At 43.2% G+C, this 107499-nt stretch overlaps 1 protein-coding gene across 3 annotated transcripts; it reads left to right on the plus strand.

The window, feature by feature from the left end:
• Window positions 1-201: 201 nt before the first annotated feature.
• TAFA4 (TAFA chemokine like family member 4) lies at window positions 202-69721 on the plus strand. Of its 3 annotated transcripts, none has more exons than XM_038149302.1 (6): window positions 202-1430; window positions 25623-25758; window positions 28729-28844; window positions 61413-61568; window positions 64705-64788; window positions 67713-69721. In XM_038149302.1, the coding sequence occupies exons 2-6, from the start codon at window positions 25679-25681 to the stop codon at window positions 67964-67966; spliced, it is 690 nt and encodes a 229-aa protein (XP_038005230.1). In that variant the 5' UTR covers window positions 202-1430; window positions 25623-25678; the 3' UTR covers window positions 67967-69721. The 3 variants fall into 3 exon arrangements, with proteins under 3 accessions (XP_038005230.1, XP_038005229.1, XP_038005232.1); XM_038149301.1 differs by lacking the exon at window positions 202-1430 and adding an exon at window positions 1451-1880; XM_038149304.1 differs by lacking the exon at window positions 202-1430 and adding an exon at window positions 1453-1880 and having other exon boundaries at window positions 64705-64829; window positions 67713-67863.
• Window positions 69722-107499: the final 37778 nt, after the last annotated feature.

The following is a 107499-nucleotide window of genomic DNA, read 5'->3' on the forward strand; positions in this document are numbered from 1 at the left end:
AAACTGAGGCTAAGAGATGGGAAGGAATTATGAGCACAGGACAGCACCAGGCCAGGGAGAGCTGTGAACTGCTGTCTCCTGTGGCTCAGCAGCCCAGTGAAAGCACCCACAGCTGGTAAACTGCTCCATCCACATATCAGGGGGTTGTTGATCCTACATAATCCCTGTCTGATGTGCTGACCAGCCTACTTTCAACAAACTGTACCCCAGACAGCAAGACGAGACCTTTCTTCCTGCTAATTTGTGAGTCCTGTCCTCTAAATCTTTCCATTTCCCATCAGTACATCCCCTTCCCTCCCTTTTAGCCACATCTGCATCTCGCATTCCTTTATGCAACCTCGGAGCGCCTTCCTGCTTCTGCCTTTTCTCTCTCCCCTTTCTAGGCTCACTAGAGGTCTGGAGGGGTGTTAAGTGTCAGGAACAGTAGGCAAGAAGGTGACAGGTAAAGAAGCTCCTCAGGTAAGGATTGAGATGGAGAGATGTGGTCTCATGCTGTGAGCTTGCTCCCTCCTACATTGCAAGTCCTGCTGATTAAAAGAGCATAGCTGAATTGTGCCAACGTGGGATGAGGGAGAGCTAAGGCTGGGGATTTGCACCCTTTCTTTCAGGTTAAGTGAATTTTTCCAGGATGTGAGAGTCTGCTTCTGGATTATTAATTTTCTGTGAACAGTGGTGTGGAAGCTGCTGGGATATTTACTGCTTTTCACATATGGACTAGAGAACTTGCACAAAGACAACTCGAAAGGCAATTTGCCATTCCACAACAGTAGCCAACAAGGGTTTTCCCGTGATAAAAGTCGTTTGCTCTGTTCCACAAGGCATTTTTTTCAGTGATTCTTCCAATTAAAGGAATGTTTGTCCAGGAGGATGACGAATTGTATCACAACAGGATTTAGGTAATATAGCCGAGATCAACCTACTGTTGCACTGAGCCCTGTGGTTACCTACGGTGAGACACTGCCCTCTCTCACAGAAATGAGACTCGATTCTACGCATATTTAAGTGCTGACAGCCCCCGAAGCATTTATTTGGACGTCACTGTTTAGGTGAGCAGCAGAGCCACGGGAGAATCTCAGGCTGTAAAGTGGAGGGATAAAGGTGGCGCAGAGTCAGTGGCAGAGCAAGGAGGAGACTCCGATTCCCGGGGGCTGCTGGAAAGGCAAAGTGACCCCGACTTTGTAGCCAGGGAAACACCGGCTTTCATTTGGAACATTTAAACCAAATTTGTGAAGATGATGAGTTATTGATAACCCGCAGGACTGCGGACATGCAATAAGAGGAGTGGGGAGGTTACGGTCTCAGCCCCCGCTCCCTTCTCAAGTTGCAGCTGTCTCCGAAAGATGCTGCGAACTCCGGCCCGGCTGCGAGCCAGGAAACATCTCCCGCGTCTTCCCTCGGCTGAGCAGCGAGCAGTCGGATGCTGAAATAAGGTCAGGGCTCCGTCAGGCTATTAAAAGCCCGGGCTGAGCGAGGGCTCTGTCTCCGGAAGGCAGCGCGATCTACCCCGGCGGCAGCAGCCCGGTGCCCGGGAGGGAGGGAGGGAGGGAGGAGAGGGCAGCTCTCCCGAGCAGCTCCGGCTCTGCGCTCCCGCTGGGGTCAGGGACCGCGGGGAGCCACGGGAGGATGCTCCGCTGAGATGGAAGAGACGCCGAAGCCGTAACACCGTGCTTCCTCGCCAGGCCTTGAGGAGGAGGAGGAGGAGTGGGAGGGGAGTTCCAAAGCCACTTTGGGCGCTGCGCCGCTACGTGCGGGAGTCTGTGCGGAGCATCCTCCTGGCAGCCTGAGCTCCGGGCGCTCTCCCCGCTCCCCCGTGGGTGATTTCCCCTTCCCCGCACGCTGCTCCTGTCTCCGCAGCCGCTGCCGGGCGAGGCGGCCGCCAGGTGAGCGGGAGCGGGGCCGGGGCGCTGCGGGCCGGGCTGGGCTGCGGCCGGGGTTCCCTCCGGCTGCCCGGGAACACGGAGCTGAGCCTGAGGCTGCCCTCCGGGAGGTGCCGGGCCGGGCTGCAGGCGGGCTGCCCGCGGCTGTCGGGGCCGGGCGCGGCTGTCCCGGGCGGGGGGTGCGAGATGCGCGCAGGGGGGAGGCAGCTGGGAGAGAAGCATCGCTCCAGCTGCCAGGTAACTTGTGTTTCGGAGCGCAGTCACCGCCGGTGTGGGGCTAACAGGGGTTTGTCTGTTCCCCAAGAGGCCGCAGGGGCTGCCCGGCCGGAGCAGAGGGATCCCCACGCCGGGGACCCCCGTGCTGGCGGTGTTCCCGCTTCCCAGAACGCCTGCAGCGAGCCCGGGGGCTGGGCAGGCTCCGGGAGAGCGGCTGCGAGGCTGTCAGTCCGGAACACTCCAAGGATCGATGCTGGAGTTCAAGCGGTCTCTGCACTGGGCTGTGTGCGCGAAATTCATTTACTGCCCCCGTTACTCCAGGGGTGAGGGTGCCGCAAGCAAAGGGTCAAACTTACTCTTTAAATGTCACTCTTTTTTTTTTCTTTATTTTTCTTTTAAAAAGTGTTTATAATTTCGGCTACCGATTTTATAGCTCCTGAGATACTTCCATTTCCCAGAGCAGTCGGTTGCCCACCACTGGCACTTCCACCTTCTTGAGTGGGAGGATTTACTTTCTTTAAAAAGGAGCTCTAACAATACTCGCTCCTTTCAGCGAGGCACGTGTCATCTCCTGACCCCAGCAACTTCACTCTGACAAAAGAAAAGCTGGAAATAATCACTTAAGAGATGCGACTTTGCCTGTTTCAACAAGTTGCTTTGTTCTCTGCTCGAGTAATTTCCTCCAAGGCGCGTGGTCATTGTCGTTAGCAGAGATGGGGTGATACGAGTGATGTTAAACCTGCAGTCACCGGGGATTAATGCACGGGCATGACATCACCGACAGCCAATGAGGGCATGGGTTTGGACACGTACTGACCCAAACTGGCTTCCAAAGTGGTGATCCTGCCGTGCTCCTGGGGAATAGCGCCAGTCTGTGCAAACGGTGAGGTTTCCTGGCACGGTGTCACTGTGTTTGTTCCTCAGCCTTGTGTCTTCCTCTGAGATAGTCAACAATCCATGAAGCGGACACACGTGTGTGCTCAGTCTGCTTGGTTAAAGGCTTCACTTCTTGGGAAGAGATTATTGAAAAGGGGCAGATCAGTGCCCTGGCACAGGGGGAGCTGATGTGGCTGAGCTGGTCGCTGGCAGAGTGGAAACAGCCAGAGAGTTCGCAGCCCTTGTGGCAGCAGAGCTGCTGGGCAGCGTGTTGGAGCACGCAGTGCTTTCACCTGGAGTGAATTGCTTTCCTTTGCCTGATTGCTCGGAGAAGAGCTGCTCCCGGGGAGGTGGGCACAGACTCGCTGAGGGTGAGGAGGGACACCGCGCAGCCAGGGGGATGCTGCCGTGGCTGGTGGGGCAAGAAAGAGCCTTGCCCAGCTGTGCCAATGATTCCCGCTGTGCTCTCACCCTCACCTTGGTGCCTCCGTGCTGCCAAGGCGCAGCAGGTCTGAAGCTCTCGGCCTCAGTTCCTGTCCCTTTGCCTTAGGGTTGCTCAAAAACTCGGGGTAGCTTTTGGAGAATCACAACAGATGTTGCCTGGCATGGTCTGGCTCCTGAAGTGTTCGTTTTGGAGTTCAGGCTGCCTCTTCTGTCTAATGTTTCCTTAACCTTCATCATTTGCTGCAGACTCATCCAATTCCCCTGCAGGTCAGGCAGGAGCTTCCCCACAGGCTGTGCAAGACCCTTTTTGTCACTACCCCAAATATTTGCACTCAAATCACTTCTATTCCTGTTTGCTAGAATTCTCAATGCTAAACCATAAATTTTTGGGTCCAGACTTCACCCCTGAAGTCTTTCAATATTTTTGGTTGTGTTTTGTATGTAGGTACACACACACACAGAGTCTCTTATCAGTGCCATTGCATCGATAGCCCTTTGCATGGAGGGAGCCACACAGAATATTAGCAATATGACTGACATGCCTCAGAGCTCTGTGTGAGATCCTTATGCCTTCATTGCCAATAAGACGTGACAGGATACATCTAATGAATTACCTTTAAATTAGAAAGCAGTAAACAAGCCATTATTGGATTAGAGGAATATTAAAATTAGAAGAACGTAACCGTCTTTTGATATCCTGTGGCATATTTTTACCAGCTAGGAAATGACATGGGGAGCTGCAGAGAGAGAGAGGGTCTCTAGAGAACTGTAATGATTTTCATCTGTGTGAAATAGATTTTTTTAAAATGTTATTACTTAGTGTCTTATGTTCAGATGATGCTGTAGCAGATTTTTTTTTTTCCATTCTAGTTTCATATTGATGCTTGATATATTTGTCTGAGTTACCTCAGTGCTTGTGGAAGGTACAGGTTTGACGTACTCTGATAGCTAAAATCTCACAATTAATGAAGAAAAACACGGGCAAAAGGAAATAAGAGTCTTGGTGACAGATTTTAGTCCAATACTGAAGAGCCTTTCCAGGGTGCAGAGATTGTCTGGGTTCATGCCACTTTTTCCATGGCCCGTTTCTTCAGCTGTTTAGAAGGCTGCTCCAGCTCTGGTGATTGGGGAATATTATTTAAATTGCATAAAAAATTCACCTTGACTTCCCTGAATTTTATATAAATTGCTGAGAATCCACCAGTTCTCCTGGTCTCACAGCTCAGGTGCAGGTGTTGGCTGTGCTGCTTTCAGATGTGATTGCTCTGGATTGGATCTGAATTGGCAACTGGTTGGTGGTACTTGGGAGCAGCCCCTGATCTCCCCATGCCAATCTTTTATTAATTGAAGGCCAGCACCTGCTGTCCTCTCTCAGGCAAAGCTTCCCAATTAAGGACTGGGCTGAGAGTGAAAAGGGCAGAATTTGGCCAGTACCCCTCCAGTGTTAGGAAAAAATTGTACATGGAGAAGTAAATAGTAAAATACTTGATGGAAAGCAATTAATTCTCAGCCTTGTGTAAAATAAAGTTTCTTATAACATCTTGAAATTATTGTTGTTTTGTAATTCCACCTACCTAAGTTGGCCATTGAAAAAATGAGCTCTAAATCTAGAACTAAACTTGAATTTATGAGTGCAAAAAATTGTTTTCTTTGGACTACCAATATTTTATAACTCTTTAAGAGCAATCTTTTATTCCTTTAAACTCACTGTCAATATGAATATGGAGCAGCAAGATACCTTTGTGTCCTAAGCCTCATTCCAGTCTCTGGAGGAAAATCTTGAGCACAATATTTTGTCCTGGATTTTGGAAGCACACTCAGAATAAAGATCTTTCCTATACAAATACTTTTCATCCAAGGTATTGGATTCTCCTTGTCTCTCTCTCAGAGTTTATGGCCCTGGGACTCCTTTTCTCAAGGTCTAGTAGAACTCCTTCAGCATCTCTTTTCCCCTTTGAAAATGCGATAACCATCACGCCGGCGGCTGCTTTGAAGCCGGTGCCAGCCCTGCAGATCAGGAGATCACAGCACACTCTCACCTGGGGTCAGGCAGCTCGGGCTGAGCTGCTTTGCAGTGCCAGAGCATCCTGAGTGCTTGCAAGGACGGGATTGTGTCAGACTCAGGCACTGAAGCCTCTTTGCTATTCTGAAGAGGCTTGTAAGGAGGAACAAAGCACTGCGGATTTCACCCGTTTTGCTCTATTTTATATTTTCCAGCAGTTATTTTGGAAAGGCTGTGAGCTGAAAGGCTGATTTTCTCAGACTTGGTACAACTGTGCCAGAGTAAAGCTCAAATGAGAGAAAGTAGCACCGGGTATCTCTGTGACTCCAAAGGTGACCCGTTGTTTTTATTCCCCTTTCTGTGGTGTTTCAATTTCAGTTATGCTTTACGGGAACATCTGTGAATAAAAACTCTGCTGGGGTCAGGTCTTTCTACTAGAAGGATATTTCCCTCTGCACAACACCAGTACAAGTTTTCTCCCTCCTTCCACAGCAGTTTTGCTACATGTGCTGTGAGGTATAACAAGGATAAATACATTAAGGGGCAGCAATCCCACCCTTGGTGTTACAGGATGGTAAAAGGTGGTTAAAGAATTTACTCCCCAGCCCTCAGTGCAGAGCTCTTGCCCCTTTTTTATTCTCCAGCCTCTTGCCAAGTATGACTCAGTCATGTGCTACATCCCTTTGAGCTGAAGAACATGGAATCAGCTTAGACTTTCTGGTTCTGGAAGCAACAAACCTCTGCCTTCAAGAGGAAAGAGGAGAACTCAGTGCTTTAGCTCTTAAAGTATTTGTAGGCTTTTTTTTTTTTTTTTGAGCCTGCAAGAGGCTGCTAACTGCTAAACCAGAATCATTTGAGTAATGCCTAGACATGGGTAAACCAATTAAGAGGAGTTCTTTCAGCTTTTTAAAACAAATTGCAAATTTCAGGTTCATATTTGCATAATTCAGGTTATTAATTCATGTGTTTGCATTTCCTAAACTGCGTGCCAAATTCCCATTTGGCGCAAGCTTCAGAGCGTTGATCTCAGTGTAAAGGGGAAAAGGTGGAAATTGAGTTGTTGTAGGAAGCACTAAGTGATTTTTCTTTCCAACAAAATTAAGTGAGCTTCTATTTTTTTTTTTTTGCTGCGTCAATTCATTGTCACCTTAAGCATTCAGTGAGAAATCCAGAAATTCTTAATTGATAGGGTACCAACCTCTCCTTTGTGCATCTCTGGGATTTCTACATATTGCAAGTTAATAAAGCTTCCAGCATCCATTCTGTGCATGTGTAATTAAGGAGTGACAGTGCCTCGATGTCCTTTGCTGTGCTGTGTGGATTCCAGTGGTGAGGATGATGGTATTTTGTGCTGTTGAGCACAAGCAGGAACATCCCTGCATGAGTGAATCCGTTTGTAGGACCAGGCTGTGGCTGCTTCAGTCTGGAGAGCAGTTACCCTCGGATTTTCCTGCTGCTTCCATTACTCACTGAGAGTTATGTGTGTTTGTGATAGTCTGATCAGCAAGCACAAGTGTGTTGCAGATGCAGATATATTGGGAAGTACAGTGGTTTACATTAATGGCAAGGATTTATCTTGTTGCAGTGTTGAATTTATGATGCCGAGCTGTGATATTTCCCTGTTTCAAAAATGTTATATTGCAGCGGGCTGATATCAGGGTGATAAAATAAATGTTTCTTTTTTAATTCAAGCCGCTGTAAGATGCTAATAATGCTGGAGACAGGAAGAGAAATGCCACGTTTCAGAATTTAATGTAATGCATCCGTATTACAATTTCCTGGCAAAATTAACTTAGCTTGGACTCCTAAATGAAACTTCTTGTTATGTTTAAGGTATTAAACAGGTGTGGTTGGGTTCTTTAATGGAAGTATGGTTCTATGACACAAGTAGGGGGGTGAATGTGCCCTGCCTAAATTAGTCTTTGGGACTCCGTTCCCTATAATTCACAAGGGCTTGTAGTGACAGGAAAAGGGGGAAAGAGAACAGGTTTAGTTTGAATATTGAGAAGAAATTCTCCACAGTAAGGGTGGTGAAGCCCTGGCACAGGTTGCCCAGAGAAGCTGTGGCTGCCCCATCCCTGGAAATGTAGAAGACCAAGCTGGATGGGGCTTGGAGCACCCTGGCATAGTGGAAGGTGTCCCTGCCCATGGTGTGGTGAGGTTTGGAACTCTAAGGTCCCTTTCAGCCCATATAATTTCGTGATTGTAGGATAATTCTGAAAAGAAAGTAGAGAAGCTCTGGCTGCTGGTGATGGTCTCTTCACAGGGCATTCGGGAGCCAGTGCTCCTTGCTGGTTTCCTTCCCAATTCCTGGCAAAGGCTCAGCAGGCAGGGTTACTAGGGAGGAAGGAGGGCTCATCTCTTCCTCTTTGCTGTTATCTCCTCCTCTGGCCAGTGCCAGGGTCTGTGGCAATGCCAGGGCTGTACTCAGGACTCCCATTTGCCTTATTCCTAGAAAAAGTAAGAGAAAAAGCGTGAAGGTGTTAACACTTCATAGTGTTAATGACAGAAATGTTGTGGCTGCCTTGCTTTGGGGCATTGCTTCCTCCCCAAGGAAAACTGGGATGCAACTGGAATTGGCTCAGCTTGGATCCAGGCAGGTGTAAAAGCCTGATCCTGGCTGTCTGGTGCTGGCTTTGTCACTGCTTGTGCTGAGCACTGCCAGTTTAGTGGCTCTGAAGCACCATGGTTGGAAGTCAAGTGCTATGAAAATTTCCCCAAACACAGATCTACAGCAGTGAGAGGACCTGCACATAAACCAGGCCACTGAGTCTCAAAAAGGAATAGTTATTTTGTGGAATACAGAGAGATTGCCTTGTGTGTGTGTTCCTGTTACGCTGCCCAGTTAAACAGTGCCTCTGAACCTCTGAGTTAATCTCATTGTTTGGAAGCACATCACAGAGTAATTGAAATTGGGTTATTTAACTGCAGAGTACTGCTGGAGTAAGAGTTTAACTGTGGAAATACCTGCCAGTTATGTGGTGTATGGGCTTAACTGGGGCTGAAGGAGGAAAAAGCAAAACAATTATTTTAGTACTAAACCATCCCTGCATTTTTGGTGGGCTGCTGAAATGATTAATTCTGCTTCTGTTTACCAACAGATCTGTTTCTGTTCAGGGACCACTGAAAGAATAAAACTTTGTTAGATCAAATACCTTTTAAAAAACTGTACTGATTGTTTAATTTAAGAGAGTATCAGGTAAAAAAAGGACTATCCTTCCTTTTCTACACCAAATTGTCATGGAGAGATTGATCTGGGGTGAAGTGGGCAACTTCTGGCAGAATGAGTGTAACCTTCCACCTGAGAAATGACACTTGGTTAGGTGTTTGAAATTAATTGGTATATTGAGCTTATCCACCCACTTAAGAGCATTTCCCTTCAGCACAGTTCCTCCTTGCAATGTTTCTAATGTATTTTTTGTGACATATATTTCAGTTTAACGACAGAAGAACAGTCACAGAATCTGTAAACATTAAGAATATTTACTGTTTATAACTCTGAAAAAGGGGCAGCCACTTCAAATACAATCAGTACAGCCACTTCAAATACAATCAGTACAGCCACTTTAAATACAATTGCTCCCCCTCCAGTGTGTATCACTCACCTGTGAAGTGCTCCAGGTGAGATTCCCTCACTGGTTGCACCCCAGACTGAGGTGCAGGGTGCTTTTGGGTGGATGAACAGGGAGCTGCTTCCTCCCAGTGTCTTTGCAGACAGCTCTAGGAATGAGAAGGAAAACAGATAATTCAAGCAAAACTCCTGGGTTTTGCATGCGTTAAACACCTTTTTTCTTGAATATCTTCTTCAGCAATGGATAAACTATTACTGCTAAATCTTGCTTGGAAATGTAGTAGAGACAGTCAGCTCTTTGCAATTAGCATATTTGGAATATACATAATTGTATTATGGCTAAAGATCTGATCTACCTTCTGTGCTTTCCTCATGTAAGAGGAAAAAATAAAGCATGAATAAAGCCAAATTAGTCTTATTTTAAATGCTTTTTTTTTCCCCAACAGAAGAAACATCTTCTGTTACAATTAATGAGCACTGTTGTCTTTTGTTTAAAGTCTTTGTTACAGAGGCTTAGAGCAAAAGGGCTTTAATAATAAAAAGGCCTTCTTCTCTGGAATATCTGTCTGATAATAGCCTGTATGATTTAGGAATAATGCTGGAAAATAATTGGCTTTCAAACGAATAATTTTCTATAACTAATTGGAGGGCAAGTGGAAAATCTGCATCCTCCAAATAAATGTATTGTGTCTCTTTAAATACCCAAACAATTTTTCCTCCTATTTTTCCACCCTCAAGACAAAAATAACATCAAATCTCATTCAGGTTGTACTTAAATATGACCAAACTGATAATTACATTATTACAGAGAAGGGCAGGATAGCTGGAGGATATGTACAAGGTGCATTAGTACTGCAAATAGAAGCTGATTTACTTATTGATAGTGGAGACACGTTTTAGTCACTTTATAGAATTAACAATTGATCAGCTTGTTAGGTTCTAGTTCTTCATAAGCACAGCATGTTTATTCATTATTGTCATTACATGGTGCAGGCAGCCGAGGTCATGATTAGCAAGGCAAAAATCTAAAAAAATTTAAACTTCATTAAACCTAACTTCTGCAATGGGCAGTTTCTGAGCAATGCACCAATTCTCACTTCTCTTACATAAATATAACTTATACCTGCCCGGCTAATTTGCATTTCATTAACATTTTTCAGAACCATCTATTTGTTTTGCCAAATGCCAGCGATCCAGGCTTGTAAAACTGTAATAAGATGGGCAACATAAAAGCATTACTTTCAAATTGCCTTGGTCACTGTAAATATCCCCCAATCTGCAGCACTGGAACTGATAAACGTAGCACACTGCAGGAGGAGAATGGCAAGATGTTATTCCAATAAATATATCCATGATTGTTTGTTACTAAGGGTAAGTTATGTTTTGTAAATCAGCATTGACTTGGGCTTGAGAGCAAACCCGATAGCAAAAATCCCCACAGAGGCTTCTCCTGCTGTATATGACTAATATATTAAAGAAGATAAATAGTCATTTTTAAAACTTATTACACTGTAGGATTGAACACAAGGGGAAACCATTTCACAAATCTGAAGCTTAAGGTCACCTTGAGAAGAAAAGGACACTCTAGATGACTAGGAAAAGTCTGTTTCCTCCAGAAATTGAGATTCAAAGTTTACTCCTTTCACAGTGTCTTTTATAAAGCTTTAGAATCCCAAGTATAAAAACCAGAGTCTGTTTTGATGTGCAAATATTTCAAAACTGTGTAGTGGATAGGCATTTAGACACTGCATCTAACGAGTGCTACAGATGAGCTCCCAGTCTCAGTAATAAAGAAAACGCAGAATAATAATTAATAAATAATAAAACAGAGAATATAAAGCTTTTTAGCCAGTGGTTTTTATAATATAATCCAGAATTAAGGCTGAACTTTCTAAAACATTTCATTAGACTGTTTCAATAATTTTGTACCTTTTCCTTTTTTCTTTATAAGCATTTAAAAAAACCCATGATGCCTCTTTTAGTCATACTGAACACTATTAAGCTTTTAGTTCATAATTCAGACTTTTAGGAGTATGGAAATGTGTTCAATAGCATTTTCTTAGGGCTTGCTAATAAAGTTAATGAATTTTTTTTCTATTAGTCAGTCCTAGCATAGATAATACTGCTCCCTTGCTTGAGCTGTAGCAAATCAGGACAACATTGATTTTCTTTAAGAGATGAATAATGAAAGACCTACATTCTTAAATATGTAGATAAAGATAAGTAACTTAATTAAAAAATTATCAGTGGAAGGTAGTAAGATGAATTAGCTGTTTTAATTTGTTGTATATGTCAATAAGCTGTACCATAACCCGGAGTTTTGCATAAAATCCATTTATGATATCTTTTTCTCCAATTTTCAGTGTAATTTCATAGTGTCTTTGGCTGCTAATTCTTTTGGAAATCGCTCATGTCTCAGAACATTAAATTCTTGGAGCTATCTGCCCTAACTTCAGCAGTGCAGGTGTTGACTCTGCAGATGTTTGATGTCCAGAGCAGTGCAGCCTGATGAAAATAGCTCTGCCCTGATCAATAGTGATGTTTACAGCTCTGTCCTCGGCGGTGAAGTCAGGTTACAGAGCCTGATTGTTTTTCCAGTGACTGGCAAATTCTGCTGTTTGATCACATGTGCTATGAATATCCCAGCTGGCGAAATTCCAGGCTAAATTGCTTGCTATTTTTTGACTAGCTTTACAAATGACACATGATGAGAAAAGGGACGGCTCGGGGCCTCCGTCTCTCATCCAACGCTGCTTTTAATATCGAGGAGGCACCATCAGGGTGCACAGGGCAGAGGAGGAGCTGGGAGGAGGAGCTGCTCTATTAAGATGTGGTGTTATTAAAAGAGGAGACAAACAGCCTGCTGCTGGAAGGGCTCCTCTGTGTCTCACACTCAGGGTTTTTTTTCAGTCTCGTATTGATGGAGCAGGCACCCACAGCAGTCCCACGTGATTCTCTGGTGGAAGCGATGCTGTGCATGGCTCTGCACCTGGAACAAGGCTTTCACAGTCCTCACGCTTTGATTCCAAGGGACTCACCAGTCCTGCTGGTTTTCAGGCTTGAATCTCAAATCTCAGTGCAGCTACAAATGCATCATTTGCCAAGCATGGCTGAGCTTCTGCCTCAGGCTCTTGGGTCACTGCCTTTCTGTGGCAAATGCATTGTCCAATAGCTGGGGTGGAGTTCAGTTTTTCCTGTCTTTTTTAGACATCTCTGTTTGGTTTCTAGGCTCGGAGAGAGATGCTTTACAGAGATCTGCAGATTTTGCCTTCTCCTAACTCAGGGCTGCTCTGTGCACTGAGAAAAAAGGGACAGCCCGTAGGTGGGCCATACCTGGGATGGGAAGGGGCTGGGCAGGCTTTGTAAGATCTCTGGTGAAGCATTGCTTGGCAGACAGGAGAGATTTGAACAGGATGTCTCTGTAGAGCTCCCACAGGATAATTTGACTGTAAAGTGTGATTTGGACAGCAAATTTTACTCTTTCTGCTCCACCCAGCAATGCCCTGCCAAACTGCAAAGTGCTGGGCATACTCTGGTGCTTCAGGCTTGACTTTGTTTTACCTTCTTTTATTAATTTAACTTACTTCAGCTCTTGGTTAAATGTAATATTTGTGTCTCTGAGATGAGTAACAAACACTGTGCCACACCGTGGGTCTTGCTCTGTTAGGAGTCATGGATGGGAGTCAGTGTTTCTTGTCCAAAACAGGACTTTCAGAATCAAAGAGCCAAGGAAAGTTAATTGTCTGTATTTTTATTACACAGCAGATCTTTCTTAGAGATAATTAAAAAAAAAATCCTGTTCCTACTGCAAGATCACTGAAATTTACAGCAGAGATTGTTCCTGATCCTATGTACCAGGGGAGCAACCTCTGGATTTTCCCTTTCACTCATGGTTTTTGCTCACCACTGTGCAACACACAGCCAGGACCTGGCTGTGGCTCCGTGTTTTGGGACACGCACCTCAGGACATGAGTGGCCAGGGGTCTCTGGTAGGTGAGATCTCCAGGGGATCCCAGATAATCTCCAGCTGCTTCCAGGCTGTTGGAAAGAAGCTTGAGCTTCAGAGAGCTCTGCTGACTTCTCCTGAGAGGAGAACAGGAAACTTCAGGAAGCAACTCTTTCCACTTAGGGTGACAGTCACAGGAACATTCCATTGTTAAATTAGACATTTTTCATATTCTTGAAGACTAAATGCTGAGACCTCCAGGTTAAAAAGGCAATAGATTATTTATGCTGTGCTGCTGTTCTCAGGTGATAAATTGGATGGTGCTGTTTCAAGCAGTGAAATAATTAAGAATTCTGATACAATTGAGAAGTCAAATTAGAAAGGATAAAATCATGGCTTAAGAAACCAACTGTCTTTGGCTGGAGAGTAAAAATAATTTAAAATGATAAACCATACTCTCCACTGGCCATTTATTCTGGTTTATGCAGCAATATCAGTGTTCCAAGTGGGTTCTTCTGTCTTTCTGACACACAGCTGCTACAAGACACTTTATACTCACAAGTACTCCTAAAATCATACCATCTGAATGAAGCTGAACAAATAAATACCCAAGTAGCTATTCTATTTGCTCAAAGCCATCAACCTAGAAAAAGGACCAGGAAGGTAAAATAAGGGTGATTGCACTCTCTGGAAAATGTCCTTTGGGTTTGGCTCACCAAACAATTTCTGTGAGCAGAGAAGTGAATTTTTGACGTTGTCTGTCAATTTTAAGGGAGGATAGAGGTGGACAGGACGTCATCCACGGTTTAAAACTGGTGTATTAGACTAAAGTGGCAGTACATAATTATGTGAAAACATGTGGGGTTTGTTTAGTGCAAGGCACAGTTCTAAATTAAGTATATACATCTTCCTTTTTGGATGGTACCCTCTGGTGAGTGAAGGTTTGGCTGCCTGCAGCCTCTCTTGCTAATCTTAGCCAAAACATTTGTCATTTGCCAGGAGTGGTTTCAGTTGGTGAGGGGAAAATATAAATCCAGTAAGTAATTTTTTCTGTATTTTTCTTTAAATTAGTGTTGCTGTTTCTCATCTAATTAATGACCAGTACTGAAGCAGAAGACTTAAATTCCTGCTCTGGTCCTGAGATGTAGCACATTTTTAACTAAGCAGTTTTTAATGTAAACCAGTCCTGTGACTGTCTTTGCTGTCTTCCTGTTGCCAGGCCGTGGAAATTCTGTGTGCAATAACCCTGGAATTGGAACCAATGGTTCAAGCACTCCATGGGCCTCTTTAAAAACCTCTCTCACAGGGCAGGAAACTCAGGTGGGAACAGTTAAACTGAGAGAGTTCCACTTTTGTGTTCCAGTTCATCAATCTTTAAAGAGACACTATTAGGTCAAGTGGGTACAACAGTGATCAATGGACAAGAGGAATCCCTTTTTAAAGTAATCACAATTCATCTCCAACGGGCAATAGAGAAAGCAAAATAAAAAGATACAGCCACTGGGGTCCTGGTGGGGGAGAACTTCATTAGCTGAGCACTCAGACAAACTTTAGAGAGCTCTCCCTTAGAGTCCATAAAGGATTTGCAGTCCATTACTTTTTTGGAGGGCAGGTTCCCTGCAATGTGCAGTGACAAAACCTGTCTGTTCCCCAGTCTCTTGCCAAAGGCTCCTTGTTGTGCAACTGCACCCCAGGAACACCCAGGAATTGCCTGGCCATCACCTGAAAGGCAAATACCTGCAGGGCAGGACAGCAGCAGCTGTCTCAGGACCCTGCAAAGTGCTCATGGTTGATTTTATTTGAGTTACATTTGAATTACAAGCAGTGCACTATTAAAACTCTGTGGTAGTAGTAAATGAGGCACATTGAGGGGATATTTTAATGGCATTTCTGGTAAGAAAACTTCTGGAAGGTTGTACCTGAGCTGAAATGACTATTCAGTTGCCCATCTGAAATCACAAAAAGTGATATTTGAGATGTTTCATACCTGTTGCTAATTCCAATATAGTTGAAATTTGGAGGTTGCTCTCTCTATTGTAGTTAAGTTTGAGTACTGTTTCCCACAGGAGAGAAATTCACAGACTATTTACTCAAAAATGGAAAAAACGTGTGCTGAGGGGATCTGAAAGCCAGGGTTCTGTGAACAGTCAGAAATCAGAGAAATGGAAGACTCATGCAATCCATTTCCTTACAAAAATATTCAGCAGAAATATCCAAGTGCCTGCCCAGGGTGACTGAAAATACTTCTTCTTATTCAGGTGCCAATATCCATAACCTCATACAAATTCAGGAAGCACAATCCAACTTCTGGCAAACAATAACTCATTGCTAAAAGAGAGAACTTAATGTGCCACTATGTTAACTTTTTTTTTCTGTGAATCTTGAGGTGCATTTTTTTTTCCCCCCCATAAAATCTCAGTTTCCCGGATGAAAATAATTGGAGAAGATTTTCCTTTTCTGTTTTCTAATTATTTTTAAGAGAGTTAATAGCTCTCTAGCAGTGATGAGAAGCTGATTAAAAGCTGATTGTTGTCTACCCTGAAAATAAACAATCAACGATTTGTTACTTTCAACAGATCTCACATCTTTGAGGCAATCATAATTGCCTGCAAGAGAGGCAGGGGAAGTGGGGGGAATCTCATACTTCATTTCCAACCCTGAGCATTTCAAAGCATAATCAAAATTACACCACTTACCCTCCCCCTTGCTCTTCCCATCATGCACATGGGTACATGATCATGAAGAGACTTTTGCATGAATGAAGAACAGGAAAAGAAAAATCCATCATAGGCAGATTGGGAACCGAAAGTCTGAAGTTCAGGCTTCTCTGAGTTCTGTGAAAAGGGTTATTATTAAAAAAAATAATAAAAAAATAAGGAGAGAAAAAAAACCCATATAAAGAAGAAAGTTTCCAGCCTTAGCCATGAAGAGGATGTGGTGTTGCTCATTCAAAGCCTGGCTGGGGTCATACTTCAGCCAGAGGTACTGGCTGAGCCTCCTGCATGGAAACACGTTCCCTCAGCTGGGACAGGTGCTGGAAGGAGGACCCTCTGACAATCCAGGTACTTGAGAAGGAAACACTGTGTTAACTAACACCTCTCTTACTGTTTCTGAAGAGCAGTTTTCAGCTTTTTGTGGCTTCTCTCCTCTCCTGGTAGTGCAGCCATGGAAAGGTGTCTGGGACCTTTAGAGGTTTGCTCCTTTTCCACTGCAACAGTACCCAGAGCTCTGTGTAGCTTCCTTGAGCCTGTGAAGGGGTAAGAACAGCATCAAGCAGATCAATAACCGGCTATGGCAGACCTTGTTCATGAGTGATCAATGGGTACCTCGGGGGGGCTCTTCCCCTGCCTCCCAGCCCTTTTTTAGGAGGCAAGCAGGAGGGTTGCTGCCAAGTTCTGCCGAGCAGGAGAACTTCCCAGAGGAGGCAGGGAGAGGGGCTGTGAAAACAAGAAACACAGAGGGCTGAGAATCACAGGGAAGGAGGCATGAAGGACTGGGCAGGAAGAGGAAAGGAAGGAAAGGGTGGAGGAAATTCCTTCTGGAAGTGAGGAGCAAAGTTTATGGGACTTCTGAAATGTCCTTGCATAAAGGAATGCAGTTCCTGGTATGTCTGGAAAATAGCTGGGAAAATAGCTGGGAGTGTTGCTTTGTGTACTCATATTGGGATTTAGAATTTTTCTGGTTACCAGCAGAAAGGCAGGACCTGCTGGAGGGATTTGTCCATCTGTGATGTGACACCTTTTACTTCTGAGTAACAATTGCCAAACCGGTGTGTCAGAAATCCTATTTTGGAATTCTCCTGCTTAGTAGAGCAATGTTTTTCCAGAGTGACTTGAGGAAGTTACTGATAAGCAAACAGTGTTTTCTAACATTGACTAAGAAGCTGATAGAGATCAAGAATCTGGGTTATAGCTGCCTGGTCTGTGCTTCCCTCATCCTATGCAAGTTTTATCCTTCATTATTGAGATTCTGTATGTTAGGGGCAGAATTTTAAACCACCCCAAGATGACTGTGTTGTTTTTGTTACCAAAATGGGAATACCAAAAATGCTCCCTTTTAATTTCCTAGCAGTTATCCTGTCCTGCCCCACGCCTGCCAGAGAGCAGGGACAGCTCAGCACAAGGTACTTTGCTATTGGGTTATGTAGTGGATAACACAGGTGCTAAAAAAAATGTGTGTTCAGCCTGTAATTACACTTCTGGAAATTTAGTGCTGTATTTATGAAATGCTTTTCCTTAGAATCTTTAAATAATTAGCTAATGAGTCCCAAGTGGAACAATTATCCCATATACCCAGACAGTGGGGATTCTTCATCAGCCAACGTGCATCCAGAGCTCATAAAACATGCTTGTGTTCTAAAAGCAAAGCTGGCTGGTCTGTGCTCTCCTCTTGGAGCTTTTTGGGAATTGAAACCAAAGCAGGGACCAGGTTACATTGGCCACAGAGAAATGGACAGGTCCTGTTGCTATCAGGGCCTGACACAGCTTAGGGAAGCATGAGTGGACATGCTGTGAGTGGGGTGTTTTTGGGATTCACAAGAGAAGAAAATATTCTAATGCAGTAGAACCAGAAATTACCTAATTTGTTTGCATGAGGAGCCTAAGAACCACAAGAATATACCTAAATACAACACACCCTGACTCTGCCTGCATGAAAAACCCAACATGTGCAGGAGGCATTTTCAGTTTGTTTCTGCCAGGATTTTCCTCCAGTAACCTCTGACTTGATTTGGGGTATTGAGGATGACACTGAACAGTGACTGACCACCTCACATTTATATCCCACTGTTTTTTTGCTCCAGGGCATAAAGGATATGTTGTCCTGTTACATACCCTGAGCAAACATATAATCCTCTCTTGTGGATGGAGAGGGGAGCCTTGATCATCCCACAAGTGTTCATCCAATTTAAAGAAATCTCCAGGAACCAGGCTCCATGAGATCTGGAGCAGTTTGTACCACTAATTTCCCCCACTCAGATACAGAAAGTTTCTCTTCATGCACACAATTAATCTTTGCAGGACACTGAATTTATTTTTATGCTATTTGCAATAGCTACAGAGAGCCACTTTAAATCCTGCCCTTCTTTAAAGAAAGCATGTTCAAGGAGACAGTTGACATGTCTCCAACAAACTCTCTTCTTGACTAAACAAACAGTTATTTTCACCTTTTCTTACCACTTGCTGACTCTCTTAATTTTCATGTTATTTCTCTTGGATTTCCTCTTATTCCTAATTTGAACAGCCACCCTTAGGAATTACCTGCTTCTTGCACATGAGCCCTGGGCTGGCCACCACACACCCAGAGTAGGGTGTGGGGCCTCCCAGTGCATTATCCAGAGGCACAAATGGATAGGAATTTTCCTCCTCCATCCTTTCCATCCCTTCCTCCCTCCTCTGAGTGACCAAAACAACCACCAGCTCACCTGGATCCCTGTTGAGGGGAAAGGAAGGTGAGTGACCTGCTCTATAGCAGGTCAGTTATCTTTGCCTTCCATGGGAGAAATTAAATTCCTCCATCAGCTCAGGGTGTAGAAAACAGTGTTTTATGGCTCAAGATACCCTGTGCAACAACTTTAATGCTTTGCTACCTAGCAGGCAAAGTTTACAGTAGGGGAAAATGTGTTTTTGCTGTGACTGAAGCATTCTGCTGGAGAGATTTCCTTCAAAGACATTTCTCTCCACATTTTTTTTTTTTTGCTTTAGATGGGAACTGCTCTGCTTTTGGGAGGGCAGCTGGGAGTGGAGCAGGGCACTGTCTCTGCTCTGTGCCCTCTTTGAACAGGCTTGGAGTAATTCCTGCTCTCCCTTGAACAAAGTGCCTGAAGCCTGCACACCTCTTTAGCAGGACTTGTGCAGGGGGGTTGGAGAAGATTTTGAGCTGCAGGGAGGGACTGAAAGAACCTGGATAATCACAAGGAAAAATTCTTTCTGATAAAGGTAATTGAAAGAGTTGAAATTCTGTGCTGTAATGAGATCTCCTGTGTTGGCTGTCCACATTGGCAAGTCTGTGCAACCTTGAAAATGAAGCCTTGACGGTGATACCTCCCTTTCCTGGAGTTTGGCAGAGTGTTCCTTAGTGGGGTGGTGATGAGTAATAAATAATGTATGGAGAAAAGGGTCTATTCTGCCTCCACTTGACAGAACAGCTGCACTTGGCCCTCTGAGCAGTCCTCTTGGTCTGGGTGGACCTCATCCTGGAGGAAAGATGAGAACTCTGTGTTGAGAGAGCAGAGGAAGCAACAGCTTTGATTTTAAACTCTCCCTTACTCTGCCTGGACTTTGGTTTTTCTGGCAGTCAGCCCTCTGCTCCTTGCTTGAATTTCTTTCCTGATCCTGTGCACTGCTCTTTCTGCTTCTGTGTGACCTGAGCTCTGCTGGCTCAAATTTGGAGGCCACAGACTCTCACTCAAAACGAGTCCAACTGAAAAACCTTTCCTTCCAACAGATGATCCACCCAAGTGGCTGCTGTGACTGTGGCACTTTTAACTGCTGAAGTCTGTGGTGTCTGGGCTGGAAAATTCAGGTGATTTAGGCACGTTTTGCAGGATATCCTCCCAGGGCATCATCTTTACATGCCCGCAACAGACAAAAGGTTTGTTCTCATGTTTAAAGGAGGTGGTGGAAGACTGATTTACCCTAGAGAATGCTGCTGAAGGCAGACTTGGTCCCTCCAAACCCATGGCACAGAGGGTGAATGTTTGTGTGTGGATGGTCTGGCTGCTGCTGTGGTCGATACCTCCTGTTATGTGGATATAACAGCAGCTCAGTTCTCCCTCCTCAGGAGGATGTGGGGTTTATTTCCTCTAGCTCTCACTGGCATTGTTTGCTTTTCCTCCCCAGCACCCCCAGCTCCTGTTCAGTGAGATTTTGCAGTATTCCTGTGGAAAGGCCTGACTAGGGGTGACAGACTGAGCTGCTGCCAGCCGAGACTGATGTCGTAAATGGGACGTGATGTCATAAAAAAACAGTTCAAAAATTGCCCATGAAGTGTGTAGGGAGTCTGCTGGGGTCTGAGAGCATTGAGCACTGCTGCAGGGACCCTGTGGTTTTTTGGATACCTGCCTGAATGGTTTTTGTGTGGTCCAAAGAGCCTTCTCACTTCCCTTTGCTGTGGGGAGCTCGATGTGACCAGTCCTCCATCCCTCAGAGATTCCTGTAGGGAAGCAGAGGAGCTGATGTCAGCTCTGGGAGTAAAGGGAAGAGGGAATGGGCCCAACAAAAGTTTTATTTTCTTGCACTGTGAGCTTGGTCTTGTGCTACCTTCCAGTACCTGAAGGGAGCCTGCAGGAAAGGTGGAGAGGGGCTTTTTACAAGAGCATGAAGTGACAGGGCAGGGGGGAATGGATTTAAACTAATAGAGAGTAGGTTTAGATTGGATATTAGGAAAAAATCCTTTACTCTGAGGGTGATGAGGCCCTGGCACAGGCTGCCCAGAGAAGCTGTGGCTGTCCCATCCCTGGAAGTGTTCAAGCCCAGGTTGGATGGGGCTTGGAGCAACCTGGGACAGTGGAAGGTGTCCCCTGGAAGCTGGAGGGGGGTGCAATAGGATGGGCTTTGAGGTCCCATCCAACCCAAAAAGTTTCCTGTGATTCTGTGACTCTGTGACTGTACTCCATGGGTAACTTTATTAAGCCTCTCTCAGTTTGCCCAGTGCCTTCCTACCTGGTGTAACCCTTACTTGCTGTGAGTAAGGATTGGCAGAATGGCTGCCTTTGAAGGCCTGACACATCCCGGTGGGATGTGCCAGCTGGGCAAACAAGGGGAGTGTACGGGAGGTACAAGCTGGAAGGTGCAGCGCTTCAGGCGAGGTTAATTAACTGTTGGAATAACTCGGCCGAGGTGGATTTAGTGCCCCTCAAAGCCTGCACATCGAGCTGCAGTTACGTGAGCTGATGTAGAGATTTCTGGGTGAGGGTTAAGGGACCAAATCCTGAACGTCAGCCACGTTATTCCCTGCATCCACAGGGATCTGCCGGGGGCCCATGGGCACCTGCAGGACAGGGCGGTCCCTGTGGGAGGGAGGCCAGCGCGTCCCTGCGGTGCCCACGCTCCGAGGGCAGCTCAAAGCCCGGACCCTGCGACAGCGACGCGCTCGTGTGGTTAATGAGAGGCGCTAATTGACCCGGACAGCTGCGGAGCAGCGCGGCTGCACCGAGGGCACGGCTGGCCCGGGCCGGGGCTCCGGCGGGGCAGGGAGCGGGGCTGGCCGGGATGCAGGGAGCGGGGCTGGCCGGGATGAAGGGAGCGGGGCTGGCCGGGATGCAGGGAGCGGGGCTGGCCGGGATGCAGGGAGCGGGGCTGGCCGGGATGCAGGGAGCGGGGCTGGCCGGGATGCAGGGAGCGGGGCTGGCTGGGATGCAGGGAGAGAGGCTGGCTCGGGATGCAGGGAGCGGGGCTGGCCGGGATGAAGGGAGCGGGGCTGGCCGGGATGAAGGGAGCGGGGCTGGCCGGGATGCAGGGAGCGGGGCTGGCCGGGATGCAGGGAGCGGGGCTGGCCGGGATGCAGGGAGCGGGGCTGGCCGGGATGCAGGGAGCGGGGCTGGCCGGGATGAAGGGAGCGGGGCTGGCCGGGATGCAGGGAGCGGGGCTGGCCGGGATGCAGGGAGCGGGGCTGGCTCGGGCAGGGAGCGGGTCTGACGGGATGCAGGGAGCGGGGCTGGCCGGGATGCAGGGAGCGGGGCTGGGGGAGATTCCCGAGCGCTGCCCGGAGCTGGAACGGGGCAGGAGCCGCACGGAGAGAGGCACGCGGCCGCCAGGGGGCAGCACCCACCCGATGGATCCCCGGGAAGCGCCGGGAGCGGCCCCGGCACCACGAGAGGGACAGCAGGGACAGGGACAGCAAGGACAGGGACAGCAGGGACGGGACAGTGACCCGTGCTCCGACAGGGACAGCAGTGACCCGTGTCGTGACAAGGACAGTGACATGTATCCTGACAGTGATCTGTATCCCGACAGGACATCAGTGACCTGTGTTGTGACAGGGAGATCACTACCTGTATCGTGACAGAGACATCACTCACCTGCACCCCTACCGGGCCATCAGTCACCTGTACCCTGGCAGGGACAGTCACCTGTGACCCCTGCACCCCAGCACCACTCACCTGCAGCCCTGGAGCTGCTCCAGGCCATGGGGCAGCATCAGCACAAAACCAGGGACAGTTTGGGTTGGAAGGGGCCTTAAAGGCCATCCCATTCCACCCCCTGTCGTGGTCAGGGACACCTTCCACTGTCCCAGGTTACTCCAAGTCCTGTCCAACCTGGCCTTGGACACTTCCAGGGATGGGGCAGCCACAGCTGCCCCAGGCACCCTGTGCCAGGGCCTCCCCACCCTCACAGGAAAAACTTTTATATAACATCTAATGTAAATGTCTCTTCATTTAAAACCATTCCCCTTGTCCTGTCAATACCTGCCTGTGTAAAAAGTTGCTCTTCCTCTTTTTTATATGTCACCGAATAACTGTGTGTAGTGATTTAGGCCCAAAATGGGTGCTGGGTTGGTCAGCCAGTGTGTAGGTGTTTGCTTTAGCTCTCTCTTTTGTCTCTAGCTCCCCTCAAGCAGCAGCAGTTTTCAAATACACACAGTGTACCTGCTATGCATATTTTCCCCCCCTCCTCTAAGAAATGTCAGATACAGCTCTATTTTCCCTTTGTCCTTTATTCAGTATGAGATAAGAGTTTGGCCAGGCTGACATTGGGGTTAAAGTCAGGCTGGCAAATCCCCTGGACAGTTCATGGCCCCCAAATTTCTTTCCTTCTCACCCCTTGCTTTACAGAAGAGGAGACTTTAAGAGATGCACAGTTGTATTTTAAGTGAGGAATTATTCAGAATGGAGAAATTAAGGCCTTTTAAATATTTAATGAAAGCAGGTTTTCTAAATTATTTAATAGCTTATTATAAAAGATGGCACAAAATGGTTTAGTAATTTATTCTTTGCAGCAAGTAGCCATAAAAAGCATTTTATAACATGTAAATATTGGTAGGAAATGTACCTAATTTAAAGTGTTATCTTATTCCATCTGTCAAAGGAATTATACAGTGCCTATACAGTTTTCAAATAACTTTAGACCTTTATTGTTTCTGTTCTTGAAACTCTTCCTTGGCACAGAGAAATGCTGTTTATACCCATTTTACTCACTGCAGAGGCACAGGGAGCAGATTGTGCTGGGACCAAGGCACAGCAGACCTGACCATTGCAACTCCCTCCAGATCCCAGAACCCACAATCTTCATTTGCCCTAAATATTGACCCAGGGGAGTGGTCTAGCCTCTGGGGAACTCCTGTGCAAAGCAGGAGCTGCTCATGGCCAGTCCATGCATAAATACTGGAAATTGAGCTTTCCCCTCTCCAATTCCCTCTTCCTTCTTTTGTACATCTTTGCTGGAGATGCAGGTGGGCTTCAGCTGCTCACTGGGCAGAGCTCAGCGAATAAAAACAAACAAGCAGCTCTGTTCTCCAAAGTAATGTGTCACCCTGAGACAAGACAGGGGCGAGCAGTTAAACCCACTGCTCACACAACACACACAAAGCATGCTTTTGCCGTGAAAAACCTGGAATTCCTTTTACAGTTCTTAACCAGGTGAGCCTCTTGTTTCTGTTCTGATCCGTCTCCTTTATTGACATAAACCAGCTGAAGCTGGTTCCAGGAGTTTGCCTTAATCTCCCCTAATACAACTCTATTTTTAAAAGAAATATCACTGCCTGGAAGGCATCAGAAAGCCTGCAGATATGCAGGTGGATGTATCATCTGTCACTTTCACTGCATCCACTTAATTAGGATCAGTTGGACTAATCAATACTCCCTTGCCTTTTACCAGTGTTTAACATGTGTTTACAGAGCAGGTTACACTGATGTTTGTATTTACCTGCAGATGCATCTGCACGGGGTCTTATTTTCCTCTCTAATAAAAATTATGGAACAGATAAGCACTAAAACCCAAGTTAGTGCGTTGCAATATTGATTTCCACAAGAGCACTGTAAGAATGTATTTATCTACCTGTCCTATTATGAAATGGGTAAAAATGTACCACATAACCATTTCAGTCAGTCAATGCTATATTGAAAATCCTGTTTGTTTGCTTCTTCTCAATAGGTCTTTTGAGGCACACTGTTATTTTATTTTTATTTTTTATTTTATGTGTATTTGTGGAAGAAAGGATGAATGCAGAATGGTAGTGCTTTTTCGTAAGACAACTCTTTGCCTACATTTTGTTTTGATATCCACTGCTGATTTGATAGAACTGCTGATTTTGGCTCACCCTGGAACTCCACCTTGGAAAGCAAAGAGAGTAAAATGTGATTAATTATAGATTGCTAGCCTGGCACCTCTTTAATTCCAGCAATTACTCTATTTTCTGATGGCATTCTGAACAAAAAGGAGCTGCTAGGGCCAGGTTGGATGGGGCTTTGAGCAGCCTGGGCCAGTGAAAGTTGTCCTTGCCCATGGTTTGGACCAAGATGAGCTTTAAGGTCCCTTCCAACCTGTGATTGGAAGGTTCTGTGATTCCATGAGCTTGTTGAGCCAGGAGCTTTCCTGTCCTGAGCTCTGAAAGTGTGTGTGTGCTTTTGTTACCCAGACATGCTCTGCCCTCCAGTGTGGTGCTGTAATTTTGTGTTTCTTAAAAGCAGATTTCTAATTGATCACAGGAGGAGTGGAATGAAAGGAATGGTGGATGAGAGAAGGTTGTTTGATCACTGCCCAGGTGAAGACCACATTATTATTACTCTCACAAATTGCTCTGTGTCATGTCTTCAGAGGCAGAAGGTCAAGTTGTGCCCAGGGATGGAAGTGAGAGAACAAATATAAACAGCAAAAGCAAAGAGGCCTGGGCGTCTATAAAATGGAGTGTTTGAGCTCCTTATTCTGCAGAACCTGTGTCAGAGCTGCTGGAAAAGTGTTTCCATGTGGAGATTTCAAAGTGTAACTCCTGGGTTACAGCATGAGGTGTTACCTGGGTGTTTCTCATGGAAAGGCCAAGAAAACTAAGGTTAAATTCAGCTCTCTCCTAAAAAAAAAAAAAAAAAGAAAAAAGGAAGAAAAAAAGCAGTTCAGTCACCTGGAAAAGATTTGGATGACCAAAATCTGAGATGGTGCACTGATTTTAGAACTTAGAACTTACCATGTGGGCTGTAGGTGTAGGTGGGCTGCGTGATGTGAGAGAGGATGGTGGAAGCCAGGAGAGGCAGAGGGTCAGAGATGCAATAATGCATCATTCCAGACACTCCTGGGGATGTGACCCTCTCTGCTGAGGCAGGCTCCAGGGCCTGGGCCAAATCTTTATGAAGACAGTGCCAGATTGTGCCCACTATCTTTAATAATCTCTGCTTCAAACTCTTGGAGGCTTCATGGAACCATGTGGAAATGTGTTTGCACTGTGGTGCAGCCTCAGACCTTACAGCTTTCCCAGCAGCTGGGTGGGGAGAGGGCACATGGGGAGAGCCCAGAGAGCTGCTCACATTCTCTTTGCAACCCCACGTACAGCAAACTCTGCCTTTTGTTAATGCAGTGATACCTCAGAGCTGCCTCACCACAGCTCTCAGGGCTCTCAGAAAGAAAAGAGAAATAAACCTGCTGCCTTTAGCCCCGGATTGCACTGTAGATGGCACTGTGAAACTAAGATTTTGGTAACAAAGATGTAGTTTACAGCACCTTTGCAGACGTTAATTGCAGTGTAATGTGGCTTTCTTTCTAGGTCCCCGAAGTGAAGGAAACATTCTGAGATGCAGAAAGGCTTATTTGCTGCTGCAAATGGGAATCTGGAATAACTATGAAAAACACACTGAAATAATTGTGTTTGACTGGAACAAAATTCTTGCAAAGTCCCCAAGGTAAGAGCACTTTTTATCTTTCAAATGACACTGAAGATTCTCTGTTCTGGTTAGCAACAATATCCACTTGAATCCAATAGAGAATGAAGGCTTGACATTTCTGAGAGCAGCAGCCCACTGACGCTGAAGGGCTCAGCACCCCTTGCTGCATCTGTCTGCCAAATTTCATTTCTTCTCTGCCTTTTCAAAGATCCTCTTGTATTTCTTTACATTAGCAGGCTGAAAACTTGTGTCCTGTCTACCTGCAAGGCAGGCTAAAGCCTGCAGATGTGTCCTTTGGATGGTACTGGATGCTTTTAGCAGCCTTTCAGTTTGGAAGTGACCAAGTGGATGCTTTGTGGTGATACACTTATTCCTGGAATGGAACGTTCTGACACAAGGCTGAGGTTACCCTGTTAACCCGATGAGCCCTGGTTTCACATTCCTTGTTTAATGTCTCAAAAGAGTCAAACCCAGCTGGAAAACTTTTGAAAATAGGTCAGTACAAGGCTATTCCCACTGAAATCAGTTTTGCTGCTGCACCGGGAATGGTGGGAACACGTGGCTCCACTAAAGGGCTGAAACAGCAGCTGTTGAGCATATGGTGCATGATTTGGGACCTGTCCATCATCACACCTGCCCCTTCCACGTGCTCCCACACGAAAAATGGCATGTTCAGAATGGCATGTTCATGAAATGGCATGTTCAGAATGCCTGAGCTGGGGTATTTAATTCCACAGGGAACCTGGAGGAAGGTTTGTGTCTTCATGGTGATATATCAGTGACACCAGAGCTGGGGTATCCCCTGATACTTGGATCAGATCTGAGTGTTTGCATTTAAAGCAGCAGAAGGATGGGGCTGGAAGCTGAGCAGATGATGACATCCTATTCTTGAGCTGTGACCTGTGTGTTTCTCATGGAGATGCCAAGAAAGCTAAGGTTATATTCTGCTCTCTCCTAAAGAGAAAAAAAAAAAAAAGGTTCAGTCACCTGGGAAAGATTTGGATGACCAAAATCTGAAATGGTACACTGATTTTAGAACTTACCTGGCAGTTTTCTTAGGCTAATACTGGACCAAAGCAAAAGTGACATTTATGCTGGTTTCACAGTGACTCAATCCCATTAGCTGCAGTGACATCATGGGCTCAGCTGCTCTGAATTAACCTGGGAGAGCTCCAGAAGAGGGCACTTACAGGATGGGTGGGGAGCAGTGATGTCTTTATCTTCTGGGCTTGATTCATGCTCACAGAAGTCTCCTACATGCAGCTGTAAAAGCCAGCAGGGTGGTTGTTCCTGTATTCAATGTGGAAACATATTGGGCTCAAAGCAGAACATCATCTTAAAGCCAGAAAAGGTACCCTCTTGCCAAGTCAGTGCTTAAAGTGTGGCTTCCTAATTTTCATTCTCTGAAATCTGTAGACATGGTGAGCTGGTTTTTTTTGCAATATTTATATAATTTTGAAAAAAATTGTAGGCTGAAGGTGTTGGGGTTTGCACCAATGTATTTTTTCCTACAGTGTGAACCAGAATTTGTTGCTAAAATATATTTGTGTGCAGCAGGCTTCTGGTCTCTTAACTTTTGATATTAATAAGAACATTTTTAATTTGTTTGGGCTTTATCAACATTTGCAATTAAAGAAAAAATATTGTTCTGCAAAGTGTGGAAAGGGAAATTGTGTGAGCAATTTTGAGAGAGAAAACATCGCCTCTGTTTTGGTTTCATCGGTAGATGTTTATCAAATTTAAACAACATCCAGGTGTGCTACCTGGTTGTAACAGTGGAGCTGTCTAAGGCACGTGTTCCTTGGGATTTCTTTTTTATAAATTTGTCTCTTTAGCACTTGAATATTGGATTAGCTGAATAGTCTTAGGTATTTTCAAGGCATACAGATAATTTTGTTTTAGAAAATACTTGGAAGACTCAGAACTGGAATCTGCAGAGGGAAAGCAGTTCCCAAAGGACCTTTTGGTACAAATAAACTCGTGATAGGCTTGCCCAAATCCCAGCATGCTGATTAACTGCAGACGAACGTCACTGCCATGAAAACAGTATTTGGTTCAATTTATGCAAATCTATAAATTGCCTTTAATTAATTTGATGTATTCCTGCTTGCAGAATTTGCTGAAATTGTGGAACCGAGTATCTAAGAGTTCAAGTACATAACACCCATTTATGTATCATGCAAGCAATAAATCATCATAACTCAGTTTAAAAAGATGATTAGATTCCCTTTCTATATGATGAATGGCGTAACATAAGCTATTGAGGGATTTAATTCTAGATATTTGCAGAAAAATTATGGATGATTTGGGATTTTAGTTCTAAGAATAACATGAATAGGAGTAACAACACCTCCTTTAGAGCAAATGTTTTCTGAAATGCAGTTTCCAACACCCTGGCAGAGAAGTGAGTCCTTGCCTGTTTGACTGAGGTGCTGCTTCATGAGTGTTTTACCCTCAGCAAACCAGGTGACCTCCAGGAAATCTCCCAAATATTGCGTGTTGGGGAGACCCAGCCAAGAACTCTGCATGGCTACAGGGGAGTTGGTAGCTTTAGTAAATATGTCCTGAGAAGTGTTAAGTAAAAATGACATTTTTTTCTGTCTTTCCGGGAGGTGCAGTTTAAAAATAGTAGCACAACTCATAAATGTGTGCGTTTAAATTTGAATGTGGCTGGATCTTGATAAAAAACAAAAGAACCCACCCCTTATCTCAGATTCATAGAACTGTATGGCACTCATAATGTGTTACTATAAACACGTGTTTGTGGGTAATGTGACGTGTGATAGACATTGCTTCTAATTATGGAATGTCCTTAACAAAGAATTGATTCCAACCAAGTGATGAATATGATTTTGTGAGTGCTGCCTTGCAATAACCCACATCAGTTATTCTTCAGTATCCCTTCAGCTTTTCCTTCCCCACATCGTTTTTATGTTATTCCCTACTTGCATTGTTCTTTCACTCAACTGCTTCCTTTTCTGCCTCCAGGATGAGATTCTGTGCCAAATCAATGCTTCTGTCTGACTGGCTCTTTCTGCTCTATGTGTTAATGGTCTGCTGTAAATTGTTGTCCGCCTCTAGTCACCATCCCCGGGGGCACACAGGTAGGAGCTTTTAAACTCATTATGTGCTACTGAGACCAATTAATACCACTTGCCGCATGTTAGAGCCCACTTTCTAGCAATGGATAATTGATGAGGCTGTTGACAGCATGTTATAATCAGTGCAATAGGTTAAAAATACACCACCGACAAGGAAAAAAAAAAAAAAAAAGAGTTATTGTAAATCTTCATGGCTTTTCTCCAGTTATTTATGTACTGAAGCTCGCCAGGAGGTTTTTGGAGTGACTTCATGACTGCTAGGTCTTTGGCATTTGTTTGTGTCATTTTGCTTTATCCTTATCCAAAAACATTCTGAGATGTATCTTTATCTTCACCCTCTTAATCCTGTTGTTATCAACTGACTTTACAGCAGTGGTGGGCAATAAATCGAAGCCCTCAGACTCACGTTAGCCAGTTTTTTCACTGACTGACACAAATTCTGACCTGAGCTTAGATCAGCCTCTGATATTCTCCTCCTTTTCCTAACTGGTATAACGAGGAAAACAAAGATCTTGCACTTAGGGGGATGTACTATTGTAGTAGGGAAATACCTACCAGGCACAGTGTGTTATCATATTATTAATGCCAGGAAAAGCTCAGAACAAGCTGGATTGACTCCAGTCTGGAGTTTTGTAGCAACATCTCTGGTAGGATCATGCAGACATCAGCTTGAAAGCAGAAAGAGATGACGATGTACCAGTGCTAATGTGAAGGTATCTGTGCAAGTCCTAAATAAAATGGGACGGCTAGGATTGTGCCATTTTGATCCCACTAGAGAGAGAGGTAAGGTAACAAAACACCCCCAGGCAGTGCTGCTTTTCAGGAGAGGCCAGAAGTCTGGCTGCAAAACCCACAATGTCTCAGCACCATAACTTCATGCTGGCTTGAGGATTTCTGCAAGGGTTACTCTCTGTGATGTGCCCCTAAATCAGGTGTTACTCCTCAAATTGTTCTTAGCTCTGAGCCAGACTCTTGTGGGTCCAGATCTAATGTTAGCATCCCCTCCCCTCAGGGCTGGGAAGTGAGGATGCATTTGCTAGAGGCTCCATCCTCCAGAAGAGACAAACTATTGATCTCTTTCCTGGCTGCTTCCAGTGGTTGTCTAGGCAGGAGCTGAAGGCTCCTCCTGTGCTCACCAAAATATCTCCAGAACTGGCAAGCAGGACTGACTGACCTGCACGTAGCTGGGAGGGAGCTGGGAGCTACAAAACCTCCTCCTTGCCTTCCCCCATCACCAGCTCTGCTTTCCCTGGCTGTGCAGCACTTGTGTTTGCTATAGAATACAGCCACAGTTTCTGGAGTTTCTGACAGCAGTTTCTGACTGCATTGAGAGGCAAAAGCCTGAGAAGTGACCCCTGGGGAGTGGATGCAGTGGTGGAGGATGGCCCACGCTGCTGCTTTGCTCTGGAGTTAGGTGTATCCTTCCATGAGGAAGGAGGTCTGTGCACCGTCACAAATTAATAGCAGAGCATTTCAGAGCTGACTCTGCCGACAAACCTGGAGAAGAGCAGCTTTTGTCATTTGGAGAGTGGTCTTGTCAGACAAAGAAATGCTATTTTTGTCCTTTCAAGATGCGCTTTCCCTGTGTACCTAAGGGAAACACCTGTAATGAGGCAGCAGTGATCTTGTGTTGTGGGCTTGTATGATGAGCACAGTGTATTATGTGAATCATGACAATATTTTTTACATAAAATTTCAGACTGCTTGAGAGCATACCTTAAATTGACACATGGAATTCCTTCCACCCTGTCAAAGAGGTACCACAAACAGTCAAGATGCTTGACTTTAAGCATGTTTGTGTGCTGTGATTTCTGTGGTGAGCTGAAAGAAAGTTTTGCTCCTCATTAATAGCTTGGTCCAGATGTGGAGCTGTTTTTCAAATGAACACCCTTGATGCTGGAGCCTCCATGCACCTTTTTAGACTGTGGTGTCCTGTTCTTCCCCAAATGTGAGTTTCCATCCTTTGCACACTGAAGTGACCCCCATCCCACTTTGATTCCATATGGTAGATGGAGCAGTGATCCCATTTGTGATTCTCCAGCTCCCTAAATCTGACTCTTAGCACCACAGAGGGTTTAGGGGTCTGTTCTCAAGGGGCCTGCATTTCCCAGCCTCATCTTATCTTTGCTGCCTGACATGACACATAGATTGACCTTCTAATGGGTAATCAAATCTCTGATGGAATTTATTATGTGAGCAAGGTGCTGCCTTGTTCATCAGGAAAACAAATAATTCAGAGCTTTTAGCAGAGCCTGTTTTGTGGAAGGCAAATAATTAGCCTCATTTATTTCATACAAATTAGCATGTTCTTGGATAGCAATTGAGATAAAATTTTTGCAGTCAATAGGCAGCATTCCCATTTTTCAAAGCAAAATGTCCTGAAGCACATTAGAGGGATGAATACAAGCTTTGAGTTCAGCAAAGGCTTTGTCCTTTAGGTCCAGCAGCTGTCCCCTGACAGGTACCTGCTGAGCTGGGAGGGGAAGCATGAAGGACCCAGCCTGGGATGCTTTGAGAGGAGCTGGTTTTAAGAACAGGTTGTGTCTGCTCCTGACAATCAGTTTTCAAGTGATGTACTTTACATCATCAGCACCTTTAAATAAGTGTGTACTCGCTACAGCTAAGAAACTTTATTAACTAAGAGCAGACAAGAGAATTTAAGATGAAAAGTGGGAATCGACTTCTTCTTTTCAAAATACTGCCATTTTAAAGGAGCCTGATCTGGGAAAGACAATTATTGACCTAGGTCATGCTAGATGGTGCCTGAAAAAAATCACATTTGGCAGCTGTCTGCCCTATTCAGGCAGGGACAGAGACTGGATCTTATGGACCCAACAGCCATCCTGCTCCTGAAAGGTGGGAGAGAATGGCATTGAGAAATCCCTTTGACAATGGAGGCCTCTTCCCTGTAATGAAGTGTAAGACAGACCCGGTTCTTTCTTTTGCTCTGTGAAATATTCACCACAAATATCCCCTGAAATACCTGTCAGAGGAGAGATGTTCAATCCTGCAAGCCAATCCTTCTTTGGAGTAGCCTGGATCTTGAACTCAGCTTGGAGAATGCAGCCTGTTTTTCATTGGAGCATTAATTGCCCTGACTGACAGGGAAAAAGACAGAGGAGGAATTTTCCTTCTCATCACCATTAGATCATTGAAGATGCTACTTGTGCAGATTATTTTAGCAGCCTCCTTGTGTATCTGTGTGGAGAAGAAACATGGGAATGTTTCATCTGACTTTGTTGCTGTGAATGCCCTTCTGAAGAGTTTCTCTTTTGCCCTGACAATAACTAAGGGAAACATCACCAATTTTACTTTTTTTATTTTCTTTCTTTTTTTTTTTCTTTTTCTTTTTTTTTTTTTTAATGGGCAGTATTTCAGGCTCCAAATATACCAAATATATATATATATATATTATATACCAAATATAATGATCATGATCAATTCCACACTGTGCTGGATGGAGCAACATACATTTAGCACCAGAAAATGTTTGTTTCCACCTCACTGCTCAAAGTCACAAATGAAGAAGCATTGAAAAGACATTTTGTCAGGTCAGCTCGTGTGAGGGCTGGCCCTGCAGACCCTGAGCTGGCACAGCCAGCTGAGCAGTTTGTGCCATGCATTACTGGTGCAGCCTGGCTTTTTTGAGACTGGTTTATGTGGTGATGCTCACCTGCAATGCTTCCAGCTTTGCTGAAGGGTTTTAATTTTTGGGCAGCATGTTCCCCATCAACTGCAGTTTTTCACAACCTTAAGGACTTCTTTTCTCTACTTCCAGGGCTTTATAGACAGACTCTGCTCCTGCTGGAATCACAGGAAAAATTCCTTACTTACACAGGCTCCAGGATTTATTCTTCTTAAAGGAGAGCTGAAAAATGCAGATTTATATTAGAAATAGTGCTGCTTTTAAGAAAACAGGGAAAACCCATGCTGCTTGTTCTCCCTTTATTTTGGGGTTGGAGCATCATTTTTCCTGGCAGTGCTGTTGGGCAGCCATGAGATGGATTCCTGTTTCCACCAGAGGGCCCTGCAAGGCTGTGGAAGGGGCTCCAGCACTCAGCCACCGCCGGCTTCCTCCTGATTTAAATCCCAACTCTGCATTTTGCTAACTAGAATTATGAGTCCTTTGTATTTCCACGGGTCAGACGTGGTTACTGCACAATAAGCTTTAGCCCTTTGTTCTATTTAACTCCTTTTATGTCTTAATGTTTTATTCAGTGTGCTATTTATGTGGTTTATTACCCAGCTTCTAAATACAGGGTAGCTGCAATATACAACCCTGACTGTAATCTCTTCAAGTAATAAGGTAGGGAAGGCAATTCACTTGAGAAATAGGTTCCCTTTAAGACAAAAAGGAGAAGAATTCTCTGTGTGAAGTTTGCTGGTGTACTTATTTTGTGCAGAAACAAGTATAAGAAATATTTATTTTCCTTTTAATTTTTTTTTCCTTAAATGACAATGAGAGCTTTTGATATATATGACAGACTTTGCCAGTGACTTCAAATTAGATGTATAGCTATGTTACCAGTAAGTAACAATTCAATGTTGATTTACTCTTGTATAAGGTAAAATGTAGCTTCTGGTGTCATTTTCCAAGAATGCACACTTTAACTGTGTGGAATGTGATTGCATATGAAAAGATTTGTGTATTCCTGGGAGCTGAGGGGTGGGAGGGGGAGAATGACACACAAACTTTTAAATGTGCAGGTTAATGTATCAAATGCCATTGTTTCAAAAGTAGGGGGGAATTCTGTAATAAAAAGGAGAGAGTCTCATTTAATACAAATGGTCAAGCCCAGTTTGTCAAACTGTAGAGCAGGAGGCTGAGACCAAGCTCTTTCCTGCTGTATCAAAGTGACCTCATTTTAAAGCCATTGGAGAAAGCTTGTGAAAATATTGTCTTTATTTTATTCATTTTACGTTGACACCATCATTTTTTTTTACACAGCTGCCACCTGCTGTAAATGATAATCTTTATAGTCCATTGACCAAAATTCTAACCAGGAAAGCTTTCTTTACTCTGTGTCTTTTCTTTTAAATCTACTTCTCCCAAACTTAGATCTGATAACAGAAAAAAAAAATGACATTGCAAATGGATTGTCTTGTGCTAGTGTGAGGCAGAAATGGTTGGATAAGTGTAAATCCACAAATAGAATGGAAAAGATCTTGTCCTTGATGTTCACTTGAGTGAAGTGATGCAACAAAAAGCTCTGTTCTGGGTTCCCATGGAGGTCAGCCTGCTGAGTGCTTGGGAGGATGGATGCCAGAGTGATGAAGGCAAGAGATTTAGATGTAAAGGACTTGCATCAGTTCCTTGCTCTGAAATGATTAAAAGACCTGCCTAAGATGAAGTCCTGACCCCACTGAAGTGGGAGTTTGATTCTTCTGTGATTTAGTTTCCAGCCCACTCCGGATGTGTCTCAGCAGAAAAGTTAAACTTCATAGTTATGATTTTATTAAAGCTAAAACCAGTCGCTCACAGCATTCACCATTGGCAAATCACTGCCATTTTGAAGGATGGAAACTGTTTTAGGGTCTGTTCTTCTATTGATCCCCAGGTCTGTGCTCACTGGCTGGGCTGCATTGCCACAGCCTTCCAGTTGCACTGATTGTGACAGCAGGGCAGGGCCTGCCCCAGAGTTACAGTCCCATTTCAATGTAACTGTAAGGCCTTTCATCCCAAATGGGTGGCTGCACAGGCTTGAATTAATGCCCGTGGAAATGGGTAGCAGTTTCTGGTGGCTTAGGCTGTCTGTTCTTGTCTGTGCTACCTGATGAAGGGTGGTTCAGAGGCTGCCTAGGGTGGGCTGACTCTCCATGGTGGCTTTCATTTGCCCACCTGGCTGTGGCTGGTACAAAACATTCACCTTGTATTTAAGAGCAGGAGATCTGTTGTCATCCTTGGCTGTAGCATCGAGCATGCCCCACCTGTGCCTGCTCCACTCACACTCCAAGGAGTGCCCAGCTCTGCCCTGGTGCCAAGCACAGTGCTCTCCCCTCCAGAGAGCTGCCCCTCAACTTTAACTTTGAAAGCTTGTGGTGTTGATGTGCCTGGTTTCAAGGACATCTTTGAGCAAGCACTTCTTCTTGGAAACCAGAAAACGTTTAATTAATAATGGAAGAACCTGGAGATGGAATTTTTTTTTTTTTACTAACATTTAAGTGTTTTGTTGGCAGAGCAGCTCGGGATTGTTGCTGGTAGCCCTTTGCTGCAGCTGTTTTTCAGTGTTTGGCAGCATTCTTGCATTCCTTCAGGAGAGTGACAACTGATAGCAGACAATGGATTCTAAATCAGGAGATTAAAGATGTCTTGTAGGCTTCAGCAGGGTAATCTCTCCTCATCACACTGGAGATGGAAGCTACACCTGACATTCATTATCTTCCAGGGTGGCAATCTTTAACAATACCTCCAGAAATGCCAGAAGTTATGAATGGAAAATTCTAGGATCAACAGTCCTGTTGCTTAGTGTTTGGCCTTCATTTATTTATTTATTTATTTCCTTTCTTTATTTCCACCTTATGGATATCATCCTTATGCCTTGCAGTCCATGAATGGTCACTAGTCTTCCGATTTACATTGCTAATTTGAGAAATAATGACCAGGTAAGTGTGAGGCAAGATTTCTCTTAGCTTTATTTCCTGCTTGCATTCTCCTGATACCAGTTCTGTTTTGTGTCTGAGTTTTTTTCAAGTGGCATCTTAAGACGCAGTGAATATTTTGGAATAAGCAGATTTCTTTTGATGTCTTTTTTTGCACAAACAGTCACAAATTATCTGGGGTGGAATGGCAGGCTCTGTGTTTAGCAGACCTGGGGTATGTTAACAGCTGTTTGTAGGGTGTTGTATCACGTTGGCTGGTTTTGCCTGATAGCAAAAATGAAATTATGATTGTGAAGCAAAAATCAAAATGTACCGAGGTGTACATTTCATAAATGAACCCAACATTTTCAGATTGGGTGTCAAACCTTAAAGTATCTTTTGTGCTGTGTATATATTCCATCTTCTACAGATTCCATTCTTTTCCCAGGAGATTTCCTTCTGCATAACAGGAAATCAGGCTGATAGGGAGCAGACACTGACCTTCCTTGTTCATGGTGTCCCTGGATTGGCTCTGAAAGGCACATGAAATCTCTCCTGACTTGCCATGCTGAGGAGATGCCGTTTTCAGAGGAGATCAAACAGGGAAATATTTAAGACTCTGTGTCAGCACTGACACTTGTTACTAAGTTTTCTCAGATTTGTCTTTAGAAAACATAATTTATTGAAAATATTAAAATCAAGTCAGACTAGAACTTGAGAAAAGAGCATATGATGTCAGTTGGCTTAACTCACCCCAGCAACACGAGTGTCTGGCATGGATTGTGGCTGTGCTCATGATTTCTGTCCAGTGACTCCTTTCAGCAGGTGCTGGTATTCTTCCAGCTGGAAAAAATAAAAAAAAGCCAACCAAAACTAAGTCAACTGAAATTTCTCATCTAAAGAGTTTGAATGCAGAAAGAGGTCCTTGCTGCTCTCTGCAGGCACTCTAGTAGAGTTAGTTCTGTTGTGTCACTGAGGAAAAAAATGTAGCTGATAATTTTATTTTCAGTGTTTCTAAATTCATATTCTTAAAAGTCTGATTGCTCTGCAAGGATTGTCACTTGCTTGGCTGGGTGTCCAACTCTGTCTGTTTTTAGGAATGGCTGCTTGCAATTGAGTTTAATAATTTACTTGCATGGAGTTAATTTTTCAGCCTTTGTTCCTCTTCCAAGGTTTCAGAAATATGGAGACAATATAATGGGTTTTATAATCAGATCTATGTTCAATGTTGTTTGAATTACATGGGAAAAAGCAATAGTTTGATATTTCATTCAGAAATACTGTGACAGATGGGCTATTTTTCTCACCCTACCACACACTATTTTTAATATTTTATTTGGAAATACAAAAGACCCCACAACTTTGTGTTGACACTCTTCAGAAATTGAGTAAAATTGCTGCCCTCAGCAAAATGCAGTTTACTGCGAGGGACGCCACCGTCCCCAAACAAGGAGCCAGGATAATTAGTCTGCAACTGACAAATAAGTCTGCTATGTTAATTTAATGAAACATCCTTTTATCAGACTGCATCACATGATAGTTTGTGCCAAGCTAGAGAGAAAAGAGAGTTTACTCTGAAAACATGTCCTCTTCTGGGGCAGCAAATCTAATCCAGCAGTGACTTGAAAGAATTTTCCTGACCCTTCCCTGGTATCAAGGGATTTGGATTGACTGAATTCTGGATCAAACCCAAAACCTGAGTAGGGTTTTTTGCAAAATCATTTCCATTTTTCTTTTGGCTGTAGCCAGAACAACATCAAAGCAGCATTAAAAAGAGCTTTGGCTGCAGAAGGAGCAGTTTATCAGGGAATAAAGGTGATTCAGCATTTTCTCAGTATCATCTCTCCAAAAAAGAGAAGGGTCTTTGCCCCAAATTCTGCAGCCGAGATAAACAGTGATCTCTCCTCTGGCAGCCAAACCAAAGCAATATAAGGTGTTTGTCAGCTACAAGAACTGCTTTACAAGGCAAGTGTGATTATTGTCATCTAAGAGATGGGGGGTGACACCCTTGTGTGCATGGTGAACACTTCCATGTCCTGGGAGCCAACAGGTCCCAGCTGCAGAACAAAGCCAGGGGTCAGGTTTAGATTGTCCTGCCTGGGACTTGGTGGCTGGGCTGTGATTTATGCAAACAACACACTTAAATACCACCACTGCACTGTGCTGGCCAGCACAGGTACCACCTGTCAGAGCTGGCAAGTGACTGGGGAGCTCCTTCCCAAACTTATTTCCAGCATTTCTCAGTCCAGAGTCTGTTAGCTGAGTTGGTCAAAAGGCACTGCAAAGAAAGGGCATTTATTCTTATTTATTAGGTTTTGCTCACTATATTTTTTGATGAAATACGACATGACCTTTCAGTCTGAGATCTGTTAGATGATAAATATTATTAGCAGGGTCACTCCCTGACCAGGGGCAAACTGCCTGTTGTGCAGTGATGAATTCAGTCAGGGGACAAGCAGAGGAAAGATGTCTGGTTTGTGGCAGCCTCAGCAGATGGCTGAACTGAGAGGATATTGCTAATTGCCACTGCTCTTATATCAGCATGGTGATTAGGAACTGGTTTGCTACTTGGCTGTGGGGATGGGGAGAGAAGAAATGGGGTCCTGGAGTCTCAGGTGAGTGAGGGGAGGGCACAGGGGTTGTGTACCCACTGGCTGACCCTTGTTTCATGCAGTGTGAAGCACAGGTGACACCAAGGTTCCTGGAGCTGAGGGGCAGCATGTACTAGCCTCCAGCAGAGAAGGGATCAGTGATGTTATAACACACTGTAAATAAAGCATTAAACAAAGTAATTCTAAATATAAAAAGAAATTGGTATGAAAATCACAAGGATAAACACCATGCTTCAGTAAGAGTGTGTGTAAAAATCCAATTGCAAAGTGCTCTCTGGGGCAATAAATACTCTCTCTTTTTTGCATAAATCTGATGATTTAAGCTATCTGCTTTGTGAAAGGACTGCATGAGAGAGTGAACAGGATGTGAGTTTTAGGGAAGAAGAAAGGCAGAAATCCCTTTCAGTGGAGACAGGATCTCATGATGTCATTGAGCCAACTGAAATTGATAAGCCAATTGAGATTCAAAAATCACATTTAAATTTCTGAATGATGAAATGAGAGGGAGATAAATAGGTCTGCACTAATGATTACATAACCTCTTGGCTAGAATCAAATAATATATTGTACATTTTTGGTTAAGCCTGTGGTCCTGTATCCAAACAAATGCTAAAGTTCAAAATGCATTTGAGAAGTAACATGGTAGAAATGTGCAAAGCTGAGTTTATTCTTCACATCCTACAAGTCTTGTTTGTAGGGGTGTGTGAATTATCAGGGCTTTAATGCTCCACTTAACTTTCTTAACAGGTAAATGGATTTATTGTGTTTTGGCACGGAGGCAAATCAAGGATATCTCTTTACTGACAGAAAGAAACTATCCTAAATGAGTCCTCCTGAAATGGGCTGGGTGTCTTGCTCAGACAGAGCTGAACTGCACATATGGCAGCAAATCAAAGCAGATACCCTTGCAGAGTCTCTGTGAAAGCTGACTTGGTGCCTGGTGCAATGTACAGCCTGTAATCACAGGGCAGCCCTGGCTTTTGCCTGTGACTCCAGTAGAGTGTTTTTTATAGCACTCAGGACTTTCTGGAGAGTGCAGGAGTTCTGGTTGTGCCCCTGCTTTTCTGGCAGGTTGACTGAACAGGGAAGATGACCTGTCAGGCTTTCAAACTGTTACAAAAACCCCAAGATAATCAAGCCAGATGAAATGTGGATTATGATTCTCCCATTCTGCCAGTGGTGTAGCTGAATATCAGGTACTGGTTTATCTATCACAGTTCACCTGTTTCCCCCACACACCAAAATTAAAGCATCAACCCCTTTGTTGGCTGCTACACCACTGCTGCTCTTTGGGAGAATTTTGTAGTGGCATTTAAAGATGAGTTGTATTAGAAGTGGATAAATGATAATTTTATGTTTCTTGTAGCAATTTTACAGGAAATAGGAAGGTTTGAAAAATACAGAGACTGACACTTGTTTCTCTGTCTCAGCAGCATCTCAGTCTCACAGAGCAGAGTACTGATTGTGCAGCTAAACTGCTGAGGAAAGATTTGTATTTTCCTCTTTCCTGGTCCCAAGTCAGCCAACTTTCCCCCTGCTTCCTTCCCATTCTCCTTGGTTTGGAGGAGTTTGTGCCATTGATGTTTTGCTGTAGAGTCCCATTAGCATCAGAAATTTATCTGCTTCATAAATTGCCCTGTAGACGGTACCCTGACAATTTGTGTTGGCTTTAAATTGTTGTCACTGTCTCTGCTTCATCATCCACAAGTAATGATCTTGATAATGAAAATGTTATGCTAGCATTTACAAATTCTTAGCCTGTCTGTTATCTTTGAGGAGATAAGTAGATAGCAGAATATCAAAGTCTCATTTTGCTCTACACGTATTCTGAGCTCCCAAGTATACTGAAACAAGGCAGACAAAGGCTTTTAAAGCTAGATTTAACAAGATATTTAGATACCTATCACAGCAGATTAACAGCCAGTAGGATTTTCCAAGTGAGTTTATACAAGGTATGTGCCGAACCTCCATTTCAAATGCAGTGACATTCTAGATCTAGAAGACTTGGAATTTGTGCTGGTATAAGGTAGATAAGATCCTGCACGTTACAAAGCTCTGTGTCACCATTCCTTTCTCAGCTCCAGCATCTTAAACACCTAAAAAGCTGCAGAGTGGAAGTGGATTGAATCCATGGAGTGATTGCCCAGGCAGCACCAGGAGTGAGTCTGGGCAGGAGGAGCCTCTTTGTTCCTCTTTGTGCAGAAGGAGCAGACTCTTACAAAGGCTTCCTATTCACGCTTTATTTTACTTTCCCTGCAAACCTTAGCCTTGCTGGGCATTGCCAGGAGGTGCAGCAGGAGCATCCCTGCGCCCGTGGCTCGCTCTCCATCCTGTGCTGAGCCCCGCTGGATGGCAGCAGCGCGACAGCCACAGCCTCTGAGCACTGCCACCCTCCCACTTGGAACACCCTCTCCCAGATTTCCAAGGGATTTTCTCTCTTCTTCATCTTTTATTTGCCTCTGTGTGTCCAGGAGAGGCACAGCTCGGTCTTTAGCTTGCTCAGTGTCCAAGCACGTGTGTTGCTGGTCCAGATTTTCCAGGAGCAGGGGCCAGGTCAGGCAGTGAGAAGGGGACACATCCCTGGTGTGGTCACACTGCAGCCAGGACCAGCCCAGCCCGCTGCTTCTCAGGCAGATCTGGACCTGGGAAGAGACATGAAATTAAGCCTGAACGTTTCCTTTCCAAGTTTTATTAGGCTGTATCAACAGCAATTAAAACAGGCAGGTATTTACTGCCTGATAGTGCTGACAAATAATTTAATTTTGCACTGCTTAAAAAACGATCCTCATCTTAGCAGGCTTTGTAATTAGGTTTGACCTTAAGCAGCCCCGCATTTCTCATGTTGGTATCCTTGTGTTAGAAGCAGTTCTCTGAATTTTGGAGTCTATTTAAAATGTAAATTATGTTTCTTAAAATTTGTAATACCATCTCGCATAGCATCAAGATGTTTGGCATTTATGTTATAAAGGTACATAATAACTGAATGTTTCATAGCCAGATGCCATGATTTAGTGCTGAGTGCTTGGACCTGCAATACTTTATATGTGTGCTAGTATTTAAATGAGATCCAGCTCAGCTCCAAGGCTAACAATCTATTAGGATGAAAGTGTGGGCAGTTCACCTCAGTGTCACTGTTGTATTTTTTAGCTATTCATGTGTGGACTCTGTGCTGTGAGAGAAAATATCTTGCTGTCAGCTACAGAATTTACTAATTAGCCAAGACCAATTTAAAGAAATGCATTGGCTCTCAACATTTAGTTGCAGGAGACCAGATGTTAAAACTAAAAAGCTCTGTTCTGTTCATTGAAGTTTGGGCTCTACCTAGATAGCCAAAATGTTGCTATCATTAGAATTTTAATTTTTGTGAGACTTTCTCATGTTGAAGAGAGACCCTTGACTGTACAAATCTTTATTTTAGATCACACCTGCTTTCTTTGGAGGTGGTTCTAGGTTTAAGAGAAAATACTTGTCTTTACTAGGGTGTGAATATGGCATTAAGTGGTTGCAATAAGGATAGTGCCGTTTGTTGCAAGCAGGAAATATGAGATCAGAACAGACTATTTCCCTAGAACAGCAGGGCTATAAATGCTGAATTATTCACAGTAAATCCACAGTATTTCCTTTTGGATATGTAGAAGAGACTTAATCCCAGCCACGGGACTTTATGATGATTTTAGGCAAGAATATGGAGACAATGAAGCGAGGAAAATTGCTATACGGAAAAAAAAAATGCAAGCTTGGAGCTGGTACAGACATGACCTCTGTTATAGCCTTTAATCTTGGAATGAAACAAGATTTTGGCAACTTGTTCACCTCCTTCTGAACTTGCTTGCAGATACAGTGACACAAAACTGTTTCAAACTTATCAACACCAGCACTGGCTGAATGCATTATCTGATGCTGCACTGTGGAAATTGGGGCTGCTGGATTTACATGACTCTCCCAGCTGTTGGATTTATCTGGTTGGCTTAAAAGCCAAAAGAAAAAATTGCTTTGAAGGAGAATTTTTTAAAAGTAAAGAGATCCCTTAGTTTTGGGTTAATTGTGCCATCCAGGGAAGGTATTTCATTAGCATTATTAATCCAGGTCTGTGCCTGGCCCTGTGGGATGGTGCTGTGCATGCTCCAGGCGACAGAAGATGGAATATCCATGGAGAGCACAGAGCAGCTCTAGCTGGCAGACACATAAAATAATCCATATGAAACTGGGGAGTTTTAGGGAACTTGGGAAATTTTAAGGGCACAGTTTAGAAGTGATACAGTTGAATCAGGAGGTCATTTATGCACCTGTAACAGTGGTATAGACAGGCTGCTGTTAAGTTCATCCTGATGTTGGTGTCTTTTTCCAAGTGTTGGGATGGGCTACAGGTGATAAGAACAATACTTTGTTTCTATCCTAAGCCAGTGATTTCTTCTCTTTAGCTTGTTACATTTCAATTTGCTCTTATTATGATATTTGTCAATCCAACAGTCCAGTGTGTTCTGAATTAATGATGAAATGCTTCAGAGTAAATGGAACTGGGACTGCTGCAGAGAAGAGGAGATTGCTGTGGTTTGCTGAGTTTAGTGAGACTCTGTTTTTCACTGTGCTTTCCTAAAGGGCAACCATGTGTGCACCTTGAATTTCAAACACTTAACCCTGAAGGCCTGAGAGTTCTAAAGGAGCAGGAGAGATGCTATTTTACAGTGGCTCCACCTGTCACTGACTCCCCAATAATTTTTGAGAGTGCTGTGCCAGCAGAGGTTGTGCCAGTGCAGACTGTGACCCAAACACCGGGGTCCATCCCTCCCAGCACAGCCTGGGCTGCTCTCAGGTGCCAGTGTCCAGCTCTCACTTGGTTTCTGTTCCATTAGGTTTTGATTATTAGATATCATCCCTTTGAGATATCATGCATTAGATATCACCAGCAAATGCTGAACAGGAAAGGTCATTGTTTTCAGGGTTCCCTTAAGACTCTTCTGAAAACCCCACCTGAAAAGTCTCTTATTAGTCACATTTGTTATGACAGGGAAACACCAAGAGTAGCTCACCTTTAATTTCTTTAATGTTCTTTTGTGTTCAGTGGCAAAGTTATAAAAGATGTTTAGCAGGATCCCATAAATAACTGCAAGCCAAGAACAGAATAATGGTAGAAAGCAGCTAGTTAGCCAGATCATATAGCTGCAATGCTTTGTACTGCCAGGAAGGACTCACACCAGGTTGCTTGCAGAGTTGCTGTTTGAGCTGTCTTGAAACCTGGAAGGTGTGTAATTTGAGAACTTTTATGGATTTCTTTATATAATAGTTCCAAGAAGCCTTGCCCCCAGTGACCTAATTATGTCACCTGCATGCTGCACCACTTTGTACTCAAGCAAGACTGCCACAGGCATGTGAGCTTTGTGCTGATTTTTTTTTAAAATTCATCTTTTCTTCCCCTCTCTCCCAGTACAAGCTTCTTGACTTTAACATTTTACCTTAAGTTGGATGCTCCACTGGTTTTTTTTATGTTTTTGTTACGTGGGGTTTTGGGTTTTTTTTCTTTTTTTTTTTTTTTCAAAAGGCCAAGGATGCAATGATAGAACTAATTTGTATTTTTAATCTGTACCTTGTAATTAGAGCTAGGAGGGGCTGGAGGGAGATGCCAAACGAGTAAGAGCTTTTCCTTTAAAAGCTCTCCAGGCACATAACCGAGTTTTGGGAGAGCTTTAAAGGAAAGCACTAATGAAATTCCTGCAGAAAAGGAAAAATAAGCCAACAAAATTAAGACTTAAATGTGCTATTTTTATTCAGGATTGGGGTTAAAAAAGACTCTGGTACCCCCTGGGTTCACTCTGAGATAAAACATTTGAATCACTAATTATTATATTCTTTTTGTGTGGATGAGTTTCTGCCCCATTGATTTCCCCAGTACTGAGATTTTTAGGTGATTGAAGATGATGTTGATGTTACTTGGAGGTTTTGCATTGTTGCACCTCAGCTTTGTTTGAAAACCAGGCTGTTTTTACTGTGAGATCAGTAATTTTCCTGAAGTTTTGTTTTTCTAGATGGCAAAGCTCCAAAGCACAAACCCCAACTTATTTAAATCTTGGAAATTGAACAGCTGTGGAACTGTGAAGATTTAAAAATACACCTTTCACTCAAGCAGAGCAATGAGTTAGAAACCAAACACAGTTATGGTTATAAGCTCCAGGAAGGTGCTGGGGGTGAGAAAGGGTGGAGGTGGCAGAGCAGGTCTCTTGTGAAGCTGAAATAGGTGGTTGCCATCCTTTTGGGCAGAATTCTGCAGTTTAAAGCCAGTAGATCTCCAATGGCAGAGCAGCACAGAGCTTTGTGCGTGGATCTGCTGATGGGACTGCTCTAGCACAGAGGATTCTTTCTTTCTGGGAAACACATATGCAAAATTTTCATTCTGTGCTCCCTTCTGAGTGCAAGTGACTCCATTGCCACAGTGAACCCCAATGCCTTCCTTCTGCCAGCTGATCCTCTAAGGGTCCCCTGACTTCTGCTCCCTGTGGCTTTTCTCCTTAGTCTGTAACAACCTTTATTTAAAAATACCAGTTTATAGAATGAAAATGATGGCTCTGGCCATTTCTCTGAAGCAGAGACATTGCAGAGCTGAGCCATGTTGCTCAGCAGGTAATGCTGTGAATGAGATGGATGATTTTGCATTCCATGTGCAAGGAGGAACGTAAGCCTCAGCTTGTGCTGGCATTTCCAAGGACAAATGAAAACAAATGTTGAACAAGATTAAATGTAAACCCAGTAAAAATGAAACTCAAGACTTTTTCTTATGCAAGACTAGCTTTTAGTCTTTCTATAGAAGAAGTATCCAGGTGAATATGCTGGGTCTTAGCTGGCACTGCTTAAAACTAGATTATTCCCTCCCTTCCCTGGTGGGGGCCATGGATAGGTGCCTTTCCCTCATCTCCTTTTTGTATGCAAAGCTGGTTTTCTCTCCATAATATTTAGTACCTATCCTCTATCACTTGAGTTTTCCAGGGTGGTTTGAATTATTTCTTTGTTTTCTGTGGCTTAGTGAAGGCAGCTTTCTCTCCTGTAACAGCTGGAGGACTGGGCTGAAGATCCTAGTGAAGTATCATCCATAGTCTGAAGAAAGGACCACTGGCTATCAGGATTTGTGAACTGAAGGGTAAATGATGGGGATTTTTATATGTCTAAAATTGAATTTTGGAACCAAGCAATGTGCCCCATCATCCGGGCAGTTCTCAGCTATACCTCTAACTTAGGTATATTAGTTTTCCAAGTGATGTAAATAAAATTAATGGGCCTGACTTTGTTTATGGGCTGTGTCTCTGTGCAGGCACAGCCCTGGTGCAAACACTCCCATCCTGGTGTTAGCAGGCAGCTGTAAACCTCTATTCCTTATGGCTCCCTGGTAGCTCTGTGCTCTGATGCAGCTCAGCATGCAGATTTTTGAGTAAGAAGAGGCAATAGTTTTCAACATAAACAAGTCCACTGGGTCACATTAACCTCCTTCAGTCTCTGCGTTAAATAATTAAAATAAACTAGGTAATGTTTAACTATACGTATTTAGAGGCTTTCTGGAGGAGCTTATTAGTTCAATATTCTAACACAGTGTCTTAAACCTTCCTGAGCTCCAGGATCCCTTATTAAATATTTAGTGCATATTGCTGAAAAAGTCAAGATTTGCTTTATTTCTTAGAGGAAATGTCTATTTTAAAAACTCACTCAGCCTTTAAAACACTGGCCATCTATAAACACTACTTTTCTCAAGTTGTCATTTCTTGCCACCAAGGAATATTTTTCTTTTGTATCTTAATAGCACCCCAAGAATTAATACTTGCAGGAGGCTCTGCAGTGCATCCTTGCTGTATTCTGTAGAACCACCTCAAATACCTTTTTAAGCAATTCATTTGACAGCAGCTCCTTTGGATAGAAAGAAGATGTGTGTCAGCTGCTGACTGTGCTTGGGAGACATCAATATTTCTCCTCTTCTGCTTCTAAAACTGTCAAAATGAAATTAGTTAATTGGTGGGTACTTTAGTGTAGTTGCTGTGGGATAGTAATTATTGGTGACAAGAGCTGCTGGATGTGCACTAATACAGTACAGCAAAACCTAAAATTTGGAAATGTAAGGCATTATCCTGCCCTGCTATTATGACTAGTCATTTTGCCTCAGTCTGACTTGCTAGATTTTCAAACCTTCAAGTTCAAGGACTTCTTGCCAGGAGAGAGAAGGTTTTGCTGTGTGCAGAGCAGAGTTTTATAAGAATTGCCACATAACTAAGCAACAGCAGCTTAGTGGATTAAAATAGCATCAGTGATATCTCCAGTCTCTGGGGTAATGAGTTCTAAGCAAGGCAAAGACCTCTAGGAAGGGATTTTGTTTCTGTGGAGTCTCTATCAGATGCTAGTGAATAATAAACAAATAACAAATTGTTTCACTGAGTCCATTCTCATTTTGGCTAATTGCCTGTCTTGGACAGTACTTCTGAAGACAAGACACAAACCACGTTGCATTTACCTTTACACCCAGGCCTGATTCCTTACTGCAAGCAACACAGATCCTGTATTTTCTCTCTGCCTCTAGCCAGAAACTGGTCACCCCCTGCTCCAGGGTTGTCTCTCAGTACTTTAGTCCATCACTTTCCATGTTGTTGTGTGGTCTGAGGTGTCAGCTGAGAGAAAAGGGTCCCTGCTCAGCCCCCATGAAAGCAGCACCTTGCAGTGTGAAGGTATGTGAGGAAAACATTTACAGAATCCTGCAAACAAAGCTGCTTTCCACTTCTAACAGACTCCCCATAAATGGTCTGTGTGCCATATAACATAAACTACCTAATAATCCAAACCTATACAGACACTTAAAATTACTGAGAAGCTGACAAAGGCTAATGTGCTGGACGGGCAGCATGCTGGATCTCTAACACAGGATCTATTCATCCTGGTAATTGCCATCCACCTCTCCTATGAAACTCACCTGAGCTTTAAGCTGTGAATCATGATCAGTCATAGCTCTGTTCTCATAATGCTGGGAAGGAGAAATACGAGGTGAGAAACTCTTTAAAAGAGGATAGTCCCAATTTTAAAAAGGTGTTTCAGGCACTAATAAAGTGTTTTTTCACTTCCAGTATTTTCAGGTTTTACAGGTTCTAGATTAACAGATTTTTCTTCTCTAGTGACTGGATTTTTTTTTCTGAAATTTGATGGACATGTAAAAAGTTAACTACAAAAAATATCCTTCTGGTTTGAACTGACAGGAATGTTAGAAGAAATAGAAACCCTATTCTCTCTCACCCAAGTTCAGTGCTTTTTGAACAACAATCTATTACTGAAGTTCCTGATAAAATGTCAGTGATTTAAAATAAATAAAAGGGAAAATGAGTTATGATTTTCAAAATGCTGTGCCTTTTAATCTTAGAGAGCAAAGTGCATTCCTGAAGCAGAAATAATGCTGGTTTTTGTTGTTTTTTTTTTCTAGACAATTGCAAATAGATGTCAGGTTTGTTGCTAAATAACATGTCTGATTTCATGTCTAATAGTTAGTGGAATTTAATGAGTACAAACTGAAAAGTGGAATGGTTCTCAGTAGGAAGGGAGCTGAGTTCTTCTTTTGACACACCCTGCTGTTCAGTGGCTTGTAAAAGATACCCACAGGTGGCAATTCAGTGCTCTCAGTGCCTTGCCTGTGTGAAAGAATAAATGTGAAGCCAGGGCACACTGGGAACAGATCCACCCTGGCTCACAGGCTCAATAGGTTTCAAGAGGAGTGAAAAAGGGCAGCCTTTCAACTAAAGGAGGGTGTTGGTGGCCTGAGATTTTACTATTGATATTTCAGGTACTTGATATTTAAGGTAATTATACCTAAAACTTATGTAAGGAGTGAAATTTATACTAAATTCAGTGGTTCGGGCCTTCAAGTGCCCCACTGCTGCAGTCAGCTTGGAAGACATACTTGAAACCTCCTCCAAAAAAAAAGATTTTTCTGGAAATCATTTGCCAGCTGGTTCCATCAGAACACTGTACTGTGGGCTCTGTGGAGAGACAGCAGAGAAATCCTTGTGAGGGCTGAAGGGGGCTAAGAGAGAGATGGAGAGAGACTAATTTGCAAGGGCCTGTGGTGACAAGAGAAGGGGGAATGGCTTCAAACTGAAAGAGATTTAGATGGGAAGAAATTCTTGGCTGTGGGGGTGGCTGCCCAAAGAAGCTGTGGCTGCCCCATCCCTGGAAGTGTCCAAGGCCAGATTGGATGGGGCTTGGAGCAACCTGGTCTGGAGAAAGGAGTCCCTGCCCATGGCAGACAGGCTGGAACTGATTTTCCAGGTCCCTTCTAATCCAAGCCTATGATTCCATGATTTTAAGATTATCACACTTTTCTTCCACTGTCCCACCCGCCACCAGTGCAGAATGTTTGGCTCAGGGACACTCCCGTGGATGTTCCCTCCCTTGGAGTTGTCCTGATACCTGGACTCTCATGTGGATGTTCCTTTCCTTGGAGTTGTCCTGGTGCCTGGGGGAATCACATCTTTGTGATGGCTCAGTTGTCCAGCTCTTGTCTCTAGGATGTGTGAGAGTTAAGAGCCTCTGAGGAACAGGTGATGCTGAAATGTGCAATTTCCTCACCCCATGTCAAACTGGGGGTGCTGGCCCTGGATGTGGTTTCTGGTGCTCTCCTGCTTTTTCAGGAAACTTGCATGGGAAATTTCCTTCAGGTAAAAGTAGGACATTCTAAGTGAAGAGTCATATGTTTCTAATATCTGGGGGTCTCATTCTCTCTGGTGCTGAGCCTTGTGAAGCAGTGCTTTGTATAACTTGGAGTTAGGAACACTCTATACATGGCCAGGTCAAATTATGAACACATTTATTGTCAGCTCGTTGGTCTGGTTTGCTGTGTAGCTTTGAATTGTGATTAAAGAGAAATCATCATTTTGCAGCCACACAGAACACAGAGTGCTTGGAACAGGATAGTGAGAAACCTGTTTTCTTGTTTGTAAGTGAGCTCTTGTGGGGTTTTGTTGCTGAAGCCGGATCCCTTCTCAGCTAAGGCTACTTCCAAAGTGTACATATTTATGATAACCTCAGGCCATCTGCCACTGATTTCAGAATGATTTAAAAGATTCATTCTAGATGTATCCTGCCTTATCATAGCCACTGATTCACAGTGGAATGTATCTTTTGCTGTATTTTCCTGTTTTAAACCCAGTAAGTTTTTTATACACATTTTAGAATCTTTTAAGTCTTCCACATTTTTTTGTCTCTCCCTTAGCCTTTGCCCAAAAATAGAGGGGAAATTTTACCTTAGATTCTGTACTGCCATTTTTGCATTCTCAGAAGCAATTTGTTGGAGACTGCAATTAAAATTATTACATATTTCACCTGTAATTCAGGACAAATGACTTTGTTAGAAGTATTTAAACAGAAATCTTGGAGGCACTTAATCACATACAAAATAACAAAAGATTTTTGAAAAGCCATTCTATTTCTGCATTGTCATGTTGAACACCACCATGCCTGTCCCCTAACAATAAATTTTAAAAAATATTTATTAAGCAAAATTAATATTTTTATTAAATGCAGAAATGTAGGTATTTTTGCATTACAAGACTCAGACTATTTCATTAAAGAAAAGTCATGGCAGTTCAAGTGGGTGAGTTTTTTTCCTTGAAAGTTCTGTTTGCCAAGGTAGAATTAAACTGGGCTAGCCAGGACTGTCAGTGTGCTGACAATTGAGTTCTCCTCAGATAAGTGGTAGTGCAGAAACCAACCTGTTAATTATATTGTTTAATCTCAACCGGTCAGGTTTACATGTTCTGAAGGTGGATATAAAAAAACCTTGTAATTTCTTGTGCTCAAAAGAGGCACTTGCAAATAATTACAAGATGCAATCACATAGGATCAAGAAGTCCTAATGGATTGGTGATGAGATATAGAGTCTTTCACCTCAAGGTTGTTCCTAAGCCAGATCTGCCTGCTGCAGTTGGGAAGTGCCCTCAGACAGGCGCTTGGTTTGCAGTGAGCTGGAGCTCTCGGGGCTGTTGATAAGTACAAATTCACTGAAGAAAAATTGCCGTGGCTGTGGTTTTCTCTCTGGCTGTCTCCTTCCCTCTTATCCAGATAGGAGACAGAATTTCTGCTGTGTAGTTGGATTGTGCTGACTGAGGGAGATTAATGTGATTCTGGGCAGGTGCCTGCTGCGGGGAGCTGCCTGCTGGGCAGTGATGATGCTGCTGGACACGAGAGCTCTGGCGTGGGCACTGGAGGGAGCCCAGCAGCAGGAGGCAGGACAGCAGTTCGTGTTTAAAGCAAAGACTGCTAGAAGTTCACATTTAAAGGCTCAGCGAACAGTGTGAGAGAGGCTGTCCAACCCCACACAGCGTCCTGAGAAGCTTTGAAAATAACAGGAGTTGAGCAGGTGTGAATGGAAGGGAAGTCTTTTTCCATGGGCTATCCAGGGAGTGTGCTGTACAGGGCTGGGGAGCACCTGGCAGCTCATTACAGACAGTGGCACAAACTCAGCTCTCACTGTCTCCTGCTGCTGGCATTCACTACAGATTAAACTGACCTTTTCTTGGCTTCTCAGGACCTTCAAGCAAGGGGTCTTGCAGAGGAATGTGCCTTTATGGAGCTGCTGCTGCTCTGTAGGAACAGCTGTTGCAAACAAAGGCTGCTTCCCACCCTGCCCCTGCTGACACACTGAGTTGAAGGAAGTATCAAAAGGACACTGAATATAATCTCACAATGTCCATGGCTTTTCAAAGCTGTCTACTGTTCTGACAATTTACATTGCAAGGCAATGTGTGTTTTGAGAAAGAAAAGCCAACCACACTGGCAGAAACTGTTTTCTCTTGAGTTAAAGTCAACACAATTTTTAAGGGTAGAAAATCTCTGCATAAACTGTGGGTTGAATTTTTTTTTGAGAATGCCATCAGAAGAAACCTGGTAATGGTTTCCCCTTTTCAATATGCGGACTTCAAGAGGAAAACCCAACTGCTTTATTTAGAACACCATCCTTGTGGCAAGAGTGAAACTAATGACAACTGTGCCAGGTCACCTTTAACTTCCTCAGACAGGAGATGGTGGAGCATTGCTGTTAAAGTCAATGGCTCTTGGGGGAGCCTCACCAGCACTGCAGAAGGTAATGACATGTCCTCTCCTGCCACCTATGGCTGCTCCATTATCCTTGAAAGCAGCCATGAAATTTGCACAGCTTTAACAGGAACATCTGCTTCTCTCCCTTGGTTGTTTCCTTCACATCTGCAGCGGTGGTGACAGGGCACGTGCTCTTCTTCATTCACCCTCGTTGCTCTGACCTTTCCTGTGGCTCATTTTTTATGCTCTGTCTCCTTAATGACTATTCTAATTCATCTCTGCATTTGCTGATAGTCTTATTAGGGCCAAGGGAAAATTCCCCAGGTGAGGAAGCCTGTTGTTTTCTGGTAAGAATGCAACTTTGTCAAATCTGACAAGCTGGCTGGGATACTTTCAAGGGACAATTTCACTACATTGGTTCTGCAACTTGCCCAATTGTGACAAGTGTTCCTGCTAAAAAGAGCAATCCCTCTCTTCTGTGGTGAATGAAGTAAATCTCCTTTTCAGAATTATATGCATGGTTTGCTTTCTTCCTGGCCAACATCAAGAAGAACATCCAAGTGTCCTCCTGCTAGTTAAACATCTAATTGCTGTTATTTCAAATAGATTTCATTGCCAACATAAGAACGGGACATTTAAAAGCCCTTGGGAATTTGAGACTTCCCCCTCAATTCTAACTCCTCTGAGCTTCTAATCCAAATATGCTTTGTTAAGTGTCCTGGAGCTAAGCCAGTGTCTGTCTGGTTTCCTACAGGCACAGGGAAATGCTATTATTGCATCTGCTGCATCACAAAGGAAATGTGCTCAGTTATTGGGGGGCAAATTTCCATCTCATGGTCAAAACCCCTCTTCCTAAGACAATAACCTGCAAGAGTCAAGAGCTCTCTTAGTCCTTTGGGGGACGGCAGTGAGGATTGAGTTTGATTCAAGGATCAAACTCTCAGACTTTCTCCCAGAGTTGTGGTCCCTTTCTGTCAAAGCTGTGACATGGTTGGGAGGAAGCTTTTTGATGCTGCTCTCCAGTTTGTTCCTGTGGTACATATTACAGGATATGGTGGCTTCTGTGCCATTATAAAGTTGTGTTTTAACTTTTCACTTCAAGCTGAACGGCTTAATTAAAATGGAAAATCTTCTTAATAATTGTCAAGGACTGTCAATTTTAAGAAGAATGGAAGAAGAGCTGGATTCTTGGGTACTTAGAATGGGATGCATGGAACAAAAAAAATAATGTTTTAAGTAGTAGTTCTTTCATTTCTGAGAAGAGTCTGTTAACACTCTGTCTTTACTGACTCAAGCAGCCTTTTTGTAGTTATTCACATTTTAAGCCTGGGTGAAATGTCTTGATTGTTGCTAGTTGCCAAATGACAAAAGCTAAATTTCTGTAGAACTAGCTGTACACTGACTTCAAAAATCAACTTTTTGCTGCATAAAATAATAGGGTTGATAATATAAATGGCATGGAGAAAATAAGGTGAGAGATCAGCAGAGTTGGTGTGTTGTGGCAGCACCCACTTGTGCCTGCCCAGTCACTGAGCAGAGATCTCCACATCTGGAGGCCTTTGAACTGCACCTTTCTGGGATTTTCTTGGGTTATAGCCTGCAATTGGAATGTTAAAATTTTTGCACCTTTATTCTTAGGTAAAGAAGATTAAAAAGTGAAAGTTGAGAGGCTCAAGAGAGCTGCAGAATCTTGAAAAGAAAAAGTATTAATGGTGATGCTTTGACAGAGAGTCGTCAGTACAAAATAGGAAATGTACAGACCCTGACAACTTCTGAATTCTGACCTTTAGATTATTATTCTGTCATTAGCAGTGTAAGTTGGGGTCAGGAGTTTAAATGTGGGCCTATGGGAAACAGTTATCAGGTTGATTCTCCCTTTATTTCAGTGTGATTATATTTTATTGTGTGTCTGTTACACTGCAGCATGAAGTGGAGGGCAGTCTGCAGTGGGGTTTTTTTCATGTAAGAAAATCCCCCATATTTCATAAGTGTTGACTAAAAAAATGTCTGTTGACATTCTAGAAACCTCACTTATGCTTTGCACTTCTGGACCTAGCAGTTAAAACAATCTAAGTACAATTAACTGTTCAGCCAGGCTGGACAGAGTCTATACTGAAACCACTTAGAAGTCCTCATGCCACTCAGAGTTAAAAATGCATTTGTTCAATTTAGTTTTATGACCTGTTACTGCTTAACTGGAAGCTGGATTTTATATTTGGACTGCCGTGATGCTTTCCTTGTCTATTCCATCAGATAAACCCAAGGTAATCATTACAGCTGTGTAAAACCTGATATAAAATGAGGCAAACTTTGAAGATAATTAATCAGTGGTGATCAAGACATAGGGCTTTTCCCAGGGATTAAAGAGCAGCTGAGGAGCTGGTGGCCTGCTGCCCAGTGCATCAACTGGTCTGATTGCTTGTAACATTCCTCAGAATCCCATTTGCCTGATTTGCCTATCACAGGAAAACTCCATCCCACTTCTGCAGTGAAATTTATCATTCAAATTCAGTCTTATCTGCTGGTTCTGGTTTCTTCAAAAGACAGTTCTTCCAGTGGCAATAAATGCTGCTCTATGATTTTAATAAACACAGAGCAATTAGCAGAAGGAGGGATTCACAGCCTATCTTTTAAATTGTCCTTTTAAATGTCCTGTCCTCAAACAGGACAAGCAGAAGTGTTTCATAAACCACACCTTTTAATGATAACAGTTATGTCTAGATCTTTCTGCAACAGATTGCCAAATGAGGGTTAATTAACGAATAATTATTCATTTGCCTACTTTAACTATCAAATTCAGGCAAAGTCCAATTATTTTATAGTCCCATCAAAGTAATTTGAGGAGGGAAGTATACCTTTGCATTATAAAAATAAACCCCAGAAAAGCAGAAGTTCTTTATGCCTTGTAGGTGTGAGCTGGTTTGAGCAGTGAAATGGAGTACAGAACATGTTTCCATGCTTGCTCTCCCCAGTTTTACTGATTCTATTTGGACATGAGAATAAAGATTCAATTTTCACTTGAAATGAAGAGAATGCTTTTCCCCGCAAACATCTACTTTGTTTTCTGGCAGCTTCCATTTGCTTAATCTGCAGAGCCTAATGACTTAGACGACAATTAGTGTTTCATATTCTCTAAACAAATATCATTCTTTTCTGATGGACGACCTTGAACTGGGTTAAAAATACCTCTGGTATTTAGTAGATTACAAATGTTTGTTTTACACAAGTAAGCCTGAAATGATCATTAGATATTTCAGGTGCTGGAGGAATGCTCAGAAAGGCACAAGGCTTAATCCTCAAAATATATTTTGTTGCATGCATGAGACAGACTTAAAACGTTTGGATTTTTTGGTTTTTGTTCTTGTTTTTTTTTTTTTTAATTTTTTAAAGATTATGATATTATTAAATGAACTTCTGTCATGCCATAGATGAGGAGCAATAAGCTGCTCTGAGACCACAAGCACAGCCCTGAGACTGGGTGTGGAGAGGAACTGCAAATAGCAGTGAGCTCCTGGTGCCTGCAAGGGCTGTGTTAGTGACACCTGGGGCAGGATGGCTTCATTATTGATGTGGATGGGACTGCCTTTCTCAGTTTGTGGTCCCAAATGTGCTATTTTTGCCTTCCTGTGGCAAGAACAACCCTTTTGTAAGAGGAAATAAGCTCTCACTTGAGGCAGAAAATTAAATTTTTGCTTACAAAGTGGCGAGTAACCATAAGCCTGGCCTGCATGGTTGTGTGTGTACCTGCTTTCTTCAGGCAAGCAGAAATCTCTCCAGGGAGCTGGTTTCATTCTCTTTCTCTTCTCTCATGATAAATTTGTGAAGGAAGGAACAAATGAGAGAAAAATAGTGGTCCACGTGTAATAGTTGGAGTGAATGTTAATGGGACACCTGGGAAATTCTTCTGTATTAGAGAGCACAATGTTGCTCATTTGCTCCAAGTTATGATTGAAAACCAAATCTTTCCTTTGCATTTTCTCCTCTGCCTCACCTAAAATAGCCCCACAGCAGGAAGCTGCCCTTAGGAAATTATTAACACTGCTTTACTCTGAAGTGCCTTATGAGGTTTGAAGTCTTGGATTTTGTCTGTACAAGTGATGTGTGTGCTTGAAGCAGATGGATATTGGTGCCCAGCTGAAAGGCAGAGGTCCTCATTGATCGACTTCAGCGGGCCCCCTGGCAGATAGAGACACTCATGTTTTAATTTGTTTTTGCTTCCAGGTCACCCTTCATCCACCTTCCCATTTGCAGCAGTTTTTCCCTCCTCCCTTCTGCATTTCCAGCACCTTCTCAGCTGTTTTGATTTATTGACCACTCAGATTTAATGCTTCATCCCTTGGAGAAGTCTCCGTGCTTGTGTCTGATCTAAGGTCACCTGTGCTACTTATTCCAGGGGACTTTAATCTCCATATGGATGTGACCTCTGACACTCAGCACAGAATTCACTGTGTTACATGATTCTCTCCAGCTGTGTCAGCAGCTTCCTCACCTGCTCTGAAGGGTTATGATTTCATTAACTCTTTGGGTCTCATTAGCAGGGTTTGAGGTCACTCACCTATTTTCTAATATAGAGGTACACCCACTGTACCCCTGGTGTTTCTTTCTACTTAGGTGCTTGTTTTGAGAGTTGTTTGCTTTTTTACCCCACGTGTTACTTCTCACCTGAAACAAGTTAAAGTGGCTCAGGGCTGCTTCCCTGATTCCCCAGTTAAAATCTTGATTGTGATTTTGCACATACCACACTGCTGGTTTCCACAAGGAAAAAAGCACAAATGTCTTGATGAGAACAAAACCTGTAACTTTATAAATGGTGAGAAAAACTCTTTGGTTTGAAATCTGCACATTGTGGAAGCTCCATCCTCTATTCCTACATCTATAAAATGGCTGTAGCTTCACCTGCTTTTTTCTTACAGATGTTAGCACTAGGAACCACAATCCTGCAGTGTATTTGAGGATTGTGAGTAATGGTTAGCAAACAGGATTCTTTTTTCCTTTTTTTTTGGTTTTGTTTGATTTTTTTGTGTGTAACATCGTTGCCTACTATCATGGCAAATTATGGGAAGATATTTCTTGTCTATTTATTCTTAGAACAGCTGAACTGGGCTTTTGGGGCAGTTCTGGACTATCTCTGAGCACTCCCTTACTGCCCATAAGTGAAAAGATTGAACTTTAAAAGTGGAACTGAACTGATTTGTATATTCAGAGACAATTTCTGAGAAAGTGTGTGTGTAAACATGTATCTGTGCTGTATACCCTTGAAGGAGGAGAGCATCTAAGATAGAACCTTGTGACATGAATGTGAAATTATGAAAAAAATCCAGTAGCTGATGGAATGGTAGTAGAGAAAAAGCTCTGCTGATGTTCTCAGCCTCTAATATGGTGTGTAAATTTTACTTTCCAAGTGACTTTTAGCTTCTATTCTTGAGAAGAGTCGTCATCTTTAGAAACAACCCTTTTCCACTTTTACCCCTGGAAAAACCCTGCCCTGTGAGCTGGATTGGTTCTTGTAAATATGTTTGGCACAGAACATGAAAAATAGCAAGTGTTATTTTCTCTAATGTTTGTGTTTTTCTAACAATATTTGCCTTCTGGTGTGTGCTTCCCATGCTCATGTATTTGTAAGCAAAAGCCAGCATGAGATGAAGGCAGATGATGAACTGGCACCAAGCTTCTTAAAGTGCTTTCCTCTTCCAAACAGCATCAGTGCTGACTTCTAAACTCATTTGTTTCTCTTAATGTTGTCTGCAATATTTAGTTCCATAGCTGTTCATCCTCCTATTGACATGCACCCTCTTACCCTTTAAATAAATGATGCAGTTGATTTTGTGCAGACCAAGCTTGCTGCTTTTGAGGCTTTCTGAGGAATGTGCTGAGCTGGGCTCATCCTACTCCAGATTTGCTGCTCTCCACAGCATAGTAGCTCTCTTCATCAGAGGTGGCAGATTATGAAACAGAGATAAAAACTCCCTTTAAATTTGTCTTTTCCTTGTGTTTCTTGGCCAAGAAATGAGAAGAAAGAGGCGTTTGTTCAGGATTTCTGGTAGAGGAGTGCTGCCTGCATGTATATTGCATTGAGACAGCACTCCCTGGGAGTGATCAGAATTAGTCACAGAGATGAAATGCATGTGGACAGAATTGGTTAGCAACCTTCTGAAAGCTTCCTTCTTTCTTTGATATGCTCCCTGTGGTTTTGAAGTGCATCACTACCATGTTTGATATTTTATTAACAATAATTGTATTTCCCTCTTTTCTTTTGAGTATTTCAAAGAGTTTTAGAAGTATTAATTGGTATCTGGCCTCTGACTTCTATGAAGAAAGTGAAAATAAGGTCTTGTCAAATATGTTTGTTGAAAAAAAGTACTAAGAATTATTCTGAGAATACTAAGACTAGCACTGAGAATAAACAGTTCAGTAGGGATTATTGAGTCATCTCTACTCACAACACTTGTGTTGGCTTGTAATGTCCAAGTCCAATAACTTGCTGGTTTGTGCTTTCTTGTTCTTCAGAGATGTCTGTGTTCTCTGAAATCCTGGGGCTGCCTTGCAGCTCTACACAGCACATTCTTCTGGGATAAAAATCCAACAGATGACGAGTAAATGGTCACAGAACCTTCATTTGGCCACTTCTTGAGGTCATTAAGAAGCATTCTAGACCTGGGCACCTGAGGGCTGCTGTTATCTGTAGATATCTCATCATGGAAGGCAGCAAAATTCACAGCAGGGAGAATCCTGGAGTTGCTTCCATCAGGGAGCCCTGTCCCACCGTGTCTGTGCCCTGAACTGGGAGACAGAGAAAGTGTCCTTAGTGAACCAGAGTAGCACTGGTGTTTCTGGGGAAGAAAAGCTGTAAAGAAATCAGGATATGGATAGCAAGACACATGCCAAACTGCCGATGAGAGGAAACGCAGAGCTGTGTGGTTTTCAACACCCACCCCCTGTCCTGCTCTGTGCCTGGCTGGCCCATGCTCTCCCTCCAGAGTGCAGAAGGTGCTCTGTGACAGAGACCTTGCTGTGGTGGTGCTGCAGATAAAATGTTCCTCCCTCTGGAAATTTTCTTATTTAAAAGGGAAGATGTAACCAAATTTCAACCCCAAATACCGACAGCCCTGAAGTCACAGATCTGAGTAGGTTTACAGGTGATGAGCTCTGAATTTATGGGCTTTGCTCTCCACAGCTTTTCTCCCTCCCTCTCACTGCATTTCTCCCTGAAATGGCTTTCCTGATGTGTCCAGCATAGAATTCATTTACTGTGATCTTAACATTTTGAAAACTCTTCACTCCCTGCTCTTCTAATGACTTGGCTTCCAGAGAATCCATCAATTATAAAATATTTTAAGGCATTTCTTGAGTGTTTCTGTCAGTATAATCTCAGCTGCATGTTAAGTGTACTTTAAACCCGAGGTGAAGATTTATTTAGTGCAAGATGAATATTAAAACATGCAGGAGAGAATTCTTATATTCTTTCTTTTTGCTGCTTTTGAGGAGCTGAATGCAGATACAACAGGTTTCAGTAGATCTAGGGAGGAATAGATTGACTTAGGGTTGGTTAAGATTTTCTGTGAATTTTCTTAAATGTGAAAGCCACTCTGCAAACGAATGTTTATCCTCTAGATTTCTGAGCACTGGCAAAAAACAGGACTGAAAGGCACCACTTTAACCCTCAGCATTTGTTCAGCACCTGCTCACAGATGTGTCTGAATATTAAGGAGAAATTCATATGGTGCTCAACAGCATAAAAAGTGTCAGGATGTGTGTGAACAAGCAGGAGGAAATATCGATGTGAGCGTGTAGGAGGGGAAAGACTATTACAAGGGCAATCCAATTAATGCAAATGATGCATGCAGATGTCTGGGGCTTTTTAGTGCTGTACTCCATAAGAGCTGTGCATGAGGGGTGAGGGAGGGGAGTGCTGCCTTCCCTTGTGTGGCAGTGGTGTTTTCAAACCTGGCATCCCACTCCTGCCAGGAGATGAAGAGGGGACACCTTCCCTTGCCTGCTTGTGGAGCTGCCAAACAGGAATGTGACAGTAAAACAGCTCCTAAACCAAGGGCTGCTTTCAGGAGGTATCTTAATCTCAGCTTCTGCAAACAGCAGTGTGTCTGTTGACTCCTGGCACTTCAGGGCACCACTGCCACTGCTTCAAAAGTCAAACAAGATAATTGAAAGACAGCCCCAGGTTTTTGGGGCTGTATGCTCAGGGCCAGCATGTTTGATTTCCTTTGGTATTGGCTTAACAGGAGTGTTCACCTAAAGGAAGCAGGATTTGAGGTGGAAAATAGACATCCTTGTAGCTACATATTGATCCTTAGAGCTGGATCTTGTCCATCCTTATGATGTACCTTCTGGAAAAAAAGGCTTCTCTTATCTCAGCATCTGATATCTGGTGAATTATGACTTTGCTTAAGGACAAGACCTGGCCACTTGGTTTTTCAGATGAGATACAAGGCAAACACAAATATGTGGCCTGAGCAGCTCAAAATTTTTGCTTTTTATTGCTTCCTTTATAAAATCTCATTCTCAAGAGACCAAGCAGATTCTGACCTTGCTCTCCTGAAGTGAATAAAAACTCTGCTGTTGATTCCAGTGAATGCAGGACCACCACAGTGGGCACTGTAGGAAACCAATGGAAATTTTCTCATGCTTACTTCAAAGAGTTTTGATTCAGGCTGTAGCACTAGAAAACAGGTAATGAAGTAAATATTAAATTTATTTAATAAATAAATTAACAACCTCTCTTAAATAACAATCTCATTTTGCAAAATCTTTTCTGTCAGAACTTTTGCCACCTTTTCTCCAAACATTGTCATGTCAAGTATTTTGAGGAACAATACTTTGGGATAAAGTGGCAAATTTGCTTTCTCTTTTGTGTTTTTTCCATGTTGACTTACAGAGAAGCTGCTGTCCTCCTGACTAGTAGCTGTTTTCATTTTTTCCATGTTTATTATTAGGTACTTGCATGAAAAGTCAGAATCTGCCAATAAACTTATTACAGTGGCTCTGTAAGGTACTTTTATGTTGTCTTCAGCATTTTGCTAACTTGCTGTAAAATACCTTATACATTTTTCTACTGTAGCACATTTTGCTTAAAAGTAATGTAGCTTTGTCCTCAGGGAAAAAAAGGAAAAAACCCCAAAAAGCTCTGTGTATATATAGTTTTTTAAAAAGTTGAGTGCTCAAGTAGAACACCACATTTCCACTCCAAGATTGAATATGCATAGTTTCTTGTCCATTGAAGTTGTTATGAATACAAATTTGGCAACAAAATTCAGGCAGTCAAGTGCTTTCACAAGTATTTCAGTTGTGCTTGAAATACTTGTGAAACCAAAACATACACAGCAAGGAACACTGCCAAGCCAACTTTTAAAAAAGTTATATATATGTATTTAATACCTTTTTTTTTTTTTTTAAGAACCCCCATAGAAGCCTAAATTGCATTGCTAACTCTTTTTGAATTTAGGGTTTCACACCTAATCAAGTCATAACATTTTCTGCACAAAATTACAGTGATCTTTATCCCTCAGGAAAATTTCATTTGCAAAGGTGTGCCTGATGTTAGTTAGCAGGAGATACTGTGAAAAACCAACCCAACCCAAAATATCCAAACAAAAACCTCCAGACAGGGCAAACACGGAGTGAGGAGGAGGAAGCAGGATAGCTCTCAGGTTTGGCACTTGGAGGATTGTTTGTTTGTGGAGAGTTCTCTGCCTTCCCCCTGCATTTCTTCTCTGTGCCTTTGATATCAGCCACACCTACACCAATATCTGGGCTGTCTCTCTTCTCATACTTTGTGCTGCTTTGATGGTGACTATTTTTGTTATTCTCAGTGTTGTCTCTCTGTCTCGCTCTCTTATGAAATAACTCACCCTGCTCTGTAGTGCTGTTAATTTACAAGGTGCTTTACAAACACAGATAAGAGCCATCCAAGGCTCTACTCTAAATAAAACAAGACAAATGCAAGATGAAGCACTTGAAGGCTGCTCAGGAAAGTGAGGACATGGAAATGGCTTATGCAAGGAGCTGAGGGGCTTGTGAAGTGGAGTTTGAGAGGAGGTTTAGGCAGGATGGAGAGGAAGTTTGGCAGTGGAGGAAAATGATCAGCTGCAAGGAGCAGTGAGGTGAGATGTGAAGGCAGGAGCAAGGAAGAGAAAGGGAGGAGAAAAATCAACTTGGAGAGGCAGTTCCCAGCACTGCGACTTTTCCCTTAGATAGTCCTTTCGTTGTATTTCTGTCAAGGTTTAATAAACCTTTTTAGATTCTCAAAGCGACCCGTTGTTTCTCACAGGCACTGATGTGTTTTTTTTTCCCCTCCATCCCTTACCCCTGGAATTGTTAGGCCAGCACCAAGTGAAGCAAGGCACGTGTGAGGTGGTGGCCGTGCACCGGTGCTGCAACAAGAACCGCATCGAGGAGCGCTCGCAGACCGTGAAGTGCTCCTGCTTCCCGGGCCAGGTGGCCGGCACCACGCGGGCCCAGCCCTCCTGCGTGGAAGGTGAGAGCCTCTGCCCACCCCTGGCTCCTTCGGATTGTTGCAGGAGTTTATTCTCCTTGATGTCTGACTCCCCACTGCCTCAAAAAGCGTAATCCTTCCTTTTGTTAATTTCGGAAACATCTCTGCGCGGTGACGATAATGAGCCTGTGCATAAATCTTGGTGTAATTAATCCTCTTAATATATGTGCTGGTCCATTTCATGTCTGTGCCAATAAAACTTCTTAATTTTTTTTTCCACAGAAGAATTCTCCCCTAAAACTAGTTTGAAGGCAGCATAAGCCAAGAAATTCAAGCTTATTATATTAACTCTTCCAGATGTCTTAATACTTAGTAGCTTGGCTCAAAATTCACTGGATAATAAATGCAGCCCTAAGACTGAGAATACAGATGGTGCTGGGACATCTGACATGGAGAGCTTTTCTCTAGATCAGTATTTCACCATTTAATGTGCCTATTTTTTGTAGAGGTTGCTGCTCTTGTTAAGTAAATTTACTCCAAGACAGACTTTTTTTAATCTTAAAGTTATCAAAATCCCTCATTTCATTAAGTCATAAGCAAGATCCTGTTTTTATTATTTTGCACATAAAATTGCAACCAATTCACTTAAACATAAAACAAAAAGCTTCAAGGTCCAATTCTAATCTAATATTCAGAAATATTTAGTGTCAGACATAGAACTCTATGTTCTACGTGAATGTAAACATGTTCTATGTAAATCTATGTTCCATGTAAACATGTGAATCTGTTTTTTTGATTTTTTTTAACCTATTAAGAAGCTGTCAAAACAGACATTTTTAAAAATTAGATTTTTAAAAAAAATGTAGATGCCTAGTGTTTTTATGCTTTATAATTCAGCAATGCAGTTAAGTTTAGCAGTGCATTTTCTTAGGGAGTTTTCCTGTTACATCAGAAGTGTCTTCTGCATTTTTAGGTGACATCAAATAGCAGAAATACTTTTGCATATAGCAAATAGAAGTCAGGCCTTATTTTAAACTCACTTAGACCGCAAAGGTGACACTATCATTCCATGGCAAAAAATATATAAATACTGCAGAAGCTTGATTCAGCTAACAGTTGCTGAAGGAATTTACCAGCTGTTTTTTTATTCGAGTATAGTTGCAATTAAGTGCAACAAAATATTATGAAGATTTTGACTTTTCAAGTGGAAGCCTTTGATTCCCCCTCACTCCTTAGGGTAATGCTCTAGCAGGCTTTGCTTATTTTTGCCAGCATCTGGGACTAGAGTGAGTTGCTGCAGCACAGAAGCTGAAACTCTCTTTCTTCAGCCTCAGGATCTGATGTGTTTTCTCCCACTCTGTACATACCCTTCAGTAGACTCCTACACTGTGAAAGCAAGAAACTGTTTGAGTTTTAAATTTGCATACTACAGGCTGATACAGACATTTAGAGGCTTTTCCCAGCACCTTTGTCCTGAGTGCAGGCTTGTTTAACTTGCTCTGAGTTTAAAGGGAAGCATACACATATTTTTCCAACAAAACAAAAACAAAAAAAAATTTATAGAGCAACTGGATTGTAGCTTTTCTTAATTTTCATTGAACTACAGATCTTATCCAGCAGGGGTGATAATTTGCAATAGGGCAGCAATTCTCTGCTGTTGGCCACTGCTGTGGTTGGTCCCTGGTGTTCCCACCTCAATTCACCCGGCCCCGCTTGCCCCAGCAGACCTGTGGCTTGCCACTCCTCCAGGAAGGATCATGGTGCCTCCTTCCACTCCACACCCCCTTGTTTTGTGTTTTTCTCTGTGCCCCAAGCCCTGTTGGGTGCTGCCACCTTCTCTGGGTGTTTTTCACTCCACCTTTGCTGCCCTTATCAGAAATGATCTCTCACCTCCCAGGAAGCTCACTCAGATTTCACCCATATTTTTTTGTCCATAATCTGATGTCCACAGCCAGTCAGTATCAATGCAAATTATCTGAGACCCAGATGAGTGGTGAAAGTTCATACATTTATTTTGTGATGTTATAAGACTGAAAGATTAGTTTATAAAAGCCAAACATTTTTTTTCATAACGCTTTTCAGTAAAAGTGCAAAACAAAAGTAATTGAATGAACATTTCAGCAATATCCTGATGTCAGCTTGCCTGCTTGACACCCCAATTTAAAGGTTGCAGAAGAACAAATATGTCTTGAAATTAAAAGGGAAAAAAAGTGCTTTACCAGAAGTAGACTCCATTATTTTTGTTCATCTCTTCTGAATGTGTTATCTTTTAAGGCATGTGATTCAATAGCTTGTGCACATAGTAGCATAATGCAGACTAGCTGAATCCACATCTTAAGCCATGTTTTATTTTGAAATCCAATATAGATTATGTAGGATTGTGTACTGATATATTTCATAACAATTTTCTGGGATTTGATGAGTGCCATGAACAATGCAAAACTGAGAAATGCCTGCAGGTGTTTATGCTGTTGTTAACAGCGGGTTTATAAGGTCATGACTACATTTCTAAAAATAATAGGCATGGTCTTAATAGAAATTGGCTTAAGGGTAGAAAATTAATAAATTTGCCCAGTTAAGGTGTACAACTGCAGCCTTCCAAAACATATTGCAGAAGTGGCAGTGCGACTGCAAATGGATTTTTAGTCGATATTCTAGTGCTTGCCAGAGGTTTCTCCATTCTTACCTGCAATATTTGCTGACACATCTCTGGGGTTTACCTCCCTGTGCAATTCTATTTTCTCACCCAGTGAAGGAAGAAACTGGCATTTCTCTGTCCAGTCTCCCCTGTGCAGGTATGGGTTAAACAAGAAGCCTCAGCTTCATTCCCCCTTGCAGCAGATACTTGACTGAAGCATGCAAATGAAGGAGACAAGTCATTTTTGTAGTCTGTGGAGATGGAAAGGCACTTCCAGAGGTCAATTCAAATGTTGGAATCAGTCTCTGGTGGTGCCTGCCTCTACCATTTGCACATGGCATTTACCCTTCTGAGAGCTGGTGAAGTGTTTAGTCACTTTTTTACCTCAAACACACTCTATGTAATTCACTGTTAAACCAGGAATTGTTGATTTTACCTTTTGAAATCAACTAATTGAACATGGCACAGACAACCTCCCTGCAATAAAACAAGGGTGGCAAAAAAGATATTGTTTCTCTTTCCTGCTTCTTTTTTTCCTAGCTTCCATTGTCCTGCAGAAGTGGTGGTGTCACATGAACCCCTGTTTGGATGGAGAGGACTGTAAAGTACTACCAGACTATTCAGGTTGGTCTTGCAGCAGTGGAAATAAAGTCAAAACCACAAAGGCAAGTACAGAGATCACCTATATTTAAAGATGCCAGTCTGCTTATTGCTCCTATTGCATTGTGTCTATGGGTGTGAGCACCAGCCTTGGCCTTCTCAAAGTTTTGGAAAGCTGTGATTAATGTAGCTGCTCTCAGAGAGGAAATATTAGGTCAGAACTTCACTCCTGCAGTCCCTTCACTCCTGCAGCCACACTGAAAATGGTCCTGATTCAGTCTGCAGTGAGACAAAGAAAGTGTTTTGTTCTTCTCAATGCTAGAGGGATAATAATGTTCCAGAACCAATTCTTCAATTTGCAGACTGAGTACAGGGATCCAAGATCTTTACCACTGTCACCTAAACTTGGATTCCTGTGCTGGTCAGCCTTTACCACTGTCACCTAAACTTAGATTCCTGTGCTGGTCAGCCTCTTACCTTTTGAAGGTACCAGTCTGGCTTGGGAGTTGTTGGGAACCTGCACTGATGACATTGTGCCACACTGAGCACCACTGGAAATCAGGCTGGTTCAGAATATTTCTAATTACAGACCACCCTGTAGCTGGCCTGATTTTTTTTTTTAAACCAAACCTTTGCTATGTCATCTTATTTCTTAATTAATGGAGGGAAAATATGATGTCCTCTGTCTGCTTGGCAATTTAAAATGAGTTCAGTGCATTGAAGTTCAGCAAGTCACAGCAAACTGCATGTCTAAATACATCATAAACCAGGAGTCTTTAGCAGGCAATAGCAAGGAGAGACATATGCTCAGCTTTTCCCTTTACAGCCTCTTCTAGCTGGGAAAGAATGTTCTTCATTAGGTTACAGTCTGAGTTAATAAGCAGTGCTGTCACCAAATGTTGTTTAGTACAGGCTGCTCTGAGGAGTGAAAACTGCACTGATTTCTGGATGGATGAGGGGAAATGGGATGTTTTGGGCAGCTGTGGTGTGGCACTGGTGGTCTATAGACATTGCACAGAGGAGTTTATAGACGTGGCACAGAAGAGTGGCATCCCTGCTCATGGCAGAGGGGCTGGAACTAGGAGAACCTCTTCAACCCAAACCTTTCTATGGTTCTATGGCCAATGATGTTTATCAAGTGCCAAAGATGTAGTCTATAGCATGCCTGGGTCCTGCTGATCTCCTGTGGTGGACACTGCACCTGGAATTTGGCCTGCAAACTCTGGGATCAATGTGGAGAACTGGGACTCAGTTACTGCAAATCAAGATCACCCTCAGCCTTTCAGTTTTTTTCCTAGAGCTGATTTTTAACTCATTTGTAGATAAGGAGTGGCATTGTAGCATCACGCTGAAGGGTGAGACTGGTGAATCAGGAGTTCTAGTATTGTACAAGACAACTTCATCTCTGGACATAGCAGAAGAGAGCTGGCAGTTTATAGCAAAAGGACTTTATTGGAGAAGAGTGAGTCAGGTTAATTATCCTTTGAGTGAGGGCTAATTATCCTTGATGCCTTGGACAGATACTGGAGGGGTGGGAGACAGTGCAAAGACTTTTATGTTGGCACTGATGTCTGAGGTGTCAGATCCTCATCATGCAGCTGCCTCTTCCTTCCCCTGGACAGCTGTAAGGAAACCAAAATGGAAAGACAAGTTCCCTTGTCACAGGGAAAAGGAAAGTATGGCATAACTTATATTTTTATTTTGAAAATGAACCAAAGATTTGTCTCAGATCAAGAAACAAAATATTTCTTAGGAACGTTATTAAAATTTTACACAAAGAGGGCTATTTGAACTGTCAGACCCATAGCCCAGACTGTTCAGCCACCTGTCAGCCTCAGCAATGGGATGCTCAAATCAGACACAGCAAAACCCTTTGGGACAATTACAGAAAGCATATGTATCCATGATTTTTTTCCAATTTAATAGCTCCCTAGTGTCTAAAACACAATAGTTGAGATCCATTCCATACTAATTTTTTTTCTGTGTTATGCACCAGAGATGATCTCATTACCATTTAAATTTGTAATCAATTTTTAAAGCTTTTAAGACCTGGGATCCGTGCTACGTGGGACAGTGGCTTCCACAGGTTAATTATACACTGAAAGAAGAAATGTCATTTAATCAACTTTAAGTCCTCTATCTTTTCATTCCATGAAAATAAGTAAAAATAGTGTAACTAAAATATTTGAAGCAGAGGAGACTGCTGACACGACTCAGTATTTAGATGAATAGTTAGTGTCTGAGTGGGACCGTTAAAATGTGCAAAGCTGAGGAATTTGCATCTTCCATCATTTCCCTTAGGGAAGGAAATAAAAACTCTATGCTGAGTGTCTGTTTAGTTTTGTGACACGTGTAGACACTGCAGAGCAGAGCTGACAAAGCTTTCCTCCTTCCAGCTGCCTGTTCTCATCCATTTCCAGGACAGGAAATCCAGCAGGACCCCTCCTCACTGTGCAGCTTCATGCAAACTGCAGCCCCTCCAGGGTCCTGTGGGAGTTCTGCTGGCTGGGGGAGATTTCTGCTGCAAGAACAATTTATTCCCATGTGCTGCCTGGTCCCTGATTCCCTCCCATAGGATGGATCCCTGGGAATGGGCAGCAGTTTGCATGAATGGCCCTTTGGGATGGAAATCCTACACTTGTGCTGGAGGCATTGGTGTTGGGAATGACATGAAGCAAAGTAAAACAGGAGATGTCCAGGAGATGTTTGTGGCAAATTTAGTGGTGAATTGCTATTTCTTTATCTGCAAATCCCCCTCATGCTATCAAATAACACGTAATTAACATTTCTATAGAGATTCTGCCTCTCTGTGTGGTATAGAGGTGTGGCTGGAGCAAGTTCATTCATTGTCTGTTTGTGTGTACAGTTCTTTTGCAGTAACAATGCATTGGATATCATCCTTTTTTTGGTCAATTCTGTGTGAGTAACTCTTTCCTCTTCTCTTGTAGGTAACACGGTAGCAAAGGCTGAACCTGAGGGGCGCTCCCAGAACTATGGCACGTGGAACTGTTCCTTGGCTCTTACACAGAGACCCTTTTTTGTCACGCTGTTATTGACTTCACCCTTTGAACTTGCAAAGGAGTTGGGAAAAGGACAGGACTTCTCCTTTCAACTGTGGCTGCAGTTTCTGAACCTGGATTTTGCTACTCAGTGGTACATCACAATCTCACAAGAAAAAACAGGGAGATTTGGTTCTACCTGAAATGCACCTTGGATTCCCAAGGACCTGAGACCTGGCTGAAAATTGTGGAAGAACACTCCTGAGCTTCTTGTGGTGCACCAAGGATAAGACTTTCCTAATGACACAAAGATATGTAAAATTGTTTTAAATGAGTTTAGGTCATGAATGTAACTTAAGGGATCATAGAAAGAAAATGCTGACATTAGAACTGGTACAGATGATCTCAAGGTATTTTCAACCTATGTGATTCTATGGATTTGTCTGAGGTGTTTCTTGCATACAGTACAGCATAAAAATACAAAGCTGATCCCAGTGAATTGATGGGACTGTGTTAGAAAATTATGTCTTAGTGTATTTTCAACTGTAATTTAGTACCTATCAAGGTGGTCTGAAGGTGAAAAGATGGAACTTATAGAATTAGTAGCAATTATTGTAGGGCAAACTTTGGTTGTAGCTGTGCAATTAGATTTATTTCCTTAGATGTAGGTCTAGGTAGTTTAACCTTTACATTGATAAGTGGTGGCAGGAAAGCATGAGGAAGAGATAAAATTTGAAAGCAGGCATAGTTTTTCTTGTCCTAAAATAAATCCATTCTCTAGGGGAATAGCAAAGTATACATATTCCTTGCCTCTTTGAATCTAGATATGGAAAAGAATTTAGCCATTAGCTAGAAATATTCATGGAGATGCCTCAAAAAAAAGGAGAGCAGGCTTGTACTGCATAAGGAAGTCTCACTGGAAGGGGAGTAATTTGTTTGGATTTTCATTGCTTTGGTTATATCCTAATAGGTAACATACTTAAAATTCATAAGCAAAATTCTAGATAAAAGTGAATCTTCAGTTTCAATTAGTTCTTGTTTAGAATGATTATAATAATTAAATGTCCAGTTCCTTGACAGACTGAATTTCCAAGTGGTTACATTTTGAGACACATAATTGTTCCCTATTATTGTAGATGCATTTCATGCTCTTTTCCTTATTTGCCTGTTAGAGTTTTTTTGTCATCAGTCTTCATAAATAGAATAGAGGGCAGAGGTGAAGCTGCAGCCAGTCTGCTCCCCCTGACATTGCAGCAGTCTGGAGTGCAGTGGTGCAGATGAACTGCTGGTGACCCAGAGACAGAAGTCATTGTTATGCTTTATGTAAATATTGGGGTAACAATGCACATCCAATTTTTATATAGACTGAAAGGTGGAAAAAAAAAAAAGCTGTCTAGTACTAATGTAAGTCATTGTGCATAAGCTCTCTAGTGTATGGGAAAGATCCCATCAGCAGTGGGAAGCTGTTCAGGCTCATAATTATCAACTTCTGATTTGCTGGAGTGAGTGGGAGCATTCAGCCAGTTAATTCCACCAGAGTCAGGGGTGGAAGGATCTGGCCCTGTGTTTTTTTGGTTTTGATTTCCTTGGTTTAGGTCACTTTCAATTGTGTGTATGATTACAGCTGGGATCATAGTGGTCATTGTACTCAGTGACAAACAAACAAGAGATTTTCTGCTCTGTGCTTGGACAGCTGAACAGTTAATAGACTCTGCTTGCCCCAATGAGCTCTACATTCCCAATATTTTTCCATTGTTTTGTTTTTCTGATTAAATTTTAAAATTACCTTTACTATTTCTATTGTTTGTCTGCATATATATTCATGGTGTCATCAGGGAAGATCTATTTCATTTGCTATTTGTACAGTATTGACCTGTAACTGGAATTTATTTATCTCTTTTGGAAAGTGTTCTATGGCGATGTTTAGTTAAAACCATTGCTGAGATGTTCTAGGTGGGAAAAAAAAGAGTTTTAGAGAAAAGTTGTCTATTTTTGAAGATAAATATGAAGAAAACATGTTACTTTTCAGTGGTCATACAGTGGATTTGTGGTGGAATTGAGAACAAAACCAGAACTTCTCTAATTCAGTCCTACCCCAAAGGGGTGCAGCATGTCACATGCCCTGAAATGGCCCCCTGGAAGGTCCCTTTGCTGTCACTGAGGAAGGGGGAAAACTACAATGTAAATTTGGTAGCATGGGATAGTGAAATATGGCCCAAATGAATGACTTGCCTTCCTAGAAGCCCAGGCCATGGCAGAGATTTTATATTCCTGAAGAAGCTTTGTTCAAGGGGATCTTGGGTCGATTTACAGCCTTTTCTGACTCGTTGCACGGGCGCTGTGATGTGTGCCTGCCTCTCTTTTTGGAGCGTTGCTGCTGCTCCCAATGCTGTTGTCTGGCATCTGACACCAGCTCTGCCCTTCTGCTGAGAGGCAGCAGAATTAAATCTGTGCCAGCTGCTCTGTCAGTGGAAGAGATCCGTGCCTCAGACCCTTGGTGTGCTCTCTGGAACAGTTTGTGTTTCACTGCTGGTTCTAGAAGAGCAGTTTTCGTAAGCAGCAATCCTCACTGTCTCTTTGCAGCCTCAGGCTGCTCCCACTGTTGAGCTTCTGGAGACTAAATCCTGTGGGTCATCACACCCAGGGTTTTGTTTGGACAGACACTCTCCTGTCCTGGTTCAGAGGATGACCCTCTTGCTCTAAAAGTGGCAATGTCTTTCCATGCAGTTTCAAACAAAGATTATTGCAGACACTCACTTCTCTGATGATATTTAATATCCAAGCTGAGCTGATTCATATCCTGATTACACCTTTATATTATTTCTTAACTGGGTTCTTTTTGTCCCTCATCAGGATGACCCTGATGCCTTTCCTTTCCTCCAGGTGACATTTGAGTAGGCATAAGATAACTGCAGCTTCTTCATGGCCTTTTTTCTCCCCTCTGCCTGTCTTTGTAGCCCTCCTTGCCATTTTGGTGAATATTTTTGAACAAAGACTTATGTGCTTTATTTGGCATCTGCTATTGCTGGTTTTTGGGAGTGTTGAAGATTGCCAGGACTGACTGGTGAGGAGCTCCAGCTCCATCCTGTCTTGCTTTGAGCAGGAAGTGCCACTGTTCACTCCTCAGCCATTCCTTACCACCATCCTTGTCTTTTCCAGCTAGATAAGGAAATATCTGTGGTATCAAAATAAATGCTTGAATATATAGATTAAACTAGATATATGGCATTTTATTTATCTAGAAATTAAATTATCATAATATAAGTCCCTTCAAGGTTTCCCTTGCATCCCACAACTCTGTTAAATTCATGATAGATTTTTTCCATTTTCCATGTACCTCTGAGTCTTATCTTCAAGGATTTTTGTTCAAATCTGGATCTAAAGAGAGTGGATAAATTTTTTACACTTGCTGTAAATTTTCTCAAGGGTTAGTTTATAACAAACCTACAACAATAGAAAATGGCTGTGAAGACTCACAGTTTGCTTGCAGACTGAAAAGACCCTGAGGTAAGAGAACAGTGAAGACTTCTGTCATAACAATAGATGCTTCTATATCTTTTGAGATAGAGATGATCCTGTAACAAATATTTGGGATAAATTAGTACCTCTAAACCGTAGAAATGTCATTTAAAGAACTGCTTTTTGAAGCACAGTGTCTCTCAGCAATGCATTGGGGTAATAATTCTGGACAAACTCAGAATGGATGTGCTCACCTTGGAATTTGGAATATATAGGTTATGTTCAGGAGGGTGGTTTTTTTGAAGGTTAAGGCTGCAGGAATTCTCACTGCCTGGAAATGAGAATCCTACACCTGAAAATACGAACTATGTACTGCTTTTCACTTCAGTTACCTTTGAGTTTCAGAATCTCATTTTCAAGAGCAGGATTAACTAAACAATGATAAAACTTGGAGCTTTTTTTCCAAATGATGACTTTGCCTTGATGAATAAGCAGCATATCTCCAAATAATTTCCTTTATGTCTTTTGCTGTTAAAGTTACTTAAAAAGACAAACAAAAAAGTGCCTGGGCAGAGTTAACAGCTTGTACTTTAGAGTCTAGAGCTCCACTGTGTGAATGTGTCTCAGTTACCAGATTTTTCTAATTTGGATGAAATTTCACAAATGGGGGTTAGAATAACAGCATGTGCCAACTTCAGGAGACCTTTTGCATTTTATAAAGTGCCACAGCTTTATTGTGGTTATAAGGACAAAGTCACCCACAAGGAGAAATTGAGTAAAACCACTTCAGGGGCATTTCTGCTGTGCTCTGTGTGTATGAGTGTGACATTCCCATTAATACCTAGAAATCACATGCACTCAAAAGAAGAGCAGTTTTGGTAGCATGTTTTATTGGTAGCATATTGTTATTACAATCATTTATGCAGAATGATAGTCAGTGAAATGTTGCCAGAAAAATCACTACAGGCTGCTCTGAATGTGGAGGCTCAAGCCTGTGAAAAGCCACTGTCGCATTTTACCAGCCCAAGATGGGTTCTGGAAATGAATATATATTTCTGGTGCTTTGAGATTCAATGACTTGTAAAAGGTGCAGACATGAGGGAGACTTAAGTGGAAAATCAGCTCTGTTCTCACTCTCCTGTCCCACTCCATAACAGAGAAGAAAACATTTGCACCTTCAGTCTTTGTACACTTTTCTGGGACTGAAGCTCAGATATTTATAAATGTCTTCTAGTTAGTTTTCCATTTTGGATGGTATCTAAGAGCATGGTCAGATCTCAAGTGGTTAAGCAGGGATCTTATCAGGACACTGGGCTTTAGCTGAGATGCTGGTACCATATTTCCTTGTGGATATAAAGTAAAATGAGGTACCTCAGGCTGCTGTGAAGGTTGCAGCTTTTAAAACTCTCTTAACTCTCTCAATTGTCTGTCTCAGCCATAACTTGCATTGTATCTGCCTCATAGGGGTTATTTAGGGACACTGGATAATCCAGCACTAGCAGTTACTTCTTAATGTTGGGGTATAAAAGGTTTTATCTTTGTGAATGAAATTTTGCAGAACTGACCCCACTTACATGCTTGGTATTTATGCATTGAAGTCCTCCAGCAGAGAAATAGGAACACAAACATTTCATTTGCTTCACCTAATGACAATCCATGCTGCCATGAGGTTGCATGGGTTGGTACAGGAATTTACACAAAATTGTATAAATTGTAGTAATTCAGCATCCCTTCTGCTCCTCAGTGTTGTCACTGGGTGAAGATTTGGGGATCCCATTGATGGCTCTTGGCTACAGAATCCTGCTTTGTGTTCTTTGCAGATCAAGGTTGTGGGTGGATGTACTTTTTTTTACATTTTTAAAAAAAACTTTGAATCACCAGAGAGGTTTTTCACAGAAATGTCTTCCAGTCAGGAGACTTCTTACTGGGTCTTCTGAGTAGAGGGAAGGGTTGTCTCAGACATGAAAAGAAATCTGTGAGGGGCGAAGTTCATCCAACCCCACAAATGCTCTCAGTGAGCCAGAAGAGTGTCAATGTGACACGGGTAAGACAACTTTACCTCAGGACACTTCATGTTATTGATACAAAGCATTATTCAAGACATTTCAAGGACTCTTAACCTGTGAGCTTCATATGGCTGAGGCCTTGGAGAGCCACAATAAATTGCAAAATAATTTTCGTGCAACTAAAGGAACATCCACGAGGCCATCCATGGACCACCGTGAGAAGGAGATGAACATTACAGCAGTGGAAGAACAGCCTAAAAGGCAAGACAAAATTAGGTACAGAATCTATTTATCTGCTGTTCAGTACTTTGCAGATCCACCCAAGCTCATCATGCACTGGTGATTTTCCAGTTTACAGAATCATGACGATTTTTTCTTTACCACGTTTTTCGACAAATATTCCCATTGCTTAAAATTCACCAGAACAAGTGATTTGCAAGCAAAATTGTCAGCTGTTTGCTTACCCTTTAAATTAAGTAGCTCACAAAGTAATCTACTACAGTGGTGAAATCAATGTAAAATGCATTACTCTCACACCCAACAAAATAAAATCGGCGCTTTGTAAAACAGCCCTGTTATTCACAGGACTAAACTCTGCTGTCACTGGGATTCCTGTGGAACTCCTGGAGCTGATGAGTTCACACGGGTGCAGATGAATGCACAATGATGTTCTCTAGCTGCCTTTTGAAGATGTGCCTGCAGTCAGCAGGAGGCATTAGCAAATCCGTGAGGAATAGTGCAGGAAGAGCACAGGAATGTACGGCTGCTTTCAACCACTTTTACAGGGCCTTTGGAAAGTCATGGGAAAACTGCTTCCTCCTGCAGTAGCCCATGGCTTTCAGAGCCTGAGGGTTAGGTCCTGTCCCTGCAGGGAGCACAAGTGCCTGCCTGTGGCTAGCAGTGAGCTCAGGGCTTCTTGGCTCTGCTTAATGTGCATTTTTTACACAGGGATGGTGCAAGATGTAATGTGGCTGTGCTGAGTGTCTAAATATGTATTCCAGGCCTTGAAAAGAAAAGGCCATGTGGGTACTCACACCCTCAGATGCAACAGGGTGTGTGTGAAAGGATTGAGCTCTGCCCCCACATGGGGCTCTGTCCAGAGACGTTCTCTCTGTTCATGTGCTAAGAATCCAATCTTCTGACAGCAGGAAAACACAAACAATTGCAGAGGGGATGTGAATTCCTGCAGCAAGGGCTAGAAAGAACATTTTTTGTCACTTAAAGCAAAGCAGACAAGGTAGCACATCCCACAGGACACTAATGAGCCACCTGATAACACCGAGTGCACACCTGACCTCTTGACACGGGAGGCGAGGATGACAGATGTACTGTCAAAATACAAATCTATCAACTTCATCATGTAAATCTACCCACAGATGCTTTACAGTAGAGATCTGAGGGCAAACAAACATTTTAACTTACAGAGTAACCTTGTAAACAGGAACTTTTTACAAAAGACTCCAGTTAATAATTTATGAATTGTAACAGTGTCATGAGGAAAGGATACTGAGCATTGATTTTTGGCATTGAATGACAACAAAGCCAATTCCCCAGTTTCCACAATAATGATGCACTCACTCTTCTAGTGTTGGGGTGTATTGATATTCATATTGCATTTGCATAAAATCCTCTCTCTCATCTTTTATATTATTCATTTGGTGCTTTCCATCTCTTTCCCAAATGTGTTGAGTTGTTCCCTTAAACACGCAGATTTCTATTCTGCAGATTTCTGTTCAGAGTCACTTCAGGATGCTGAGTTTTGCTCTTTAATTAGGTCTGTAAAGAATTTGGTGTTTAGATCAGGAATTAATTTTGTTTTCTTGTTTATAAGTAATTTATTGTGACCTCTTGAAATGATAGCATTCGCCCTGTGTGAAGACAGTTAATTTTCCAAGACGTGACAAGCACAGTTTTTAATTAGATTAGGGTAATCATGTCAAAAAAGGAACTTTCTTTTATGAAGCACAGGGATATTTGCATTCTTTTAGCAAAACCATCTTTTTTTCACATGAATGAAAATTAAGCCTAGCAACAAACAGATCTGGAGTGTTGGAGCTCATGCAAGGAGAAATTTTTTGAGCTGTTTATAATACCTTTCAGGCCTCTTCTTACAGAGCTTCATTTATGGTACATGTTTATTTATGATTAATGTATCAATATTTTAGTTTCTATTTTAAAGAGGCTTTATCCAAATATCTGTAAGCATTTTTGCAGGGAAACCTTTAAAATATGGATTGGGCATAGCTCTAAATGTTGTGTCTTTTCCCCCCTGTACCCTTGAGCAGTGATGGCACCAATCCAATCCCTTTTGGGTGTCCTCTCTTTGGGGACAGACCCTGATGGATGGAGAAGGCTGGCTGGGCTATGGGGGGAGGTTTTTCTGTGTTGTTTTAACATGAATTCATGAATGGAATCTTGGTTTATCCATTGGAGTTCTGGATTCACAGCATGCAAAAGGTGTGGGGTTTTCAACACGATCCAAATCCCCCATAAGCACCTTTGAAGATATTTTACTTTATTGTTCTGATGAGGCTATTTGAGTCTGCCAAATCAAATCAGGTTTTGCTGCTCCTTTAGAGAGAGGTACTTGTGTAGATCTGTGGTTTAATGGGCTGATGGCAGTTTCAGAGATGCTACAGTTTTCTGAATTGCTGCAGGTGCACTGATGGGTGAGACCCTATAGGCCTATTCTGAGCCATTAATGCTCACCACATCAAGGATATTTCAACAGAGTTATGTTCCTGGATCATTGATCTGCTGATCCATAGGTGTGCAGAATTATGTTCTGTCAGACAAGCTGAAAGAGGCAGGAATGTTTTCTGTATTCTCCAACAATATTTTTTTTCCTTATGGGAGGCCCAATTCAAGGATTTCTTTGGAGATTCTAGAGGTGTTTTTAACGAAGGAATGACATTATTGAGCCTACCAATTGTGTTTTACCTGCTGGATAAGTAGATATATATATAGAGAGAGAGATAGATATATCTGCTATTCATATATATATATGAATAAATAGCCTGTGAAATGATGAACTATTTCCTTTCTTAATGTTTTTTCCCACTGCACATTATGTGATTCCTTGTGTCCTCAGATCTAGGACAAATCAATATTTGATGACTGATGAAGTCAGTCCTTTAAATTTATTTTTTTTACCTGTCAAGTTCATCAATGTCCTGTTCTGCACCTTTGGGGTTTGGCTCTCAGCTGATTTCAGGGAGTGGCCAAGCAGGAGGCTGGGAGAGAGCATCACCAGCTTGAGAGGAATGCTGGATTTGGTGCTGCTCCTAGCCAGAGTCCTGCCATGGAGGCTGTGTTTGAGATCCAGCTGCAGGCTGCGACACACAAGCAGTGCCAAGCTGGTTGAATAAATGCAGATAGGCTGGTAAATGCAGTGGATATCCTGGTGTGCACCTTTATCCATAGCAATCCTGCATGAATGATGGAGCCCAAAGGTTTTCCATCAATGTTGGAAAGCAATTCTATCCCTCTCTGCTTTCTTGCTGGTGGCAGTGAGAGCTAAGAAGCCAGGGCTGTTCCCATCCTGTCCCCAGGGCTCAGGTCCAAAGGAGAAGCCAGACTGGTGTTTCCCAAATGTGGATTCCTGCAGCCCAACTGCCTACAGGCCAGTCTGCTGTGTAGCAAGCAGGTAATGTGAGATGAAAGAGCTTTGCCAACTTGTCTATCAAATATTGACTGTGTGCAGCTACTGTGAGGCTTTACAGGCAGTGGAAAATTTGGCTGCGTGGTAAAAGCTGCTGCTATGCTCATTCAGCTGAGATGTAGATCTAAATTTTCCTCATTTCTGTTCTCCTTTTCCTTCCACTCCTTATATCCAAACTGTGCATAAACACACATTCAAAAGGCAATGGAGAGATTAAAGCCTCCTGCACTACTCTTGCATGGACAGAATTAGATGAGAGTCATTTATCCTTTCAAAACAGCACAATTTGTTCTTCAGGAACATTTACAGTACTGTGCAACCAGGGAAACTCTCCATGAGAGCATTTGGTTCTTACAGACAGGTGCTGCAGAATGGTTTCCTGTAAAGGGCTAAAGGTTTGCCAACTGCTCTGTAGCTGCCACCAGCTGCCATCCTGACACAGCAGAGCCATCCTGAGAGGTGTGGGAGGCTGGTGGCTCTTGGGAACCCTCTCAGTAGTCTGTGAGGGAGCTCAGTAGCTCACAACAAGCCACTGTGGAATGCCCTGGAAAGGTTTCCTTTCGTGCTGCTGGCAAGGCTGTCACTCTGAGGCTGCAGCATGCATGGCACAGCAGAAGTTGCATGATCACTTTTGCTGTTGGCCCTGTTTATAGCTCCTGCTGGGGTGGATTTGCATTGGTGGTAAGTGAAAGCATGACTGGTGTGTAATGGAGAGCCAGTGTCAGGAGGGAGACAGGTGGAGATTTTCCAGAGGCAGAGGAATCAGCTGCTGGCTTTCATCCCTCTCCAGCACTGGCTTAGCCAGTTGGGTGCTGCAAAGGAACAAGGAAAATCCCATTTATCAGTATTTTGCTTATATGTGTGTCAGGGAGGGATTGAATGGGATTGAATGCACAATGCTGTGCTGCCATCAGGTTGCAGGAAGGGAGAGAAAGACAATGCTAGATGACAAACAGTGGAATGCAAACACTATTTTTAACCTCTTTCTAATTTTTCTAAATTATCTTAATACCTATTGGTAGAATCATAGAATAACCTGAGTTGGAAGAGACCCACTAAGATTATCAAAGTCCAACTCCTGGCCCTGTACAGGACAGCCCCAGAAATCACACCATGGGCCTGAGAGTACTGTCCAAACACTTTTTGTATGTTAGTGTTAACTGAAGGTGAAAGGTAATACTTTATTACATATTATGAGTGACAACCCTTTCATTTTCATGTGTTTACTAAATAAAATGTTGGATTTGCAGAGGTATTCCTTTGTAATTGAGAGTATTACTAAAAATCTGAAATTAATTTATTCAGCTTTATAAGCCAACTTTTCTTGCTTTGTATTTGGTTTCTGCAACCCAAGCAGACTGTGGCCCTGGAGATGTCTCAGCAAATCTTAATAAATCCTCAAACTTCAGTTAATGTCTTATGTGCATTAGTCACATGTGAGTTTAATTGCCATTATGAGAGCCCATCCTGGGTCATGGAGCCATTTCCCTTGGAAATAATTACCCTCAGTTGCAGCATAATGTGTTAATAGAATTGCATTAAAGCAGGAGAGCAGCTCCATTAGCACTTGTCAGTGCTCCGTGTATTTTCAGGATGTCTCTCACTTCTTTTGTGAGCCATTAGAACCACAGGGCTGGGATGCAGTAAATAGTCTGGTGCACCCTGGCAGCTGTGAGTGATGAACTGACAAGTGATTTATCCAAAAGGAGACACCTGACACTCCAAAAGGGGCTGCTTCCTGGTGAGCTTGGTCCAGCTCTGCAGCCCTGGTGAGGTGGTTTGTGCAGCTGCTGGTTCCTGCTCTGCTCGGGGTGTCAGAGCTGCTGAACCAGGCAGTGCAGCTGCACATGCCAGTGCTCTACAGTGAGCTTTTCTTAGCTCAGATCACCTCAAAACCAGAAAATGGAAAGGAAGTGTGAGCAGGAGGCATCTCAAACACATAGGGGAGTGTACAGGTGTTGCCTGTGGCTGCCCCAGCAATCCTGGTCCTGCCTGAGCAATGTGGAACTGCTGCAGCTGGTTGGAGTGAGGATGTCTGTCCCAAACCCACACCAAATGGCCAAAGGTGTGTCCTGGGGAGCTCTGGGCTGAGCTCCTTCACATGGAGGAAGTGACTGACCCCACACCCTGTGGAAGATAGGAAAGAACAGTGGGAGAGGTGCAAGAAAAGGGGAGCTGGCAGCTCATTTGGCTGCATGATGGTTTTGCACAGAGACAGCATTTATTTTCCATGGCATCTGCAATCTTCCTTCACAAAACTCTCTGTTCATTATATTAAATTGCAAGCAAATGTAGAAAATACGTGACTATGGTTCAGTATCTATTTTCATTGCTTTGCTTTTGCAATTAACTTGTTGGCATAAAAGTCATTATCTGATGACATTTGGGAACAAAAAAAACCAATATTGTCTGGGGCAGAGGAATCCTACCCATCTTTGCAGTAGCCATTAAGACAAATACTTCTCTGGTTTTGTGCAAACAATCTGATCACTTTTTTGGCAATTTAAATCAGCTGATATCATCACCATGCTCCAGACTCCATCCCAATGCCAAAGGTTGATAAGTAATAAATGTTCAAATGAAAGCTGACCCTATGCAGGCCTCCCAGAGCTTGGAAAAAGCTCACAATATTTCAGCCACAGCAGGTGCATTCTGTAATCCTTTATTAAAAACTCCTGCCACACATCCCCCCAACATGTGGTGGGGTCTTATGCAGATTAAATCTGACATGCTATGAAGTCACTACAACCTTTTCCTTACTCCTAATTAAAGGAAAGAAAGCCAAGAAGAGAATGAAGTACTCCTAAAGAGAAATGTGAGGCAGGTGGGTAGAAATGACTGTGGTGTGTGGCAGCCACTAGGCTTCAGGTTCACAAGATGGGGAAGGTGCTTGACCTGCTGTTCTTCCTGTGTGTGTGCTTAAATTAAATCCTAGGCTTTCTGTGAGAGGTAACTGACTTTGTTTAATTAAAAGCCTCTCTCCTGTTCTACCTGGACTTCTAATTCCAGGGTGATGTGTAGGCACACGGTGCTTTGTCTTCTCAGGGTAATTAGACTTAGTAATGCAGCTGTCCTGTTTACAGTGTAAATCCCCCTAATGATAAATGGAGTAGACTTTTGGAGAAACCCTGATGATGCTTCAGACAGGGAGAGTGGATGATCTTTGCAAATAACTGGTGGGTAGAAAGTAAATCATTATCTGCTAATAAGCCTCTGATTGCTGCGTGTTTTATACTGTGGAAGATTAGGGAACTTGACTTTGCTTTATTTCAGTCCTGCCTGTGGAGCTGAAGCACGAACAGGAGTAACTGGTTTGTGCATGGGTGAGATTGTGACCTTGTGTCTTGAGGATCTCTTTGGGAGTTCACACTATGGCAGAAGCTCTTCTGTGATGCTGGTAAGAAAAATGTGACAAAAAGGCTTTAGAAATGGATAGTCTGTGGTAATATGGGGGCAGATTCTGTGTTCTGAAGCGCCCAGTGACCTCAACCAGCTGAGAGGACCTGCTTAAACACTCTATAGCCAAGTAACAGAAGATCTCTGTGTCCCAAAACCCCCACAGCACCAGGAGAGAGCTGATTAAGGGTGGAATGAGGACGTGCTTTTACCCTTGTTTGCAGGTGTGCTCCGGAGGAGAGCTGTGTGTGCCAACTGCTGTCCCTGACTTCTGCTGAGACAGAGCTGGGGACCAGGAGGGGGAGGTCACTTCAACTGTCAGCTTTCAGAGACCAGAGACTGCTCAGCAGGGAAGAGATGAGGAACATATGGTGTGGTGGGAGGAGGTGACAGTGGCAGTGAAGATCAAGAAATATAATGAGAAGCAAACTTTTTGTGGGGTGCTGCCTTTAGGAATGCGGTGTCAGAGGGCAGGAACTGGTGAGAGCGGGGCTGTTTGTGCAGAGGGGGATCAAATAGGGTAAAGACAGGAGCTGTGAACTGGAATGAGCCTTGGGAGGGAAATTGCCTTCTGTCAGGCCTGTTCTTCCATGGCACATGTCAGCCTGGAGGCCAGGGGAGCTGTGGTGTGAATTGAGGGAGCATCCTAAAGATGGATGTTCTGTGTCCCTTGGTTGCTCTCCAAAGGAATAAAACTGGGCCCTCTGGTAATTCTCTAGGTCTGGTTTTGATTCAGCAGGGGACAGGAGGCATTTTCCTGGGATGATTGCGTGAGTACAGCCCTGGGAGGAGGGAATGGCCATGGCAGGAGACGTGCCACCAGTCCATCATGCCTGGGGCTCACTCTCTGGGACCTCGGGGGCAGCTCTGGGAGGAAGCAACTGGTGAGGAGCCCCTTCAATTGGACTGAATCCCCTTTCTCCTTGCTCCATTGTATTTCAGCTACAAAGGATGAGTTGGGTGGCACTACCTTTGCTTGTTTTGTGTTATGTCACACTGTCATTGCAGCTGGAGTGGCCTTGCTTAAAACAATTCTCTCTGCAATGTTTGATGCTGATCCCAGGTGTGCTCAGCCCACCAAAGAGAACTTGAGGAGCTAATTAATCATCACCATGTCCACTGACCATGCTCAAGAACTTCTGGACATCTGAATATCTGCTACAATTTGTCATAGAGTTCTTGTGGCTGCTATGGCACCCTGGGAATTGTTTCCTAACTGCTGAGAAATTCAAGATTTGAAAAATGCTGATATCTCAAATTAAGACAGCAACCCAAAATCTCAACCATTCTTATTCATCAGCTGAGGGAATTTAAAGGAAGGAGCTGGCTTAGTTGAAAAAAAAAACTGTTTCAGTAAATTGCAATTACTGCAGTTTGAGTTCAGACTTTTTAAAATGTAAATGAAGTATTTGCTGATCATTATAAATTTCAAAGGAAGAAAGCAGGTCTATGTGAAATTCAGTCTGTTTCAAGTAAAAAAGTATATTAAAAAGTAGTTTAGGTTACAGATTTTTTTCTCCTCAGCTAACAAATTTTTGAACAAGTCTTCATTTAAAATATTTTGCATTAGTTGAAATGGCATTTTCTGATGTTTCCTCAAAAAATTCCCAAATTGTTTTAATGATCTAACCAACAACACTCTTCTGTGGCTTTTTGCCAATATGTTGGTTTATGTATAATTATACTGGAATTATATTAAAAGTTTATTTCATAATGAAAATAACCTCAAGAGAAATGAAAATGGATATAGAGTTGCAAATGAAACACTCTGCAAAAAGTGAAATTTGCTCTGTGAGGAAATCCATGCCCCACTTTCAGGTCTGAGACGGTAATAAATTGAACACAGAATGTTTCACAGACAGTGTCAGATATAAAATATATTAATCTTGTCAGAGAGTGTACTAACTCTCCCAGATTTATGATCAGGTGCACTTAAGTGCTGTTCTTCTCATTAATCTTGATTTACAAACAGTAGCCTTTGGAACAAGGGGTCAGAAGAGACAAGAGACTCACGGATGTGTTGCTTGGATAACTCACCTTCCCCTGCTGCCCTGTGCCTTTCAATGACACCCATCTTTAATTACTGAAAGGTCTTTAATCTTGTCTGAGTAAGGGCAGAATATGATGAATGTGAGGGGTTGCCTGTGCTACTCTGGGTTTGTTTTTTAACAAGAGATGTCATGGATGTTGGTGGGAACAGCAAGATAATCACATCTACCACTAGCAGGACTTGATGCTGAGAAAGTTCAAGAGGAGAGGGATGCACTGGGAAGGGGGGGGGGGGGACGGGGGACAGCAGGAGAATTATTGAGTGAAAATAGCCATGTAGAAAAAAATATAGTTCCTGAAGAAACTGCATTCTATGTCTGCTTGACACACATAATGAGTATAAAATCCTGTCCATCTGCAAAAGAATGTCCCTTTGTAATTCTTAAAATTATGGTCAGTGGGAAAACCAAGCTTTCACAGGAAATAAACTGGTAACTCCACCAGGTGATACCGGAGAAAAATCAGTCTGCCTGCAGGCTGGTGTGCTAGGTTGGATAACATCACCCTGGATTCTTGTCAAAGTGCTTAACCTGGAGGAGTAAACAACAAACCTCCCAAATCTACTTGTAATTCCTAATAGGAATGGAACAAAAGAATTCATCTGGTGAAGCTGCAAAACTGCCAGATGTGTATACCAAACTGCCAGGTAGGTGTATACCAAATGAAAATTATTTCTAACTTCCTCTCTGGTTGGTCTGTCATCTAATAAAATGTCAAGGACAGGCTGAAGCATTCAGCACATTCTTCCTGCTCTTGCTTTTCTGTACTTTCCTATGGATATTGACCTGCTGGAGAATCTGTATGTTGTGGGCAAGGTCAGTGGCAGTGTGGACTAATGGGCTCTGTAGTTCTTCCAAATGGGAGTAGAAACTCATGACATTTGATTTGATGAGGGCTTTGAGAAGAGTTTTGGCATGAAACAGTTATCTGAGTTTTGAATTTAGGTCAGGAAGTAAATCCACCTTAAAGAAATATGCCTGAAGTGTACCAGAGTCAGGACTTGCCTGATACCCTCTAGAAAAATATTCCACAGCTATTGATAAAACCCAGCTTATTTTCTTCACAGCTCCCCTAGATGCTTTGTTCTGAGCCTTAAGACCTCTCAAAGGCTCACAGATGCCATGGGGGTTCATGGATGAGAATTCAAACTTTGATGTGGTTGGAACTTAAAACACTAATTGCTTTGAAAAATAGAACCAGGGCCTTAAGCTGGCATCAGATACTGGCTGGGAGCCATGGGAAGGACTTGAGCACAAACCAGATATGCCCTTGGCAACATAAGCCATGAAATAAGCAGTTGTTCCCCATTCCCAACCAGCTGGAGCTGGTGTACAGTTTCCACACTGAGTTTCAAAACACATTGAGTTATTATAATCCAGCCCAGAGGTGACAAATTCATGGATTACTGATGCCACCTAAGCAGCCAGACTTTGCAAGGTGTCAGACCCAAGGCACAGCCCTGACAAATGTGAGCAGCGTGCTTTTCCACAGAGGGGGAGACGACATTTCCAGAGCTGTTAAAAGAAATCCTTCCCCTCATCCTGCATTTTGGCTCTGCTTGGATTCATTCACTTCAGCCTCCTTGGATGCAGTTCAAGCCATCTGCTCCTCTCCAAGAGCTGAGCTCCTGGAGGGGCTCTGGAGTGCTGTGAGTGTCAGTACTGGTATCTGTGGAGAACGAGGACAGTCCTCTGCAGGCTGCTGCTAACCAAGCCTGCAGCACCTTCTCCATCTCCTCCAACCATCCTTTCTAATTAAAGAGAGGAAGAAGGGTTACACGGAGGTCTGTGGGCTGTTCAAGGATGGGAGAACAGAGCCTGCCTCCATGCTGCTAAGGTTTGCTGGGCACCAGTGACAGCAGCTATGTTGGGGTCAAACTGTCCACTTCTATTGTTGTTATGTTCTTGTGTTATTGTTATGAACTGTTTCTTCAATTTCTGTATCAAAGGCTGCAGAGTAATGTAGGAGGGGAAGGGAGATGATGACAACAGGACCTGGGTGTCAGCAGAGCCCTCTGTGCCGTTTCAGGGGCTGCATCCCTGTTCTGTGCAGGATGTTGGCCAAAGTCAGACAGCTGGCAGGGAGCAGGCAGGCAGCAAGAGGAGAACACATGTCAGAATCTTCAGAGTCAAGGATCAGCTTTCAAAAGGTTGAAAAAATTATTTATCATTCAAAGAAGGACTTTGAAGACTTGATTTTTTGAATATTTATTTTGAATCCTGTCCTTTTTTTGGGAAAAAAAATTGAACTTTTCTGGAGCACAGAAATACAGACATCAGTTTGGTTGTAGGTGAAAGTTTCTTTTCCAGGGAGAGCCATATGTGCTTGATTAATAAGCTGACACTTCCCCACAACTTTTTGTTTTGCTGGTTTACAGATTCATGGAGTGACCTTCTTGGTAGGGATAAAGGGAATAGGCAGAGTGAGGGCATCTAAACAGTAGAAGAAAATACATAATGATTTTTTTTTTCTGATTGGTTTGCTCACTTAGGACAAGTTGAGGCTTCTTTGAAAGGCAAAGCACTTTCAGTTGTTCTAAGCCATGCTGGTGTGTAGTTTAACCTCTGATCTCTGCTCTCATTAGTTGGTAATAATTCCAACAGTCAGAAATTCCTGGTGCTTCCAGAATACAAGATTTCAGATTTTGCATTAAAAAATATGATGCAAAATATGTTCACCTCATAAGAAAATCCAGATAATAACATGATAGCTGAATGTCTTAATATAAAGCTTCCATGTGGTGGTAAGCAGCTGATCTATAATTTCATTAAGAGAGTCAGAAGTCTCTTTTTTGAGGAGAACATGCTGCTGATCATCTTATTTTCTTGCTGTATGAGTTTTCTTCATGTGTTTATTTTTAATTCTGATTATTCAATGCAGGAATTCTTTCTGCATCTGAAACTGAGGAAGAGTTAACCCCTCTTCTTCATTCACCTGATATGAACTAAAATACATCCCAGAGTGTGGAATGTGTCCCAGAGTTTTTGATGAGAAGGAGCAAAGGTGAGAGAGGTGTCTTTTCAAGAGTCTGCAGCATTGACTCACATCTCAGTGAGGCAGTCATGACTAAACGCAGCAGCCAAATTGAAATCCTGCCTAGGCTGACTTGGTTTGTTGGCATCTGATCTTGCAGTCACCTGACAGTGTCAGCATTCCCCCCTTTCTGCTCTGTTTAATGGGGTTGCAGAATGAGCAACTGTCTTCAGAACTGGTTCAACAAATGGTGAAGTTGGAAGAAATATTTTATGCAATTTGAGAAGGTTTAAGGCACTGCTATCACAGCAACTTCATCCTGGTGGATTCTATTTCCTGAGCCCTAGTGGGATTGGCTTCTCTCTGCTCTGCTGGACTCTGTGAAAGATTTGCATTTCCTCTTCAACTGGGTGCAACTGGTTTAACAAATTAAAGTATAGGTCAAAGAATTTGATGTTCTTGTAAGGTGACTGAGTCAAATGCTCCAAGGCCTTCCTCCCACGAATGTCACCAAGGCCAGAGGTGTGGGTGGAAGGAGATGGCCATCTGTGGCTAGGAAAACCAATTATTGAGCAAAGCCCCATCCTTTGCTGAATTAGCAAGTGTTGGTAGTAACTGCAAATGCACCATGCTCAGTGCTTGGATCTACCACTGCTTCTCTGTGTATTGCCCAAGTGTCACTCAGAGTGAGATGCAATAGCAGGTTTCCAAGTTAAAAATTCTATGATTTTTTAAAATATGTAAAGCATAAATTAACACATATAATGAAAAGCTGGATTATTTTTATCCCTTAGAACTGCTGCTCAGAATGTTTCTTTGTTTTGTCAGATTGGAAAGGCATCAAATTGTTTTATTCATTATTTCTCCCCATGGGTTGCTTTCCAACTTTGTGTGTTTTGTGCTGTATAGTTTGGAATCTTTTCAGATTGAAAAGTGCAGACAAAGAGACTCCCAGCTTGGTTTGACAGTGTCTTGTGTATTTTATGCACCTGTTTAAAGCAAACACCACCTCTTGACACCCCCTCAAATATAATGATCTTTGATTTGATTCACTCCATGGACCTAGAATTGATAGGAAAACCTGTGCAAGGATTAAACCATGTGAATAATTTAAAGATTGTGTCTAAATACAAGTGCAGCAGGGTTCACCCCTGGCAACTCTCAAAAGAGCTTAAAGAAGACTTTTCATGAATAGTTTAAGAAGATATGGTTCTCTGTTGGGATTGGGGGAACAGGCTGGTAACCTTTTCTGTCCCCTTGTGGATCTGTCTTCCATAATTACCTAAGTCACTGCTTTAAATTTATTTCCAAATAAGGAAGGATTGTTTTTAGATGGAAAGCTTAGTAACACTACAGCTTACTTGGTCAGAGAAGCATGAAGACAGGATAAAGGAGGCTATGTCTAGTGCCAGAGGTTTCCCAGAAGTTTCAGTCAGACCTGGGTTAGGCTCATCTTGGAGAGGAATCAGCAGGACACGAGGCTGAGCTGGATTTATGGGTGTAGTTATCTAACAGTAGCTTTTGCCTCTCAAGGTCAGCCCACCCGAAGTGCACAGTGATGTTAGAGAGGAATAAGCCATAAAACCATAAAATGTACAGCAGACTGAGGAGATGTCAAGTGGATTATTACTTTGACAGACTCAGGAGACCAAAGCCCAGGAGCAGCCTAACAGCAGCTGATAAAGCAAGTGCTGGCTGCTAAGGAGAGCTCCCAAAGCTGGAACTGCTCATGTCCCAACCAGACCATGCCTTGAGTAGGAGCTGCTTCTTCATGGGGTAAGGATAGGTTAAGACACTCCTGGATGGTGGATAATCCTGATAATCCAAGCACAGCTTGCTCTCTCCATCCTTGAGGAGCTGTGTAATCCCTGGTAGGAGCGAGCATTCGTTAGGAAATTTTGGAAGGGCTGAGGACAGCATCCTGTAGTACAGCAGGATACTGAACAGGATTAACAGTCCAGCCTTGGTGGACTTTAAATTTCAGTAATGGAAAACCTGTGCTCCTGTGAGCAGAGAGAGGACTGGGGAGAGAAAAAGGTGCTGTGGTTTTTTGGTTTGTTTGTTTCTATCAATAGGGATAAAGGAGTTGGTGTGTTACATGTGCACCACCATCCTGGCACCTGTGATTCAGAGCAAGGTGGTGTCTGCTGAGCCTTTTCCTGCACACTTTTTTCCTACCTCCTCTTGTAGGAGCTGGTTAAATTTGTCAAACAAAAAACCAAGACACTGAAATGGTTTTTCTGTCTTTGGTTGTTCCTAGGTGGAGGTTTTACCAGCAGTAACTGCACTATGTACCTCACTGACTAATTTGATGGAATGAGCTTTGTAAAAACAGATTAAATTATTTTCCATTCACTTCAGGAGGGGATAATTAGGTGGGAACAGAACAGACAGGAACAAGTCACAAGTACTGTGCTATCAGACACTGCCTTTGATCATCGTGTTACTCCCAGGTTTGCAGTCACAAATGAGGGTGTTCTATTTGCAGTGGATGGGGCTTCAAGCACGTTGTGCTCAAAGCTGCATTTTTCCTTGATTTCCTCTTCAAATACCTTTTTCTCATGCAGAAATTTTCAGGCTACTCTGGACTCTGAGAAACTGTGCTATCTCTGAAAGGTGTTCACAGGGGAAAAGGCAACTTTCCCAGTTTGCCTTAGAAACAGAAACAGAAAGTTTGCCTTAACTGAGTTTGAACTAAAAAGTAGGCTCTCATTTGTGCTTCTTTGAGGTGTTTTCTCAGAACCAAAATTAATTATTTAATCCTCTGTTCTTTGAGCCCTGTCTCTGCTCTATATACCAGGTTTCCTTTCTATATGGCTGTGACTGTGAAGGCTGTGTGGCTTGTGAAGGTCAAATAAAAGCAGAAAATGTAGTAACATTCAGCAAATCCACTCAGTGCCCAGGGCTGTGAGGGGTGAGGTGCAGCTGGGAGTCCTGGAACTGAACTGGACAGACTTACAGACCTGTAGTGTGTGTTGTGTGTTTTGCTCTGCTCCCTCTGCAAGTCCTCCCTCAGTGGGATAAGGAAAACCTTAATTTCTGTCCTTTAGGTGTGTCTTTAGGTTTGTCCTCAGTGGAAGGTCTTGATGACAAATGCAGTGAGTCCAATAAAGGAATGAAAACGAACCAACTTCCTTTTGTAGTGTGAGTTAGGAGCAAGGTGAAGGAGAGACTTAGGGGCTACTATATCCTGTTGCTTTTGAAACTGTGAAGGAAAACTCTGTTAAGTCTGAGTCTGTCTGGCAGACAGATCCTCTGTTACTGGGTCTCTTGAAACTAAATGTGATGCCTTGGTTCCCTGGTGAGGGCCCTGGAGGGAAACAAGGCCACTGGAAGGCTCTTGAGAAAAACACAGCGAGGCTGTCACAGAGTGAAAGTCCCACAGCCTTTGAGAGAAGGCTCAAATAAATGCTTGAAAAGAAAAATTTAAAGGGAATCAAAGGCAGGGAGGCCTTCAAATATTAGGAGAGATGGAGGAGTGTTGTGGTGTGGCATTTAAACCAACTTAATTGAAATGGTTTCTCCCGGCCTCCCCCCCATAACTATGAGTTGGTTCAGCCCCGGTTTTCCCGCCACGTTTCTGATTGGTCCCCTGCTCCCCAGGTTGAGGCTGTCAGTTATATCACTCCGCCCCTCTTCCTGTTGTTTTTTGCTTAGTCATCCTGTTAATCCCGCCCTAAGGCCTTGTCCATCACCTAAAGACTCCGCCCCTTATTCCAGAATGTTCCTTCAGGCACGTTAGGTGATTGGTCCAAAGGAAGACACCCCTCCCCACCCTATCATCCATTTGCTAGCCAGGCTGTCCATTACACTAGCACCTCCCATTTTGTCTGCCCTTATTGGCCCATTTGATGTAACCGCCCATTTGATGTAACCACCCTTTTCTCCACCCCCTATATAAGTCGCTGTCTCTTGGAAGTTGGGTCTTTTGTTCGGTTGGCCTCCGTGGTGAGTAGACTCTCTGGACTGCACCCTGACTAAAGACCTTCTTTTCACCTCCTTGCCCTTCCTTCCACCGTCGCCTGACTCCTGCAAGGCGCTGCTTGGAGCCCGGGGTTGCCTTGCCCGAAGCTCACCCAGGTAATTCCCATCCCTGCCACTTGGGCTGCGTGTCGGCTCCCACCTGGCACAAGCCTCCTCCCAGAACTGGGAGTAGAGCATTCTGCGCACGCAGCACGGCAGAGGAGAACACTTGTAATGCTTTGTCAGTCTAGCATATGGAAAATTTCCCTCTGGGGCCAGTGTGGGAGAGGCTGGGTTTGAAGTAGAGGGCTCAGCTCAAGCTGTTGGCATTTCTCCTTCAGTGCTGGGTGAGTGTGATGATGTCCTGTGCCAGTGGCAGGTGGGTCAGCCAAAGGGATGACTTTTATGATTCCTCCAGAAAAATACTGGCCCGTGTACCCCAAGCACAGGTCATTTCTACTGCCAGTTCTCACCTTAGGAGTGAAGACTCTCCAAAATATTACTTTGGTTTGAAATGGGGAATATTTTTTGTCCGAACACTTGGGCTCTTTCTTTATAGAAATTAAATCCAGGCACTTAGGCCTTAGCAACACAAAAAAATATCCCCTCTAGGTAGAGGTGTGATAGAGTTCTTCATGGAATTTGTATTTTCACATTATTGCTGGGAAAAAAGGAGACAGATTGCATTGAAACCGTGGGGAGATGCTGATGGAAGCAATTTGTGCTGCGGGAAAGTGAGATATTTGTGGTGCAAATGAGAGGGCTGAGGGCTGGAGCAGTGGCTGTGAGGGGCACAGCAGCTGCAGGGCTTCCCCTGGGTCTGGTGTCCCCATGAGCTGTGGCAAGGAGCAGCAGGGCAGCTCTCTGTTCACGGTGCTTTCCATGGGGGAATTCCAGCCCTTGAGTCCTCTCTGCTGAGTAACACAGAAAGCTCCATGTGCTCACTGGACATGGGGTTTTTCAGGAGTGCCACACCATCATGAGCCTCACCTTGCTTGGCCATCTGCAAGCCAACTCTTCCTTGGGTGGCCAAATCCCTGGGTAGGAAGAGGGCCTAAGGCAGCAGGTTGACTTTGCATCATTTTCCATTCTTTTTGCCTCATTCCCATGACAGAGGTTGCATTAGAAACTGAGAGGCTTATAAATTCTGAGTCATAGCTGTAGGCAGTTCATGAAGGGGAAATTGGGACTGGGGAGGGTTTGAAATTTGCATATATACCACACCCACTGCTATTTAATTTGCATTTTGTTTGCATATATCATGGTTAAATAATACCCATGTAGTACTTTTAAGGGCTAAGGACTGTATCAGTTTGTCTATGATTTATATGATTTTTGCTCTAAGTGTAATTTTATAGAGTAGTTTGGAGAGCATGCAGTATGAACTTAAATTTAATTTCACAAAAACGATCCAATGACACTTATCAGCCATAAATATAGAGTTCTCTTTGAAAATAATGTTGTTTTCATAAAGATTTTAGATTAACAGCACTGCAGCCTGCTGATTAGCAGCTGAAAATCCATGATCCAATACAATAGCAAATTTTTCTATATATTGGGATTGCAGGGGGGATGTGCCCTGAACTGGATGAGAACTCAGGACTTGTGTCTGTTCAGTGGTGTGTGATTCCTCCAAGTTTAGGTACTGTGAGTTTTAAAGTATGTTCCTTCTTTGTTTGCATTACATGAATGATTTTCCAGGATGAGTGCAGCAGCTGAGTGACAGTGTCTGTCCTTCCCAGGATGGCAAATGGCTGTAACACAATTATAAGATAATTGGGACTAGTGTCTTATGTGGGAAGAGAGAGGCCAAAGTTATCTCAAGATGCTTTTCATATTTTTTTTTTTTTTTTTACCGTGAGCTTGTTACAAATTCAAATGTAGGAAGTAAAACCACCTGATGGCCTTTGCTTTGTGCCTTTCCCAATGGCACAAGAATTGCAACATCCTATTTAAAATTTGTTTTCCCTTTTAGTTTTGCAACTGTTCTTCAGCACAAAGACCAGTTCTGCAGAGCTATTTCTGCAATTTTAAGAAGCAGAGAGGTGCCATGCTCCTGTCGTTGCATTTCCATTGACTGGGAGGACTTGGAAATTCCTTTAATCCCATCCCAGGAAAAACCTTCCTCCTCAGAGATCTGGTCCCATATGTTTCTCTGCATTTTTAGCCACCTAGTCATCTTTCAGCTGTAAGTACATCTTTGGTCATGTATTAAAACCCTTGTACTACCATGCACTGCCACCTCCTTGTCTGCACACCCTCATGAATCTCACTCTGTACCCACCCTCTCTGCTCCTTTTCATTAAAGGCAGCTCTTCCCTGGCGGCCCAGCCATAAATCCTCTCTGAGGCAGAGAATATTTCTCTGTGGCAGCACAGAGATCTTGTTGTGTCCTTTTGGAGGCAGTGGCCTCTAACCTGCAGTGCTCCAGCCCCACACAGGAGCCCCTGCCCCTCGCTGTGTGTTGGGCTGCCCACAGGCTGCCTGCAGGGCTCAAGTTTGCCTTGAACGATCTCTCAGCTAAGAAATAACAACGTGTTCACTCTGGCAAACTGAGCTTAAATTGGTTGGAGTCTGTAAGGAATGCTCTTGGTTTCTCTCTAGCCTCCCAGCAGGGGCAATAATTCAGTTCTGAATGTGCAGCCCATTATTACTGTGGGCTTTTGACACATGGGTGTGAAACCTCCTCTTAACCTGGCTGAGCCTTGCCAGCATGATGGACATCAGGAAGGTCTACTCTGTTTTGATCAGCACCAATGTGCCTGTTGCACATCCCTAATCGGAGCACATCCCTAATTGGCCGCCTTTGGCAGCACCCGAGTGCTCCAGCAGAGCCAGGGACCTCACCCAGCTCCCATTCTGTCCCCAACCTCAGGCACCTGCACAGCCTATCTGGAGGGGAGACTGGAGATAGGCTGTTACACCAGTTGCAGACACTGTGTTTAGCAAAATGGACCAAGTGTGGGTTTGTGTACTTGAGATCCAAGCATTTTTCTTAGAACTTTATAGACTTGTTGTTGTTTTATAGCATTCAAAAGCCATTTGGATTTCTTCTGCTTCTTGATCTTTCTCACAGTCTTCCAGCTTTGCTGCTTTGTTTCTGTGCTCACAGGTGGCATGGCGCACTTGCTGCTTCCCTTTGTTCAGGTTGCTCAGATAGCCTCCAGCCCCTCTGCAAATTACAGATGGGTGTCAGTCTCCTGTCTTGATGGGAAAACAGGTATGCTCATGTGAGCTCAGAACAAATCCTTTAAGTCTATCCTCTGTGTTTTCACTTGAATGACTCTTTTTAAATTCAAGATGTAAACTACTAAAGCTGTGGAAGAATACGGGCATGGGTTTGCTTGGTGGGCTGCTAAATAGGATTTCTGAGTAAAGCCTCAGTGATTTAGGAGCACCTTTAGAGATCTGAGCCCTTGGAAATAACCATATGGAATGTACTGAACACAGAGGCACAGCACTGAAGGCATCACCCTGTGCCTTTCTACCCTGTCATCTGCTGGTTGTGGTGTTGCTTGCTCAGGTGTTGCCACAACCTTAAAATCTCCTTGTTTATCTGCAAGCGTCCTTGGTGCCACCAGCAGCTGCCCAGCCTTGAGCCCACAGCGATGGAGGGGAGCTGCTTTGTGCCTCCGTTTGTCTTTCCACATGGCTGAGGCTGGGGCTGCATGTGCAGGGCAGCGAGTGAGGCTCAGAGCAGTCTGAGAGCCAGCCAGGCTCTCGGTGTCTGCTGAGCAACAGGAGCGTGCCACGAGCACCCGCCCTTCCACAGGCTGAATGAGACAGAGCAAGACACCAGGTCAAGGAGAGACATGTGCAGCAGAGGGGGAAGTGGGAAAGAAATCCATAAATATTCAATGAAGGAAGCGAGAAAACACACTCTGATTACAACTCTAGCTCTAATGTATGCAAATGTAACAGTTTCCACCCCTACTAAGGAATCATGTACTACATACATTACATGATGTAGTACTGTGTAGCAACACAGTTTATGACTCCTAGGAGAAGAAAATCATAATTCACTGCCATTAATAAAAATAATAGTGCTTTCACCCAGAGGAGCTTTCCTTGGAAAGGCTGCACAGATTCTATCTAACCTAATTTAGGCAATGTCATGAGTTGGAACAGATCACAATCAAGTCTGTCATGCTTGTCATAACATGGCACTTGAATCGAAGACATCCCTTCCCAGGAGAAATCCCTGTGAAGGAACTGTATTATTTAATGGAGTTTTAGATTCCTTTTAAGTTTCAGAGCTTGTTTGTTTAAAAATTGTTCCAGTAAAACTCAACCGTTAGCCAGGTTTCATTCAAAGAGAAATGAGTTTGCACGTCCACGATTATAGGCTGCTATTCCTCAAAGTTGTAATTAACTGTGGATGCAAAGGGGAAGCTGCTGAAGAGGAGCAGAGCACACACCACGTGCTTTGCAGCTGGCATTTATTTTCTTAGGGACAAGGTTTCCCGGAGCCTGTGAATGGGCACCAGCATTTATGGGAAGAGACATTCCCTGGTGACAGCCACCTGCCTCTGTCACACCTTCCCTCATCCCTCCTGCATTTTATGCAAGCTGCTAATTAGCTTTCAGTTTTTTGTGTGTAACGAGGCAGAAAACCTAAGAAGGAAATGAGACTGTGGTGTCACCCCCCAAAAATACCAGGGAGTCAAACAGCATCTAAATGAGTTTAACCCCTTGGATGGTCACAGGCACAGGCTCATTTAATTTCTGATTTCAGGCAGCAGCAATGGCGACCGCTCATTTAATTTCTGATTTCGGGCAGCAACAATGGCTGTTGGGAGGTGTGGAAGTTCCCATCCTCTGCTGCAGTGCTGCTCCCATTGCCAGGTTTTTCCATCCCCACTTGTCCCCGCGTTCCTGAGCGCCTGGTGCCGAGGGAGGCGGATTGCTCCTTCATTAGCAGCACGTGTGGGCTGTCCTCGTTCAGGGAGGCTGCTCAGGAACCTCCTGTTTGCAGGAACTTTGGCAGCTTGTCACAGCGTGTCAAGCTCTGCTCATCTCCCCAGATAGCAGAGTTTATGCATAATGCAATAAATAGAGACGGGCAGAATTGCGTTCCATGCATTTAGCAGATTTCAGGCTGTGTGAGAGAGGAGTTCAACTAATGCCTTCCTGTCAACCTCTCAAAGCATTTAATCGTCTTTTTTTGTGTTTACTTTCTTCACTCGTCTCATATTTATTTGTTTATTTATACAAAATCTTTTGGGTTTTACATCAGCTATCTGTTAAAAATGAGTCGATGTCTTTTTTCTTTTTGGATGCTTTAGGAGATGCTGGGGAATACTTGAAAAAGAAATATATTGGGAGAGGCATGAAAAAGGTGTTTAAGGAACTGAAAGCACAGGGAAAAAGAATAATTCTTTTCTCCTTTGCTGCCTGTTCTCAAACTTTGGTGACCAGGCCACTTGGTGGCCTTTGGAAACTTTGGTGTCTGATGCTGAAGCTGTGTTCAAAGCAAAGCCTGCCCAGTCCTGTGTGAGGCACAGGGCTGATCAAACCCCACTGAAGTCAATGAAAAGGCTTTCTCTGAAGGCAGTGGGCTTTGGCTCAGATGCTAAAAGCGTTATCATCACTCTCTGGCTGATCCTCTTGATACCAGTTCTCTCATCAAACCCTCTGACAGAAAAGGAGAGAAAATCCAGTCCCTGCTGGTTAAACCAGCAGCTAAACACAGAGTTTTGACAGATCTAAACCATTCCTATGGAGAAATCAAAGTTTTTCAGCACAGAGGTACAAAAACACAAGTGTTAGAAGCTACACCAATCTTCAAAGCATCCTTGCCCCCCAAACTATTAAGGTGCAGCTTTTTCATGGCCAGAAGAGCAGTAAACGCTGCAGGGTATTGCCATGCATCCTGCCTGGCCTGTGGGCATGGGGCTCTCCCTGGGGACTGTGGCAGGGGTGTGGGGTGTGCCAAGACCCCAGGAACAGCCTGTCCCTGTGGGAGAGGCTGAAAGATGGGGCGAAGGAGGGAGGCAGGGGGGGATATCAGCTTGGGAGAGGGGGAGACTGAGACCTGGTGAGCCATAGCCAGGGAGATGCAGGCAAACAGAGCTCAGAGCCCAAAGGGAAGAGAGGTTTAATGAATATTCAAGACAAAAAAATTACATGATTAATCAGGACTGGCCTTATTTCTAGTCCTGGGATCTTGGCACTAAATGGAAATGTAGCAGAGGGAACTTGAATCCTGACTTTTGTTCCTGTTCTTACTGCAAAGGCTCAGTGCACAGGTTCAGTCACCAACTGAAGTGGATCAAGTGGTGGATGCAGGGACACAAACCCTGGCTACACATTTTTATGCAGCTTCTAACTCAAGAAGACAGAGCTCAAAGACACTCCTGATTCAATCAAATATCTCCTTCCAGGCAGCAAGAGTAACAGGCTTTGGGTGTTAGATGGCCGGTGTGAGCGGATTAATCACTTGCTGTTTATTATCAGCAGAGTTTCATCTAGAAATAAATCCTGTCTGATCTCTGTGAACATGACACAAGATTATTCCAGCAAGTGCAGAGGTTGGGATTTGTGCATTGAAACTGGTGGTGAGCAGGGCAGTAGGGGGGAGAAGCTTGGGACAGGATCTGTGCCAGGAGGTCAGGGTTTTGGGAGCAGAGAGAGAGGATTGCAAAGGTGCCCCACGCTTCTGACCTGTAGAATCCAGCACATGACCCATCCTTGGGACAAATTGCCCCAAAAAGTGTTATGAGAAACATCTTGAGTGAGCTGGGGGTGTTAACCCTGGAGAAAAGCAGACTCAGGGAGGACCTTCTCACTCCCCAAGAGAAGCTTGTAGCAGGATGGGGGGCAGTTTCTTCTCCCAGGAACAAGTAATAGGATAAGAAGAAGCGGCCTCCAGTTGTGACAGAGGAGATTAAGACTGGATATTAGGAAACGTTTCTTCACTGGAAGGGTGGACAGTGTGATGAGGTGTGTGGGAAGCTGGACTGAGAACATGGTGGAAAGAAGTGTGGGAGAGGATTTTGTCAGAGGGGGAGGCAGTTGTATCCTACCCCTCTATCAGAATTGCACTGCAAGGCTCAATTTCCACAATTCTTCCCATGGGAAATTCTGCACAGTGTTTTAATTAGCAATAGAAAGACATTTAAAGAAGCTCAAGGCTTCTTACTCCTTACTCATGCTTTACTCATCCACTAGACTCACACCTCACAGCCTTTTGTTCTTGGTCTACATTTGCACTTTCTGTTGTTTTTCTTTGGTTTTGTTTTGTTTTTCTTTTTTTTTTTCTTTTTCTGCTTTGAAACAAAGAAATATAGAGCAAAATTTAAAATTATCTGGTTAAAGAAATACACTTGGATTTTCAGCTGATTTTTGTATTACCCTTTCCCTGTGTTTGTATGGCAGTGGTGTCTAATTCTGGGGGTCAAGCCTTCTGTGACTCCCAGCAGAGCTTTTTAAGATCCTGCAGTGGTGGCAGACCTAGTCCATGCTGGCGCTGTGGCTTCCCACAGGATTTTTGGCCACTGCTGAGAACAAGCAGCAGGGCTTGGAGTGCTAAACCAATCCTGGACTTGTATGAAAGGATTTGCTTCCCAACTGGCAGAACCACTGAGGTGAGAAACAGCCCTTAGACTGCAAACCAGGCTTTTAATTCACTTTTCATCCCTTATCCCCAAATCAGTATGAAACAAAAATGTTTAATAATACCATCCTTTTTACTGAATTAAAAAAAGGATGTTTCTTCATTGGAACATTTCCTCCTTCCACAGCAAATTGCTCTCTGGTTTGGAAAAGCTTTCACAGATGTCAGTTAAAATGTCAGAGGCTTCTGATCCAATCTGTGCCCTCCAAAGGACACCTGGGTTTATTTTTACCCTGCCTCTTGCCTCACTTCCTTTTGTCTGTCAAGCCCTCCAGCAGAAGCTGTCCCCCAGCCCTCTGTCTTTTGGTATCTGATGTGGTTCTGCTCCATGGTGTTTGTGGCTGTCACTGCCTGGAACTTGCCTGTGCAGAGCTGGGGCTGAGGCTGGGGCTGCTCTGACCCGGGGCCATCCTGCAGCAGGAGGAGGGACACTGCTCAGTACAAGGTGGAAGGGGGAGAAATTGTGTCATGGGGCAGAAAGGGAGCAGAATGGGCAAGATAAAAACAGGGATGAAAAGGGAATGGGTGACCCAGCCCAGCTTTGGTGGCACTGGTGGCAGTGGGTGAACCTGTGCAGGTCATGTAAGCATCCAGTTGGCCTTGCTCCTGCACCAAGGGCTTAGGAAAATTAGTGCAATGATACAAGCAAATAAAACTCAGTTACCTTTTCCCATAATTTTGATCCTCATTTTGGCAAAACCTCAATCTTTCCCTGACTTGTCCAGCAAACCTGATTAAGATGACACGGCAGGATTTTCTTCCTTTCCAGCTGGAGAAATAGAATTTTTTCTCTGTCCAAATGGAATGGGTGATTTTCTTGTCAGTGTTTAAATTGGCTTTCTTGGGAACATACTCTGGGCTGGTGATGTCTACATTACAGAATAGAGACAACTCTTGTCTTGACAAAAGAAAAGAAAGATGGTGGTTAATGGAATAAAAGCTATGTTCAAAAGGCATTATAATAAAACCTTACAGTCAGAGAGGTTTCTGACTGTGCCTTTCCTTAAGGTCTCAGCTATGAGTTCCACAGGGACTCTCAATCCAGATTAAACCCCTAGGGAGATTTTTATATATATAATTATATATCTATATATATATATATACATATGTATGTATTTCTCTGTGTGTGTACATATGTAAATACCACATAAGCCTGTTAAAATCCGTATGAATCTCCCTATTGACTTCAAAGGCATTTAAATCCATGGTAGTAATGCAACTATATATTTGTAGCTGATTTGAGGATTTAGGGAATCTCTCTCTGAACAACTTATGAAGGCTGTTTGAGATTACAGCATTACTCCAGGTAGCTCTATTAAATTACAAACGCTGTTCTGATTGCACTCCCTCTCTGCCTGTGCTGCTGTCTTTTTATTTCTGCCTTGGACTCAAAGTCCCAGATGTGGTGATGCTGGATTAATAATGGATCATGCTGTTGCTGGAGCAAGGCTTGTTTCACTGCCCAGAGGAGGCAGGGGTTGTGAAGTGAGAGGTCATTTGGAGGGCAGGGAGTTAAAAGGTCAGGTGGTGTGGCTTGCCACCTACCCAAGGGAGCTGGAAGGGAACCCAGGGTCCTGAGCACCTTTTCTAACAGCAGAGAAGTGATGAGTCAGTGTTGTGGTGGAGGGGGAGAGCCAGGAGATTCAGGACTGTTACATTTTTAATGGTGCCACACAGAATCATAGAGGGGTTTTAAAGACCACCCTGTCCCACACCCTGCCATGGCAAGGTCACCTTCCACTATCCCAGATTGCATCAAGCCCTGTCCAGCCTGGCCTTGGACACTTCCAGGGATCCAGGGGCAGCCACAGCTTCTCTGGGCACCCTGTGCCAAGGCCTCACCACCCTCACTGTGAAGAATTTCTTTCCATTATCCAACCTAACCTGTTCTCTTTCAGTTTAAAGCCATTTTCCCTTGTGGAGATAACTGGGAGTTGAACAGTGTCTGAAAACTCAGAGCCAGTCCTGTGCTGGCCCAAGCCCACGGTGACATCTCACATGTCCCTTTGCTAGGCTGGGACACAGCAGCAGCACAGAAATGAACTCTCCCATTGTTTGCATATGGCTGAAGTGCACACGTGTTCCTCCTGCAAACCATCACCTTCTTTATTCCAGAGAGCTCTCCTATATTAATGGTTTAGCCTGAGCATCTGTAAAATGAGCTCCACAGGATGAAAAGCTTGTAAGTAAATACAGGGACTGCTGGTCTGGGCTGTCACTGCCCTGGTGTGCTGTTTGGCAGGAAGAAGGTTTCCTTCTCTGTCTTCCTGGGCTTAGTTTTAAATAGCTTTTATAAAACAGAGCAACCTTCTGAGCCTTAGGTAATTTTATCTTATTAGATATTGAAGTATTGCTGAATCCTGTTAAGCAAATCCAGGCCAAGGTATTCAAAACAAACCAATAATGCCCTAAACCCAAAAGTCAAATTTCTTCAGGGATTTCACCTGCTTCTAGTGAGTGGCACTGAAAAGACAGGACTGGTTTTCTGGGGGAAAGTCCTGTCTCTGAATGGGTAACATATGTGTTATCACAGCCATATAGGACACATATAGGTTGTACCCAAATCACTAGGTCAGGTCTTGTTTCCTGCAGGGGATTTTTCAACTGAGCTCAATTTTTTTTTTCTATTAGTTGATTTATGCCTTTCAACATGAGCTGTATCAAAGTCAGCATTTAGTACTGCATATTTACTTTGGTTTGCATGCAATTTGCAAATGATATACTGTACTTTTATACAGTTAATGTGTTCATTTTAGTGTATAATGCATGCCTGAACTTTCTGAATTTTGAGCTGAAAATATGATAAGTGGGTTATATTATGCAGTGAAGGAGTTGTTATATGAAAACACTTTCAAATCATCAATTATGTACCAGCTTAATACAAAATGGTATTAATACATGAATCAGTGAAGGAAGCTGTATAATAAGATTCTCATGAGAACATAAGGCTGATATTTATTAAAGATGTAAGTTCCATGTTAAGAAGGAATACTTTGTTTTATTCATTTATTTGATAAGCAGCTCTGCTGCTCAGAAAGGAACAATTTCATTGTATATTCACAAGCAACTCTCACATGTGTTTCTCATATTTCTCACAGAGTTCAGAAGTCTGATAAGCAATGTAGACATTGTAAAATCCAACTACTGGCTTATAGTCCACAAGTGTTGCTTTCATTTGAGCACAGAGAAACTCAGTGGCTTTGGAAATGACTCCTCAGACAGATGGAAGTGCTGAGTGGGATCCCATCCTGGTGGAGCTGGGTGGAATACTCAGGGGCATCCTTCTTGTGCTGATGCAGCGTGGTCTAAGCAGCTTCAATGTTTTTTTTGCCTGGTTACTCTTCAGCTTATTCCACCTGGATCGCAAATTGCAAATGTCCCTGCACCTCCCAAGTGTATTTCAGAGCAGGCTGCACACCCAGAGAGCCCAGACCTGTCAAAGTCAGCAGAGGAGGATCTGGAGGTAAGACTGTTCTTGAAGAGTGTGACATGTCTGGGCTGGGTGTTCAGGGTCAGCTTTGATGTTTCGTGTAGGAATGGCTGCAGCTCCTTGTTTATCAGCATGGAATGGGATGGAAGGAGTTCACTTGGAAGGGCCCTACAATGTTCATCTAGTCCCACTGCAAAGAGACCCAGTGTAAAACCCAGCACACGTGGAGAGCAGGAAACGAGCCTTGTCCTGGGAACACCTGGCTGGTCATGGTGGCTCCCCTACCAGGTAGGTATTATGGAATATTGGACAGAGGCAGACATCAAAACAGTTGTTAAGACTGGAGGAAGATGTGGGCTCAATTCTACATATTTATATTAAGAAGTTGAAGTCTCTATTACTCCAAGGCACAGGCTTTCCCTAAAAACCCTGTGATGGGTGGGTATTGGAGTCTGAGCTGCTTTAAGAGTGATCAGGAGCCAAGAGCTGACTCTGCCAGTGGTGTCAGTAGTTCCCATTCATCTCACTTTCAGCAAAATTTGGAGCCAGAATTAAGATGCCTCGAGATGAATGGGAGTCACTGTGTACTGCCTTTGTTCTTATTTGATTAAAATCCAATAGTTTTTTGAGTACTAAATTTGATGAGAGAGTGCTTATTATTGTTTTTAACAAACGTTTAGATGTTCTGGTGATTTAAAGGCTGGCACAACCCCTTCATCTCTCTGCAGCTCACAGCTGACTTATTTCCCCCATTCATTGTAATGTGCTACAGGCACCTGGATGCCAAGAAGAACCACCAGGGATATTTTGGAAGGAAACTCTACACTGCTGGAGGAGCTGAGAAAAGCAAACCTGTAAGGAAACAATGTGAAATGCTGCACAGACAGCCATGGCAAGAGAGCTTTGGAAACCACAGCACTGGAATAATTAGGGGGAACTTCAGGTACCAGCACATTGCAGAGATTTTGTAGCACAGATTCAATCTAGAGGAGTCATTTACTGAACAGTAGAAAACAGAAAGAAAAGCTTATACAATACCTAAACCAGGGTAAGAGTAGAGATTGACAACTGTATGATGAAAGGGAGAGGGAGAGAAGTCAGTTTGTGTGCGAGAGAAAGAAGAAAGTTGATCAATAGTAACAACTGCACCCTGTTTGTTGTAAAAAGTAATGGGATATACAGGAAAACATAAGCAGGGCGATGAAAGCATGGATGAGGTGATAAAAGAGCCCATGAAAGTCAGAGGGAATTTGTCTTCAAATTTTCCAGGCATTTGGTAAGAGTGACTCTGCAGAGAGCTGCAGGTAGCAGTCTGGCAGTCTGCTTAATATGGCTCTGAAATTAAACAGTAAGTCCATTAAAAAACAAACCAACAAAATCCCTGCTCCTTCCAGGAACCTTAGAGGTAGATGTGGGGCAACTGACACAGAAATCAGTCCAAAGCTGTTTTGCAGAGGTATAAAGCAAGAAAGATTGCTGCGTAATTATTCATTTCCTTCCCCTCCCTTGGCAGCTCCAGCCCCCTAGACTCAACAGAGGACTACTTCAGTGTGCACATGACTCAGGAGGATACGCTGCTCCAGTGGTGGCCCAGAGGACACCAGCTGGCAGCTGGGGACACTGGAGTATGTCCAGAACCAGTGCTGAGCTGCCCAACCCCATTTTGGAGCACCCTGGTCTATGGGAAGGTGTCCCTGCCCAGGACAGTGGGTTGGACTGAGACAAGCTTTCAGGTCTCTTCGCTCCATGATTTTGTGATTTCCCAGCCGTGTTGAAGCCGGAGGCAGGGACTGGTCCCAACAGTGTCACCAGAGCAAATGTTACTGAAAATACCATCCTCCATGCAGCCCTTGAATCAGGCATGAGGGGCGGCCAAATTGTAGGAAATCTCAGTTCTTCCCATAAGTTTATGCCCAATTTCTTGTCCCCAGCATGCCACAGTGTGATGGATAAGCATCCAAACCTCAGACAAACCTGAAGCAAGGGAGCACTCCAACCACTAATGAAGACACATTGTCACTGGGCTCGCCTCAAAGACCATTAAAGTTTCTGAGTGCTTCCAGTGGGGACCAGAACAACCCTTTTCCTGAAGAAACAGAGGCATATATTAACCTTAATTGGGAACAGTCTCCACCAGGATTTTCCCTCTGAGGAAAAGGAGCATTTTGCAGATATAATTGTTTTGGAGGGAGTAATTATTCCGTGGATGCTTCCTGAGGTGAATGATGGCTCTTGTTATGTTTTACCCCCTGAAACTGGAAGAGCTGTAAGAGCCCTGTCAAAGACCAGCGGCATTACCTGGCAAGCAGGGGCTGGGCTGCTGTTCAACACAGACACACACCAGTAGGAGGAACATTTGTACAGTTTGGCTGAATATTTCTCTATTATTCTTTACCCTGCAGCACAACACAGTTTGCAGCAATTGATTGACTTAGCTGGACAGTGAGATAAAAAAACCTACAAATAAGGCTGTGTGGGAGCTGCTCTTCTGCTGTGATTAGATGTAAAACAGCCCCAGCCAGAGCCGTGTTTTGCCTGGGGTCAGATCAACAGAACACAGATCCTGGGGTTTCTAAGTGTTAATTTTCACTCAATTTCAGGAAGGCTGGAAATCATCACCCTAAAACACCTTTCAAGTGATGGGACATGAGGATTAGTGGGAGCCACAGGGTAATCACTTTTTCCCCCTGATCAGGGAGATGATGTGCAGTAGGGAGAGGCTGACTAAGGAAAGAAAAAGGAATATAAATCAAAGCAGAGATGGGACAGGCAGAATCAGGCAAAACATGGCAGGGAGGAAGATGCCCAGAAAGAGTTATCTTCTGCATATTGCTCTGTGGTCAAGTCCTGATTACAGTTTCAGGCAAAGTGTGTGAAATCCTAAAGGTGCCTCCCCATCTCTTGATGGGGAAAGCTGCCCCTGGGATATTGCCTGAACAAGGAGTGAGTCAGGGCTGATCAGCACACCCCACCCCTCCTGAAAGGGTTACTGTGAGATGTGGTGGAGGCAAAAGACACTTGAGATAACTTAAAATCATTTTGTATATAATTTGCAGCGAAGTTTTCTTTCATCATTTCCCTCTTTCCTGCTCCAGCTTTCCTCTTTGTCTTACCAGCTCTTGGCAGAGATGTTTGGATTGAATAGGGGGCTGCTGTTGAGAAACTGTGCTTTCAGCACTGCAATAAAGCAGTCCTACCCCAATGAATTTTAAAGGTTATTTTGGCTGCCTTGAGAAATCCTGATTTATTACTTGAATGCATCAGGTTTTTTGCAATTAGCAGGACACTGTCTAGAAGTTATAGACCATCTTAGGAAGAAATAGGCAATTGTCTGTTTTTCAAGCTATTTTAATGAAAATTTTTCCTTCATTCAAACAGCAATTTAAATACTCTTCATTAATAAAGTGACTTCCACATTCAGATGAAGAAAATTTTGCTAGATTTTTCTTTGGAGTTGACATTATCACCAAGTATTGCTCTTTGCAAGAAGTTAAAACCATGGGCACGTTGCTTGATTTGTTGGTACCATGCATAATATCCCCTTGGGCAATTCCATAAGCCTCATCCTGAAACCTTGTGAAACTCAGTAGCATTACATGCTAATACAGCAATTTTAAAAATAGTGGTGTCAAATATTACATTTCCATAGATGTGAGAGGCTGTCTGTGCCACAGATAGGAGAGCAGACAATGAGGTTGGCTTGAATGCCACACAATTCATTATGCAAAATAATTTTCATTTGAAGACATTCAGACCTGTCACATTTCTTTTAATGAAACCCTGCATTTTTTTAATAAAAAAAAGCTTAGTAAGAATAGAATTTCAGTAATGAATTGGATAACATGTTCAAGCAGATATCAATTAAAATTTTAATTACAAGGAACAGTTTTTCTTGAATTTTTCACAAGATGTTAAATTTTTAATCAGTTATTTCTGGGGAAAAAAAGGTTTTATGAGAAGAGAACTTTGTGAAGTTTAGACAAGGACTGTGTATAAAACCTGAATCATGATAAAGAAAACATACTTAGGAGATCTTGGTGATCTAAGGGACATAATTTCCCACCAAACACCAGAGCCTTTGTGCTCTGAGAGCCACATGTCCTCTGTGCAACACAGAGAAACAGAATCTGCCTAAATGAGACACAAAACCTCACCTTGTATGAGCCAGCAAGGACAGTTTTTGCACCAACCTACATTATTTCATTCCTGAAAACAGGTTGGAAATCTGTGCTAAAAAAAATCAACTTTTCAAGATGTTTTCCATTCCATTTTGGGATTGGGAGGATGGAAAAAAGCTTTTCATTTTCCCAAGGACAGGAATTCTGAATCTAAATAGGCCCATTTTGCTGAATGGCATAAAAAAGAGAACATCAAGGCAACAGCACCCACTTGATACATTTTCAGCAACTACACATCCACGAGGGCCATACAGCTCTGAATGATGCTCTGCTCTTGTTACAGGCAAGTGTTCCTGAATTTGCTGTTAAAATGCTCCTGTTAGTGCTTGGTGCTGGCATTTCTAGGAGTTTCCACAGAATGAGGAGGAAGATGGAGAGTGAAGACAAGGCAGTGAAGAGATGTGTGCCTCAAATGTGATATTTGGGAACTGGTGAGTAGGGAGGAGGTGGGTCAGCTGGGCAAGGCTAACATGAGCACTAAGTCATTTGCTTGTGCTCCATCCTAGTGTCAATTATTATAAATATATTTAAAAAGTGATGTTTTCTGGCACCTTAGAGTTATGGGATGGGAATGCAGCCCATTTTGGCATTTTAAATAAACACATTATCCTTTGCTTTGCTGTTTCTAATAGGAATCATTCACAGTTATTCCAATAGCATTTGTCCTTGGCACGTCCTCCTTGGTGAAGGTACCTTTTGGTTCACTGTTAATGCACATTGCCCCAATGATTAAGTTCATAAAGTGGGAATAATTGAAAGCCCAACGCTGAACTGCATTCAGAGGCGTTTGGTTTATCAGACTCCTGCTGTATCTGCTATGTGCAGATTTTGATGTAGACAAGTGTAGTAATGGGCAGTGCAGAACATGCAAACCTTAATGATGGCTCCGGCTCAGCATTCACCCTATTTACAGCAGCAAAAAGTCCCAATTTAAAAGCAAAGTGTGACCTCAGGAAACATAAGGTTGATATTCCTGCCAATTCCTACTGCACTTTCCCAGGGAGGTGTTAAACCCATTATCAGCCCTCATGGACAAAATCAGCATTTCCACCTTTCAATGGCATTTGATTGAGCAGATGTGGGAATGACAGGCCTGAAGTACAAAGTGGGTACTTTGCACTGCTGTCCACATGTCCGTGCAGCCCATGGAGATGAAAGGCTCAGCCTCAGCTCCACATGTCATTCATCATGCAGGATTGCTCCATAAAGCTGATTTTCCTTTGCTTCTTTGAAAGCCTCCTGTAATTGAGGCTTCAACTCTTTTCTTCTTAGGTCTATAGTGAGTATAGAAAAAAGACAAATTATGGTGTTGAAAAATGAAGATTTTATAAATTTCCCAATTTCGTGACAGAAATAAACCAAGGAAGTATCAGAATTCTTTATGGATATGCTGCATGGGCTGTGGGGTTTGTCAGTATTTCTTGTATATGTGGATTTTATCCTTTGGCCATTTTATAATTGCATTGCTTGGAAAACTTGGTTCAGGGAACATCATCCTTCTGTTGTTTTCACAGAAGTAGGACAACACAGAGCAGACTGTGGACTGCTCATGTCTGCCACAGAGATCCAACTGCTGTGTTCCATTTCCAAACCCTCTGCTGCCCGAGGCACCTGCAGCTTGTGAGACAAGTAATGAAGTTTTGGGAATAAAGAAGCTGGCCAGGAGCTGGCACACCAGCCTGCCAGGGATGCACTGCTGTGGAGACCACTTGTGGGGTTTGCAGCAGGCTCCAGTAAGATGGAGCCAGGAGTGTCAATGCTAAAGTGCTTTTTTGAGGGAAATCAAAGCCGGGTGGAAGTGTTGGTTGATAACACTGCTCTGTCACGCTTTGAGGTAGGCAAGAAACATCCTGTTACCACCTGACACGGAGACACATCCAAGTGCACTTACACTTGTACTTTAAAGACTCTGTAAGCCAGAGTGGTACAAAGCAGTCGTAGCATCAGAGAATTAAGCCCTGAGGCACAAAGGCCAGATCTGTACTTGAAAAGGCTCCTTTGTGTTGCTGTGCTGGCAAACCCTCCAAGAAGGAACGAGGCGTTTGTAATCCCACACAGAGTAGGGAGAGAGATCTTAGATAGGGATACCCAGTTTTGTATGCCAGGACTTGTATGGCTAACACAGAGGGTTCACAAAAGATGTGAGGGTCATGAGTAACCTTGCTGTGCAGACAGAAACTTCTGAGTGGCTTAGCAGAGGCAGATATGAGCAAAACAAGCTCTTGCCAGCCTTGTCAGGCTGACTGCTGCTGTTAGTGGAGGTGCACTGAAAGACCCTCTCAACAGCAACCACACACCCCACCACCTGCTCTAATGAGGTGCTTTTCTTGTTCCTACACTGCTTTCCTTGTCCTCCTCACGGGGATCTCTGGGGACTTCCGCTGGAATGAAAGTTTTCCTGTTTATTTCACCTCCTCGCTCTCTCATGTCTCCATTCTAAATGGCTTTGTTTCAATCCTTTCCTACTAAGTCGGATTCAAAGTTTTTCTGCTGAGTATGAACCAGCAACCTTTCCAGGCATCAGTCACCACATGGCCATGCCTCCCTTTCCTCATTCACAGCCAGAGTGCCAGACACTCCTCCAGAGCAGAAGCTGTCTCAAAGGGTGGGTTTATTGAGGAAGAGGAAGTGGCTAAAGTTATTTCCTCTTGAGGATCTGTACAAGTTCCTGTCTGCTTTTTAGAACCACAATTGTGCAGAGACAAAGGAGCATCCAAACAAGTGACAAACAAGGCAGAGTGTGTGGCTGCTTGTTTTGTGCATAGCTCAGAGCTTTTGGGTTTGTGCCTGCAGAGTCACCATATTTTAAAAATGGTAATTTCTGAGACCAATCTAAAAGGCTAATTGTTGCTGTTACTGATCTGCTTTAAAAGCCATGATTAAAGCTGAAGAGAACAGTCACAATTCCTGCCAGCTGCAGGAAGCTTTGTGGCTGCCTTGTCCCAATTACAGGGTCTTTTGTAGAGAGCACACTGTATTAGCATAGCTGCAGCTCCCTTCTAACAA

Source organism: Motacilla alba, chromosome 12 (assembly GCF_015832195.1).
Source record: "Motacilla alba alba isolate MOTALB_02 chromosome 12, Motacilla_alba_V1.0_pri, whole genome shotgun sequence".
NCBI lineage: Eukaryota > Metazoa > Chordata > Aves > Passeriformes > Motacillidae > Motacilla > Motacilla alba.

Coding starts and splice junctions, on each gene's coding strand:
- TAFA4 (XM_038149302.1), top strand. CDS start 25,679: ATGGGAATCTGGAATAACTATGAAAAACACACTGAAATAATTGTGTTT. Junction 25,759..28,728: donor ATTCTTGCAAAGTCCCCAAG/GTAAGAGCACTT, acceptor TTCTGCCTCCAG/GATGAGATTCTGTGCCAAAT. Junction 64,789..67,712: donor AGTACTACCAGACTATTCAG/GTTGGTCTTGCA, acceptor CTTCTCTTGTAG/GTAACACGGTAGCAAAGGCT.